At 42.4% G+C, this 136,534-nt stretch overlaps 3 protein-coding genes across 5 annotated transcripts; 1 reads left to right on the forward strand and 2 right to left on the reverse strand.

The window, feature by feature from the left end:
* Positions 1-6,800: 6,800 nt before the first annotated feature.
* Positions 6,801-14,243, forward strand: gmpr (guanosine monophosphate reductase). Its single transcript, XM_085791587.1, has 9 exons — positions 6,801-7,031; positions 9,416-9,535; positions 9,929-10,012; positions 10,149-10,322; positions 10,423-10,504; positions 12,296-12,402; positions 12,927-12,969; positions 13,092-13,251; positions 13,343-14,243. The coding sequence occupies exons 1-9, from the start codon at positions 6,945-6,947 to the stop codon at positions 13,521-13,523; spliced, it is 1,038 nt and encodes a 345-aa protein (XP_085647713.1). The 5' UTR covers positions 6,801-6,944; the 3' UTR covers positions 13,524-14,243.
* Positions 14,244-18,481: 4,238 nt separating this feature from the next.
* atxn1a (ataxin 1a) lies at positions 18,482-109,295 on the reverse strand. 3 transcript variants are annotated; one of them, XM_085791584.1, is made up of 6 exons: positions 109,123-109,295; positions 85,293-85,481; positions 66,112-66,164; positions 48,674-48,789; positions 26,680-29,085; positions 18,482-22,665 (listed from the first exon to the last, which is right to left on the reverse strand). In XM_085791584.1, the coding sequence occupies exons 5-6, from the start codon at positions 28,555-28,557 to the stop codon at positions 22,075-22,077; spliced, it is 2,469 nt and encodes an 822-aa protein (XP_085647710.1). In that variant the 5' UTR covers positions 28,558-29,085; positions 48,674-48,789; positions 66,112-66,164; positions 85,293-85,481; positions 109,123-109,295; the 3' UTR covers positions 18,482-22,074. The 3 variants fall into 3 exon arrangements, with proteins under 3 accessions (XP_085647710.1, XP_085647709.1, XP_085647711.1); XM_085791583.1 differs by lacking the exon at positions 66,112-66,164; XM_085791585.1 differs by lacking the exons at positions 48,674-48,789; positions 66,112-66,164; positions 85,293-85,481; positions 109,123-109,295 and adding an exon at positions 35,312-35,542.
* An 18,336-nt stretch (positions 109,296-127,631) lies between these two features.
* On the reverse strand, positions 127,632-131,194 carry fam8a1a (family with sequence similarity 8 member A1a). Its single transcript, XM_085791580.1, has 5 exons — positions 130,635-131,194; positions 130,215-130,335; positions 129,833-129,956; positions 129,053-129,192; positions 127,632-128,784 (listed from the first exon to the last, which is right to left on the reverse strand). The coding sequence occupies exons 1-5, from the start codon at positions 131,059-131,061 to the stop codon at positions 128,640-128,642; spliced, it is 957 nt and encodes a 318-aa protein (XP_085647706.1). The 5' UTR covers positions 131,062-131,194; the 3' UTR covers positions 127,632-128,639.
* Between the last annotated feature and the right edge of the window lie 5,340 nt (positions 131,195-136,534).

The following is a 136,534-nucleotide window of genomic DNA, read 5'->3' on the forward strand; positions in this document are numbered from 1 at the left end:
AATATTCAGAACTAACAAATCTAAAACAGGGTGTATCAGAAAAAGAAAAACAATTGACAGCTGCCCTCAAAGCATGTCCTCTGCAGCCGGAACCTGTGATCAAGGTTTTATGAGGTAACCAAACCAAAAAGGTTGGAAACAACTGCACAAGGCTGATAAGCCATCAGCCATTTACCTCATAACACTGAAGCATTCATAAGATCAGACCTTTGTTCCGAGGGGCAGATTTACTGACAATATGACTGGAAAGTTTTACACGGCGAAGCCACGTGGAAGTCTCTTAAATTAGACCAATGTTAACATCAGTCATGAGACTTGTTTCTGGTTTGACTCAGAAAATGTACCAAGAATAAATCAGAGAACCTGCTGTGTTTAAAATAATCAGGGCCCAGACATTTCTGTTAAGACATGCTAGGAAGACTAAGGGTGAAAAACAGTTTCTTTAGGACCTGTGATGCTGTGTGAGGTGGATACCTGCCATGGCCTAAGTCATCAGCGTCTACAGCACCCCAGGTGGATATAACACTAAAAGGTCAGTGCATCGTTTGTCACTGTCAGGCTGGGAAAAGCGAGCTGAAGGCTGCACAGTCTGTGGTGCAAAGACGCTCTCTGTGTTGATGAGAAACGACAAGCTCCACTGGACTGTGATTCCAAAGTCTGAAAACAAGAGTTTAGAACAGCAGCTATTTATTAGTCTGACTTTATCCCTTCTCTGAACCCCCTCTGTTTCCCCCCACGACCTTCTGCGTGAGAATGTTTTTTCTTCTTTCTCTCCCCTCTTATCTGTTTTTCTCTTCCTCAAGCCTCGCTGCCATCAAATGAACTTCAAGGACACCGATGACAGTCAGCGGGGGGAGGGGGAGGGCAGGTATGGGTAAGGGTGGGGTAGCCATGCGGAACTCTGGTGTTTTGCAGGTTAGAAAACAACAACACCAACGAGTAGCCAAGAATCAGCTTGAACATTATCTGGCTGCTGAGTTAAACTTTATCCTCAAGATACAAGGAAGTGAAACGAAAAACATATGTAAATAGGGACTCTCGCACAGGGCTGGCTTCATAACAGAGGCACATGTCGTTCTGGTGAGGTCACAAACCAGTTTTTTGTTGTTACCATCTGCATCTCTCACACAGACTCTTGTGTATGCACATGTGGACACGGACAGGGCCTTGTCACGGCCTCCGCACAGCTGAAGCATCAACACGTAGTTGAAGCAGAAACAGCCCAAAAAAAAAAAGTCACGTAAGGAAAATAAGGTGGATGAGCTTATACATATTATTCTACATTTCCAGGGAAGCGTGAAAAGGGGCTGTGGACACATAAGCTCTTTGAAATGTGAAAATCTGGGAACATTTCCTTTGTCACACTAATCCTGAAATGTATCTAATACCACACACCAAGTGCATTAATCTCTTGTTGAGAAATATCCAACAAAATATGGATTTTGCAGTGGGTGGCGGCATGTGGAGCTGATGTCAGAGGAGAAATAGAAGAAGAAAACTAAAAAGGGCTTAGTGGTTCATTGAAAACAGAGGTTTTTTGGATTTGCCTAATCTGTTGCATATTTATGTTCAACTTGAATGGCGTTTCAATAAAAGGCCTCTGGTGTGTACAGCACCTACAGCCCTCTTAATGATTGGTTGAGACAGCTGAATGATATGTTCACCATTTTAATAGTAAATCTCCATTGAAAGCCCATAGTAGATTCTAACATGTTCTGCCAAAAAAATACTCTTTGCATTGTATTGTATCAGCTTATTAGGAGGGTGTACCAACATGGGGGTGGTTTGTGACCCATTTTTATCAGTAAATAATATGTGGACATGCTAAATTGGGAGTACTGGTGGATGAAAGGCTGTAGCAGCTCATCTAAAGTAAACAGAGGCAGCGTCAGGTGTTTCCTTTAAATAAACCCCCTATTGTAAATGTTTTAATTTTGTGGAATCACATCCAACAGCTAATCTCAGTGCAGATTCTTATCTATTTATTTTCTCTGCTGACTCCCAGTGTGTGTTTTTTGGCCTTTGCTCTTCGCTTCCTTCGCATCCACTGTCAAACCCTGGCAGAGATGTTTTCCAGTGGCGTGTGCTGCTGTCAGGGCTGAATGACTTCTAAGCTGCGTGCTGAGAGCCAATGTCACGTTTCTCGGAGTCTCTCGCAGAAACATCTGCTACCGGTTTTTACTCCACTTGCCAAAACCCAATGACACAGAGTTCAGTTTGACACTCAAGTGCGCCTCAAATTTTTACTTTTATTTTCTGCTAGTTTAGATAGAATGAATAAAGAAGCAGGCCTGTGTGCTGTGACACAGCCCATCTCACTTAAGAAATGGGTTTATCATGTTGAGAACAATTATATAATATTTAATTCAATAGACAAGATAAAGTAACACTTATGAGGCAATGAGCTCAAAGCTCATCTCTGAAGACTTTCTTGTTCACTGAAAATGGCCTTTGACCCACTTCTCTGCAGTTTGAGCTTGTTATTGTTATTTTTACACTTGCGCCTATTTAAGTGTAATCCATGCAGAAGCCAGGGCCAACTGAGAGAAACAAAGTGCTGCTCATTCAGCTTGATGTTGCCTCCTGGATGTAAATTTCTGGTTCATCACTTCAGAATTTCACATCGCGGCACTGCGCATATTTATTTCCCTGATGGAAAAGATTCTCCTTCATCCTTCGTTACCTGAGTCACTTAGATAGAAAACAAATAGAATTTTTAAGTTCTTCTCATTTCAACTCATGCCAGGAGAAGAACATCAAAGATTCTCGACATCTTCAAGCATACCCACTGCCATGTGGTTTTCACATCTGCTTGGCCCAATGACACACACTGTCAAGGGAGACACAGCTCGTCTAAATGTGTTTGATGGCAGCAAACCATCAGCTGGTAACCAAGTATGTGATAAAACAGTCCAGTCTGTGTGTGTGTGTGTGTGTGTGTGTGTGTGTGTGTGTGTGTGTGTGTGTGTGTGTGTGTGTGTGTGTGTGTGTGTGTGTGTGTGTGTGTGTGTGGTTCGGTGGGTGGGTGAGCATGTATGCAAAGTTTTAGACCGGTGTAAACAGTGCCAGGGTGCACAATGTGCTCAATGCAGAGAATTTTAAGTAGGCTATGTCACACTCTTCATATATGGTATTGTTATGGCTCTACTGGAGCAATGTACAAGACAGAGGCCACCAGAGGCTTAAAGGGATAGTTTAACATTTGGGCAAATTGGCCCATTGCCATAATCCCAATAGTCATAGGTTCGTTACCTTTATTTGTCGGTGTAAGCTATTTTTAGAACGGCCGAGCAGAGCCGTGAGCTGCTCAGAGCTACGCTATGGAGGCTAATGGGATTTCTTGGCTTCCCTCATCAAATTCATCAAATACACAATCCAACAACTCCAAAACGCTTTTGTGGACAAGTTGTGACCTGCACATTCACCAAGCTATGAGATAATAATGGAATGTTACGAGACAGAGTTGTTTTTGAGGTAAATACAGAGACTGCTTGCTGAAAAAGTGTCCCTGATATGAAGGCAACACGCATCAGCGGTTTTGCATGAATTTACCTCTAAAACAACCCCGCCTCATAACGTTACATTATTATCTCATAGCGTGGTGAATGTGCAGGTCACAACTTGTCCACAAGATCGTTTTGGAGTTTTTGGATTTTTTATTTTATGAGTTTGATGAGGGAAGCCAAGAAATCCAATTTGCCTCTGTAGCGTAGCTCTGAGCAGCTCACGGCTCTGCTCCGCCGTTCTAAAAATAGCTTACACCAACAATTAAAGGTTACGAACCTACTGCTATGACTATAGCGATTATGGCAATGGGCCAATTTGCCAAAATGTTGAACTATCCCTTTAACATTCACTATACACCAAAAAGATGTTAAACCTTAAGCCCCATTGTTTTAGGCTATGTTTCTCTTGATCATGAGGGACAGCACTGAGCGTGTAGACTTACCTCTTTATCAAAGTAACTAAAACTATCCAATCAACACAAATCTAGAGCAGGTAGAAAACAAATTCTGGGAACAATTATCTGGCAAGTATGAATATTTATCAATTATGGTAGTAGTTATACTGTCAATATACTTGCATAATGACCAATGTATCCACAGCCATGCTACTGTGTGGCTGAAATAGGTACAGCTTGACAGTGCCAACATGTTGATATTTAATTAGTACAAATAGTTGTTTAGACTTTAAGTCAAAAGCCAGAGGGTCACCAAAGTCATTAGGATGCACATTATGGGAACCACACATATCATGATCCAACCAGATAATTCAGTCTGGACCAAAGTAGTTTTCTAGAGCCACTCCATAAAATGGCTAAAAATGAGTGCATCATGTCATATGACCACAAAAGTAACAAACAAAGCGTTGAACTCTGCAGCCTGCAGCGCCAAGAGCTGTTAGATATAGGTCAGCTACTGGACATGAAGTAGAGCATTAAGTATGTTAGTTTAAACAGAGAGCGTGACATCTGCTATACAAGCAGTAAAACCTGTGTGTGCATAAACAGATAGCTGTTGTTGCACTTTCACCCACTTCCTGCATCAGACTCTTACTCAGACGAACACCTGAGGTTCCAGCTGTCACTGAAACAAGCTGACACAGGATTCACAGGGAACAGATAGTTCAAGTCAAACTGTTCTTTCCTTATCATTATAGACACTATAAAAGCCTTTAAGGGTCTGACTTTATTCAGTGCCTTGTTATCAGAGCAGTTCAGTGTGACGTGCACAAGGGGTTAAAGAGCAGTGGGTTTATAGCAGCTGTTTACCTCAGAGATGTTTATTATACTGAATTTATCAGTTATAAATTAATGAGACGTGAAGTTGTAACATCATTGTAAATCATTTTTATGGTGTTATTTTGTTTTTTGAAATAAAAGTCAATTAACTTTGATGCAAGACATCAGTTCAGACAATACAGATTCAGTTAAATTAAATGTCTCTGATTTCTTGTCTTTACTGAAATGGAAAGGCAAAGTTTATACTGAGACGCTTTAAAGGGTAAACCTCATTCCCTTTACTTCTTTGTTACAGGCCTGTAGTGCAGGAAATGAGGAAATCATGCAGATTCAGTTTTTACAGTTTTTATGCTTTCAGGGGAAAACAATGCTACCTGCATAAACTGAACACAAAGAAACTCCAGTTAAAAACAATATAAACATGCTGTAAAGGTACTGGCAAACAGACACATAAATAGGCTATCACAAAGGCACATCTAGTTGCCAGGAAACACTTTAATGAGTTTTGACCCTGGCACTCACGTGTGCTCTTTATGTTATCGGCTGTTTTCTGTAGCTCTGCTGACATCTACTGGTCAGACTCTGTACTAACAGCTTTACATGGATTTTTTTTGTTGTTGTTGTTGTTAATTCCCTTTATGAATAACAAATAGCTTGATCACACTTTTGTGAAGCTGGTCAGACCCATTCAATGATTTCACTACAACCGCTCGCCAGCTTAAGTGTAAAATTTTTGTTTTTAAGTGAATTTTCTCTCATGTCAGTTGCAAATTTGTTTGCTCCTGAATCAACAGTAGCCTGCTTGTGTAACATTTTAGAGTTTTAGTTTAGCCTTCTTATCTATATTACATAATACACAATACACATATACATAACATAAAAATACTCTGAATCAGTTTGGAGGCAATATGTAAATTTAGATGCAGATTAGACACTGAGATCCAAACCACCTATCCATTCATTGGCTATACCTGTCTGATACGCTGGCTTACACATGGGGGGATGGGTGGGGCCCTGGGCCTGGGGTTCAAAACACAGAACCATCAGTTGAGCACAGAGAAACTTTTCAGCAGACGAACTTCAAAACAGCATTTGAGTATCAGTCTCTGTGCATAGATCATTCCATGACCATCAAACATCCAAATGAAGGTACGAACCAACCACAAACACACACATAGGCTACAGAGACAGAGCGACAGTCATGTTTTAAATCCAGTTCTAACACCTCACCCAACAGGACAGATTAAGGTTGCTGATAAACTTGATGCACTTGACTGAAGTGTTTTGCAGTTTATTTTTCTTTTCTGTGGTTTGCATGGTTGTGGTTACGCTACTGCAGAACAAAAGACAGATCAGCAGGGAGCACTGACTATTGAAAATAAACACAGCTGATTGTGTAAAGATGGATATAAAGACACATACACAAAGACACAACAAGGCATTTCCTTCAGGGCCGCATCCTAACCACATGATTAATTCATGACTTTTCCATTTGACTGTGCTTATCAGTGCACAACCTATCTTGCTGCTTTTGTCTGTCTTCCTGTGTCTCCACATCCCTCCCTCCCTCTCTCTGTTATTCTACAGTCTCTCTGTCTCTGTGTGTCTCCCTCCCTCCCTCCTTCTCCCTCTCTGCCCTCTCTGCTGAACGTTTAGGGAGCAATGCCCCAACTGGACAGCAGGTGTGCTCTTAAGCACTGCAGCATGCAACCCACTGCAGTGCTGCCATGTGTGTGTGTGTTTGTGTTTAAGAGAGAGAGTGTGTGTGTGTGTGTATGTGTGTGTGTATGCGTCAGCAGCTGGGACAGCCTGCCTGGCGCGCCTGCCAGCTTGGCCACTGCTGCTCCTGCCACTCTGCAGAAGGAGAGGGGGGAGAGAGAGGACGGTGGAGGAGTGGAGGGAGAAAGAAAGCAAGGGGGACAGAGAGGCAGAGGGAGAACGAGGGAGAGAGAAAGAGAAAGAGAAAGAGAGAGAGGAGTCCAGGCCCAAATAAAGCCATGGGGGCCGGGGCTGGGCTGGGCCCCCCTTTGCTATAAATACGCTGGCCGCCTGGAGGTTCGGGTTTGGTTGCTGGGGTTTGGGACCAGCGACCACCAACACTACTGCTGCTGCTGCTGCTGCTGCTGCTGCTGTCTTCCTCAGGGGAGTCTCCTCGGCATACTCTTCATCCTCATCCTGGTCATCAGTGTTCTGGACATTCAAGATGCCTCGAGTGGACGCAGACCTCAAGCTGGACTTTAAGGATGTCCTCTTCAGACCCAAGAGGAGCAGCCTGAAGAGCCGCTCAGAGGTTGGTGCAGTTAATTACCTGTGCTCTGATAATGTATTACGTCTACAGTTAAATCAGCCCACGGCCCCTCTCAGGAGGAGCGTAATCTGTTTACTGTTGCATTCAGGAAGTGCACTTTTGCTTATGCCTCTATTACGGGTGACGCAATAGAGACATGTTAACCATTTATATATAGGGGTGGATAGACGAGTGGGGGGTGGAGGGGTAGAGGCAGCAATCTGAGGCCTTCAGACCCTGTTTGCTTCTGACACTGACTGACGAATTATGTCTTGGTATAGCTGAAGAGTGCAGCTCAGCTCAGTGTAATTCTATATTGTGTCTCCTCGTTGTCATGTGTTAGGCAGCAGGTGTACTCTGTTGTACTGCATGGGCATGTAACAGTGAAGTGACCTTCTTAAAGGACAGAAAACAAGGTTAGCCCGTGCCAGACTGCAGCATAAACAAAAAGAGACTGCCAGCAGAAGAAGACAATAAAAGGAAAAAGTCAGAGTCAGAGATGAAACTGAGCAATTATTGTCATTTTGAGGAGGTTATCGAGGCCACGCTGCGTCCAGCACACACTGACTTAGCCCTCTAAGACAAAAACAATCACCTCCTTGTTTATGCTTCTAGCTTCCTTTGACTTAGCTCTGTGTCACTGGATCAGGGGACTGGTACCAACCCAAGATCCCAGCGCACGCTGCGGTGGCACAAGATGGAAGGTGGAAGTGTGTGGGAGTGGGCTTTTGAGAGGTGGCGAGCAACATGAGACACCGGAGACTTCTGCGAAAACATTTTTAAAAATAGTACTGTGTGTGGTACAGTCAACCAGAGCACATTCCATACCCCACCACCACCACACACACATATCAGGATAACTGATAACAGCTCAGACAACAGCAGCAGGTACTCCAGTGCAGAGCCTCTACACTTTATCCCTTATGTTGAGCGTCTCACCTCGATCTTTACATTACATCAAATCATCTTTTCTGTCCAGATATTAAGGTGCAGTGGGGGAATCTTTACAGAAAACACCAAACAGTACTGAAATCATTTCAGATGTCTGTGGTCTGCACAAAGATGATTGACTGCAGCACACCGAGTGCTGCAGCCAAATCTAATGGCCCATGCACTCAGAAATCATCCGTATGTTGACATTCTGCCTGCCCTTGTTTGAGTTATTGCTGCCTTTAACAGGAGCAGAAAGAAAACCTGCCAAAGTTAAGCTCAGTAGACATCCACTAAGTCGTTTTCAGCAGAGACAAGGGGTATATGAACATCAGGGAGGAAGAACTGCACCAGAAACACAAGGCTGCACATGTATCAGGCACAAATGCACCACTATGAAACATCTCTTCAATTTTGACCCTGAGAAGTTTTCTGATGTTAAGTCCACGATATATAAATATTCAGACCATTCATGTGTGTGTGTGTGTGTGTGTGTGTGTGTGTGTGTGTGTGTGTGTGTGGATAACTATCTGTATCAGCTTGGCCACGTGTTTTGGGACTCCCAACCTAAATCTGTAAAAACCAAACATCCAACACATCTCAAGGTGACACAAACTGAAACCTGATGAATGACTTTTCATGTCTGTTACTTGGAATAAGTTCAGTTCATGTATCATATCATGATTTACATGGTGACTAGACTGGAACATCCTGCTGAGTCAGTGTGTTGCTGGGGGACTGAAAGAAGACGCCTGTATTGATTTGCTGCAGCAAGAAAATGGATACACATGACTGGACGCTCCTCCCTCCTCATCTATCCCATCTTTCGCCACTTTCCCCTTTCTCTTGTCATTATGAGTTATAGTTGTTGTGGCTCTGGAGGTCACCACACACAAGCTGCTGTGAGCTGGACTGGATGTACATACACACCTTGGCACAATTCCACAAAAGCATTCAACACTATGAAACTTTTGGAATGATCTCTATAAGGACTCCTTTTTGAAGACTAGAAAGTAGCTTTAAACACAATTTTTATTCCATTTTGAAATATAATTTGTATAGAACATCTGGAAACTACTCAGCAGCTATTAACAATCCAGTTGTTGCAACTCACTGGAAGAGCATTTATTTATAGTTGAGGGAATCTTAGCTATGGCTCGCATCAGGACTACAGACAAATACTTTCCTGTAAAAGGAGCAGCTGGTGTGAGCGCTGCTTGTTTCATGTAGCTTATCACATTACAGCCACCAGCACAGGGCTAAGCTAACCACTGGGTCTAAATGATTCAGTGCATCCCCATTATGAGCACACACAGACTCAGAACATGAGCCCTGTGACCTGAAAATCTGCAGCGTCAGCATAGGGGGAAAAAAAAAAAAAATTGCCGGCCACATTAATAAATCTGTGCATTGTTCATACAATAAATGTCCAGAATAACTTGTCCCATCACCCACAGGTGGACCTACAGAGGACCTTCACATTCCGCAACTCCAAACAGACCTACACCGGCATCCCCATCATCGCTGCCAACATGGACACCACAGGAACGTTTGAGATGGCACAGGTCCTTAGCAAAGTGAGTTAACACAACTTGGATGGTTGAGAAATAACTAGCAACATTGTCAGTGTGCGTGTGTGTGTGTGTGTGTGTGTTTGTCTTTCCACCAAGATTTCTGTATTTGACATAGGATCACAAAACAAAAGGCAGATGCTGTGAGGAGCCCTGCATGGGGAAAACATGAATTAGCAACCTTGTCCTAGAAGAAGTGAAACATCTGCTTGCTTTGTTTTCTTTTGTATGACTTGGGACATCAAAATGTCTGTAATCTTTATTTCAAAAATCTGGAAAGAACTGAATGATTTAGATTTAGATTTAGTTTTTCACTGTGGCTTATAGGAGGAAATATCAAAAATAAAAACTCTTGTTGCTGTTGTTTTATGTATTCCTTCTGTTTGTCTGCCTCTGCAGCACACACTCTTTACAGCTATTCATAAACACTACTCTGTAGAAGACTGGAAAAACTTTGCTGCTAATCACCCAGAATGCTTAGAGGTAAGAACACTCTTTGACGGTTTTTTATTTAAATAAGCAGCTTGTGTCTCAATACCAACACAGTAAGATGATTACACACGTTTTATTGATAAGGGGCCCTTTGCCCGATAAAGATAATTCTCACTCCTCCTCCCAGCATGTAGCTGCCAGCTCAGGCAGTGGCATTGCAGATCTGGAGAGGCTGTGTGCCATCTTGGAAGCCGTCCCTGCCCTCAAGTACATTTGTCTGGATGTGGCCAACGGCTACTCTGAGTACTTTGTGGAGTTTGTTAAGACGGTCAGAGGAAAATTCCCCAAACACACCATCATGGTAAGTGAGAGAGTACGCCCGCCTTTGCCTGGCGGTTGAGTCTAATGGTATGTTATGTATCCAAGACTGTGTGTCTACCTCAGTGTGCTCCGACCTGCAGGCTGGTAACGTGGTAACGGGAGAGATGGTGGAGGAGCTCATCCTCTCCGGAGCTGACATCATCAAAGTGGGCATAGGTCCAGGTGGGTGGCTGAGAGTGTCTGCTGATTGTTGCCCTTTTAGCCAACACGGAACTTCACAGACCTCACATACTACAAGTGGCCGGAGCTGAGGCGAGAGATGAGCCAGAGGCAAAGAGACAAGCTGTTAGGATGATTTCACTTCAAATTGTGCTTGAACCTTAAACAGATTTAAGGTTTCTCTTTTTGGTGTGACTTTACTTGTATAAATGTTGAACAGTGGATCTCCTGGTTTCTAGTGAATAGACTCAGAGTGCCTCTTGCTATCTATACATTACAGAGTCACTGTTTTCATTCAACCACTGAAGGACTTCTCGAGTTGCTGTAAAAAGACTAGAACATTTACAAGGTACTTAGCCTTTGTTAAAGCAGCAGAATGGAGAATTTAATAAAGCATTTTAAAATTACTCAGTCTCCCAGTGAGCACCAGGCAAATTTCCTTGGCATTTACATACTTCTATTAAATACAGGGTTGCCAACTTTTGGTCCTGGGCTGGAGTGAGATTCTGTTGGCGGCGGGGGGGGGGGGGGGGGGGGGGGGGGGGTTTGTCTATAATAATAGTTATGTTTATTGTAGTTTTTCTGTCACACACACACACACACACACACACACACACACACACACACAATACCTGAGTAGGCTAGAGGTGTAATAGGTGACCAAATACGTATATCCCTCTAGGGGGGTCTGGGGGCACCCCCCCAGGAAGAAATTGTGATTTTAACATGTATTTGAAGCATTCTGGTGTACTCTGAGAAGAAAATAAAGGGAAAACACAACATTTGCTTCAGATAAGAGGGAAAAAAGCAGATCTGTGGTTCCTATCATTGTATGGCTGGAGTGTATGAAACTGGTCTAATGGGGAGCTGTGGCTTTTGGCCTGGACCAGCCTATTGAGCCTATTAATATATGAAAGGACAGAACAGACATGTCCTGTGATTTTCAGTCTTCTATTACAGCCTGATGATACAAGTCAGGTCCTGAAATGTGTGTTTCTCTTCTGTAATAAACATTCTACATACCCATTCAGAGTTTGCAGGTATGGCCCACGTGCATGCATGCGCAGTTGCGCACACACGTACACACAGACGTACACACACACACCTGTTGCTGCGCTGTCTCTCTCTCCTCTGCTCTCTGGACTGAGCTGCCTGGCTGTACTTTTGTGCTACCCAGTCTGCATCTTGATTTTATAGTTTTCAACGGACTGGCCCAACCAGCCCGACCGCAGGCGTCAGTTCGAGCCGCGTTCAGTCCGAAAACATAAGTCGGTCAGGTCAGGTTGTGTCTCGGGCTTCGCTCTCTCCCTCTTTTTTTTGGCCATCGGATTCGGACCAAGTCGGGTCCAGGCTTCAGCACCGTGCCGCTGTTGGGGGGTGGGGGGTCGCGGATCGACAACTCCCCGTCCTACTGTGCTGTGATCACAGGCCTGAGCAGCCGTCCAATCGACACGCGGATAAGCATCACGCACACCAATCAGAGAGCCTATTGATGAGTGCCAAAGCTTGCTTTAATTTTTTTTTTTTTTTGCCAAATCGCTTGATTTTGGCGTGAGAATTGTTTGAGTGGCGTGAGAGCGTGAGACAGGACCTAAAAGCGTGTGACACACGCCAGATGCGTGAGAGTTGGCAACCCTGTAAATAGCTAGTGCTGCATGAGGCAGAAAATGTTATAGATCATCTGGTGCTAGTTTCTCCCACTTTGTCCCAGACAGCAGCAGCAATCACACAGATGATGACAGTTACATGAATATGGACTTCTCTCATATATGTGTTGTGAACTGTGTCTTGCAGGTTCTGTGTGCACGACAAGGATCAAGACAGGAGTGGGCTACCCACAGCTCAGTGCTGTTATTGAATGTGCAGACTCAGCCCATGGACTCAAAGGACACATTATCTCTGTAAGTCCCATATGAATAAAGTACAACAGACAATAAGGGGTAGACTGAGTTACTGAGGTTAGTATTACCTGTATTAGAACACTGGTGGGAAACAGTCCAACAAAAATGTCATTAGTCATGGTCAAATTAGACTGATATGTATTGACAAAATATCTGTCCATCCCATCAATCCAGAATACATAAGGTAGTAGCAAACAAATAATAAACAAGGACACACATCTATGTAAATCAAAATATAGCCTGAGAAATGTTATCTTTAATTTAATGTAAATAGTTGTAATATTCTCTAACATTACAGTAAAGAACATGAATGGACATGATGTTTTTAGGTCATTTTTAAGGTTTCAACAGGAGCCTAGAAATACAGTGTTGATACCAATAGTAATACTGGGCTGTAGCCACTAGGGGGCATCCTCAGTCTTCACAGACTGGTCAGATGAACACTGAAGAAGCTTGACTTCTGACCTGTGATTTCATAGTTCAAAAGCAGGTGAATGATTCATGTGTATTTTTGTTCTCTACAGGATGGTGGCTGCAGTTGCCCGGGAGATGTAGCTAAGGCCTTTGGTAAGACACACACATTCAAACTTCCTGTGCTTTTTGTTGTTGTTCTTGTTTCCACTGTAAGTCCCAGATTCAGTGTTACAGATCTAACCACCTCCACTTCTCTTTACCTTTTCGCTTCTCAGGTGCAGGGGCTGACTTTGTGATGATGGGAGGAATGCTGGCAGGCCACGACCAGTGCACCGGGGAGGTCATCGAGAAGAACGGCAAGAAGTACAAACTCTTCTACGGGATGAGCTCTGACACGGCCATGAAGAAATATGTGGGTGGAGTTGCTGAATACAGGTGAGAGACTGAGAATTCATAATCCGGACAAAGAGAATAGTGCATAACTGAAAAATAAATAAATAATATTTTTAATCTGTTTGGCTCTCAGGGCCTCTGAAGGGAGGACAGTGGAGGTCCCCTACAGGGGAGATGTGGAGAACACCATCCGTGACGTGATGGGGGGACTACGCTCCACCTGCACCTATGTGGGCGCTGCCAAGCTCAAAGAGCTGAGCCGGAGAACCACCTTCATCCGTGTCACGCAACAGTCGAGCCAAATGTTCATTTAGTGGGGTGTATGCTTCCACACATATCACACACACAGGCTGCATAATCATACACATCATGCATGTGTTATGCAGATTCTAAATATTCAATGGTGGGACATGGGTGTGACATATTCAGGAGGAAATCCACTCTCACACACACACACACACACACACACACGATCACCCAACCTGTTTCTCTCAGGATATCTTCTGTCAGAAAACTGTTATTTTCCTGCAGGTTGTGATTAAAGGCAACTCAAAGTTTGACTTGAAACATTCTCCCAGAGGCATTGCAGCGCTCCAGTCGACTTAATCCCACAGCGAGTGCGTTTACATGCTACACAGACATGATAATAGGCTACTGATTTAATTTTTGAATGGGCAATGTGCGAATGCCATGCTCCAGTTGTAAACAGTCTGGATAAATCATTCCCAGTTCTGGGAAATGGGAGTAGGAGAGCAAGACTACTGAGGCATGTGCACTTCAGATCTAATCTTTCTAAACACTCTTTTAACTTGTGTATTTCTACATAAACAGCACATCAAGAATGTGAGCTACGTGAAACACATCCTATGTAAACACACTCAGCAGGGGGGAGAGTGATGATCCTGCTGAGAACATTTTTGACTGAATGCGGAAAAATCAATATGCAAGTACCGGAGCTGATGTGGCCCTTTAATTGTCACTGGAGAAATCTTGTTGCAATAAACTGCATGCAGAACCCTCTGCTAATATCCTCACTGATGTCGATCCTTCTGTGAAGCTTCTCCATAACATGACAATCACAATGACATACAGCTCATACCTCACTTTACATTTCCTACATGCCTGCACACAACAAGGACATGAAGAAAACACGACTTGTGTATTTGAGATGGAACACTCTACTGTGTGTCTGTGTTCGAGTTTAGTCGCATCTGAGTCTTCTTCCTTGATTCCACTGTGCTTGACATTTTAAAATCAAGGACGTCTCAAGATGTGTGCCCTTCCCTGCATTAAAGAACAGCTCTCCTGTGCTTTAAATAAGCAAATTCAGGGAAAGGTCAAGTAAAGCAAAGACACAACTGAATCAACACAGTAAAAGAAAACTGCAAGTGTGAAATACAAACTAGACTTTAAACAACACAGTTATTTCAAACGAAAACACAAAATGGAGGTAATAAAACCAAATAATCAGCTGATGATCATTGTGTCTCCTCTCTCTGGTTTGCAAACTTTGGATCTGTTTGAATGTGCACCTTTGGAGAGTGGATGCAGTAAAGTTTAGGTCACACATTAAATACAGTGTTGCTGTGCAGCTAATTACTTGCTTTAGAGAACGATGGTGAGACACTGAAACACCAGAAGTTCTTGGATTTGCTGCTCCACATGTACTGAGCTCCAAACACAAACCAAACAAAATCATTACTAAAACCTGGTGTTTACATATCCACTGCAATCATTTTCAAACTACATTCTGCATATGGCCACAATATCCGCCTTTACATCACACTCAACATTTGTATCTGTATGATTTCATTACTCCAGTGGAAAATGACTTGAGTTTCTTGGAGCTGTTCAGAATGATAAAATACAGATGTGCTGTTTTCTCGCACTCGAGTGGCCAATATATCCTCAGCGAGGCCAAGAGATTTATTTTGTCAGCACAAATTTTCATGTACATAACTATACATTTGAGAGCAACACAGAATTTCCATGACATTTGAGCTTTTCCAACCATTGTTCCCCTCAAGGTTGACGACACAACAACGGTTTGTTATGCAGCCTGTTATTCACTAGAGGGGGCTGTTGTTTGCTCAGCTTCAGCCCTCAAACAAATGGAGAAAAAAATCTCATAGTTAATAAGAGATAGGTTGTGAAATGAGATGGGCTTTCACCCATATCATAATGTGGTGCTGTGAAAGGGCATGTTGGGGTGTACGTTGGTGTTGGTGCACAAATAAAGACACTGTTGCCCATTTTCTTCCAGATATGTCAAGGTTTCATTTTCTTTTTTCAAAGAGGTGCATTTGTACAGTTGTCAAATACATACACCAACAGGGTTTCTCCATTGCTATAGAGGAAAGGGGTTGTGAGACACAGGGACTTGGTGAGTACAATATAGTACAAACAAGTTGGCTGGGAACTGCTGCAGCTCCGTGCAGGCCAGACTGTCCGTGCAGGTCTGTGTTGATGTCCGCTCTCTGCCACCATCCCATCGGCCACAGAGTTTCAGTTCGGTGCTTGGTGTTATGGAGATAGCAGAGAAAACATAAAGACAGCCTGGTTTCCAGCCTTGGGGCTGAATGTTCAGAACAGGGGGAGGAATCAACTGAGCCACAGCTGACAGATAAGCTCCGCCCCCTCCTTGGCAGTGGGCAGGGTCAGAGGTCACGAAGCGTACAGTCTGTTCCCTGCTGAAGTGTTTGTTGCCTTGCACAGAGAGGCAGACTAAAGACGTTCAGTACACTGAAGAGAAATCCAAGCCATCTCCAGCATAATACACAGAATATAATAATAATAATTCATAGTTAATTGTCAATAATGACATTAGTTAATCATATCAAATTATATGTAATAAATGTACATATCTTATAACCCATATCAAACAGCCCACTTTGTAAATTGATTGGGGTGAAACTAAACTGTTACGTGGGCCTCTACAAGTTTTTTTTTTTTTTTCTTTCTGCCTGAGTTGGTTATCCAGCGCTATGGACATTGACGAGACATCATACAAAAAAGAGAAAAAAAAAAGAAAGAATGAAAAATAAAGGAATCCTGATCGAATTCTGTTCACTTTTAAAACACGACAAAGTGCCAAAAAACACATCCTTTTTGCAAAATTAAAGTACAAACATCAAGAAACAAAGAGCACACATGCCTTTTTTTTCTGATCGATAAGTCAAAGCTCACACACCAACATTCATTTTTATTTGTCAAGTTGTGCAAGAAGCCAATTAAAAAAAAAAAGACATTAGCAGTGTTCCTCCAGTGAGGAAGCTTGTCATAAAAACTAAACAATGACACATTCTCTACATAGTTTTAAGTCCCCTGACATTATATTGAGTGCTACAAGGAGACCAAAAACACAGAAAAAGCTCCTGCACCAAGGATAATGCAACGACGAAGGCGACAACAAAGCAAAAAAAAAAAAAAAAAAGGGTTTGTATGCACCGTTTTCACACCACAACCATACCGAGCTGTGCCGAGGTTCTGACAAACATTATCTGCCAAATTAGGAGTCAAAAAAAATTTTGCGAAGACAAAACAAAACCCAATTAACAGCACAGTCCTGGTTAGGCGGTAAGTGTGGAAAAGACTCCAAACAAACCCGACACAACAAAAGAAGGGATGCATTCCATGAGAAAAGGTTTTCCTAGTAGAAAAGAACCAAGGAATCACCTAACACCTCGGCCCGTTGGACCCAAGAACGCGCCGGGCGCCAAGCGAGATGGAGCACAGACAGATGAACACAAGGTTTACGGCAAGGTGATGTGCAAAAACTTAAACTGAGCCATCTCTCTGTTTTCATCCTTATTCACCCATTTTTTTTCACTCTCATTCTCTCTGTCTGTTTTGAATGAATGTTACCCCTAGGGAAGGTATCGGTCTGAGACAGAGGGGTTAGACCAAGCCCATCCTAGGATTAGAAAGTGCTGAAACATTATCAAGTCTTTTACATCTACTTACATGTGCATCTCTGTTGGTTGGTAGTTTCGTTTTTTTGTTTTTTTTTGTTTTTGATTTTTTTTTTACAAAAAAAGTGGTCCCCACTAGCAATGAGGTTTCTTTTTTTTTCTGTGGGTCTCACCGTGAACCATCGAGGGTCAGGGTTTATGATCTCACAGACAATTAGAGGAGAAAATGCTCCGTTACGCGCACACACACACACTCAAACCCTAACACACTCATACACACCTCAACACCTGGTGTACATAAGCACACATACTACACACATGACACATGGTGCAGACACACACACACACACACACACACACACACACACACACACACACACACATACAGAAGAGACGTGACAGTCTCCCACACACTCAAATTTAGGAAGGCCGCAAGGATAGAAGGGAAAGAGAGGTACGGACAAACTCTCCATTGGTTTTGTTTCTGTTCGCAAACATCCTGACTTGTTTTACAGATGTGACACACATCAGCAGACAGTAAAATACACAAGCCATTAACAAGGATGAGACACTGGAGAAAGACTATGCTACATACACTTGGCACAGCAATAGGGGAGGGGACAAAAACTAAGTATTGCACATTGTGGTAGATTTCAAGGGTTGGAACAAAAAAAGATTCAACTTGGGTCATCTTAACAAAATTAAAACTACACCTAACCCTCATACGTTGTTGCTGTGAGGTGCCGTTCCCTCTCCTGCATTCAGAATGTGTCTACATGTCAGATTGCTTTAGTTTCAAAGTCTATTATTAAGCATGCATTTCCACTGAACTACTATAAACACACAGACCTGTATAAGCTAAGACCGAATATCAAAAGATGTCATGAGGGGAACAGACAGTCCAGGCCAGCCCTGCGATATCCAGGCCAGGCCACACTGAAAGGTAGCTGACGGTTGTTGAGGGTTAATCGATTGCTTTGCCTCAGGAGGAGGTGCTTGTGAGGCTGGCTGGCTATGACTGGGTACCTGAAACAAAGTTAGCGAGGTCACTACGGGAATCATGGCAACAAGGCAGGCCTGGGCCGAGTCGAGATGTCTGCTGGTTACTTCGGGTGCGTGTGACACGTGACATTAGCTCACCTCTAGCGTAACAACAGAGTTTCTGACTCTGACCGGTTCGGGGACAGAGGAGGAGGTTCTGGGGGTTATGACCAGTTACTGCATATATGAGACACTTCCCTGAAAACTAGCAACTGCTGTTGCAAACTGCAATTTGTCTTCTTCTTAATGATTAAGGGAAATAGTGTTAACTGAAACAAAGTGTTTCAGGTTTATTCGCTTCTAAAAACTTTTTTCTTGTATATGACAAAATTGTGTTTTCACTATGGTCAGAGAGGAGGAGTTTTTGGTTGTAATGCTAGAGGATTATTATTAGTATTGTTTATTGCAGTGAATTTCAGTGGAATTACTCGGCGAGCATATGAGTGTGTGAGTGTGTGTGTGTGTGATGAGAGTGCCTGAATATTGTCATACTATTGCTTTCTTACATAACCAAAGCAACGACAGCATCACTTGCCTTTGGCTCATTAAGTCTTTTGTTTTATTTTGTTGTGTTACCTGACCGACAGTAAAAGTTTGGATGGTTTGAGTGGCTGACAGGTTTGCTTACATGTTGTGATTTTGCTTTTTTTTCTCCATTTATTGGGACGGGGGGCTTGACAAGAAAGAAATAGGACAAGTACTTACATTAAAACACACACACACACACACACACACACACACACAGACTGCAAAACAGGCATACACACATACTACTAATAGATGTTTCCATAGAAAAAAGAAGAAATGAAAATGCACTGCTGTGGTGATGTTGATCTGAGAAACCCTGTTTTATTATAAAAAATAAAGCATTTTCAAATCTCACATGGGGTCTACTCATTCACTCACCATCACCATCCATCTGCCCATTGATTCAGCCACCTACTGATCCATTCTGAGCACACATGCATCCTGCCATCACCCTGCTCAACTCCCACCACCTGAAACAGTGCTGCCCCCTGCACAGTTAGAACTTACTGCTCTGTATTTTCTTTTTTCTTTTTTTCAAGGGGGGGGTGGGATGAAAATACAACCGATCCACTTTACTGCGGAGGTTATTACTGTGACAACACCCAAATACAGAGGCTGAGTAGAAAACTCAGCAGATGTGCCTGCAGGAAGTCACCACTTCTCCACACAACGTAAATCGAAGCGCAGTGCGTGATCATAGTGTAGTGTTGCATGCAGCATGAGAGAAACACTGACATGTGACATGGCACCCTAGCATCATGATGCATTTGAAAACAACCAATCTCATTTTGTTTTTCTGAATGTAAATCAAACTCGGGCAAAGAACAGGAATTATGTTCATGTTTAAGAACCTGAAATAATGTTCACTTGGACAAGTGAGAGCTCTGAATGTTGGGGTCTACCCAGCAAGCACATCTGTTGAGGTAACTGCTACATCTTAGCAAATTAGGGTTTCAGCTGGCTGACAGCACAGGCCGTGTTCAAAAGTGAACCCTAGTCCCTACACCCTGCACACCCCGGTCTCAACGGCAGGGAGAGAGTCTCCTTGAGACACACACTACAAATGGTTCATCTTCAAACAAATTCAGTAGGCAGGCACATGTTATAATTCAGCTATGCTCATGTTGGGAGAAACTCAATGTAATTTGACCTTAACTGCACTGATGGCAGAAACCTTTTTTCCCTCTAATATGTGATAAGTGCCTGTTGAGGAACTAAAAAAAAAAGAAAAAAAAAAAGAAAACCCTGGTCTCCTCCAGTGTGTTACACGGTCTAGGGCTCCTTTCAGGACAGGGCCGTCAAAAATCATGTCTCCACCTAACTCCCTCCTCCTGATGTGCAAAATGCAAGATTCTCTTAAGTAAAAGACTCCAAGTAGAAACACTGGACATTTAGCATTGTCTATATATCAAATGACTATATCCTTTTCCTATACACAGTATACATATACTCATACACAAACTCACACACATACACAAACACACCACAGAGCACTTTTCTGTACATCTGTACTGTTAGCAGTGTGCATTAATCCAATGTTAGTCCACTAGTGTCTTTGCAGTAGGGACAGTATGCACCAAAGAACATCTGCATTCATCGAAATGCTTACCAGCAAATACAGTACATATTATAGGTCATTGAGTCTTAGGGATGGTCTTAACTGTTTTGTGTTTGTGTAAGCATGCGTGTGTATGGACAGAAACAGACCAGCATCATGCACACTCGAGCATACACGCATACATTACAAATATATGACACCCTTCAAAATTTCTGGCACGAGCTTCTGATCGTTGCTCTCAGTCTGTTAGAGAATATCAGTGGGATATTCCAAAGCCTTCTCCTCGTTTCTCTTCTCGTGCCAGATCCTAAACTTTCAAAACACATTCCAATACTTTTCCCTAACTTTTGTGTGGCTGACCGGCTGTAGAAGCACACATGCTAAAAACCCTCACATTTCCAATTCCTTTTTTTTTTTTAACCATCTACTAATTAAAATTTCCTCCAATACTTGTCACATTCATCCCTTTCTTTGTGATCCCATGGCACTTCCGCTCCCACGTTACCAAACAACCCCATCACTCTTCCAAAAGTTTCACCTTTCCAAAGTGCTGTTGCTACTTTCTACCCTTGTCTAAATAAAAAAAAATCTAAAAACATACAGTACTGCGTAAATAAAGAGATTAAAAAAAAAAAAAAAAAAGTCGGCTGTATGGTGAGTGTGACAGGTGTGTTAAGTGCTTTGAAACATCCTGACCCTCTCAGAGCTGACATGCAGACTCTCTAGGTTCCTCTCACAAAGCCTTTCCGGAAAAAAATATAAAGTAATTCATCAAAAAACAAGGAGGATTGTATGTAGTCATCCTCTTTAACATTTTCTCAAAGTGAAGTTCGCCAACCCAGTGTGTTTTCACTTGTATGCATGTATTAGGTTAGGGTATCTCACATTTATACATTAACATTGACCCACCTAGGTTCAGTCTAGGACTAAATGACCCCTGATTAAGGTTTTTGATAATCATTGAAAACAAATAACTGCAGAGAAAGAAGACAAGGGGTTTAAGAAAAAAAAATTAAAAGAAAAATACAAAAGATGAAAGTAAAGACTCCACTGTCATCAAACTGAACAGAGTAAGTGTTGTTCCCTCTCTCGTGTGGCACACTGGCACTACTTGATGACATCACAAATCAGGTCTGACGCATTCTGATGACACTGTGAGCAATGCATAACGCTAAAGACATGGAGAATGGCATTTTCCCAGCACCCTCTCTGATTAAGCATATGAAAAATTGAATGATTTATCCACAAATCCTCCATGCTCAGGATCAGCTGACATTTTATTACTCCTGTGGCTCAGTGTAAAACCACTGGCATGGCGAGATGTGGTGGGAAAAGAGTTTCCATCCAGGCAGCCTCACTAGCAGTGCACAGCGAGTGGAATCACCGTCGAGGAACTAACCATGCACTAATTCAATTTGAAATTTACACAATGTGTAAAGTGCAGCCAGCCAAGCAGAGTCATCAGGCGTTGCTCCGGTGTGCCACACAGCCACCAATTAACATTTAGCACACTTCACCACTCCCTCACCGTAAGCTATCTCATGAAAACCACCAAAACGGCATCGATTGCTTGTGTGATATCAAATATCCACCTATAAAAATGTGTTATAAACTACATGGACTTTAATGTAAGGTGATACCATGTAGGGTAAAATTTACCTCTACAGTACAGTATTCAAGATAGAAAAATAAAAACAGAAAACAAAACTTTAAAACCGAGACAAATGAAACATTAATGTGGGCATTCATGTTTTTTTTCTTTGTAGAATCCTTTTTTTGTTGTTTTTTTCTCTCTCCAAATCCCTAGGGTTATTGACAGTCCTGCCTTCACTTGCCAATATTTGACCTTCCCTCGATGCTGACTTTCACCTCATGAGGGATGAAGGAAGGTTTGGGCAGGGTCAAAGGTGGCTCCTCTTCTGATTTTTCTACTTTTCGACCTTCAGGGGCAGACCACCTCCGCTTCCTACCTCCTGATGGCTTACCAGAGCCAGCTTCCGCGCCGCTGGCAACCTGACCTTTAGAAAGTGACCCTCTTTCCCCAAACATGAGATCCCCGTTTTCCACATTGTTTCCCCCTCCACTCCCACCGCTGCCACGCTGGCTGATGCCATTTTCCCGCTCGCTGTGCCGGGAGCCTCCACTGCAGCTTTGGGGAGCGTCTGAGACGGCTCTGGGGGGTTTCAGGTGCCCGTGGCTGGAGGCTGGGACAGAGGCCGGGGCGGCCATCTCCAGGGGCTGAGACTTCTTCAGAGATCCATTCCTCAGGTTCTTGAGGGTGAGTGAAATACACACATCGCCCACGGAAAGCTTGGTGCAAGGCAGCTCCAGGAGCTGGGTGGTCCGGTCCGGGCAGCATGAAGACCAGCCTTGACCAAAGACGAAGAAGGGGTACTCCACCAAGACCTCCACACTCACCTGGAGGAGGAGGAAAGAGGGAGGAGGGGAGGAAGGACGTCAACACAACGACTCTGCGGTACAAAATCTTTTAAAGAAGTTTATGATGTCAGTCTGTGTTTCACAATAAAGTTACACCATAACTCTTTCAAGTACTCTTCCTCAGAACTAGACTCAGGGGTAACTTGAGTTATAAAGATGTTTACCAGGCAGGGAAGACTTAATGGAAGAAGTTGCAGTCAAGCAGTTTTTTGCCTTCATAAGACGGCAGGCAGTAGGAAAGCTGGAGCTGACAGGAAATAAAGAACGCAAAACAGGGGATGGACTGCAACCAAGGTCCCTGACCAGACTGGAGCTGGGGACATCACGGTCACATGGCCAGTGCCCTAAATCCCTGGGACATGAGGACGTCCCTTAAGGAAAGTTTCAAAGGATTTAAAGTAAGCAGTAGTCTTTGGAAAGGAAATGGTGACTGAGGCTCTGACAAGGACTGAGTGAAAGGATCTCTGGAATAACGAAGGTTCAAAAAATACAGTGGTTGAAAAGTGCAACACATAAATTAGTCTCTAAAGTGACTGAGGCGTCATGTTGACCCTGACCATTTTATAAGCCCGTCTACCATTCACCCAGTCCAATCAGGGACCTTTGTTGCACATCACTGCTCTCTCTCTCTCTCTCTTTATTTCCTGTCATCTCTGTGCTGTCTAATAAAGTGCCAAAACACCCTCAAATCATGTGAAAAACCACGGTTTCATAAACCCAATCAATCCTGTGCGAGAAGAAGCAATCATGAAAGAAAGGTTAAAAGCATCACAAATGCATTCAGAATTGTCTGTGCTTTGGAGCGGCGGCACAGCTTGACTCCTGAAACCCTCAAGTCCTCCAAGGTAATTTGGTAGCATTTGTCATTCTCTCAGTATTATTAAAACGTTAAATGTATCTAATTTTGAAATGTATCTCAAGTGAAAGTCTAGAGCACTATTTCAATATAATGTAATACAATATAAGTAAATACAATGTCCAGGATGAAATGACAGAGACACATCATTGTCCAAACAGAGACAGAGAGATAGCTGCTTGTGGAATGAAAGACGTTTTGGGACATGCAGTTTTTCAAATCATTTATGTAATATCTCAAACTCTGATGGTTATACTCAGTATAAAGTCACAGCTGGACATTGTTGGCACAGGTAGCTGGATGCCTTGGTAACATTTTCAACACAAGGCGACGTCAGAGGCGTTGGATGCTGCTGCTTTTAGCAATGACCAAGGTCTGTACTGTCATTTATATGTGTGACAGAAGAAGGACATGACAGATAGAAGCAGAGGAGGCTTTGAAAAATGATGGGCAGAGCGAGGGAGAAAATAAACCTGATGAGAAAGAAGATTAAGTGAGAGAAGCTCGTAGAGAGAATAAGGTGGGAGTGAAGGAAGTTACTGAGATGGAGATGAAAAGGCGAGTTTACAAAGGGAGGGTGGGTTGAAAAAGAAGAGGAGAGAGGAAGTGAGCATGAACGAGAACAATGTCAAGAACGATGCAAGTGCGAGAGACGCATCAAACGCTCTCAAAGCAAACGTCAGGTAATATTTTCCCTCCCGTATTATATAATTTTTGACTTCTCAGAGTAAGTCCTCTGAGTGTGGACTCAAAGCTGCTACCACCTTTCAGAAAAAAACAGTAAGGCGCCACTGAGGGAGTACAAGAGAGGAGGATAAGTCTTTGAAAGATGGTCAGCTTTTATGGGGTACGCTATCAAAGAGCAGCCGGGGGTGGGAGAGATGGTTAGAGATGTGCAGTGTGGGCGGACGAGTCACAGCTTGGACAGATGAAATAGATTAACTGGCTTTAACGTACACCCTCAAAGACTGTGAGAAGGGTGTGTGTGTGTGTGTGTTTGAAGGAGCTGGAGAGAACCACAGACAGAAAACAGAAAGGTAAATTGTTTTGTGTCAGATGTTAGGAGATTACAGAGAGATCACAGTTATAACAGAGAGAGCTTTCTATGTGACCTTTCAAACTTTTCAGAACATTAAACTTTATCTGGAAATAAAAATGACTAACAGTATGCGCCTGATTTTAAATAAGTATGCTTCTACCTTTTAGAGGGTTAGGGTTAAAATTCAACCTGGGTATTTTACAGGAAGACACTTGAATGACGCTCTGATTGCATGAAGAAATGTAATTACTAGGCATGTGTCAAACATGGAAATGATTATATGTAGGAGTGAAATGTCATGTACGCATTCCCACTGAATGAATATTTAATAAAAAACCTGACGAGTAGACTGTGACATGCAACTCTTTGAACAGGAGTCTTTGAAGATTGTACTCAGAACATGTTTGTTACATGACTGTCATACCATCACATTGAGCTTAATAACAAAGGATTCGAGATAACAGTGATTAATATGGGAGCAGCTCCACTGTCGTCATTTCATATTAGTAAATATACACAAAATCCTTCTGTTAAAAGTCACCCTCAACACTCACAGTGGAAAACTACAACTAGGATTTAGTTTGGCACTGGATTCAACTGTATTTTCTACAAACATTGCTAAAAGGCTTAAAGCAACACTTACCTTTCTGGAAATGTTACACCTTTCTTTGTTTAAGTTAAAATGCCACTAAGCTGATGGCACACTAAAATATAAGAGAAATCCACCAGGGATAGAAACTCATCATTATTCCATTCATTCTGAGAAAAGTCTGACCAATCATTTCCTTCGGTCTGAATGAAATGATTGGACGAGTATCCTCAACTTATGGAACCGCTCGTGCACTCCTCTCTACCCCTGACAAGGATATAAACTGTTTTGTAAAAGAGACTGACAAATACAAGGTTTGAGCACGGGGCAGTAAACCTCACTCTACTCACTGGTGTGATTATTGTCCACTCCTATAATACTTCATGGTGGCAGGCTGGCAGCTGTAATGATGAAATGTTCATGAACGCCAGATATAAGCCTCCACATGCCCAACGATGTTCAATATATGACAGCGCAGGATCCATTTGCTAACAGTTATTGTGAGCTCTGTAATAGAGTCCTCAACGGGCCTGAAAATTAAAACCTGACCCACAGGTGGTGAAGCCCAGACCCGACACAGCCCGACTCACTAGCATTAATTCTCGACCTGAACCCGGCCAAGAAAGGAAGACCCCACCCAACCCGAGTCCTAGGTATATAGTCCTATGGTATATTCTGCAGGAGGAAGAGGTGGGTGGGACTTTGGAGGGAGGTGGAGTTGTTGATGTTCAATCAATCAATCAATTTGTTTATTTCGGGCATGTCAATTTAAATAATCATCACCACACTTCATCTTAGTTCAAATAATACAATACACATGGCCGAAAGGGAAAGCGGGAGAAGCAAAAGCTTATCTAGTCCCGCCCCCATTACCCACAGAATAAAATCTTTTTCATAATCAGATCATATCATAATCTTTTTCTTTTGTTTTTGCTTTTTTACATTTTGATATAAAAATGTATATATATGTTCACATTTTTTAAGTGCTGTGTGAAATGCCAGAAAGGAAAGAGTGGCTTTTTCTTGTTGATATTCAGATTGATACAGTTGGAAACATCTAGCAGCAAATTATGTTCGCTTACTATAAAGACAAAAGGCAGTGCAAGGCAGACCACCTAATTAGCATAAATTAACACAATATATCTTGTTTGTTTAATCTGCACAAAAGTCATAGTGTAAAAACAACATTTCTAGTTTCATGGGGACGTATGTGCACGGCAGGAGCATTGAATTCCTGGGGCCTTGCCATTGCCGTGAGGTTGCCAAGCAACCAGAGGAAACTCCAGTAAGTGTTAATGCAAAGCTAAGCTAATTGGCTGCTGGTTGTAACTTCCTATTTCAGATCAAGAGCAGTCTGGTAACAACCTTTTAGTGTATCAAAGTGAATTAAAGCATGTCTTAAAATGTGAAACTTATTAATTTGCTGTTAATGAATTAAGGTTTTCTGCACTGCCCAATCTATTAATGAAGTAAATGTTTCAGCACTGGTCATGGTGACTCATTTCTCACCTGTGCACGGTGCTCACCAACTGAGAACTGGACCACAGCAAAGTTGGGTGAGGTGTGGCTCCCTTCGATGCGTTCCACCGTGGACGAGTCGATCTTCAGCTCGCTGCTGATCTCGGCGCTCTGGATGAAGTCCTCCGTCTTCAGGTCCTCCACGCGCTTCAGCTCCCCGTCGGCCAGCTGGATGATGGAGCCCTTGATGAAGTACGGGGGCAGCGAGGGAGGCACCGCCGCGTTGGATGGGGGAGGAGGAGCAGACGGAGCAACCAGGCCTGGCGGTGCGGGAACGATGGGGAGATGGAGCTGGGCTTGGACCACTGCACCCGGAGCGGCCTGGTGGTACGAGCCGCTCGGGGTTTCCAGAGTTTCTCCTTTGGGAGCAGCGGCAGCAATGTACGTGTGTGGGAGTGTGGTAGGAAAAGGTGCGGCTTGGGAGGATGACGTCACATGGGAGGTTACGGGTTCCAATGCGGTGACTCCACCTCCGCTAACTGGGATAATGACAGGTTGGGCTCCAGGAATGAGTAAGTGTTGTTGTAGGCTGGTGTGGTAGCCGATTGGCGTATGCTGGCTTCCACTGCTCCCTGCAATATAACCAATGATGGATGGCTGGGGGTAGATACTGGTGGAGGGGAGCCCCATCGACAGCGAATCTGTAGCACTGTGGGTCGTCTGGATAACTGTCTGGGGAGGCAGTGTGCTGACAGCGGCTTTCAGACTGTCGACACTTAACGGGGGTGGAAATGTGAACGAGGAGGCGTTGTTGGAGGAGGAGGGGGTTCGATTGACGGGCTTGCCCAGGATGATGCCACCTTTCTCCAGGTGCGCGGGGGCAGACGTTGTCAACTTCTCAGGGCTGGCTCTGGGCGGTGCCAGCTGGTGGTCCCCGTGGCTGTTGGGCATTAGCAAGACAGAGGTTCTCAGCCCTGAGGGATCGTGAGTAGAGTAGTCTGATGGCAGAACCAGCTGGCGAGCCTCATAGGCGGACAAAGAAGAAGCAGCATCCCGTGACTTGCTCCCCAACTTCGAGTGGCTGGTTTCGGGGGATACTCCGAACCGCCGGCCCCTCTCCAGCTCTCCGTTGTGGAGCTCTCTGTGTCTGGATCCGCCGTCCTCTTTCCTGGTGGGTCCGTCAGTATACTGCACCACGACCTGGGACATCCCATGGCCCAAGGTGTGGTGTGGGTGCAGCGACTGGTGAGGAAGGTGCATGCCTCCTTGGTGATGAGGCGACGGGACAGTCCGCGGGGAGGTCGACATCTGAACGTGGTGAGGGGCGAGGTCTGTCGGGGGTGGAGGCATGGAGGTCCGCCCGCTGGATGCTCGCTGGTGGTCATGTTTGGAGGTCTGCGAATGAGCAGAGGCCGTCTCTGTGTGTGAGGGTCTTTGTGCAGCCAAAGAGGAGGAGGAGGAGGAGGAGGAGCAGGAGGAGAGGGGGGGAGGCGGAGGGGGAGGCGGGAGCAGTTGAGGGGAGATGTAGCCTGTGTACGGGGCAGAGTAGGGAGAGGCTATGAACTGCAGATTGGGAGGCAGTTGGGTGTAATGGACAGTTCCTCCAACTGCCGATTGTGACAACGCGGATGTATAAACCGTAGAAAGAGATGAGACTAGCCTCAGCGAGGAAGAGGAGGATGAAGAGTCTGATGTGGAGGAGAGGGATTTATACTGGGGCCCATCCAGCTGACTGGAGCTGTGGTGCCCACGCACGCCGCTCTCGTTCCCACCAGCCACACTAGCGAGCCAGGCCATGTTCTCTGTGCGCTGGCTGTCGCTGGCAGGCGGCAGGATGTGCGAACGGGTTTCAGATGGTAATGTGCTTGAGGGGATCTCCCTCTTCTTTGGGGGCAGACATTCATTACTGCGTTCCTGGTTGGACTTCATGATTTCGCCTCACGTCCCTCAACCGTACTTGCGTTATCTTTCCTCGACCTTTGGACTTCTCTAGCTTTTTCCTTTCTTTTCTTTGTTGCCCCGCTCTCTTACTTTCTATTTCACTTTCCTTGCTCCTTCCCTCACGTTTGATGTGCTGTCCTTTGTCTCACTTTAATTAGCTATGAATTAACCTCTCTAATCTTGTCTCTCTTTCTCTCTCTAGCCAGTTCACCCAAAGCCGGCGTTGATTATCAGGTCTTTTCTTGATAACAAAGAAAATCCAGGCCCTAAGGAGCAGGTGAGGAAGGATTAAAGATGGAGATGAAGATATGGAGGGGTGGTAAGATGGGGAGGGGTAGGGCGGTCTGTTCAGTCCAGGGGTCTTTAGCGTCTGGAGGGTGAGCTCAGTGTGGTAGGGGAGAGTGACACGACATCACACCTGCTGCTGCCGCCGAGAGCGACGGGGGGCCGAGTGTGCCGCACTTCATGCGGAATCATTTCCCTGCAAAAGCAAGTCCGTCCACACACAGCACAAACCTGTGGAAGAGAGAGACGGAGAGACTTTAACAGTGCAGATCTCAAAGACATGAAAAAGTAAATGCAAACAAATTTAAGGTCACTGACATTGTGTGTAAAGTGGCTGATGTCAGTGTTGTCACCCTGACAGCAGCCATAATGACTGAGTTTCTGGCTTCTAACATTGCATGTGCATCAGCTGAAAAAGAAACAAGCTGACACCCTGAAAGTTATCCAGTGCACCCTGGTCTGGACTGCAGTGGCCTCACTCCTGTTGTGTATAAAACCATGTTTACACTGTCAAAGTTATTGTTCTTGTGTGTGGATGTAAATCTAAAATTATTGCTATTAGTTTAAAATAATGTATTGATCTCAATCTAGCAACTTAAAATATCAGAGATCATGTATTGCGACTAGATGTAAATTCAAGAGAAAGGCTGGGGAGTTGGAGAACAACACATGGTTCTGGCAAAAACAGGATATCAATTTGAAAAACAAGACACAGTGGAGCACCATGTGCCAGCGAAGCGATGCTCTGCACGGACTCATTCAGGAGCACAGTGATCAGACTCTGAGAAGAGAAACTATTGAGAAATACTTTCATGAATCTCATGAAGGTCAACAAACAGGCCATGAGCCAACAAAATGATGCCCCACATCAACAACCTCTAGAGCTCAACAAACAGCTCCAGAACAAAGAAACCAAGGCTGTGGACTGACACAAGGACGTTCTGTAACAAGACATTCAGAAAAAGAACAAGAATGTTCTGAAGGATGAAAAAGAGGTTATGAGTCAACATAATGCTGTCTGCAACACGGCATTCAGGAGGTTCACTGCTCATTAAAAGATGTGTATTCAATCTGGTTACTGCAGTATATTAATGGAAATGGTACTGGAAGCTTAGATAAAATAAACCCAGAAAGTACAGTCAAATAATCATTATAACACTCAATATTTTATTTACACTTATATCTCAAGACACCTTTAGATCAAAAGCAGACTAAAACACATATAATCATAATACTGAACAGAGGAGGAGGAGGAGGAGGAGGAGGAGGAACGAGAGGAACTTTCCGACACCTGCGGTACTTGGACCTCCAAAAACGGACCTGTGCTGTACTCAACAAAGTATGTGTGAGAGTGCACCACGTATGTGTGCATGTATGCGTGTGCGCCATCTGTTAGTGAGGACCCCCTGCTGCAGAAGATGGAAGGCTTAGTGTGAATCTCATAAATAATGTAAAGGCATTTCAAGCACATGCATCCACCCACACACACTCACACCCTCACAGCCACCCACAAGCGCACACACACACACACCCAGACCCACACACACATTCCCATCTTGCTTACTCAAACACTGACACCTGGGTATATTCAATTATGCTGACACATGTTCTTTCCCTGACACACAGCACAAGTTCACACACACACACTCACACACACGCGCACATGCACACACACGCACGCACGCACGCACGCACGCACGCACGCACGCACGCCTTGTATACAAAAGTATATTTGTACTCCTGAAAGTGGGCAAACGAGCACCTCACTTCTAAACTGCAAAGCACCACTAAACACCCGAGAGTTAAGAGAGTTAAGAGTTGATTAAATGAATGCAGCAATAAACAAATACATTTGTTTGATGTTTGTTTGTTGATACCTTCAACCTCCTATTTTATACAAAATACAGACTAATGTTTTCATTACAAACCATGTAGCAGACCGGATGCCACCACCAAGAACCTTCCTTAAGGAAGGGAGGAAGTCTTTTGTTAAAATACAATCTTAGTAAGTTAACTCATTGTTGCTGTACAAACCCAGAACTAATTAGTGTCTTAACACTTAACTGTAGTTGCACTATTACCCATCATTCAAGTGTTGATTGTTGTGAGCAGAATGATGAAAGTAACAGGCAGCCTCTTGTGCTGCTGATGAGTCGGACGATCCGATCTCCGGAGCTGCACAGCCACATAAGATTGAATCTTTCAACAAGAACGACTGGGTCAACACCTCCCAGGTTGCCTCAGGCTTATTTACTAATTCCTGCAGAATGACAACTGCCCCCACTCTGTCTGTGTGTGTGTGTGTGTGTGTGTGTGTGTGTGTGTACGTGTGTGTGCTCTGTAGGTTGAGGACATCTTGCAACTCAGGCAGACTCCTGTGATTTAAGAAGTGTCGCAGTGCTACTACAACACAACTACAGAGACGGGCGTGGGAGTAAACATGCAAATTCATGTGCACATACAGTACGGGAGCACCTGCACACACACACACACACACACTCGATGCAGGTAGTTTTGTGATCATGGAAACCCACACACACACACACACACACACTTTATCAAACACACATCATCTGTTCAATCAAGCGGGCATGACTCAGAGGTGTGTTGAGAGGTGCTGTTGATCAGTGTGCTTTTAGCACAGAGATGTACTCTCCTCTGCGTCTCCCTCCTCTCCTCTCCTCTCCTCTCCTGTCCTGCCTCAGCCTGCCCACCTTTCCTTCATAACTCCATTCTCAATTATCATTCTTCCGTCTAATGGTTTTATGTTCTTAAATCTTGGGTCTCTCCGTGTCCTGGCTTCTCCTCTTAAGGCATCCTCCCACATTGATCTTGTCTTGTCTCTCTTCCATACTGTACAGAACGTCACACATCATTCACTGTGCTGTACAGAATACAGTTGGTGTGGGGGGAAAAAAAGACTAACCATTCTGTTTGTGTTCACCAGGCTCTTCGCTGAATTAAAACTAGAAGATAAGAGGAATATTATGTGTCTGAGAGCTCACAGATCAGAGCCATTTCATATCAGCTGCCACATCAAACACTGACAGTCTGTGCATCGAGCCACAGATCTGTTCATGCTGCCGTCTACGGCCGCTTTTATCTTCAGAGCGAGGTATGTCGATTCTGACACTTCACTCTGGCATGTGGGGGAAAAAAAGTTTCTGAAAACTGCTGTAGAGGCCGTATGCATTGTGTAATGGGATATATTGTAGCCTACCACTGTTGGATTCAGTGCGTGTGATACAGTTAGTGTGGTATGGCACTGCAGCTGCTAAGCAACTGTCTGCTACCAGAAAAGTGATTTGACTTCATGCATTAGTGCTGCCTTTTACAATTTCGGAAATAGCCGAGAAATATGGGAACTTGCTAACTAATACAAAGGAACACTGGGTGAGACACACACACTTTCACACGTGGTTCTTTCTCTTCTGCTTTATCCTGCTGTGAGAGAGAAAGAAAGAAATGTTGAGAGAAGGAGCGAGAGCAGAGACAACGACTGTGTGGAGTGAGGTGGAGGTGGGAAGGTGTGGGAGAGGGGAGAACAGGTGTATGAGAGTGAGGTGCAAGCACTGACCTACATTGCAAAAAGAGAGAGTACAGCTTCATTGAAACTGACACTCAAACACACATTCACTGAAAAGCTATGTCACCTTAATCTTGCTGAGCTTGCACTGTGTGTGTGTGTGTGTGTGTGTGTGTGTGTGTGTGTGTGTGGATATCAGATGACCTGTAACCCAAGCCATCCGTCCTGCATGTGCTTTGGTTTCTCTCTCTGTCTCTTTCTAACACACACACACGATCACAGACACACACACAAACACACACACACACACACAGCCCCTTACCAAAGCCTGTGGGGATTCTGGTGAAAAAAACAAGTGTGTGTGTGTGTGTGTCAGTAACCTGAATCGTTCATTCATGCACTATACTATTGTCCTTCTACGGTCAAAACAGTGGAGGTGCATATAAGTCACCCTCTCTCTCCTTCACTCTGAAACACATCACACACACACACACGTATGCACGCGCACATGAACACACACACACACACACACACACACACACACACACACACACACACACACACACACACACACACACACACACACACACACACACACACACACCACACATAAAAACTGATCTTCCCCTCTGGGAGCCTGATTTGAACTAATATTTCATGAACCAGTATGGAAGAAATGGTATGTCCAGAGATATGGTCATTACAACAATTACAAAATGTTTACACAGACAACAGACGCTTAAAGACACAAAGACTGGCTTTCACTGTTCTACAGTGGCAACGACTCTCCTTTCTAAACTTAAAGGTGTTCAGAAAAGTAAATTGAATTTGATTCCACTGTGGGTCTTAAAATTAGTGTAATAACTCATCTATCACACGATGTAGCCCAAACTTTGTGCAAAATTCAATTTTCGAGTAAATCCAGGATGAAAGTGGGGTAGTTTTTTTTCGCATTGGATAATGCAGGCACACGAATTATGCGTCACGTTGCTCACTGATATTGGATCCGTCATCCGTCAATCAAACGTCTGAGACACACACACACACCGAGCTCGGTCTCGCCCCAACATTGAATATCCCGCCCGCTCGATAACGACCAATCAAATTTGTTTTCCTTACTCGGGTAAACTTGTGCAGCGACTCAAAAAAAGCAGCCAAAAAAAAAAAAAAGAGATTATATTCAGGCTGTTACAGTATGTGTTGTGTCTTGACTGAATCACTTTCAAACGACAGCAAATAAATGACATTACTTCATAAACGCAGCCATTAAACTCCAGTTATGTTGTTGTAGATTTTCTTAATGCAGTCAGCTCTAAGGTTTTCGACTTAAGTCATTAGCACCAAGATGTTACAAGACGTAATCTGTATTCAAATGCTTGTTTATGTTATCCATCAAAAACAAACACACAAACAAACAAAAAACCAACTTAACCTCCCCTTAAACAAGGACCTGAATGCAACATTGCATTTCATTGTTACTGGGAACCTTGAGCTGGATTATGGACCTGGAATTTTTGATTTATGTGTCAAGTGTCAACATAATCAGCAGCATCCACAGTTGAATCATATGAGCGTCATGTCATGTCATGTCATGTCACGTCATGTCAAGATGCAAACCACAAAGGGCAGCACGTTGCAGGATGTATTTACATGTGTCATATGTTCATTGTATGTTGGTGTCAAATCAATGAATGTTTACTTCTTTGGAGTTTCAGTTCAGAATGTGCTGTAGCCGATAATTACACAAAAATAGCAGCTCTGTGTTGTTTTGCCGATCAACTAATCAACACATAACAATTTAGGCTGCGGAGCATTTAGATAAGTGCTGCAGCATTAGAAAAACTGTGTGCATGGGCTACATATGTCTGTTCCATTGGAGTTTGTGTGTGTGCGTGATTGCCCAGTCATAATCATAATCATGATCAAAGGGATAAGTCCAACGTGATGTGTTATCTCACTGCTAAATATAGTTCAACTGGAAAGTACAGTTGCTGCAGGCTTATACTTCTCTGTCTCTCTCCACTTCTCCATTTCTTTCTTTATGTCTCTCTGTGGCTGTTTGTCTGTGTGGTTTTTCATTAGCGTGGGTGTGTGTTTGCATATGTGCACATTACAGGGACCCTTGCCAGACTGGGAACTCTGACAAGGCTGCCACTTTATTCACTGTCACCCTCCACTAGTGATTACACACAAACAACAACAAACACGCGCACACACATAGGGGGAGTGTGGTAAGATAGTGAGGGAGTAATGGAGGATCTGCCATTGACAGATGGAGTTAGGGAAGCAGGGGAACAGAGGAGGGAGGGGTGACGGAGAAAAAGAGAAGCAAGAGTGAAAGAGAGAGAGAGAGAGAGTGGTTAAGAGTAGCACAGACAAAGAGAGACGGAGATGGAGAGAAACAAACGACTGTGAGAAAAAGAGAGAGCCTCTTTCAGAAAACAAACACTTAGGCAGCGTTGCATGACTTGCACTTTCTCACCCCTTGACAACCCTGAGGTTGGGTGAGGGGTGGAGGGGTGGGGGGTGGCGCAGGGGGGGGGGCACACACACAGTGAGGGAGAGCCTGAGAAAGAGGAGAGGGGAGAGGAAGGAGAAGAGAAGAGAAGAGAAGAGAAGAGAAGAGAAGAGAAGAGAAGAGAAGAGAAGAGAAGAGAAGAGAAGAGAAGAGAAGAGAAGAGAAGAGAAGAGAAGAGAGGAAAAAGAGAAGAGAAGCGGGGAGGGGAAACACAGGACGATCGCCAAATGAGAGAAACGAGCGACGACGATTGTAGGAAAAAGTAGGGCAGACGCAGTACGCACTTACAAATGACATACTGTGATACAACAAGACAAGCGTTCAGGGCACACACACACACGCACACTAACTCTCTCTCGCTCCCCCACACACTTCATTGAGAGCGAGCGCAAAACTGTGTGAAGTGTACTTACCAGGGTAGCAGGAGTAGCCCACTTCTGCAGCATGCTCCCTCTCCCCCTCTCTCATTCCTTTCCTCCCTCAACTCCTCTCTGCTCCTGCTCTGCTGTGTCCCTTGTAAAGCACCCTGAGTCTCACTCCGTCTCCCTCTCTCCCCCTCAAGCGGAAAATCCCAGGCAGATTCAGTGTACTTGTGCTACAAACTGCGCTCAGCCTTTCTCACCCTCCACACACACACACACACACACACACCGCAAACACACACATACACGCTCCCACACACACACACACGCACTCATACACAGCCAACAGCTCTCTCTCTTAAATCTTGACAGCGAGGCAGGAAGCTCCCTGACTAACAGTGTCACACACAAAACTCAGGTGATCACACACACTCACTCACACACACACATGCGCGCGCACACACACACACACACATACACACAAAACTGGTAGCACACACTTGCACACGCCCACAGGGAGGGAGTCCCGCATGCAGAGCTCCAACGTGTATTATGCAAGGGGCTGAATGCGAGCCAGAGCTCTCACACTGTCTGCCCCCCCCCACACACACACACACTGAGTGCACGCACACACACACACACACACACACACACACAGACGCACACAAACACACACATACGCACACACACACACACACACACACGGGGCCCCTCCCACGGTTTGCTCGGCCAACTTCATCAGGTATTCATTCAAAAAACACACACACGCCAGCTGGCTGCACGCCCAGAGACCGCTTACAAGCAGAGACAGAGTGAGAGAGAGGGAGAGGGAGAGAGAGAGAGAGAGAGGGTGGGAGGGTGTTACAGTGAGAAGGGCAGAGAGGGGGACTGTGGGAGAGATAAAGAGGGAGGGAGGAAGGGAGGGAGGGAGGAAGAGAGTGAGCAGTAGAGATTAGAGTGAGAGTGCATGAAAGAGTGACACATGGAAAACTCATGTACAAACACAGATATGCTTGAATTGAGGGGCTGGAACTACGATTAATCTGTCAGCGCTTTCACAATTTATTGATTAATCATGACATATCAAATGTCAAATGACAGATTAAGATGCCCATCACAATTTCAAAGGAGTCGAAGGTGATGTTTCTAAATTGGTATTTCTTTTATCCACCCAACAGAACAAAGGCCATACATTCAAAAATCTATCTATCCATCCATCTTTCATCCAGCCTTACTGATGTTTAAGTGTTTCCTGACTGCATCAATACACTTACAGTAAAACCTGCTACAGCCCTACACATATACATTCACACTTATTCATGAGGAAACACCCATAAACATGGAGGTTTGTGAAGAACACACCACAATGAGATCAACGACAGTGACAAACCACATTATAACCACTGTCTACTCAAAGTTTCCTCTTGTGCAGATACAGTGCCGGTGGCTCGAGGCTGCACTTCCTACTTTCCACCACTAGATGTCACGACTGATTACCACACTGTCAGTGTACAGCAGTCTATTTCCGTTAGTTAGCTGACCTAGTTAAAAGACCATTTGGAAGTAAATATAGATGAAATGTGCTCCTCAATGCTAAGAGATGGAGCATGTACAGGGAAGAAGAAGTGAGCGCACGCTTAAAAGACATTCTCACTCACATACACACGCTCACACACACACACACACACATACACACGGAGAACTGTAATGAGTCCCACTAGACTCGGTGGGCCTAAACATGCACTAAAAACACATCCTGTTTGTGTTGGTTGGTCTTCCTGTCAGATATCAGTCCTGTGCTAAACTGGATATTCATAGACTCCACTTAACGACTGCAGAGAGAAAACCACTGGTTTTACAGTCTAAAGTTTGGTTATGATGAGGGGGAAGGGACAAAGAAAAATCATACCCTGCTTTATTGTCTGGTCGAGACCATTGCAAAGTGGCAATCTTTAATGTGATTGGGATCATTTTCTTATTTTATTTTGGAAGCTCTTTTGGTGGTAAGCTCTCCACACTCAATCAAACTGTGTGACAGTAGTGCCATGCACTCTCATTTTGGTCTTGTTTGTTTAGTTTGACTTTCAGGAGGTGCTGATCTCTCATTAGTTGTAAAGATATAGTTCCTGATTTTCTACAGCAATGAACAGTGACCACAAAATCGCAACATCTCCTTCCTGTTTCAAAATGGAACCATACATCTGTTTTGAAACATTACTCTTTAAAAATATATTCAAGGTTTTTTGGGGTTTGGAAGTTATAAACAATCCACTGTTGCAGCTGTAATGTTGCCGGCGAGCCATGTCTAAAGTGATAAAAAAAAAAAAAAAGTATTAAAAGTAAGAGACCAGGAAGTAGGCTACAAATACAGAATGACAAGGACAGAAGAAAAAAGAAGAGGATACAAATAGACTCCATGCACAAAGTTAAGTTACAGACAGAAAGTCGCATCAACAGAGACAGAAAACCAGACGAGACTGTATTTGCTTCACAATCCATTCTGCTTCTTTCAGGTGACCTCAACGGCACAGAAACATTCGTCTGTTGCCCTGGCAACCAATTGGAGGCTCTTGGCATTTAATCATAATTCATTTGTGTGGGTTTGTTTACAATCTGTCGTCAAGTGAAAGCCGTACAAGAGAGAGAGAGAGAGAGGGAGGGAGAGTGGGGGTGGAGAATAAGCATAAGGAGAGAATCAGTTATGAAAGATCTCGGCTTTAGTTTGGTGATTTGAGTTCTCTCTCTCTCTCTCTCTCTCTCTCTCTCTCTCTCTCTCTCTCTCTCTCTCTCTCTCTTTCTCTCTCTCTCTCTCTCTCTCTCTAACATCTTCACCTTTGTTCTCCATTTGAAACTTTCTCAGTCTGGCTAAGGTCATCACACATCAACGCCCTTTGATCATTTCTGAAAACACACAAAACTACTTCTCTCCACTTCCAAAACCCCGGCTACACTCCAGCCCAGACCCACATAAATATCAGTTCTCTCTGCCGCCCGACCGTGTCGATGAAGAAACCTGTTTTAGTTGGATGTCAGCAACAACTGGAGAGCCCGGGTAAATGTCTAAAACATCACCACTCCATCATAACTTGGTAAGATAGAGTGTCCCTCCTTCTGCAAAATATGTTTTAGTATCCCTGAGCTTAAATTCCTCGTTATAAAACTGTCACATCCTCAGAATTTATATCTTTTCTTCATGAGTGATGGATTTTATGTGTAACATGAAACTGAAAACGTCCCTTTGCTATTTTAGTCAGCTGGATATCAATTTTTTTTCTTCTTTTTACTGGTTAAGACCAAAGCGTTATTGTGGCCGACATATAGTGGGAATAAACGAAGATGAAACCTGCAATTTTAACTTTTGCAACGTCCTCACAGTCATACTTTCCAGACATGATGCAGATAGATGCTTCATTACAACTGACTCATAGCATCAGAACTCCTTCTATAATCACCAGGTGATAAGAATCAATGAAATGTTAAAGTGCGTTGAAATTTTCCACAGCAAACACTGCTCCTCTCTCTCTCTCTCTCTCTCTCTCTCTCTCTCCCAGTCTCTCATTTCTTCTGTCTTTCTGCAGAGCACAGAACAGTCTCAGTCACAGTCAGTCACTAAGGAAACTGATGAAAAGCTTCTATATATACACACACCCATATACATATCACAGACTTCTCTGCTCTCTCTCCCCCTTCTCCCTGTCTTACACACACACACACACACACACCAACTTTCGCGCTCTATCCGTCGCCCACACAAACTTCACACACGCTGCGGTTATGACAACGGCAGCCCCCGCCTTCCTACACTCTCTTTTACCCATCTACCCCCCCTACTCTTCGTCTCCGTCGGCGAAAGTCTCGGCTCTCTTGTTTATCCATGTCTTTCCATCTGTCTTGGTGTGTATGGGTGCCTGCGTGTGTGTGTGCACAGGAGCTTGGGAGACAGCAGGTGCAGAGCCATCTAATGGTCACACACACACACACACACACACAGACAAATGATCATTGCGAGGCTGGCATCATGAAGGCACACCCTTATTATTAGGGCTGGGACGATATGCTTTTCTCCCGATTCGATTCTTCTACGATTTTTTGGATGCTGATTCGATTGAAATTGCGATTTTTAGTCAGGCTTCTGAAACAATTCTGACAAAGTGAGATATAGACTGAGATAAACTGCTACATTTGAACATTTATCTGTACACAAATACTGTAGGAGCCTATAAATTAACATTATCCATTATAAAGTGAACGTAAACCCTTTTTCTAAACCTGGACTCTATGTTAAAAAAAAAAAGGGCGATCAAATGCACATGCACATTTTTTAATCGTTACATAATCACGTTAACAGTGCCCTATGAACCATGGGACATTTACACACTCCACAAATACTTTTTTTTTCTCCACCCCTTCATCTTTCTGTCTCTCTCACAAACATTCTGCCAGGCTGCGTTAACTTGCTGGCAGTGTAGTGCACTACTTCAGCCCAAGCCACATCCCATTCACAAACCTACTAATCCACACACACTATTAGATTCCTACTAGTCACACACACACACACACACACACACACACACACACACACACACACAAAGAAGCATGTGTGTGTGTGTGTATGTGCAGGATTAGGGGGGGGGGTTTGGAAGGGATGGGCAAATCACTGCTAAGCTCTTCTATTGCTCAATAATCCCACTGAGTACACACACACATACACACACACACAAATGCGGAAATACGCAAACACGCATGCTGCCGTGCACATGCACACACATAGGAACGTGAACTAATGCTCTCACTCTTTCATATTCACACACATACAAAGCATCTTTACGCACACACCCACACATGCACACACGCACACACAATGAAAGCAGCAATCACAGGCATTCAGACAAACAAATATGCAGGCAAAAGTCCAACACACTCATTCAAGGGCAAACGAAGACATAAACACTCACATATTATTTCTAAGACAATATATAATCCTGCTCAGAGAATGTGTGTTAGGACATAAAGGGGAGTAAGAGAGAGATGTGGGAGGAAAGGCAGTTGGAGGGAGAAAAAAAAAGACAAATAAGAGCTAAAAGTAATAAAAGAGCCCACTGATTAGAGAAAAGGGGAAAGAGAGATGTAAATGACAGAAAGGAGGAGTGAGAGAATAGGGACTCACAAATGTAATTCAAACTCCATTCATCATTACACCCTGCTTTCATTCATTCTACCCACACAACTATCACTCCTTTGTTTGTCCCTTCAACATGAGACCCTGCATTACACGCTTTAAAAGAGAATATCACTCTCTTTAAAAATTTGAATATGGAAAACATGTGTTACTACGAACTACGACAGCTCAAACGGGATTTTAAGAACATGGAACAACGTCTCCACGGCCTGTGATGTGAGATATATGTGTCTTCTCCATGGGCAAAGACAATTTTATTGACTTAATCTGCTTTTGCACTGGTGATTTTGAGCATGGCTAAACGGAAAACTAACAAAACAGATTGGCGGCTCAACAATGGGAGGTTCTGTGTTCTCCAGATCTTTGATTTTATTTTGCAGAAGAGTGATTTGGCTCTTTGGATAATAAAGTGAAATGTGAACTTGAGCTTCATATTTAAAACCACTTGAATATTCTTCTGGCAGAAAATGTTTCTGTCTGAAAAAAACATGGGGTTACATTCATTACTGATGGATTTGATGATCACATTCTCAATTTAATGAATCATTTGGTCTATGAAGCATAAGGAAATCGTGAACAATGCCCTGTTGTTGCCCAACTTGTCATTTGCACATGGCATCCTCTGTCTGACGGACAGCCAAAAGCAAACATTCACGGATGACTACAAAACACAAATAGGCAAGTATTCTCACCTCGTCAGCAAAACCCAGCTATTTTGGCTGAAGTTGTTGTATCTTTTGCTTAGAAAATTACACACATAATTCATTTAATATTAAATAACTCTCTGTGGACCATTTAAGTAATTGAATTTATATACTTTCAGCCCATTCATCATCTACTTGTCGTCAGGTCAGGTCTGTTGAGGGGTAAACAGGCAGCAGCATGCGTTTCTGTTAACCAGTGTATTTTCTTTCTACCACTACAACCATATTTTTTTTTTAATATAGACTTGTACATACTATAGACTTGTATGTGCGGCGTGGCACAGTGTACAGTGGTTAGCACAGTCACCTCACAGCAAGAAGGTTCTGTGTTCAAACCCCAAGCCTGCAGAAGAAATACACACGGGCACCAGCCGCACGCAAACCTGCACTTAAAAGCAATATCCAGAGGATGGATGTATACAACACTGCATACATACAGTGTCAGTTATGGATGGAGAATATTCCTCCCCCACTATTCAAATTTGTAATGCTAATTTAGAGCAAATCCTTTTTAATATTTATCACACATCATCTTTCATCCCATGATCTTCTCATGCGGGTGAGACATGGTGAGAAATCCAAGCAGGCAACTGGACTCGAACCGAAGTCAGGGTGAAGACAGGCTGACAGGTGCAGGATGAGTGACTCTGAGGGGCTGCAGGGAGCACGTTGCTAAACAGAACGCCTGCGGAGACAAATTGTAACACACACACTACGGTACACTAAAGCTGCAGGATTTTCTTGTCTGCAAATATATAGTTTATTGTCCCCTGCATGTCAGAATTGGAGAGACACAACTCAGACAAAAGTTGTTGTTGTTTTTTTCTTTGCAATGGTGCCTGCATGTGTCCACATCTAGGCCAGAGAACCACACTGTTGTGTTCACTGAAGGTGAACCGTCCCTGCCGCAACAGGCGTAAGGAGGGCTGACTGGTACTAATTGGCATGAATGGGCATTGCAGCGGGCATTGTGTGGGTAACGGAGAGGTGTGCGACTGCTCAGCATGTGTCCTTGTCTGTGAATAATGTGTTCCACCTTTTCAAAGACACACAGACAGAAATGTCAGACAGGCAGCAGCAGCACTGGTTGTGCATGCAGACTCGGGCACATTCATCAAAGCCCTCTGCTCCACACACACACATCCAACACCCCTGAGACTCAACAGGACACACATGTAGCACACGCCGGAGCCATACACAACTCCCACCAGCATCCAAACAAACAATTTCACAGGCAGACACATACACACAACACAATCACATCACACGCCACAGGTGTCTGAATGCTGCCCAGCAGAGGGTCTCCTCCTCAGCCCAGAACACAACAATAAACACCACTAAAACCCCCTATGCATGTCCATTCGTGCTACTGTATGCAGTCAAATGCACGTAACCATGTTGAATAGCACTGCTGACTGCTGTGAGGCTCTAAGAAAAGGGAAAATGGCTCTAGTCAATTGAGCTATTACAGAGTGAGGCATGTTTTGTGTATCCTGTGAACAAAGAGACAACTTTTATGTTGCACGTCTGTGACCAGCTGGAAGTCCTTCACCATATAATAGAAAATCAAGACATCAATTTACCTCATCAGTGTTTTTGCTTTATGAACAACTAATACATAGAGACTGTGTATACACTCAGAGGGTAAAAATGACTCAAAATCACATTTCTTTCCTTTCACAGTCTCAACATGGCTTTACACCGCAGATCTGTCCATATGCAAATTGGACACACCTCTTCTGCTAGATAGTGAATGTTACACAATGATAAGTGGTAATACAGAAGTAATTCAGGCATAGATGGCCAAACTTGATTTTAAACAGAACCCACAGCAACTAATAGGAGGAAATGGGAGTTACTTGTGTATCAAATTCTGTATTTCTGAATAACTGAGAATATAGACTTCCCGTAATACCACATGATATTCTCAGACTAACCAATTAAACTAGTTTCCAGTGCAAGTTTGTGCTTCACTTTTCAGTTTCCAGCCTCTCCTGACTTAACAAACCAGTTTGCATATGGAGGTGACTACTCAAGTGCACATTCACACTGTTGGATCTGACCAAGAGCTGCCTCATTCCAACACAACTGCTAAAGATTTTGCAGAGACAGAGACAGACGGACTGACCACACAGGCTCCTCACTGCTTGCTTCACTTGTCCCACCAATCACTCGTTTTCTTTCAACATCATTATTTTCAGTAGTTTTTATGCACGCACACACTCACACTCGTGCGTGCGTTGTACACACAAACACAGATGAAAGGAAATTCCATCTCAGTGACATTCTTTGGGTGGGCCTTTTCAGACAAGGAAAGGCCAGCAACCGCTTTATCCGTGGGTGGGTGTGCGTGTGTGTGTGCAGTTACCAAAAAAAGATGCATCTTGTGCAAAATTTGTCTCCATGCATGCAGCTGTCTTGTGCATTGAAAAAACATCTTAGAAGATTTGGCACACACACAGACACACACTTGTCTTGAGCGTGGTTGCACATATCCTTATGAGAAACAAAACCCTTGACCCTGGCGTGGTTTCAACATCAAAACTTACTCTTTTCTTTTTTTTTTTGGAGGACTACCGATACTGTGCGTGTTTGTAGTTTGACAGCAGTTATGTAAGGGTTCAGAGTGGAGGAGAGAAATGGAAAGGAGAGATGTGTGAAGTAAAATGGAGGGAGGGAGAGTGAGAAAAGGAGAGAAGAGAAGGAAGGGCGAGGTGAGGAGGAGAGAGAGAGAGAGAGAGCGAGCAGGATGAAGGTACAAGTAAATGAAAAAGAAGCAGAACGAAGATGGATAGAGATTGTGACATCACCTTGCACTGACACTGCGGCGAGACACAACAGAAAAAGGGAGAGTCTGAAGTAGAAAGAGAAAGAGGGAACGAAAGAGGAGAGAATGAGGGACATTGAGAAAGAGACTTCAGAGATCTATTAGCTGATAGAAGTCATGCAGACAAACTCCCACTCCTTAGGCAATTGATTCGAGGATATTGTGCGGCGCGTGTGTGTGGTCCAGGTATTACTCATATTGCGGGGACCTAAACCTGTTCACACAGTTACATTATGGGGACATAAAAACAAGTCTCCATGAAAATGTGAAGGTGAAGATGTGTTTGAAGGTTTAAGGTTGGGGCAAATAGTCCTAATGAGTAAGATTAGAGTGAGTCTCCAGGAAATTAATGTGTGTCAGTTTAATGTCCTCTGAAGTCATGGAGATATGACTAAGTGAGTGTATGTGCGTGTGTGTGAGAGAGTGACAGTGAAACTCTGGCTTTGGGGCCTCAGGGCACGATGTAGTACTACTACTGTAGAAATCTCTCTTTTGAGACCACTCCTCAGTGTGTGTGTGTGTGTGTGTGTGTGTGTGTGTGTGCCAGAATACATGTGGATGTTTGTGTGCATACAGGTCTTAGTGTGTATATGTGTGTGAAAGAGAGGACAACAGAGAGAATGAAAAAAGCAACTTTGCAGTTTTGAACCAAAGGAGCATGAAAATGTGGGCTTAAGCCACTGTTGTGTGAGCGCGTGCATGTGGGTGTGTGCGCATGTGTATGTGTATACAGTACATGTATGTGTGTACTTCTATTACTCATGTTGAACCATTTAATTTCAGGGCAAAGTCTTGGTTTTTGGTTAATGTAAGGTTAGGTTTTGCATGTCGTGTTTATGGTTACGTCTCCAGAGACTAAATGTAAGTCAGTGCAATGTCCTCCAAACAAGTTTGTGTGTGTGTGTGTGTGTGTGTGGGTGTGTGTGTGTTTCAAGAGGACAGCATAATGGAATGCCTCGGTTCAAGACTTGCCAAGAGCACTTTTCCCATACGCCAGGGAGCCAAGACTTCCCCAACCAGCCAAGAATAGCACAGACTTTCTCACTCTCTCTCTTTTACTCTCTTTCTCACCCCCCCCCCCCGACACACACACACACACACAAACACTCACTCTGCACCAGCAACAGCCAGAGCCAGAGGCATACTGTTTTCTGCTTGTCCATCCATACGTCTGTACATCTACACATCTGTATGAAGAATCATCTTCTCTGCCCAAAAATTCACATGGGCTCAAAATAGACAGATGACAGGGGCCAAAGGTCAAAGGTCAAGGTCACTGTGACCTCACAATTTATGACTTTGGCCTTGTGATTGTAATGTTGTGTCATGTCTTGAGGTAATTTCTCCAGCATTCACTTGGTCGGAAGGACGAACTCTTTGATGTTAGAAGTCAAATGTCAGAGGTCACGGTGAACTCACAAAAAGCAGTTTTGGCCTTTCGAACTTATCTCAAGAAAACTAAAAGTGTTTTGGCAGAGGCATACAAATGCACAGCAGTGATTCTAGTTAGGTCGAATGTGTTGCAATGGAAACAAATCCAAAACAGAAGTATCTTAGTGGTCTCAGAATTTTGGACCCCACAGTACACATGGAAACAATGATGTTTGGATGAAAATGTCACAAAGTTTCAATGACTGAGGAGGCGCAGTGAAAGTTAGTGAGAGAGGAGGACAGGGAAGACAAACAGCAGACGGACAAACAAAGAGAGGGACCTACTTTTTAACCACAACCTGTTCTATAAAAATATAGTCAAAAAGTTTTACTCAATGTTAAATGAAAGCACCATCGACCCACTTAAGGCTTGTGCTATGAAATGGATCAGGGACATCCATATAGTAGAGAATGATATTATTTTCCAGAATGACAAATGGAAAAACTCTCTTTTTTGCACAAGACAATAAAAATAGTACACAGACTATTTCATACTCCATCATAGTGGTATAAAATGGAAAAACAGGATGATGATAAATGGATAAAGTGTGATGCTGCTAAAGAAACTCTGGATCATATGCTGTGAGACTGCATTAAAACAATCTTTGGTTTGGCATAACAAAGCCGGTGATGATCAACACTAATAGAGCCATCGCACTCACACTTCAAACATATTAATTGGGAGATTTGCATAACTTGAGTAGAGTTACTTCAAAGAATAAAGAGACATCTTCCTCCTGTTATGTACAGTCACAAGGAAGGTAATTATGAATAAATGGATTTCTTCAAACACACTAACACGGAAAGGATGGATCACTGAAGCAACAGAAATTATTAAGTTGAAAAAGGCAGCTTTCAGACGGCAAAATAATGAGGCAGAATATGATGAAACATGGGCTCCAGTTGGAAAGGTACCTCATGTCAATATTAAGAAGGAGGGAAGGAGAGGGAAAAACATTTTCGTTTTTATTTCAGTAGTAGTTTTGCAGTTGGTGTCATAGTTATTCTTTGGTTCGTCTTCTGATCTAAGCTAATAACGGCTGTTTAATTGTCTGTCAGTGCTGAGTGTGAAGTGTGCTGGAACAAAAGTGTTTAGTCAAAGTGGAAGGATATCAAAAGGTGTTTTTGGCTGATACCGTTTACATTGGTTAATGGTTGGTTTAGACTTTAAATTGGTTTGGATGGATTGTAAATGACAGGCTCACTTGGCTGTTTATTTAGTACCAATGCTACGTAATCATTCATATTTTGTGAGGTAATAAAAAAAGAGAGGTGGTCCAGATTGCATGGCACCAAATGTTGAGGCAACAGAACAAAGGGGATCATAACTCCACCAGTGTGGGAAACATATTCAACTCATTTTCAGTGGGTTATCACAAAGTTGAAGGGTACTTAAACACTTCATATAGTTTGTCTTCATAAATGGCTAAGAGCAGAGTTGAAATATGAATGACTTATCTCTTTCTCAGACTTCTGCATCTCGGTGGACTCCCAACAGAGCATCGTTTCAGATATTCATTTCACCCAGTAAGTGAATCTTAATATTTGCAGTTCAATTGGTTTAATGGTGTGTCTGAAAGGCACACTGCTAATATCTAGACTGCATCACTCATATGCAAAGGAATTCCAAAGTCAATACATTTTTTAGCTGTCATTTCTACACTTACAGCCAAGGCTGTTGTTCAGGACAGTGAAGGCTGCCCAGAATTACACTTTAATGTCTGCGCTGTTGATGCCTGTACTGTACAATAATGAAATGTTTTTAATTAGTTTGTGATGCATATTGTTAGCTCATTGCTACAGAGATGAGCGCTGCCTTGAGACTTAACCTGCCAGTTAGTATCCTGGCTCTAGTAAATTCAAACATTAATCTTCCACCCTGTGCTCAGCTTCCTAATAGAGGTCATTTCGTGTCTGTTATTAAACCCGTGTCCATTGTTTATTGCTAAGGACAGCAATAAACAAAGCATTCCCTCCTGGGTGAAAGATCATCTCTAAACACGCGAGACAATATGGGGGAGAGGATTCGAAAAAAAAGTTTGCTTTAATGTTTGCTCATATTGATTTTTATTGCCTCACGGGAAAAAAACAACAACACCGCGTAGTGAACAGAGAGCATACCCATCCAACAGAAGGCCTGAGTTCAACACCTTGACCTCACATTTGCTTGGCTGAAATGTCCGTGGGCAAGATAATCGCCAGCAGCCCTGACCCTGCGATCTTACCTCCCGGCGAAGGGAGAGAGTGAAAGAGATTTTCTCGACTGGGAATCAGTAATAGTATAAAGAAAAAATAATAGTACAGTGAGTAATTCAGAGGAAAATCAAAGGAGTTGTAGCTTGTGGTTGTGTTCTATCAATGAACAAGCATAGAAATCAGATACACAAACACACGCATAAGTAATAAGCATACCGGCGTGACAGGGACATTATTTATGAGGTGTGTTTCATACACTATTCTATTCTCACAGGAAGACCCCCCACTACCTGGTTCCTGAAGGTGTTATGTGTATTATACTGTGTGAATAAATATATCCAACAGATAGCTCAGATGCAGCCTCATACACAAACATCCTGTCACTAGGCAGACTGGCTTTCCCGTAGCCTAAAAATGCCTCTACTCCAATCACAGTCTGGGCAGGAAACAAACTTAGTTACCTCAGTTAGCGGAGGCCCACTGGCTCTGTTTCAGTAACCTCTTATCTTTCTGTTCCGAAAAGAGGCGGCGAGTGACTGAGTTATCTACCACACTGTTTGGTCAAATGAGAGAGAATGAGGGATTATAAGAGGAAGCCTCTAATTTGAGCCAAACCGTGACTTGTGAGCGGCAGAGTGGGGAAACTTTTGGTTTATTCACTCTGAGCTGTGCATAGGATGAGCTGCCATTTCACTCACATTAATATCAAATGCACTTGCATCTGTGCTGTGACCAGGGTGACAGGTTTATCAACAAAACAAGGCTCGTGGCTATGAGGAAAACACAGGGGCTGGAACGTCCTTAATGTCAAAACTAACAACGTCAAATTAAACATGACAGTCAGACTAACAGCTTTTAGTTTGGAATAGCAACATGGTCGCAGTTGTTTGTCAGTAATGATTCAGCAGTAAGCAGTGAACCACTGACTTCCAGCTTAATAGACACAACCTTGATTCAAGTTTAACTAAAAAAACATTACGCAGGTCTCCATGTAAAAAATAAAAAGTCACTATATTTAAATACCTTGATATAGACATAGTAGTGTATGTTAACAGGAGGAACAGGAATATTCTCACCTCATTCAACACAACTCCTCCAGACCCCCCTGGTTTGTCAGCAGGTGGTACGGCCCATGGAGAGGGTTCCAGACTATCCCAGAATGCAGTGTGGTGACTCTGGGACTCAGCACTCCCTGGTGGATGGAAACAACAAAAGTTTAAAAAATCAAACTAGGGGATCTAGGATCTTTTTTTAAAATCGCCATCAGAGATACAGACTGCAGCCTCCATGTTCGCTCCAGATCATACACACACACTACACAGCAGCTTTTGTGAGCATAAGCAGGAAGTGCACATAGCAGGAGGGATTTAGACAAACAAGGTGTGATGCATCACACGTTTTACCACAGAGCAACACAAAACCCAGCTTTGATCCACAACAAGCACCTAACCCGTAGCTGCAGACAAGTTAACGTGCACAACACTTGAATCTCTCATTCTGGCCCTGAGTCTCTTGGCCCTGGTTTCTACAGACCTCACAGTAAAACACAACAAAAGCACTTCACTACTGATGATGATGATGATGATGGTGATGATGATGATGGTCTATTTAAGTGAACTAGACAAAAAACAAAGACAAACAATGGTGGAAGGAACCTTTGCAGAAAAGTGAACAGACAGTTCAATGAAAGAATTTGTTATCAAATGAATTTAATTGAAAAATCTGAATTGAGAATAGCACATACCACTTAAACATTACTATTACTGTTACGTCTCAAAAATGAAATGAAATGGGCCACAGCAGGGGTATGCAAGGGCAAATATCTTTTATATATTTTGTGAAAGACTAATGAAACTCTTCTGTTCATTCTGCAAGTTCAATATGCTTGAAATACTCTCTTTAAACCTTGCTTGTTCATTTTACCAATTTATTTTGTGCATCTTTTCAGCTTTTATGCTCTTGTCTGAGTCTGAAAAGCATTTCACAATTGCAGTGCACAAGTACAGGTCATCATCATAACAGGACCTGTCAAATTCACACACACACACACACACACAACTCCAGAGCATCTTTAAAGATATCATATGTGCAACAAGCTGACTTCAGCAGACACCCACGTACCGGCATAAGAGACAGGCCGGCTGATTGTCGACAATGTGCTCACACTCTGAGGGACTAATTAGGCAGGTTGTGGTGGAATGATGGGGATGTTACAAGAGACGTTTTCCCTGCTGGTAGTCAGATGTGTGTGTGTGTGTCTGAGTGTGTGTGTGTGTGTGTGTGTGTGTGTGTGTGTGTGTGTGTGTGTGTGTCGAGGTGTGTGGAATGTCAAACATCCTACTGACCCACTTCGTGTATGTTTGACTGTGAGTTTGTGAGGTTGTCAGAAGTGGTTCACTGCAGCTTATAGACGACTGAGGAGGGATTTATAGTGTAAGTCTGGTTTTGCGTGCTACATTAGTAATAGTAAAATACATCCACGCACACTTAATGTTATGCATGATGACTTTATTCTACAGGGGAATGAGAGCTGCGGTGAGTATGAAATAGGATAATGGAAGAGTGAGGGAGAGAAGGGGAGAGTGGATGTCTGGTATGTCAGACATGGGAAAATCAATATGTTTCAATGGGGGAGCTGTAGTGTAGTGTCAGGCTTAAGGTACGCATGTATACACATAAAAATGGCTGCATCCAGCAGGCAGCAGGGTTTGTGTGCTAAAGATGTTTGTCAAGTGTATATGTGAGGGAGGAAGAGAGGAGGAGAGAAATAGATGTGTACTGAGGCCATGGATTAGCAGACACCAACTGGCAAAGGAATCCATCATATGGCAGTAAAAAAGGAAAGAGAGAAAGAGGGATGGGGATAAGAGAAGAGACAGAGAAAGATGACAGAGAAACAACGCATGAGAAAGTAAAAAAGAGGGAAGAAAAAGTGGAAGAGAGGTAATCCAGAGGTGACAAAAGGGAAGACAGATGGAGAGAATAGAGAGGGCCGAGAGGAAGAGAGAAGCGACAGAGAGGCAGAAAGACAGAGAGAGAAACAGATGGTGGCAGAGAAGAGGCAGATAGAAACTCACTGGGAGCACAACACTGGCTCAGCCAGCGAGACACAGCAGGGAGGATGGAAAGCTGAAAAATGTCAGTGGAAAGGGAGGATGAGGAGGAGGAGGAGGAGGGAGGATGGAGCGGAGAAGAGGACCGATTCCAAAACTACTCCAATTTAATGGACTTTGCTGTGATACCTGATCGCCTTTACAGATGTTAAGTTCACATATACTGCCAGTTTTATAGTTAAAACTTTCAAGGAAGTGTTGTTTTAACAACTTATTTCATAGTGTCTGTCCGTTTATAAACACTCATCAATAATAAAGTGGTTCATCTAAAAATGACTTATTAATTCAATTCCTAGAAAACTTTACATTTAAATGAAATATCGAGTTGACAGGGTATCCAGATTTTCAAGAATTTTTTATATATAAAATCAGATAGCAGTGAGTATTATATCATCAGACTGAGAATATTAATCAGACCCACATGCTGGGCTGTAATAGCAGTTAAGTGAATTCTTGACTCAAGCCGAGTTCAAAGGGTCTGAAAACTGGTACCAATAAAATTCCTTCACAATTCGTTCAGCATTTATGTAAAAATAAACTGAAAATTGGAAGAATAAGAAACAAAAGTCATGATGAAGTTGTAAAGATGACACAAGAGAAATACCGTCCTTCAGTCTAATATTATTCAATGATTGCTCATGAAGAGTGCACTGTAAATCTGATGTGACTTTAATGGCTGAAAGATGTGATGTGTTTTTCAGCCTGATTACAAGCGTCTACTCAAGAACACACACCACTCTTCAGTGTTACACACACACACGCACAAACTCACCAAAACTAAAAGACACTTTGTCTCGATCCATCATGTCCAGAATTCAGGCAGGCTAAATTAGTCATGAATGGTTCAGTGTAAACCACATTAAGTGAAAAGCTGATTGAATTGCAAAGCACAGTGGAGCAGACAGCTCCAGAAAAGACCTCTGTGAGTGTGTGTGAGTGAGAGAGAGAGAGAGAGAGGGAGAGAGAGTATGTGTGTGCAAATCCACAGAGCTTTGAGTTTCCTCTGTATTGTATCCACATTACATTCATTGGCTGTGAGTGACTTATAATAGGTCATTTAGCCTCTAAATGAACTACAGAGAGCATGCTGGGTGCTGCAGTATTAGCACATAAATGACCGAAAAACATCTATTTGTACACTTGTATGTGTTGTGGGTCATCAGACAGAGAGTAACATGATTTAATAGGTGGGGGGTGGGATGGGGGGGTGGTAGGGGCTGATGTCTTTGCTTGGGGGCATTTTGCCAGTGAAGCTGTTGGAGCCAGTGTTCAAGTGACTAAATGAACAGTTTTTTACACTTGAAAAAGAACAAAGCTGCCGCCGTCCTTTGTGTGTCTGTCCTGCCGCTGTCATGGGGGGTGTGGGGGGTGGGGGTGAATGGGTTCGTAACTTTTCAGTCATTCATGTGTGTCCTGTGGCTTTGCGTGGCGCTCCAGATCACAAGCCGATGATATTTCGACATGTCCAACAAGTGCTCCCTGTGTGAGTGTCTCTCTGTACTTGACCACACGCTGGCATGATTACACCATGACTACTTTGGTCCACTCAACTATCACTTCATCTGTTTAAGTGCCTGCATTCTTACCATTCCCTCTTTGCCAAGTGTATCAAAAAAAAGTCGTCCACCCACAATTGCCATGGCTGTTGCCAAACCCTTTGCCTACTGTATAAGTTTTGCCGTACAATGCCGTCTTTAAAAAAAATAAAATAAAAAAAAGCGGCAGTGGCAGTGGAACCACAAGTACAGGGTTCAGGCATCAGATTTACCCAGAAATGCATCTGATTGTTGCTTCGCTTCCCCCACTGTAGCTTGGTTAAAGTGAAAATTACCGTGATGGATATCAAATGTCCAAATCAAGATGTTTTTGTTCTTAATAACTGTTCATCTCTAATTATTTTGTTAGCGGTATACAGAAAGGAACATCTGTGAGTCTTGGGCAATCATTCAAACCAATTACATTTTGTTGGAGTGCACGAGTAATTGCTTATCATAAATATGACACAATCACAATCACATTCACAGGAACACAAGACACATAGACAGAATACTTTCAGAGCTGACGTAGTGTCTGACAGCTGTTTCGCTGGTTGAGGCAGAAGAATGCACTGAGTCTTTTCTGTATGTGCACATGTGTGTGTGTGTGTGTGTGTGTGAGTGTGAGAGTGTGTGTGAACAGCAGCGGTGACTGACCATCACTGTAATGTAAGGGGAAATGCCTTCCTCAACCACAACCCCATTTTCCTAGACTCCCAACATACCACAAGTGAGAATCAACCGTCTGAAGGTTCAAGGTGCTTAGAGCAAGGGAGGAATGTTATCTCGGGCGCACACATGTCTGGAACCACCAGTGTCCTTTACTTATCGCCATCCTTTATCTACCATGCCACAGTCTTTTGTTACTCTGGGAGTGTGTGTGTGTACGTGGCAGCTGCGTTAACTCCGGTGCCATGAAAAGAATTCCTGTCACGGACCTGAACTATTCCTAATATCCAATTTTGTAATAAACTGCTGGAAGGAATGAGAGAGATCACAGGCCAGGAAGCAAATACAAATCATACAGCAAAGACAAACATAAAAGAAAGGCCAAATTTTTTTTACAATACTCTCCCTCTCTCTCTGTCTCTCTTTCTTGTCTTCCCTCCAATTCCCAACTCTTTCCAATCAAACACCATTTATAGCCACTATTCCCTGCTTAGTAACCCTACAGTCTCCAGCTTAAGTCAGTGACAATCAGTGATACTTAAAATCAAACCCCACCATAACACGGAGCAATGCTGTTGTATATCTGAGTGTAATATAGAGCCTCGCTGAGTACATTTCATATGATTTTTACTGATGGAGGTCAGAGCTGTCGCCCACTCTGACAGACCTCATTTAGGACATTTTCTCAGTGGGCGTATTGAAAGAGCACAGAATCGGTGGGTGCTTCTGCACTGTGCAATAACACGGATAAAAGCTGGAACATTTTAGTTAGCCAGCTGTGGTGGGTGGGATCGGGCTGCAGTCATGACTCTTCATCGCTCATTATCAATAAAAAGACGATAAAGAAAGGGATCTCATTGACTAATTGAATCATTCCCCTGATGAGACCTTAATGTTTGATTAATCAGCTGAATGTTATTTTTATGCTTTCTTTCCCTTTTTTGTTTCTTATTCACAGACGAACCAGCACTCTGTCAGCACCCACCAGAACGCCTGTCTTCTGCATTCATCACAGTGTCTCCTGTCGTATAATAATGCAGACAGAGTATTGTGTGCTTTACTTTGTAAGGTTATACAACTTCACTCGTGGGTGGAGCATACACACACACACACACACACACACAGAAATGCTTGCACACAAACAAAAAGAAAGGACAGGCATTCATTTGTCCCAAATAAAGACAATGGGGTAAGACAAATCCAAGGCTGTGTGTGCGTGTGTGTAAGTGTGTAAGCTTCTGCGTTAAGAGGGCATGCTGAGAGAATAGGAAGCGTGCTTTCTGTGCCAACTCTCTCGTTGGCAGTCAAACAAGGACACTCACACTCACACACACACGGTGCTGAGCATTTTTAATTGGCCACTGATTTGCCAGTTAGTGTTCTTGCCACTCTCTTAACCTCACTGTGCTGGCCCCCTGCCCTAGAGCCTGGCACAGACACAGCTGGACCTGGAGAATGTGTGCATGAGTGGGCGTTTGTGTGCGTGTGTATGTGTGTGTCATCCAGAAGTAATTGGTTCACAGAAGTGAGTGTATCTGTGCATATGTGTATGTATAGGATAATAGGATGGTGTAATTTCCAACGAATCTTCATATTGTTTGTGTGCATGATTAAAAGCAGTTGATTCTGTAAAGTCTCTTCATTTTCTCTCTTTATTCTATTCAAAATTCTAACTGTAATTGAAAGTTATGAATGTCAGAAGTTCACAGACACACACATGCACATGCACTGTGCATTGCAGCAGTGTAAGCTGCAGCTGTTAATCAGGGTTAATGCAGCATATATGTTCTTCTAAATAAATTACCAAGGACTTGTTGCCCAGCTGTTCCAGTGTAGCTGCTCAGAGGCTTACAGACATTATCAAGCTGTGGTCAGTTGAACTGGGACTCTGTAATGTGTGACTGTGTGTTACCACACGAGTGTGCTGCAGAGCATCTCAAAAAGAAGTCATAAATAAAACAGAATGCACTCGGACAACCTTTCAGAGTTAAACTGTAGTTTAAAGAAACTTGCAGCGAACACTGAGCAAGTCGTGTGTGTGTGTGTTAAGAGCACATGATATATGTGATATTTATGACATCAGAAGTAGATTGCATCCTCCCCTGCAATATTTTGCAAGGCACTGACATTCACCACTCTAGCCTCTTGCACACAAACACACACACACACACACACACACAAACACACACACAAACACTCATTTACGAGAAACCCAAGGTCAAAATAAAGAGGATGAGATAAGCGTGGTGTGTGTGTGTGTGGCCATGTTATGCATGTGTGTGTGTGTGCGCATGGTGACATCATTACTAGAGAAGAGCACTCTGTAGCTGATTGATGGAGAGAGGGGTCGTTATGGTCGGTTATGCTGTGAGCTCATTGCCCAGCAACCAGGCAGTTGGCCCTTGCCACTATTTGTATGCATGTCTTTACAGGTCTGTGTGTGTTGTGTGTGTGTGTGTGTGTGTGTGTGTGTGTGTGTTTCTGTGTGCGCATGTGTGGTGTGTGTGTGTGTATCTGTGCATGTGATCTCAGTCTTTCAACTCACAGGACGGATGTGTGAACTTGTCTCTAACATAAAGCCTCATGCACATACGTGCACATGTAATGTAGAACATAACCCCATGACTGTGCCGCTTAACATAAAATCAATCAGACCAGCAGATTGCTTTATACTCACTCACACACGCAACCAACTAGACACATGACAACATTCAGCCTCTCATCTTGACTACTAAGTAGCAGACGCTGCTGTGTAATTACTGCTTCTAATGCTGCCACAAAGTTAACTAGTCTTATACATCTGGCATTAGAACAGTGATTATTTACACAGTAAGACACTGTGTATTGTAGAGAAGATTCACTGCCATTCATTTTATTTCTTTAGGCACTTTCGGCTGCTGATTCCCTCGTTTTCTCCTCTAGTCTCTTTCCTTCTCTCCACTCTCTCAGAATAATTTGCATATAGTATCAGCCTGTGCTGCAAAAGTAAATTCATGACACAGTTTGTAACAATGAAAGCCGATTATTGTAATGACAAATAAGAAAGCAATAACAATAATGGGGCAGACAGAAAATATCCATAAATCCAAATATGCATATACACTATAGCGTGTTAATATGCACATACAGTATAGACTAATTTACATACCATGAATGCATCAACATGCAAATACATTATGTAATGCAAGATGTAGAGTGTATTCACAGAGTTGTGTGAGCTGATGGCAGAGGATGTAATATGCAGATGTCTGTGTTTTGTAACTGAATAAAGTGTTAAGAAGTAAATTCAGTAATTGGATGAATGGATAAGGGATGGAAAAAAAACGTACTCGCTCTCTACAAAAGCAGCCAGTTCATAAACATCATGAAACAGTTTATTATTAATTTCCATTTCTCTGGGTGGTAATGATACTGTATGTTTTAGCCGGTGTTGGTGAGTCAGACAACAGGTCATACTCTGGGTTATGTTATGTTGGTTCCATAAAAAAGCTTGAAGTCTGGATCACTAGCTCTAGACTCTCTCTTCTTTTTATTTGCGGTACAACTTTTTGTCTTGGTAGTTTTTGTCTACAGATTATGTCTGGGACTTATCTGAGTCAGATTTTGTTTTGGTTGAGAATTTTTAAAAAAAATCATGCTGCAGCAGAAGGAGGAGAGAACATTGTTTTCTTGGTAGTACAACCCTGACTGACTTGTAAGGAGATAGTCTGTTCAACGTCTCGCATGCGCCCTATCAGTTTACCAATCTCACACATCCACACCGGCGCGCTCCTCAGATGACTGCCCATTGAGAAGCGAATGGAGGAGACACAATACTTGCATCACGTCACATAAACACAATTGTGGCTCGGCTCGGCTCTGCTCTGATGTCACCTGAGCAGCCGAAACCTATCGGGCTCATCAGGCAGACTTCAAACAGAACGAGGAGTCTGAAAGGCTTACACAAACTGACAGTGACTAAACACAGCCTCAAAGAGCTACAAAAATAAAACTGTGATATTTTTATTAAGGACTTGTTTTTATAAATAAAAAAATAAAAAAAACCCAAATGTGTCAATGAAGGTAACGCAATCACAAACATCTGCTTTGTCATCCTCTCCTCACGCCTATGGTCAGACTTCAAGGGAGGAAATGTCTGTTATTTTGGCCTGTGGAGGATGAATTTTGAGGCCAGATATAATGGAACAGCATTAAATGCAGCTGGAGGCCCTCTGTAAGCGATACTGGAGACACACTCTGAGTTTGGTTGCTTTCCAGACAGATTACAACAGAAATGCTGCTCTCTCTCTCTCTTACTTTGTGTCTTTGAAAAATGGATAAACAAGAAAGGTGCTTTGATGATGGCGACAGAAATTGGATGATTAGTTATATTTGACTCAAATAATAATTGTACCACCACTGAGAAAATGATAGAAACGTCTGAGGTGATATGCGCCAGTTAGTCACTGTATAGCAAATGAATAAAACATCTCACAGCTTTGGTTTGGGTTTTGTGTTTCCACTGAGATCATGTAGTAACAAAGGGAATGACGACAAATAAAGAAAACAGGTATTAGTATTTAATAAGTTCCTGTTATACGTAAATGGGACAGCAGTGCAGCCTGTCGGTTATACCATAGACTGTAAATGGGTTATACTAGCCATTTGTTAAGGGAAGGTTAATGCAAGAGTCATGAGTCCTTTGGAGGAAGAGTGGTGTCCTCTTCAGGTGAAATATTCTCTTCCTTCTTTTCCTTTTACATCCGTGAGTCATCTCAATGGAAATCAGTGTTACTGCTTGTTAGGTGGGTCAGATTTTATCAATGAGGTTTTTTTTTTATTAACGTGCATGATAACCAAACTCAGCTTCTTGCATAGGAAGTGAAAATATCAAAAGTAGTTAAACCCAGACTCAAACTAAGTGCACCGCTGCAGAATGAAAACAGAGTCTCTTTGAACCCGAGACAGATAAAAAAAGAAGAAGAAGAGATAGAAATGAAAAAAATGCAGTGGCAGATGAGGTTGGGATGATAAGAGAGAGAATGAATACAAGTAAGAGACAGAACACAAAGGAAGGAACGAAAAAACAGAGTTGTGGCTGAATATGATAAAGAAAAAGAAACTCGTCTGAGTCTCTCTCTCTCTCTCTCTCTCTCTCTCTCTCTCTCTCTCTTTCATTCTAAGATCTTCAAAGACTAATGCAGCACTCCTGAGACACTGCTACCAACACTGGTGGGACACACACATACACACACTAGTACGCCCTGCTGCGAGACAAGCTCTGTGCTACCCTCCTCTGAACCAAAGTAATGATACACTTGAAACTCAGACAGACAGATGAAGGGAGAAAAAGAGGCTGAGTCAGACAGAAAAAAAACTGATGGCATAAAAGGAAAGAGGAAGGAATTAGATAAACTGTATTGAGGCTACGTGATGGGAGAACAACTGTGAACCTATAAAGCCAGTCAGCTATGTTTGCAGAATCAGTTTACAATACCATACTGTCATATGCACACTTTACAACAAGCAAGTGAAGCGGATAAAAGCCAAACCCTCACACTATACTGTTTAACCTTATTACCATGTCATTAAAACATCAGTTAAAGCTGCTGAAATCAATATTTTATATCATCTGTGAATCTAATCACTGTAGTAAAGTGAAAGATTTCACTAGTATTAACAAACCCACACAGAATTATCACCCAACGTATTGTCTTTCAGTTCATCGTCTGTTTCTTACAACAGTATTCACGTTTTCATTCACACTCCAAATGCATCAGGCAACTACAGGATTGACAGGAAACCGGCTCTGATGAATCCCCTGTACACTATCTGCACAGGCAGCAGCTACAGCAACCAGCCTAGTGAGTCGACTAGCCTTACAGTAGTTGAAGATACAGAAGGAGTCGGTGGAGACCAAAACTGAGCTAAAAACAAGAGGAGACAGGACTTAAATTCATCAGCTGAACAGAGAATGATGATCTATGACTGTTGGATGTTGCATTAACGACACATTAACGATAGCAACTTTAGAAGTTGTTGGAGAGAATATGTCACTGTTGTGTTCACAGATTCACCAAATGGTATAAAAATTAAAAATTAAAAATAAACACTTTTATGCATCACCTTTTTTGATGGTTTAATCTTTTTGAAAGAGAAAAATAATGCTTTATGTCAGCTGGAAGCCTCTGCATTAAGAGCAAAATCAGCTCTAATTTGGAATCAATTAAATCTAAAACAATTTCCATTATTTTCCTAAGAAACATCACAGAATTAAAAGCAATATAATATTAAAAGGAAAACCGCCCTCCCCAGACAGCTAACAAATGTTACTCTTTTTCCTGCATCTTTGCCCTGAGAGAAAATTGACAAACAAACCTAACATCACTGTTTCTTCTCTCAGTTTAGAAGATGAGTCTTCCTCGGCGGTGTGAAAATGGGTGCCACACATGGCTTTATCACCAATCTGCACGGCTGATAGAGTCGGACTCATTATTTGCTGTGGTTGTTACTGTCATTGCTTGGTCTGGGGAAATAATATTCCTGCACGCTTTGTTAACTCTGCTACTCTTCAGTTCTTTCACCCGTCCACATTTCCTCTGTGTCGCCGTCTTTCTCCTCTCAACTCGCCTAATTGTCTCGTCTCCCTTGCCGCCTTTTCATTGCCATCGTTCAACACATCTTGCTCTGTCTCAGTTGACCTTCCCACCCCCCCCCCCCCCCACTTTCCTTTACCAACCACTCCCCCACACTCCCCGGCCTTATGGTTACAACAATACCGAGGCCCTCCAAGTCAGTTTACTCATGTGTGGCCTATTGCACACTGAATACACTTGTCAAAGGAGCACTCAAAAGATGCTTTATACACCACTCAATTCCACGCTCAGTTGACTAACTGACAGGGCGTTAGCAACCCTGTTTGATGAAAATTAGTTTGTTGATGGTGACGCACAAATACAGTAACCTACAGAAGCAGCAGCAGCAGCTCAAGCTGGCTTATACAAGTGCTTCAAGATGTCTGGAGTGAATATGAAGTTGAAAAGAAAAACCTCTCCTCTAGCTTCTTCAATCAGAAAACAACACAAAAACAGGGGAGAGAGAGGAAGGCAGATATAGTAAAAAAGAAAAAGAGAGGTAATACTACAGAAGAACAAGGAGGGGCAGATAAGAACAAGCCAGCAAAGGCAAAAAAGATTTGCTGATTTTTCAACTTGCTGAAACTCCACTTCAACATCCACCACACAACAAGCACCTGACTCTATTTGCACTTTTCTCTTCATGTTGTATGCAGATGAATAGAGGCAAATTAATGTGCGTCATATTCCTTTAAGAGTGTGGGTTCTTTTGGGCAGTCACACACTGAGCCACATCTATTTATAACCCTGCTGTTTTTGAGGACTCTGCCACATTAACATGGGAACTGTGCGCACATACACACACACACACACACACACCTATATATAAAGATGTCCACACACGTATTCTCACACACTCATTTGCATACACTCACACTGTTTGATACTGGGCATGCTTTTTAAGCAGCGTGTGGTCGTGTATGCATGTGTGAGCATGTGTGTGGTTTGACATTGCTCTGACGGTAAATGCTACTCAAAATTAAAGAACAGTTCAGAGGAGTGTATATGTGCATGTGTGTCTACTCAGGGTCCGTTCAGACATTGGTTGTGTGTGCATTGATGCTCAGCAATTACAATAAATGCAATAAGAAAATGAGTTAATATGTTTGAACTTTGGGCCCTTTAACACAGCAGATGTTTTAAATTGTTTCAACGGGTAAAGCATGAAAACCAAATGAATCATAGCTTGATTCCACTTGCAACAAAGCGTGTATAATTGGCCGTTCTCACAGCAGACATTTTCACTTGTCACTCATATAAGTGGTATGACGGGTTTAAAAATGGTAATGACTATGTTAATAGCCTTGGAATAAAGGGACAGAAATACAGCATGCAGTCATCTGTTTATCGCAGCAGCAGCATTATGACAACAGGTGCTGCTAAATTCACATTTACCATGACATCTGTATACTACAAAGGCTAAATACAGAATGTTACACTCTTTAAAAGGTATCACGCACACCGACACAAACGTGGTGCATCTCTTACATCTTTATGGAGGCATGCGAAGCTACAGGATGTAAACAGTAAAATCACTGATAGCTTTGTTCTGTTCAGCTGCTTCAGTGTCAGAGCCGTGGTGTCGTGCGCGTCGGCTTGCAGTCACACCGTCATGGCGCACACGAGAAGTACCCTGTGCTTTTTTTCTCCTATGAAAAGTCAAAACGTAATGCTGTGAAAAAGGCCGTGGCAGGTGTGTGTGTTTGTGTAAACATAATTTTATGCATATCTATACCCCTATTTGACCCAACATTCACTGTGCGTGACTTTAATTATAACAATGACCTTGTAAAACCTTTTTAGTGAAGATGCTCTCACGATGTTAATCCCCTTGTTTTTCAAAGGATATTGCATGGTTGTGTTGCAAGATCCGGTGAGTGCTGTGAAAGACTGAAGTGCTAATATGTGTAATGCATTGGCTTCTATGAGACAGACACTGCGGTTGTGTGTGTGTGTGTGTGTGTGTGTGTGTGTGTCAGTGTGGGTGTGCGTGTGTGAGAGAGGATGACATCATTACTATGACTGGGCGCTGGCTGAAGGAAGGTCGTTATGGCTTGCTGCCATGAGCTCTTAGTTTGTGGGCACGTGTTTGAGTGTGAACATCAGCGTGTATACCATTGTGCGTGTGTATGTGTGTGCATTCTGCCATTAGGATAGCATATTTTACTGAGTTCATAAACATAATGTACACCCACGCACAGTCTCTGCATGAAAGTCAGCACAACATTATGATCCTGTAAAATTCTGTCCTTTTCTATCTCCATTCCCCTCTCTCTCTATATCCGTTCCTTGTTTATTTACAACCATCACGACATCAATCCCGCTCCTAATTTGTCCTCATCTTTTTACTCCATCTACTCTCGGTGTCATACCACATCCTAAACTGAATCAGACACAAAATTAACTCCTTTAATATTTGCTGGAAATATATCGTATTACTTTTATCAGTGGTGATTTACCAAGTAATTTAGCAGGTATATTGATGATGGATGTCAGAGAGTGAAAACGCAGTCGTCCTCTCATCTTTTCCTCCCATTTTTTTTAATCTCCCCCCACTGAGCACTAGTCTACATTTTTTTCCTCTCCCTCCCACAGCGTAACTATCTCCCTTCCTCTCTCTTCCACCTCCACCTCCTCCTCCTCCTCCTCTCTCTCTCCATCCCCTCCCTTCCCAGAACATGCTTGTCCTTCTTGCCACTTTCTTCCCTTCCTCCATCTGTCTCTCCCCACCCTCGCTGTCCTTCACCTCCCTGTATCTGCAGAGCACACCTTCCATCCACCCCGACTTTATTCACTGTCTGTCGTTCAGTTGGTAGGTGACGTAATCCCAGTTGTAGTCATAAAGTCTCCCCGCGCGCACACACACACACACACACGTACACACTCTGTGTGAGCATAAACAGTGTGATCATAAAGCTGACACTGCTGTCATTCAGACTTATAGTGCTGGGGAGAAACACACCCAGAGATAAAGCCAAGAGTAAATGTGAGAGAGTTAGCTGTCTGTGAGGGTGTGTGTGTCTGTGTGTGTGTGTGTGTGTGTGTGTGTGTGTGTGTGTGTGTGTGTGGGCTGAAGGCTAGAGCACAGAGGGGAGCCACTACAACAATTTATCGCAGTAAATCCAATGGAGAGAGTGTTTGACTGGAGGGACTTTCCTATATGCTCCATTCACTCCAAGTACAACCTCAGTGTGTGTGTGTGTGTGTGTGTGTGTGTGTGTGTGTGTGTGTGTGTGTGTGTGTGTGTGTGTGTGTGTGTTAAGGGGATTCCACAGTTAGTTCTGCTCAGTGTCTCATTACATCATCACATGGTGCTCTGGGCTCACTCACACAACACACACACACAGACACACAAAGAGACACACACACACACACACACACACACAGGCACAAGCTGGCGTACACACAGGCACAAATACAGACAGAGATAAAACGTGTGTTAACTGTGTGTGTTTGTGTTTATATGTCAGTGTCAATAAACTGCAATGAAGTCACATGACGGAAGGGGCACACTGAGGTTTTATAATTCCTCTCTGAGTCTGTTAATGTTTGTGTGAGTAAGGGGGGGGGGGGGGCTGGCAACCAGGAGGGATGGAAGGAACGAGGGAGGGGGAAAGAAAGAGGGAATGTGGGTAGAAGGAGAGATAAAAGAGGGAGAAAGGTGGGTCGGATACAATACAGTCATTGTAGTTCAACATCAGTAGAAAAACTATAACCTGCATCAGGTCTGTGAAACAGCGCAGAGCCAAATCTTCTGCGTTCCATTGAGGAATGGAATGTGCTTGACAAAGGTCAAGACACACACACACACACACACACACACAAACGAGGAAACTGGCTGAAAAGGTTACATTCCTCCACACCTACTGACTAGATATAGACAGTACAACTCCGGTATCTAGGTTTAGACAAAACATTGACTAAACATGCAGTGGCAAAGATCAGAGTTTATCCCATTTAAGAAGGATGAGGATGGGCCTATTTTATGAAGACTATGGAGAGACAGAGAGCACAAAAGAAAGAGGAGAGAGAAAAGAGACAGGGTGAAAGACAGAGTGTAAACAAAGTGAAGCTGAGGGAAGCCAGAGTACGAGGTCTGAGTCAAAGTCAGACAGAGAAACAGACAAAGGCAACAGCTCACCTCATGTGTTGTGTCCTGCTGTCACATGACCTGACATGGCTTCGTTAACAGCATGGGACTAAGTACAGTTTATTTAGCTGTTCGACTGACATCCAATATGCAACACAAGCCTCGGAGTGAATCGGTAAAAAGTTAAGCCTGTAACATTTAATGTAAATGTAAATGTAAATTAAATCCAAAAACTAAATTTAATCGGCGCTACTTTGTTTGAAGTTATTCAACTCTCCAACACTCTGCAAAGCAGTCGCGCTGCATGCACCTTATCTTGGCTGAGTGACTGAACGCGTCTCTGACTGGCTTTCTGACTGCACAGCTGTCTGAATGGCTGGAAGCTCGGTCAACTGAACAGCTGTCCTGACTGGCTGCACAGCTGTATGACTGGCTGACAGGCAAATTGATTATCCGTCTCACTGACTGGCTGCCTGGTCACTGAACAGCTGTCTTTCTGACTGATCCGCTGTTTGACTGACAGACAGACTGACTGACTGATGGACTGACTGACAGACTGACTGACTGACTGACTGACTGACTGACTGACTGGAGGCTGTCTGTGGGTCTTGCCAACCAAGTTAGCATCTGAAATTCTTCATGTGTCTCTGAGAGGTTGACTTTGATGAGCTGACTGACCGGTTCTGATGATGAGTAACTGATGTTACCTGTTGTGAGTTGCCACTGAACCAGACACACACGTTCGGGAGCATTACAGTAGGAGCATACATACAGTAAGGAAACTTTACATCACGTTTTTCATTGCCAGTGTGTATTTTTGTGTCTGGATGTGAATGACTGGATGTACGTGTGTGTGTGTGTGTGTGTTGTTTCTCCATGCACAGGGAGGGGGCCTGTTGCTCTCTGCTGTTACACAATACATATTGTATAACAACTGGCAGTGTCAGTGGGCGGCTCCTGCCATCTGGAGAGATGCAACCCCTGCCGTGCCTGACACTACACACTGTATATGTGTGTGTGTGTGTGTGTGTGTGTGTGTGTGTGTGTGTGTGTGTGTGTGTGTGTGTGTGTGTGTGTGTGTGTGTGTGTGTGTGTGTGTGTGTGTGAGTCCGTGCATGTGCTTTTGTGTGTGTTTGTGTCTACCCTGCAGCTACAAATAGATACAGCGTCATCTACAGTAGTTGGGTTTCTGGGTTCATGTACATGAAAGCGAGGCAATCGAGTGCAATCCTATATGGTGTATATGGTCCCACGCTGTTCGCTCATCTTCATTAATTGCTACAGATGTATTGTTGTTAAAAGGACACACAGCTCAATAGCTGTATACACATGCAGGGATTCTCTTTTATACCTATGTGGTATTGTTCTCTCCGGGGTTTGACAGCTGACAACAGATGGTGAAGACTTCATTATCTGTCTTAGCAGGAGCCAAAGTCTCGCTGTTTCACCACTCGTTCGAAGTTTCCACAGAGATGGACTCAACCAAACAAACAACGTCTTGGAACTCTTTGTCGACAAATAAACAAAGACTCACTCACAGGAGGACATACGGCGCGCACACACACTTACATATACACGGAGTAAATAAGGTGCTGAGAGAATCCACTCCATCACCTCCAAGTTGGTGCTCGACACTGAACTGTTCTATGGAGAGGAAAAACACGGCTTTCCAGTCTATTTTAAGGTAATGGTGTTACTTTTTTTCACTGCATATCAAGAGTCAAACAAAACTGTGAGAGCGAGCGTTGGCCACTACATCGTATAGCAAGTGCGAGATGCTTGCTTTTTAATTGCCAGGCATCATTAATTTGCCTTCCCTGCTGCTACTGATCTGCAACTAATCAGTCTCCCAACAGTGGGAATAAAGATTTCTGAAAGATGTTCCAAGTTATTAAGATCACAATCAGGTGACAATCATGCTACATTAGAATAAACTATCCTAGACAGTGCCACATACTGTACAACCATGTGTATAGCAGCACTGAAACAAGCTTAGGAACACTAATGCACCAGCTGTTCAAAGACCTGAACGGCCATATGAGCATTCAAGAGCTGAAAAGTTCCCTTTCTCCTCACTTTTGTGAGACCGCGGATGCTAACTTCCAGTTCATGTGTGTGTGTTCCTGCATTTTTCTTCATTTCAAGGTGAATGTGTGAGATCCACACAGTTAGAGGTGCTACATTGCCTCCATTTTTAGTCAATGACTTCACACCTCAATGGGAAGACACAGAAGCTCACATCCTGCTGTAGTGATGAACCCCAGCTTTTTTTTCACCTAACCTTAATTATTTCCTGAATGTAAAACTTTAACACCTATTTAGTTGGGGGTTAACTGTGGTTTATATGAATATACAGTTTTTGAAAAGCAATAATAAAATAGTGTACAATAGGAGATATTTGCTGTAAAGTCTTTATGATGAGCGCACTTTATTCCGGGTAGCATTAATTTAAATGATTTGCTGTCTTGAAAGCCATAACAAAGATCAACTCACATACGGGAATGTCAGCACCAAGGTTTAGATGTCAAGGGTGTTCAATTTTATTCCTGTCAGAGGGGAAAAGCAGAAAAAGTGTAAACATGTGGATGTGGATAATGAATACAAATACCTGGGGTCTAAAAACAGATAATGTAAACACTCACTACATTTCTCATACCCTCACCTGCGGAAGCACCTGTGGGTGTTTTTTTCACGCGTTCGCACAGATGCAAAAACACGAATACACGAAAAGGTGAGACAACTGGACAGAGGTATACAGGTATACATGCAAAAGCAACAGATTTTCTTTTTTTTTTAAAGTATGTCTTCCATTAAAGGCGGTTTTTCCGCCTTTAATGGAAAGCACAGTCGCAAAAGAGACAGGAAATGGGGAGGCATGACATGCAGGAAAGGGCCGCTCAATGCGGGATCCGAACCAGGGCCGCCTGGAGTGAGTGAGGACTGTAGCCTCAACACATGGGCCCGAGCAACAGGCTTTAAACAATAATAAAACTGTGTCATCTGTTACCTTTGTCTACTTGCCAGCCCATAGGGCCCCATTGTGAACCCGGAAATGTTGAGTACCCCAAGTTTTATGTTAGAAATATATAGTATGGGTCCCCAGTATTCAGAAACTGCCGGATGCTAACTTATATATATTGGGCAATTAGCACAATTGACATAATTAGCATCAATTAGCATAATTTCCTATATGGGGCAATATTTCAACAAAATTGACTTGGCTGATCTGGGCAATATTGGAGTGGTTTTAGGGGTTATTGATGATGCTGAATCCATTTCTGACATTTTCAAAATTCAAAATGGCTGTCTAAACCGGTAGTGACCAGATTTAAACCGCCAGTGGGGCCGATTTTGATGGATTTCATCTGGTCCCTTCCGGTTTAGACAGCATTTTGAATTTTGAAAATGTCAGAAATGGATTCAGCATCATCAATAACCCCTAAAACCACTCCAATATTGTCCAGATCAGCCAAGTCAATTTTGCTGAAATATTGCCCATATAGGCAACTATGCTAATTTATGCTAATTATGTCAATTGTGCTAATTGCCCAATATATATAAGTTAGCATCCGGCAGTTTCTGAATACTGGGGACCCATACTATATATTTCTAACATAAAACTTGGGGGTACTCAACATTTCCGGGTACTCATTGTTGGCAAGTAGACTATTATGACCAATAAAACTAGTTCAATAAGCCAATTTTAAAAGATTTTTTGATATTTAAAAAATATGGGAAACATTATAATACATGTAGCTGATTGAGCACGACTGAGCATCTGGTCTCTCTTTCATGCTCCTTATACTAAATCAGTACTAAGGACACATTTCACAAATATAAGGAAATGACAGTAAGTGCACTAGGCCTTTACACACAACAGGCAGGCAAAGCTCAGTGTACTGCACTATGAGATACAGCTGACCTTGGATCTGTTTCACTAAATGTGCAACATGTAAACTGCAGTTTGCACTGTGCTCGCTGCAACTAACAAACTGATCTGCAATTTGCAAGTGACAATCATTTGTGTAACATGACATTGCAGTCTGTGTGACCTGTGTGTGCAAACAGCTTTTATGAAACATGGCCCGGGATTACTGAATTCACTGTACTAATGGCAGCTCTACAAATGCTCCATTAACGACCATGGAAAACTAAACTCTGGGTAACACCCAGCCCTCGTAGAGCACACAGGAAGACCACCACTGTCGTTGCGTCATACTTCAATCTCACTACTTCCCCTTTCTCCCTAAACCCCAGACAGGGAAATAGTTCCTACACCAATCCCCCGGGGGCTGTGTAATGAGGCCTGTACTGTACAAATGTGTGTATATGTGTGTGCTCTCACGGGTGGGTGTGTGCGCGAGGCTTATAGTACATGCCTTTCGATCCGACTCTTATTGAGGACCTCACACACACACACACACACACACACGCATACACACACAGGTCTGAAAAGGTTATGGGAACAAGATTTTGGCTGCAATTCTTGTGAGTGAAAGAGCAGGAGAAGAAAACAAGAGGAAGCATAAACTAGAGAGTGTTCAGGCTGTGAAACGTACATACGTGAAAAATGAAAACATGCCATTCATATTTTTCACGTCCGCTGAAAGGCATATTCTGCTTATGACTCTGTTGTACAACTAAAAATCAGGCTGCTGTGGATTTGACCAGAGAAGAATTTTACTGTAGTGCTCAAGCCAATGGAAAAATACCAGGGAGGGGCCACATAAATAACTGGACCAATGACAGCTCATATCAATACTGAAGAGCAGAGAGGCCAGAGGAAGCAGTGGCAGGGAAGCAAAGGAGTCCCTCCAGGCATTTTGAAAGTGTCCAACACAATAGTGGAGCTGCAACTAATGATTATTTCTATTTCCACTTATTCTATTGACTTTCTTTTTTTTCTTTCCTTTTTTCTTTCATAGTTGATTATTGGTTTGATCTACGTAATTTGTCAGGGAAAAAAGTGAAATATCAAAATGTGTATCAGAATTTCTCAGAGAAAAAGAGGACATCTCTAAGTCTCTTATTTTGTACTATAACTTCCTTCCTCCTAATCAATTATGATTAATTCATTTCAGCCCCACATTGAATAACTGTCTACCTACTATTCTGACCCCACATAGATAAAAACGTTTTCCATTCATATGAGTATCATTATTGAACATGTTGTAAAAATAAGATTTTGTGTTGTAATAAACAGATAAAATAAAGAGGAAGTCCATGATTAAATACAAAAAAATGCAAAAGGTGGCAAGTGTTTTGTCTCTGATCTGATTTCCATATAAACACAATTTGTATCAGCTCCGTGGAACATCTAATGTGACTGAATGAAAGAAAACATTCCTCAAAACGTCACTCATGCATCATCCGAGTGCAAACATTCCTCCGTCTCTATCTCCTTGTTTTTCCTCGAATGTGAAACACATCAGCAGAAAAGAAACAATTGCTGCTATTTCACATGCTCAACATAGCATAAATTCCCTGTAGAGCCACACTGGTTATTAGTGCTCCATTCATCCAGCTCCTGTCACACAAACAGGAAGGAGACTTGTCTTACTGCCAAACACTGTATGTAACACAACAACCGTCTGCCCCGCTTCCAGCGTTCATCTGAAACAGGCACCAGGGTATTTGATACATGATGTCGAACCCTATACGAACAAACACACAACTGTCCACCAGCTGTGAAGTCTGAGTGAGATGTGCAGGGGGAGAAAGGAGAGGGCACAGCCGCCGACGCTGATGAGCGACGGATGATAAACGACAGGGGGGCGAGGAGGGACTGATATTATTTTCCCACATTGTTCCTACATTTCTGTGTCTGCTGATCATTCATTAGCAGTGGGTGGTACGCAGCATAGCAACAGCTAATCTGACCTGTGGTGAGTCTGTTTGAGATGATGATGATGATGGGAAGTAGCATCCGAGTGAGTGTGTGTTTTACTGTCAGACAGAGCATAATATGAATCTGACTCCTGTATTTACCACTTCTTCAGTTTCTATCTGCCGTTTCATACAGAGTGAGTCGAAGGTAAAAACAAAGATTAGCTGACAAAAATTCTGTAGTTTCTCCTTGCAGTGAAATTTCAAAAGTGGAATCAGAAGTGGAAACCCTGCTGGGAGCATGTCTTTTGGTTGTACTCCTATGAATCATTTTATACTGCAATGTGTTATTTTTTTTATTTTTGTAGATTATTTTCCATATATAACTCATCGAGAGAGTTGCAAACATCTCTCAGTTTATTTTGTCTTGTCTCGGTGAAAGCACATGTGATGCTGGATGATAATTTTAAATGAAGGTAACAATAAACCTGATAGGATTTGGCTTATTAGGCTCCGAGCGGCGAGTAGCACTCGCCCGGCGAAGGCCTATTGAAATTGTGCTGTTTATTATTAGGGCCCGAGCGGCGACTGCAAGTCGCCCAGCGAAAGCCCTATTGTAATTGCTATGTTTATTATTATTATATTCTCCCTAAAATCGCATTTTTGGGGCCCTTTCAACATGCCCCAAAACGCGTGAATTTTGGCATGCACATCAGGCCTCGCGAAAAAAATTTGATATTTTAAAGTCGTTGGAAATGGGCGTGGCCAAATGGCTGAATAGCGCCCCCTACAAAAACGTGTCAATGGCATCGCCATCGTCTTACTTTGTCATACACACACAAAATTCGGTACACATATGTATTATACCAGATATACAAAAAAATCCTCTTTGACCTCATGACCTCAACACAACAGGAAGTCGGCCATTTTGGTTTTGATTTTTCCCCGCCTAAAATTAACTCTCCTCCAGAGCGTTCGCACCGATCAAGTTCAAAATTAGGTATACCACATCCTCCAGACCTAGCTGAGCTTATCTTGTGCTCCGTGAGTCCGTAGGTCAAAGGGCGTGGCTGCCAGCGCTCAATTCACTTTGGCGTGCTCGCCATGTCCATACGAGTGGCTCTCACGCCCACATACTTCATCCAATCAACTTCAAACTTGCTGGACATGATGATGGCTCCGCCCTGAACGTCCCGATATATTAACTTCCCACGTAACTCATAGCGCCCCCCCGGTGGTAACAGGAAGTGTACTAAAATTTGGAAAATGTACATACTTTGCCCCATCAACTTCATTCTACTTCTAAAACATGCAGAACCAGTTGGTGAAGCTCCATCATGAACGCTGTGAAGCTACGAGTAATGGCGTCCGTTTGTGGCGACGCGGCGACCATTCCTCGCCATGACAATATGTTTGACCTTTGGATGGGCTTTATTGAACTCGTATCAACATGAAAATTGGTACACAGGTCCAGGGTCCACGACCTCAACGTTTCCATATGCTGGTAGGCTGATCTCACTCATTTGCCCCCTAGTGGAAACAGGAAGTGGCATATTTTACATCAACATTGTCCGATTTCCACGAAACTTCACATGTGTGATGATGAGGGACTGACCTCTGAACACACCTGCACGCATCCCATTACTGCCCCCTAGTGGACGAACCTTTAACTGCTCTGAACTCCCTCATGCTTTGTCCGATTCACTCCAAACTTCACATGAGTGATGAGGGACTGACCCTGAACACACCTGCATGCATGCCATTACTGCCCCCTAGTGGACGAACCTTTAACTGCTCATAACTCCCTCATGCTTTGTCCGATTCACTCCAAACTTACATGAGTGATGAGGGGCCGCCCCTGAACGCACCCACCCACAACTGCTTAGCGCCACCTGGTGGATGAACGAAGCATTGCAGCCCCGACATGCCTCAGGCCCCGCGGTGGCATGGGCGAGCGAGGGGCCCGTCATCGCCGCTTGCGGCTTTAATTCTTATTATTTATTCCGTCGCCTTCTTGCCCCAATTTGGCCCCTTTCCCGACTTCGAAAATGCGTGAACTTTTGCCCGGACTGTCCGGCCTGATCCGAAATTCGATATTTTGGTGGTGCCACACCATGGGCGGCGCAAAATGACCGAATAGCGCCCCCTACAAACACGTGTCAATGGCATCGCCATCGTCTTTACTTTGTCGTACACACACAAAATTCGGTACACATATGTGTTATACCCAGATATACAAAAAATCCTCTTGACCTCATGACCTCAACCGAACAGGAAGTTCGGCCATTTGGTTTTGATTTTTCCCGCCTAAACTTAACTCCTCCCACAGCATTCGCCCGATCAAGTTGAAATTAGGTACGCAACATCGTCATACCTAGCTGAGCTTATCTTGTGCTCCGTGAGTCCGTAGGTCAAAAGGGCGTGGCTGCCTGTGCTCAACAGACTTTGACGTTCTCGCCATGTCCATACGAGTGGCTCTCACGCCCACATACTTCATCCAATCAACTTCAAACTTGCTGGACATGATGAAGGCTCCGCCCTGAACGTCCCGATATATTACTTCCCACGTAACTCATAGCGCCCCCCGGTTGGTAACAGGAAGTGAACTAAAATTTGGAAAATGTACATACTTTGCCCATCAACTTCATTCCACTTCTAAAACATGCAGAACCAGTTGGTGAAGCTACATTATGAAGACTGTGAAGCTACGAGTAATGGCGTCCCTGTGGGGGCGTGGCTAACATTCCTCGCTATGACAATACGTTTGCCCTTTGGATGGCTTTATTGAACTCGTATTAACATGAAAATTGGTACACAGGTCCAGGGTCACGACCTCAACGTTTCCATATGCTCGTAGACAATCTCACTCATTCGCCCCCTAGTGGAAACAGGAAGTGCCATATTTTACATCAACATTGTCCGATTTCCACGAAACTTCACATGTGTGATGAGGGACTGACCCTGAACACACCTGCACGCATCCCATTACTGCCCCCTGGTGGACGAACCTTTAACTGCTCATAATTCCTTCATGCTTTGTCCGATTCACTCCAAACTTCACATGAGTGATGAGGGGCCGCCCCTGAACGCACCACACCACATGCGGTGACTGCCCCCTGGTGGATGAACGAAACATTGCATTTTTGGCCTCCTTCCAGGTTTTTTCTCCCTTTCACCTTCGCGCCACGGCCCCCGCACGCCTCAGGCCCCCGCGGTCGCATGGGTCGAGCGAGGGCCGATCATCGCCGCTTGCGGCTTTAATTAACAATGTTCTTTTACATTTAAATAATGATCCACTCAAGCTTTTCTAATAACATTGCATAAATTGCTATGCACTGCTGGAATGCAGCAAACTGTGTACAGTAGCCTGTATAATATCATTAAATACACGTGTTTTTTTTTTAACTCATCTCTCTCTCTATCTCTTGGTATTCGCTTGCGCAGATAAGGGTGGGGTCTTCTGAAGAAATTGCTGGTAAGGGGGCTAGAGCATTGCACGGCAGTAAATAATGACTGTCTCAATGCACAGGAGACTTTAGACACAGTAACAGCGGGCTGTAATATGGGCCAAATCTGTCCCCAAGGACAACACTGGATTAACCAACATCACTCAAATCACATAAATGCACACACACCCTGAAGTACTGATTCACGAATCAATCTCCTCCCAACCCTCCTCCAACTTATTTAATAGAGGATAATATAAATGGGGAAAAAAGAGGGAAAGGAAGATAAGAGTGTGTGTGTGAGAAAGAGGAATGAGGAGAAGGGGAAAAAAGAGAGATCTAAAGAGGGAGAGAGGAAAGAGAGAGATGGAGACTGAGCAGAGAAAAGAGGACAGGCGTTTCAATAATTCACAAACTCCTGCTTCATTTAGAATAGAATCAGTGCCCGAACTGGACCCATGTGTCCTCTACACATGACACATCATCCACAGTGGCAGACTCACTCATAAACTCTGCTTGTGTGTTTGAGTGTGTCTGAGTGAGAGAGAGAGAGAAAGAGAGAGAGAGAGAATATGTGCTTGCAAAAGAAACAACATATGTAAAGAGGTATGTGTGAGTGCATGAGTGCAGCGCTGCCGACTAGCAGATATGGATTTCTATTAAGGGAGTGATGTAGATTCATTAGTAGGACTGGTGCAGTGAGAGGAGAATAAGGAAAGGGCTGAGAGAGACGCTGCATTACATCTTTATATAATACCCACTTTTACCTCCATTCAACTTTAAAGATGGTCAGTATATGTGATAGAGGTAACACCCGGGAAAAAAACTGCAGCCACAATCCTACTACTGCCAGCACAGTCTAAAAATATTCAAAGAAAAAAAAACAGATTTCCACAAATCTGGCAGCAACGTCACATCTCCAGGTTGTTTGTGTGTGTGTGTGTGTGTGTGTGTGTGTGTGTGTGTGTGCATAAATGAGCGTACTGTAGCAACAGAAGTCATAAGTCCTCAACTTGGATAACGACAGAAACAAATGGATCCCTGTGTGAGTGTATACTGTAAGTGTGACGGCGGACTGAGTTTATCCCTTTGCGTGTGTGTGTTTGACTTGCTGCTTCAGTTGAGAATTGTGTTTGCATGTCTGTTCTTGTATTCTCATGTGATGGGAGGATTTGCATGTACTGCCCCATGCTAAACACATACAAGGAGTTGTCACTGTCTCCGTCTCCTGGAAGCTATCAGAGAAAATATCAAAACAAGAACAGTAATAATACTAATACTCCTACTACTACAACAACTACTACTACTAATAATAATAATAATAACGAGCCAATCAGGTTGCAGATCAGGTGAAGAGGACAAAAGACACATAAGAGTATGTGGGTGTGTGTCAGTGTGTACATGCAGCTATCACAATCTTTTGTATTTGTAATGATGTATGCCTCTGTGTGCGTGTGTGTGTGTCTGTGTGCGCGCACTGTCATTCACTGTGACCCGCAGCAGCAGGCATCTCTGTTATGTAATCCTTGCTGTCAAATGCATTCACACACACCTCCGCACAAGCACACACACAGTGCACAGAAACACACAAAAACACACACCTGCTAGTGCCTTCAGACAGCTTCAGAGGTTATTCTCGAGTCATGGTGAGAAAACCCTGTGTGGTTCCACGGTACAATCAGGACGGGAGCGTTCCTCCCTCCAACAGCAGGTAAATAACTAACTAGTGTAATTAATGGTTCAAGTCGGAGGTCTGCTGTGCTCTCATCTCCATTTATTCCCAGGGTTGAATTCTTTTAGGGACAACAAGCGAAGTCTTCTTAAAGTGAGAGCACAAATAGAATTGCTTTTGATTCACTGTCCCTTCTTCCCGGTCGCAAACTCTTCTGTTCCACATAATTATAAATGTGACATTATGGCAGTTCTTTCCTCCCTCACTGTTTATGTTTATGTAACCTCCCACGCACCAGTCGACACAGCCTACAGTTATGTACAGTGGCAGGCTCAAGGCATTGTGCTGCTTTGTGATGCGTACAGCACGTTCCCAATCTAAGGCGATCACAATACAGTATGAAGTCCCTGCAGAGCGGAGCGCCGGTCCAGGAGTGCAGAAGCTTTGATGAAAGGTTTCCAGGGAGGTTTCCACTCCAACAAAAAGATCTTATTTCCAAAAGAAATGATCAAAATACAGCATGTGTACAATCTCCTCAGAGGCCAAATCAGTTATTCAAGCAACAAAGCGCATTATTACACATGGAAACACAGCAACATGTAGGTGCCTTTTCAAACATATATCACAAATGTTTGTTTGCTTTATTCGGATTTTCAAATTTGCTACTTTTCTTTATCTTTCACATCTGTGGAACTGAACAATTTGAAGATGTTACTTGGATGGAGACATTATTATATATTTCTATAAACAGATTCCTGGGGGACAGCAGCACTTTGACTGCAGATCCAGGAGAGTGGTTGTACTGTAGCTGCTTTGTAGGCGGGTGCGAACATATACTGTAAGTTTGAAAGTCTCTCTCAGGTAACAGCGTTGAGTAATGACTCCTGGCTATCACCCTGCACTATTCCATTAAAATCGCTCAAGCGAAGCCTATCTGCCATTGTTATACCATTCAGGGAACCGCAGGGTGCTACATTAGCCCCAGGTTCGCTCTGTTCCCCCAAGTGTAGGAAAACTAGTTTAGCTCAATGGGCTATTAGCCCACACCTCTCCACACATAAAAGGATTGAGTAGAGGAGTATATAAGTGGTGAGTATATAGGGATACTGGTAAGTGGCCATCCATCAGCACCACCGTACAGACCTGCGCCGACAATTTGGTGATGGCAGCGAGACTTGGTATATACAGCACTGCTGTGCGATTTTATTGACAGCCGGTAAGAACCCGATTTATGTAAAGATAAAAATAACTGATAATTCAGCCCCTGTGAAAAGAACTAAAGTAATCCCGCAGTTATTGTAGAGCTGAGAATCTCCAAAGAAAAATACATTCAATACATTGACAAAAACACACATGTATGTTTGTTGGACGTAATGATGCTTACTCTGTGTACGTGTGTGTATCGCTGTAAAACTGTGTATCATCACTATCTGGCAAAAACGCCGTCTTAAAATGAACTTTATTTGTCTCTGCGCTGCCTGTTGAAGCCAAGTCGACTGTTTTTCTCAAGATAATTATCACAGAGGGTGGGAGGCAGTGATTGGAGCTAACTACTCAGGTATCGTACCAGCGTCAGATCATGAGCATTGTATAAACTTGCCAACCCATTTGCCAATTAGACACACTCCTCGGAGTCTGCTCAGCCATGCCAACCACTTGAGAAAAAGGAAATTGACATAAATAACACTAATAAGCAGTGGCTGCTAATGTCACAGCGCTGTTAACTATTAAAGAGAGGAGGGAGGCGAGGGGGAGAAGGGGTTATGGAAGAGGGAGACGAAGAGGAGTGCGTGGCAAAGTCAACGTCAGGGAGTTAGAGAAAGCTGTGCGGCGAGGAGCAGAGGGAAACTGACAGAGAAATAAGGACACACGGCGAGATGAAAGGGAGAAAAATGAAGGGAACATTGGCGACGAGGTGAGAAAGAGAGCGAGATAACAGAGGCAACAAGGCACAGAGTCGGAGTCACACACAGAGAGACAGTGAGATATGGAGAGAAGATGGTAGGTGGGAGAGGGTGGGTGGTTAGAAAGATGACACTTCATCATACAGCTTAGTTGTAAAAGCAATAAACTCTCTCTAGGTCTCAGCATAAGGACTTCCCAGGCACCACAAAGGCCATCCCCATTCATCTCAATAAAAAAGCTGAAGTTGCTGAACTGAGCGCAACTCCTCCTGGGGAATACTGTTTGTCATCATGAACTCATGACTCTTTGAGAACATCCAGGCACACGATCCATAAAAATACCTGAGAAAAGGGAGCAATTTTAAAGTTAAGAGGCCACTTGCATTAAGTTTATTGTTTGTTAATCATTAAATGTGCAGGTTTGATTTGGAGCTGAACTTAAGTTCTTCCTTAATCGCATGCTAAATTATTTTTATTGTACATAATTGGTCTTTGTGTTGTAAAACTAGGACCTTATGGATTTTTCTTTGGTCCAAATAATGATTTGAAGTGGAAAGTAAAACTATTTTGGAGTGCGGATAAGCATTTCAGCCAATCAGATACAGTCGGCTGAGCTATGACTGGTATTCACAGATTGTCTATGTGTGCCAGTAAGGACGAAAAAAAAATCATAATCAAAATGCAAGTGCAAGAGGCTATTAGTAGTTCTGTGATTGCACAGATGACATTTGTAGCAAGAAACTATACCGTTACCATGACTGACAGGAAGACCTGTAAATTGTCTAATTTGCATGACTTGTCGGTTCTGTCTGGAGGTATTTATCATCCTCTGATGTGATCACTCCTGCCAGTTGCCACCCACCAGTCCCCTTCTGCATCTCCCCTACTTTTTCATCTCTCTTCTCATCACTCTCTCTCTCTCTCGCTCCCTCTGTGTCTAACACAGAGAGACGGTGCACTTATACTGGAGGTGTGATTGCATTAAGCCGCGGAGAGCGAGGGCATCCCCGGGGCTGCACTAATGTACAGAACAGAATGTACAGAGTAGTCGGTGTGAAAGAGAGAGGTTGGAGTGGTGGTGGTGGTGGTAAGGGAGGAGGAGGAGGAGGAGGAGGAGGAGGAGGGGTGGCATCCATTACTATAATCATTTTACCTCACTTGAAAAGGTTGCTCTTACAGCGGCTTCTATGAAAAAGAGTAAGACAGAGAAAGACAGACGAAGGAGGGGAGGTGGGGTTCTCATGACTGTTGGTAAATCTAAAGCACAACTTCATTTTTCAACCTTTATTGCTTTCCTGCACGAGCACCCAGAGCATCCACACAATAACCAGAGATATTTCAGCAGTATATTAGTGTCCCCATCGCGCGTTTGTAATTTCCTTGAGGCATCCTGAGACGTGTGTTTCGGATGATAGCAATTAACAAGACCAGACAAGGCTCACCAGCAATCACAGCTTTTAGTATTATTCACTTTTCAGGCTAAAACACACAAGCCATGAATCAAAAATGCTAATCTCCCGGACCCGCTTCCAACCAACTGCTGAATTTAGTTTGTTCCCTTCCTCTTGTGAAGATGAGAGAAATGCCACACAACAGCAGATCTGTTGGTCCATGCAAACAATGCGGGATATCTTTCAAAGCGGGGGCGGAGGACAGGGAATACCCTAAAGGAATAACATCTAATGCAATCAGATCGCTCTGGCCAATTAGTCGGCACTAGCCTAGCCAGAGATGATGTCAGTCATCATTACTCATTGCTTAATGCTATAAAGCAGAGGAGAATCAAGAGCAAACAAAGAAAAGAGCAACAAAAGTGGGTCGGAGTTAGGAAGGACAGTGTATTAATCATGCAGACAGTAGACAAGCGTGTTTATGTGAATAATGGAGCCCACACAGAGCCGTATTAACACACACACACGCATTTCTTAAGCTCTTAAAACACCCACTTTATCCAATTCTCAAATACATATTTAAGAGTAAATGCTCACAGAGATACAGTGCCCAACACTAAAAGAAAAAAAAAAGCAGACGCAGGGCATCACACCCACACCCAGATACGCACACACACTCACACTCATGTTGCTGCACATGTACTGTATGGCTCATTAGCAAAGGCCTAGGGCGACGTGTTTTTCCCTGTGCTTATGGCTGAATTCCAGTCAATACCCCACAGCTGCACATGACATTTCACGTATATATGCGTTTGGCATGTTATAAAGCACACGGAGCACAACTACAGTATTGCAGGCAGTCACCCACGTACTGTACTGCACACACACACACACACACACAGGCAGACACACATGCATGTAGGAAGATGTATTATTAACACAACAAACATGCTGACAGGCATATACACACAGTTTTAGACACACACACACACACACACACACACACACACTAATGTTCATCACAACAAAGTAACACCGAAACACGGTGGTAAAGCTGAGCAGACATACATACGCTGATTAGCTCCTATGGGGGCAGCCATTGGACCTCCTGTATGATTATGAAGCCTGACTTAAACATCGCTCCTTTGTAAACAGATGTCGGTTGTATGGAGAGTGCAGGAGTTCACTGGAAAAGACTTATTCTGCTTGAACTGAATTTTATTTATTTTTTTATTTTTTTATTCTGTGACTGGATTTTTCTTTCATGATCGTATCAAGCGCGCAAAGAGATTGCTGTTTTTATCAATGCTACGACATAACTGCTTTGTCAGCTGGTGCTTTTGGCAGAGAGAGAAAAGATGATGCATCGTGCTGCTGTTCCACTGAACAGCACAACCTGGCAGAAATGTTTACACCACAGTCCAAGGTCTAGGTCACATGACACACAAACTTATTTGGGAGAGATTTCAAAAAAAAAATTTTTTTTTTTACTGCTTCTATTAAGTTCTGTAACCTTAAACCAACACTGAGGAACTTTTCAACCATCATATAATATTTTCATAACTTTTGTGATGGTACATCGACTTAGAACAGGTTGAATGGCACCTCTGTCATGGCCTGAAGGGGTCTGTATCGCCTTCACTGGCAATAGGCAACTTTGAGGAGCATGGTAGGAACCCGGCTCTCACCTAAGTTTCACTTTCACTTTTGCGAGTCACGACGAGGAGGGAGCAGGTAATGCGGCACCTTTCCGTCGGATTGTGCATGTGTGTTTACTGAGAAATGATCCGCTAGTAACAGAAACTTAGTTTGGATGTCTTCTGTTAATTTCCATGCACCGGGAGATCAGGATGTTTACGGCGCTACGCGCTAGTGCTCATGGGAAATGGAGTCTTCCTTCAGGCAAAACACTACCGCTTTGGGCCACTGCCGCCGCCAAACTCAACCAAAACTGAAAGTTCTTTAGTACTGCTTTAAGTATTGTACTGCAAACATTCTTTGTTGCTCTTTCTAACCACACGGAGATCTAAATATGCTGTCAGTTACATAAAAAGCCAGAGGGAATTCAGCACTTGCTATAAGATTGATAGATGTTTTCATGTGGCCCTTTCTAGTTCAAATAAAGTCCCCTAACACTAGGCTATTTCTCCTTTTATCATAAGACAGTGTTTTCTAACAGCCATATAAAATTTGTGATATGTCCTTACAAATGTCTTTGTAAGGGAGACATGATACGGCTTTGTGAGATTTTTTCATTTTCCCTAACAGAGTGGCATTGGTTGAAACATTCAAATAAATGTTGTTTGAAAGTATCTCATTGTGTTCTTTTCCTCTCTTTTGTTCGGGGAATGTAGTACATGCAATAGGCACTCTAAGGTCTGCTCCGCCGATCGAGAACGTCTCTCTTTTCATTCATGCGCTCCTCATTTGCTCTGCCTCGTCTCCTCTCTACCTCTCTCTTCTCCTCTTGGTAATTCAGAAACGACCAGCAGTCTGGATGAACTCAGCGACACCGGGCAAGGTAATTATCTAATTGTTTTGGTGAGCCGAGACAGCCACGGTGTGTGTGTGTGTGTGTGTGTGTGTGTGTGTGTGTGTGTGTGTGTGTAAGGGAAAGGGAATGTGTTTTAGGAGGTTGTCAGCGTGACAAGTAAAGACAGCGAGACAAAAGCAAGACCAAGTAAGAGACTCCGGAGGAGGGCAGGGCAGTGATAGAGAACAGCAGGGAAAGATTAGGAAGAAGAGAGCAAAGGAAAGAGAGAGAGAGAGAGAGAGAGAGAGAGAGAGAGAGATGAATCAATGATGAATTTAATTAGTTCCTCTCCTTGTCTGTGGCCAGTACCAAATTAAAAGAGAATACTTTCATTTTAAGATGCAAGTTGCCACTGTTTCCTCTTTTCCTAGTCTCTGTTCATTCCATCACTCTCTCTCTCCTTCTCTCCTCCTCCTGCCTCCTCCGTTCTTCTTCTTCATTCTCTCACCACCGCCTCCCATCCTCATGTATCTTACTTTATCACTGGCCCTTTTCTCCCTCCCTCTCTGTCCCTCTCCCTCCTTGGTCTACCGCTGTTGCAGTTGGCAGTCTCAGGTGTGTGAGTGTGCATGTGTGTGTGTCTGTGTGTGTGCGTGTGTGTGTGTGTGTGTGTGTATCCCTTGCACTCCAAAACCAATTCAATCCTACTATGAGAGCAGGGGCCCAGATCAAATAAAGCGGAGCACAGCTATTACAAGGAAACAGAGAAGGGGAAATCCATGCTCTCTCTCTCTGTCTGTCTCTCTCTCTCACACACACACACGTACACACACACACACACACACAAAGAACGGGTGACCTCTCAATTTTACGTTTCTTACTACAAGGAACTTATTCGAAGTTTGACAGACTATCTCGTATGTCTGGCCTTTAACTGATTGTTTATCTCAGTGATTATTGATACGTTATAAGCTTAACCAGGTAAAAGCGAACACTGTTTACTCTCCTGACCCCCTTACTGCAGCCTCATGTTCACTTTACTTTATACTGAGCAGCTGCTCACAGACTGATACCCCCTGGCAACGCTGGACATCTGAAGAAGCTTTATTATAGAGAGCATTGCTGGGTTAATTGGTAATTTCACAACTCTGAGATTACTGTGAGTCGTTGCTGCAGGCTGCATGGAGTCTGAGCATGAGAGAGTGGGTGGGACTAATCTCAGTTTCAAATGAAAAAAAAAAAAATCAATCTCTGAAAACTGATTGAATCCATATAAAGCTGTCAGATTTCCCTTCCAAGACGTAAATAAGTTTACTCTTTCTCCTGGCTCATAAAATGTCTTTCACAGACCAGTTCTCCTATAATGAAGTCAAAGCCAAGCATATTTTGCCAAACAAGCCCCAGGGATTAACTGAATTCGAAGTTAGCAGTAATGTGGAAAAAAAAGAGAGAAAAAGAAAGAAAAAAATGTAATAAGCATGTCAGTGTGATCCATGCAGTCTAGCATCGGCAGACAGACGACTGACCCTGATCCTGATTTCTGTGAATTGTGAACGGTGCCAAAGTCAGAGGAGTTTGAACTGTGGCGCTGATGGGACATCTCTATCTTAAACTGAAAACACTCTTATAATACAGGCATATCTCAATAAATTTGACATATGCCTGTCAACAACTTTCAGGTCAGCAGACAACCCCATGATAGAGGAGCCTACTGAACCAGACTAAGAGAACATTTAAAGGCTCAGGAAACATTTGCAGTTGTTAATGAATAAATTAGCTGATTAGAGTGTGACACTATTACAATAGTGATCCTTTTCACAATATTCTACTTTTTTGAGATACTGAATTTTGTGTTTTCATAAATGTCATCTACAACCAATACAATTAAAAGAAATAAAGACATAACATATTTCAGCTTGTGTAATGATTCTACATATTCACTTTATAGTAATAGTAGTAGTTCAAAGTACTATTTGAATTAAACTACTGTATATGTAGTAAATTAACTTTTCAATGAAATTACATTCTTATTCACTGATCTGCATCTGTAGAAACATCTAAAATATATTTTATTCTTTTTGATTTTATATGTATGTATATTCATTACTGCTTTATTTTATGTCCATAACCTGCAAATTATTTTACTGAGAGCCTTTTTAAAAAGGCAGATACTGTAGTGTATTAATAGCACAGAATGTGTGAATATCCTTGAAGGTAAATCTTCTGTATACAAACATGAATTATTTAAAAATCTGTAAATTGCAGAGGATCACATGTTCCAGGCTTTAGATAAAGTCTCATTGATTAGCAAGCAATTCACAATAATTAATTAATAGGAAGTCCATTTTCCCGATGTTTAGTACAAGGTTACACAGTTCTTTCCTTTTTAATGAGAAATTATGGGGAAATTATTAATCATTGCACCTTTATACTACATTGAAGCATTATATCTTTAACTTAGTGTAGATTTGAAAGTTGTCATAAAAAGTTGTATTTATATTCTGAATAGTGATATTCTTACTGATATTTTGACCACTGTTTCCAAAGAACATAACCAATATTAGCAGAAAGTCTAAGGGCGGTGCATAGTGTGGTACCTTTCTTTTTTCTCTTTGCCTTGTATCAACTTCAAAGACCAAATCATATAATCAAGTAATTTAAAACACACAAAAAAATTGTGCAAATTGTTTGACACAGGTATAAAAATGGACACCTTGTTAGCACATTAAAGCAAACCAGAGGCCAAATTACTGTAGCGCCACTTTAATAACTCAAATGAATACAACATGTATTATGCTTGATTATGTTAGCTGTCTAGCAACATAAGCTTAGTCTACTGTTGAACTCACTGGAAGCCGCGCAGGATACAACAAAAGACTGTCTGCCGTGTGAACACAAATATATCCTGAATTTTGACTCAACATCCTGAACAGGCAGTGACACACACACACAAAAAAGCCCAGATCCAGCCCCTATACAGCTGACTGACAGTCTGTATACGGTGCTCCCATTAAGAGCCATTTTCTGACATGTGCTGATCACCACGACTTGCCGCCCAGCATCATTGTTTGAGCCCTTAGACTGTCAGCCCTCCATCTGCTCATTTCTGGGGCTTTCTGCTCAGAGAAAAGGCAACTGTCAACAGCGAATTTACAAAAGTGAGAGGAAGCAGAAAGAAGCTGGGAGTGAAATGTTTAATTTCCATTCAGCAAGACTGATGGCTGAAGAAAGGAGGAGACAGGGAGGAGAGAGGAGAAAGGGAGGAGATGGGGAGCAGGGAGAGTTTGAATCTCTGCAACAAAAAACAAGAGCACTTTGTTGCAGCATTGTTATATTTAATTATATACTTTTCTTGCATTTGTTTAATTTACATCTTACCTTTCCTTTATACTTTCTCTCTGAAGCTCTCCTTATTTTACCCCCTTCTCTGAATTGGTACAAAGTTAATTTAATAAACTAATTAGGCTGCACTTCAAAACATATTTGTATAGTTATGAGGCAAGTCCCCAAGCATCCTAGGGTACCTCACAGGAAAATCTAATGATGCTGTTGGTGAGTCGAGTATAACTGTATATTGCTGAAGGGTAGTAAACAAAAAATAGTTTAGTAAAAAGCTAGGTACAGAAAATACTTCTCTGTGGGTTTTGTCTTGTTTTTTTTTTCACCAAATAAACTTTGAATTTAAATTGATACTAAGGAGAGGAGAGGAGAGGAGAGGAGAGGAGAGGAGAGGAGAGGAGAGGAGAGGAGGATGTGTTCAATGAGTCGAAAGGCAGAGACTGGCTTTCCCACTGTTCTCAGTAAGCCCCTCTATTCATGCTGCTCTCCCTCATAGGAGAGAATGGAGCTTCAACACACAGCTGGTGAGACGGAGATAAAGGACTGACAGAGGAGCTTCAATAGATACAGTGGAGGGTGAGGATACAAAAACGAGGCAAAGAGGAGAGGGGGAGAGGCCGCTCAGTTGGAGAACGGCTATACAGAGGCGAAGGGAGGAGAGGGGAGACGGATAGAGAGGGAGGGAGTTTGGCAGAAGATAAATCTGCAGAACTGAGTTGAGAGACATCACGGTGGGAGGGTCAAAGAGAAGAATAAGAAAGAAAAGAATAAAAAATCAAACGTCAAGTCACATTAAAGGAGAATAGAGGAGAAGGAGGAAGGAGGAGAGGAGCTCAGACAAGCCCGGAGAAGTTTATCCTCTGAGCTGTAGAAACATATAAACCCCTAAACACAGCTAAGTACATCTCTGCTACGTTACCACTGTATTACTGACAGATACACTCAACAACTCTGAAAACAACAAATCAAAGTCAAAACAACAGAGAACTACAGAAATAAGTGGTGAAGAGCGCGCATGGTGATTTGTTTTCAGGTTAGAAGGTTGGTCACATTAATCTGGTGAGTTCAAAGATTCGTAAGTGTCAGAAGAAGAAGAGCCACTTGAGTTGCAGCTGCCATCCTCTCTTTGACACATTGTTCAGCTCTAAGGACCAGGGAAAGGAATTTATACGTCTGGTTTGTTATGCAGTCACATTGGCCTCATATAAAATGAACCAAGATGGGTAAGGATGAAGTTAGGGGGACTGACAAGGGTTTCAGTGAATGGACATCAGCAGCAGATGTGGTGACTAACACAGCAGCAACAGCAACATTACTGAAACTCTAAATAACACATAATGTATTGTGCACTATTAGTTGAACATCTAAACTCCAATATCATAAAGGAATAGTTACTGTGCGGCTGATCCTTATTTTAAAAGGTGAGTAAAATATAATGACCAAAATAAGTGGTGGGGGTCACAGGCACTATTTCCTAAATCCCAACCCATTGAATGCTGATGTAAAATATACCGTACATCAGCATTCATTGGGTTACACACTCTTAAATCAGATTATAGCAGCAGATCCTGTTCTCTGCTAGCAGGATTAAGCGGAAGTTTTGTTTGTCAGAGTCCGTCCTACCTGAGCTGACGAGGCGGAGCCACTTGGGCGGAGTAGGTGGAGCCTGCCTGCTCAGTTGAGGGCCGACACCCGACTGGAGCTGCAGTTCCTGGTGTGAAGTCTCGATCTCTCCACCAATGGGAGGGAAGCGCCCCGGATGTCTGCGCCGTCTGTCCACGTCTGTCTGTCTGCAGGTGCTGTCACCATTACCTACACACACACACAGACACACAGAGACAGAGACAGCATTACCAACAAGTGTTCCTTTTGTCTATTCTACAAAACAGCTGGCAACATTATGCTTCCTGATGATTATTGAGGTCGCAGCTATTGCTTGTTTCTAGCTCAATTATCACTGCATAATAACCAAAATTCATGCTATGTAATTACAATCGTCAGCTTAACCTTCAAGCCAAGTGTTATTTTTCCACCAAATGATTTCCTCTCTGCTTAAATGGCAGCTGTACAGAACAGCAGCATAGAAGGAAATGTCAGCTCATGAGGGTCCTCAACGGAGAGGATCCTTTATAGCCTACTTGTTCATTTAAACACTTTTATTCAGGTTTATTGATCCTTATTTTAAATTTGGTGAAAACCCCCAACATAATTTCATATGATAGCACATCAAAACAAACAGACAGGGTGTTAGTTGCAGTATTAATCTGCTATTACCAAACTGAATCTCTATCTGCAGTTGTCTTCACTGGTGGCCAGCGTCTCCCACGATAAATGGGTTTGCAAATAAAGTCAACCTGTTGACTTTGGCGCTATATTAATCACTTAGCCACAGTCTTTGAGTCACTGGAGTTTAAGTGTGTGTGCATCTGTTAAAGTCTGTGCTTGTGATTTTGTACACTGGCTATCACTGTCTCCCTGCTGTTTCCCTCTCTCTGTCGCTCCCTCTTAGGAGTATTCAGAACAAACACCCGTGCTATTTATACACTGACGCCCCATCGGCATGGCAACCACGCTTTGTTTACCCGCAAGAGACACTGGTTTGAGGCGTGTGTCCTCCTTTTTTTTTTTTTTTTTCTTCTCTAACAAAAACATAGTTATTTGGAGGCATTTAGATCTCTTTTCATGAGCTTGGCTCTCTTTCTGGAGCGGACAATGTTTCACTTTGACCAAATGCCTCCGGTAAACTGGGAGCTATTATGATGAAATGGAAAGCGGGTAATAAAACTAGTATCTCTAAGGAAGCTAAATTTGTTTGTTGGTTTTTTCGTTGTTTTTTGGTTCTTAGCCTAACAGAGTTGTTGTTCTTAAAGTTTTTTAATAATGTCACCCTAATAATGAGGAGTGCTTTGTCCTTTAAAGCACTGATAATAATATATTTTTCAATAAATAAATAAATACATGCATTAATGAAAATTTTATGCCTCATAGGTCAGGACCCTAAACGGATCCAACACTATCCAAGCTTGTGTGTAAAGCTACCCGTGCCCAGGTGTGAATCTAACATGGAGACTGTGCTGTTCCTGAAAGGGAGCCATCTCCTCTGGGTAAGTACATGTTGTATAGTGTCTAATTTAATGCACAAGCACAGAGAAAAATACTTAGTGCACCCACCCAACGCACTCCTCTCATTTAGAGTAACCCTGGAGGCTGTTACCATAGCGACACAGACATGTCCCAAGGTCACGGGGCAGAGCTGAGCATTAAGTTGAACCCTGAAACAAGGCATCTCCTTGGCAACACAAAATCAGGTCAGTTGATCATGTGACAAACCAGGCCCTGGGGACAGATACTGATACTAAAGCACTTTTTTTTTTCTTTTCTTGTTTGTACTAAGTTGACACGAACTCAACAAATACAAACACACACACACACGCACGAGCATGCAGGCGTGTGAAACCTGTAAAACACTGAATATACAACTGTACTTACTGTATTTTGAGCCGCAAACACACTCACAAACCCACAACAGAAAACACTTGCACAAGAGGTGACACAAAACACACGCGAGATGAAAACACAGATAAAACAGCCGGAGCGGAGATGACTTACTAAAAGTTTGACATATCGTGAGCAAAGAGTCTTTGAGAGTGTGTGTCATCTACCACAGCCTGGTCGATACACACACCAGCAGCTCCTCACGTGCACCACGACTGTCACACTCGTGCTTTTTATTTCTATGTGCATTTTTAATGCAAGAAGTGAAACGACACTCACTGGCAGTTATTGCAGATGCATCTTTTAACATGCTTTCATAATCAACAACAATGCAGCAAAATATAATAATCTACAAGTCCAACACATTGACTCAAATCAAGAACCATCTGAGGAATTGCATAGTAGAATGAGTCAACAAGTTTATAATAAATGTGAGCAGGCTTTCTCTGCAGTTGACAGTTTTTGATACTCTGTGCTACACAGATGCAAGTATTAAGGCTTTATTTACACTACGGCTTAAAACTGTTTACTGCAATGGCTGTCTGTACTATTAGCCTAGATTAACAGCTTAATCAGCATAGTAAACATACCTGACCCCTAACCACCAGCACCGTGAGCACTATTCCTCCACTCACTGTAAACTACACTGGAACAAAAAGTTTTTTTTAATAAATGACGTGAAAGGTTTGCAGCCAGGATGATGATAATTCACTGGTCATTTCTCAGGCTTAGAGTTTATATGGAAGCGCTGATAGCAGATTTACATCCTGTGTGCCCTCATAAAATAAATAAAACACAAATATTTGCATTGGAAATATAAAGTATAGCACATACAGTGTACAAATGGCCACTATTTAAATTACAGCTAAACCTCTGTTCAACAATGTATTTCAGTTGTAGAAGTTCCTCTGCTCCCATAAATCAATATCTACAGTGTCTGTGGTCAGTTTCAGAGTTGAAATCGGTATGGGACACAGTTTCAACTGGATTCACCTTGTCCGTCTGATTCATGGAAAATATTGTGAAAAGTTTACACACACACACACACACACAGATTTGTGAATACACACACTTTTTTTTCCTGCTACTCAGCAGTCTAGGATTCAGTTCCCTGTCTGTCACACAAGATACTCAATAATACTGGCAGCATGGGTGTATGCGTGTCCCGTGTGTGTGTGTGTGTGTGTGTGTGTGTGTGTGTGTGTGTGTGTGTGTGTGTGTACGTATGCGTGTCCCGTGTGTGTGTGTGTGTGTGTGTGTGTGTGTCACCATGTGCACCTATGAAACTGTGCCCTGCCCCTTTCAGTCTGCTTTTCTATTGGTCCCCTGCCTGCTGTCCCTCTGTCACACACAGGGTTGGACACGCATGCACGGACCAACACACATACACACTCAGAGACACAGCAGGCACAGCTGTCAACAGAGAACACGGAGCCATAGGTGGGATGTGTGTGTGCGTGTGCGTGTGCGTGTGCGTGTGTGTGTGTGTGTGTGTGTAATGAGGAGCAGAGCAGTATCTGTTGTAGGATTACACCCTGACCTGTCTTGTCTGGCTAATTCCTCTGTTACCATCGACAACATCCACACTGCGACTAGGCAGAGGAGGACATGAGAAACTTGACTCTCTAGTTTTTAGTCTTAGTTTTTTTTCAGCCTTCTTTATCATGTCTTTAATGCAGTCTTTATGTTAAATTGTGATCTATTATCTTTCTATTTCACGTCACATTCATTTCTGCTTTCACACCCCATTAGTTTTTCGCTTCTATTTACATGATTAGATTCATTTAATCTTCCTCAGGAGGCCAGGAGGGCACTCCATGCTCCCTTGTGGGCTTGTTTGGCTCAGTAACTATGTCCTTCCTTATGCTGCTTTTACTCTCTATTTGCATCTATGTAATTTGGGTGGGTGGGGGGGGGATGAATGAATAAACTCACAAATAAGAGGAATGGATCAAATGCACCAGCAGGGAACTCGCCTCAGAGGGGAATTCCGCTGAAATTGTATTTTATTTGGCTGTTCTGCAAAAGATGCTACTGCTACAAAACAAAGCTGTTTTTGTTGTTGTTGTTGTTTGTTTGTTTAAATGCATCATAAGTGTGGGCTTCCAAGGAATGACGAAAGTGCAGCGTTGCAATGTTCCAGGAATGCACTGCAGGCTCTGCGTTCACTGGCTGCATCTCACCAGAGCAGCCACCAACTGGCCAACAATAGGCTGGTTAGCTGAACCCAACCCAGTCTGCAGAGCGGCCTGAAATTCTTCAAATATGCAAAGGGTATAATTATGATTGGGAACCTGCAACAGTAATGCACCAGCATTTGAAAGTAGCTTTCGTTTATATCTAAGGATAAACCTGTACATCTGTGTAGCACTAAATTGACAAGTCATAATACTAATATTAGTGATAGATTTGATAGCACAGGACCAGTTGTAAATGACCCATAAATGACAACACATGTAGTGTCTGCAAATGCTGTTTCAAGTTTAAAGGTGTAAGAACAAAAGTGTTGTCAGCACAGCGTAAGGAAACACCTGCTCCTCTAACTTGCATTCATGTTAAGGAACTGAACTGAACACCAACTATTGCAATTCATCTCACTATCTACAGATATATTTCCTGTTTATTGTAATTACTTAGTCTGTTGATCTGTTCTGTTGCAGACACTTGTTCAAACATGAAGAAGGCATCGTCATTGTGTAAATGAATTCATACACTACTAAAGTTCCCATTTTTTCAGTTTTTGTAGAAATTTCAGCAGCTGAAGTCCAGTCAAACACTTCCAAGAGCACAAAGGTCAACAGTTATCAGAACTGCCTAAGGCAAAAAAAAGAGAGAGAGAGAGAAAGAGAGAGATCAAGTAAATTTCATAGAAAATCTTTTCACTGATTAGGTAGTTTTTAACTTTCCTGCAGCTATGGAGGTAAATGAAGCTATGGTAGTAAAGTAACAACAAATCCTATATGATTACTTTAAAACCCACTACCAGTACATCAATACAAAGGTGTGTTGGTGGACCACACTGCATTATTACATCTTTTTATGTATCATTAAGACTATACTCAAAGACAAACACCAAAAGAGAGTGGACAGGACAATCAGGGGTTCATCCTACAGCAAAATAATGATCCAAAACATTAGAAGAATAGAACAAGATGTCAGGCTTCAAATGATGGAAGAGCATCCCAGTCTCCAGACTTACAGTATACCCCATGGAGCTGGTTTGGGATGAACTGGACAGAAGGTGAAAGCAAAGCAACCTGCAAGTGCAACACTTTCGTGAGAACTCCTGCAACAGTGTTTTGGGACAAACTTTCTGAGCACTGTTTGATTTCTTTATTGCTCTATGCTTTGCTTTCGGTGTACACCGAGACGTCACACTGTGCAAATTTCAGTAACAAATGGAGAGACGGAGATGTTCTAAAACTTTTGACCTGCAAGTGTGTTTGCTTTGGCAATACTGTTTGTGAACTTTTATGCGGGAAAGGCTTGGTAAACTGAAACTGAGAAGAAAAGAAAGAAAAAAGAGGGACCCACATTTACAGTGAGATGCAGAGAGAAACATGAACCACCTCTCTTGGTTATGCAACTCGCTCACTAACCCTCCGCACAATCAGCACGGGTCAAAGTTCAGCACTCTTAAAAGCTGCTTCTGTATACCTGATGACCACACTTTTTTTTCTTGCTGATAAATATAGACACGTCTCCACAACCATTCATACCATATCCATGAATATCCAATACAAAAAGCATGCCTAGCAACCTAGATAGCGTAGATAGCACTGCACTTAAGATAGCACAATGACACTTTGAGCACTATTTAGATAAGGTCACTGTAAAGAAATAATAAAAGAAAAGAAAAACACACCAGCACATAGTATATTGATAAGCACACACAGTGTCAAGGTGTCATCTAGGAAAAATGCTGCAGAGGTTTTGGGTAAAAGAGCCTGCTCACCCTCTGGCTGTCCTCTATCAGGCCTTCACAGGTGGGGATGTTATGTGAGCATCTCCTGATGTGGTTACACCTCTTATGAAATAATAACAGCTGGTAAATGCCATAATGTGATACTATTATTCCACGCAGGAATTTACTAGAAGGTGAACTTGATGTGAAAGTATATTATGTTGCTGTCTTACAAAAGGCTTTTACTATATTGCTATTTCAGCTTTGAGCAAAAGGCTTTGAGGAGTAGTACTGTACATTTCTGAAATCCATCTTGATATATTTTCAGCTGCTTCCAGAGGTTTTAATGTAGATTAACTAGGTTTGAATCAATGCACAAGGCATCACAGCATAACATCAGCGCGACATGTGACAGACATGTGAGCGAGGGGGAAATAAAACACAGGGCAGCAGAAAAGATACTGAATAAATTGTAAAAGGTAATAATTTAAAAGTAAAAACGTGAGCGACAGAGAAATAAATTCCTCTATGACCCTCCCATATGTTTTCATATTTTCAGTATTAACCTATGAACGTGCCAGAAGTGTGTGTAAGCAGCTAGCATGTCTATAAGCGACAGAGTGCACTAATGCTGAACATCAGAGCACAAGCTGCCACCTGAGAGAATTACTCAGCATTCCTCAGCTGAGACAGCGTTAGCATATGCGGGGCCCCGGAGAAGCAGGAGTCGCGGGGAGCCCGGCTTTGATCGGTCCCCTAAGATCCCAACACTGGAATAAGGAGGGATATGCTTGAAGGGGGCCTGCAGGGAACACACACACACACATACACACAATCAGATCTTCAAAGATATACACCACACATGCGCACAGGACACTCTATATCTTTCCACTTTCTAACATTCAAAAGACATACCGTAAATATGCTGCTGCCCATGCATGCATAGTAATAATAATCTACTGCTTTATCGGCCTCTCTTGTACATGCAGAACACATCCACACATGAAAAACTCTCAATGTCACCTTTACACAGAGTATGTTGTCTTTCTCATATCCCACTTTGCTTCAACACACATACACACATACCTCCTGAGTGCAACAATATAAACATCACTGCAAACTCTCATCACAAGTAAAAATGAAACAGGTATTGAAATGAATTAAACAGAGAATAAAGTATAAAGTGTGTAAGTGTAGTAAAAGTCTTAATGCGACAGCAGTAATCTGACGGAGAGGCAGATGGCAGGTATAATAGCTGGATTACAGATGTTCTACCACAGCATTAGAGCGAGTGGATACAAGCTGTTGCTGCAAGAGCAGGTTTCATGAGACCTTATTCAACTCCCTGACACAAACTTTTAGTCTCACTCGCCCCCACAATTTCATTCCTGTCAGAGTGTGCTGAATGATGAGCAAACCTCTTTTTCTTGTCTGTCATGCTTTTAACTGTGGCAAGAGGGCTGTCTCTGTTTGAGGGCTTGATTGCTTCTGTAAGCAAAGTGATAATTCACCGGTTAAGACGGAGAAGGATCTGCAAATGCTGTAAAAAATAAAAAATAAAATAAAGTGAGCCAGAACTCAAAATCAAGGTGAAACCACTAAAATATATTTTTTTTCTGATGACTTTATGTTCCTTCATCACAGCTTTTTTTGTTTGATGGAAAATCCAATTTGACAAGGAATATCAGATCGGGCTACAAGTTTGGCAACATATCAGACTCAAATCCACACGTCAGAGGCACATGTCATGCACCGCAGGACACTGATGCAAAACATCAAATCACATTAAATATTTTACTTGCATGCTAGCTTGGCTGAGTGGCGATTAATAGAAAGTGGGTCAAACAGAAAACTATTGGCTGAGAGATTAACTTTGAAGACGTCCGACAGTTGAGACCCATGGCGGGGAAGGGGGGGGGGCGTGAATCGTCTTGTTTTTTTGCAGTTGCTGGCTTCTGTTTCACAAATAAACCCACAAGGTTTGAAAAAAAATGAATGGAAATGAAATAATGTGAATAAGCATAAACATTTGAGTCGTGTATAATTGTTTTTTTGCTTGTTCAAGCAAACTGAAGCGCACAGCAGGAGAGTGAGTACAGGGCCTGCCCTTAAGGCTGTGCTGACACTGACACTTATAGAGTAACACTGAACTAGTTAGGAGAGTTCTCCTCTGAGGCTGGATCAACAACATAGAAAAAGCCTGTTTGACACAGTCAGGAGCAAAATAAAGAGTTAAATAGAATTTTAAATATCTTCATGACTATGTATGTATATAACGCACAATATACTTTCATACCCTCCATCTCCGATGAAGGTGAGTGGACTTTAAGAAGATAATAGTTATTATGGGGTTCACAGTATGACCTTAGGAAGTCACCGGCGTACGTCACGAAGCACCGCGGCTGTGGCAGGCTCCTGCTGGCAGCACAGGTGCTCACATGCACACACTAAATACACACACATGCACACACAGACACTTGGCTAGGACACTGCAGGTACCCCCTCCCAACCCCACTGATGTACATAGCCACACTCATAAAGATGCACACACACACACACACACACATGCAAACAAAGTGCAGGTGCTCACACTGCCCCACCAGCTGTCCCTAGAGATCCTGCTACAAGGTCTGATGACCAAGACAGAGAGGACAAAGGAACAGAAAGAGAGACTACAATAAAGAGGACTGACCAGATGCCAACACTGACAGGTGTGTGTGCTACGTACGTATACGTGCATGTGTGTGTGTGTGTGTGTGTGTGTGTGTGTGTGTGTGTGTGTGTGTGTGTGTGTGTGTGTGTGTGTGTGTCAGGTTGTGGCTGAGTTCCAATGTGCTGCACTGCCCTTAACCCAAATAAAGTCTGGTTATCTTTGTTTAACCTTGACTACTAGTGTTGTGTGTATATTGAAGTGCATATGTGCATGTGTGTCTTTGTATACCATGCCCTTGGTGACCTCTGGCAAAGTGTGAATGCAATATAGGTTCTCATTAAAATCTGCAAAATAATAAAAAGGTGTTGTCGTGGGAAAAAAACAAAACCAAAAACAAAGAACAAGACTGTCTTCCTCAGAAATCTGAACACGAAACTCAAATAACTTAAGAGAGTAATGTGGCATTTCAGGTCAGCATGGTTGGCTCTTATGACTGGAGGTTATGTCATTGTCAGGTCACGTCAGCCTCATGACACATCATAAAGTTGTTCCTTCTCATTCCTACAACAGACTGACAATCAGTTATATAACCAAGGTCAAAGGGTCAGAGTGGCTACGTTAGCGTAGCCACACCCTGCCTGGCTGTTAGCATTCCATAGTGAGCTACACTGTCAATACTTGACGAGCTGGAGATGTACGGCACTGCTGTCTTGGCTCCGGGGTCCAGGCGTGTCTAGCGTCTAGCGTGACCTCTCCTCTCCCTGCAGCTACGCACAAATGAGCCATGAGCAAAAGCAAACACTGCAGGCGGATTGTAGTGTAAGATAACAAATACTAATAAACAAATTACAAAGTTCAGGCCCCGTGCTTGGTTTACATGTCACACAAAGGAAGAGTGAGTTTCTCCCCTCAGCCAAATCACACATCATTATTTCATTTTCAGTGTTTCTAAATGAAACTCTAAACGCCTTGTCCTTAGCTCCTCTCTCGGTGAGCCTGCTGGCCTGGTCAGGGAACCCATGGCTCAAATACTTCCATGGTGTTAGGATTAAATACTGCTCTATTTTTAAAGATGATTGCTACCTTGAGGTGGCAATTGTAACCACTGACACATGGTGTCACTTTTAACTGGAAATATCAAATATAATTCTTGCATATATATGAGACAAATTTGTATTCTTAAATATATATTAGCATGTCGTACTGTACCTCACACACAGGGGAGGCATGTGGAAGCTTGCTGCCTGACTCTATATTGTGTTCTTGTCAAGTACAATAGAGCAGTTGCTTGTGGCAGCTTGTTAGACTGGGTGTTAGTCACAGGGATGGGCACCATTGGGCTACAAACTGCTACAAGGTCATACTGAGAATACATTGTTGGAGGGGCTAACAAAAAAAATGTGCAAACATCAACATACACACACAAAATATAAATATCCAAATCTAAATACATATAATAAAAACATGCATCACAATCGAGGTACAACAAAATAAAAAGCAGAGGTCTGTTATTTTGTAATACTATTTGCATGTTGTGTTATTTCTCAGAAAATACATTTCAGATTGACAAACATATTCAGAGCAGTGAATCACTGCCAACAAAACCGGTTGCAGCCCAACAGTTTAAATGAGGACAGTGATTCTGTAGTGACCGATCTGCCTCTCTGTGTAGAGGAAAAGACATATGCATTAGAAAGCACACACACACACACACACACACACATACACTGTACATACACACACACAGAGTGTAGTCGTGGATCAGGGAGTTCTGAGTACAATCTCTTCTGACACATACTGTACCGAAACCCTCTCTCATACTCCACTTAACACAGCTACAGTACACACACACACACACACGTGTGTACACACACAGGAGCGCCCCAAGTGTCTATACATGATTAAAAGACTGAAAGTGGGGCAGGCGCACAGTTCTAGCTCTGTGAAATTACTGCAGTTCCTTTTCAGCTCACCTCCAAACACACACACACACACACACACAAATCAACAAACTCCATGTCCAATATAATAATAAGTGTGCACAGCCTCACACACGCACTCACACGTTCACAATCCACATAGCACTGGTTCAATAATTGAGTGATTCCCCCGATGAAGCAGCAGGGGAGAGGACGGCACAGGAGCCAACAACTTATTGGTGCTGGCCAGACAAGAGAGCCCCTCCCTTCTATTCATCTCCCCGTGAAAAAAATGTTTTCCTGCTGCTTTGCACTTGACAGGATGGTGGACATTTTTTATTTTTATAAAAGCATTCTGGATTCCCCAAATAGACATTAAGCTCCCGACCCTGGGCTCAGCAGGGGTCCAGTAACTGTTCAAAGAAAACCTCTATGTTGCACAAACTATGTGAATAGGATCTATGAAGTCTTTTGTGAATTGGCCGAGGTATCAGCTTTTCATTTAAAGTAGTTAGCTGGGTATAAATTATGTTTCACAGCACATTATTGCACATTTGAAGACTAGCTTAAACAAAGCTTTTCAACCGAGCACAAATTAAACAATCAATTTAAAGGATTAAAAAATTATCCCAGGCAATTTAAAGGCCTCATTACAGTGGTCAGGAAACTTGTCCTGCTACAGTTGCAAAACACTGGTTACTGAGATGTTATACAGAGGACGAGAAGTCTGATTATTTGGGAAACTATGCAGAAGCACTTGCGTCATTATATTCTGTGTAAGACCAGGTTTTTTAAACTTTTTATTTATTTATTTATTTTTATCTCCACTGTTAAGGGATCATCAGTGCATTTGGTTTGTCACCTCTGAACCTCTCACAGAAAACATCTGCAAGCTTTGAAAAGTGCCAAAAATAGCTCTCACAGAATCCAAATGACAGTTTGCCTTTTCAGTATGAGAACAGCAAACATATTGTCTGGTCAAGTAAAACAAATCTCTTTATTTGGATAATCGACAGACATGAGGCAACAGTTCTCAGACAGCACTGGATTCTGTGTATTGTGATTTCTGATACTATTCAATACTCAGTACAGGTTTTACTTCTATAGGCAAATTGCCTTTAAATGTTACAGTACTGTATGTGTTACACTTTTCAAAAGAACAAAACAGTTTGTGGTTTTGAAAGTCAGTTCAATTAACAATAATTTTCCAAAACAGGCACCTATTACTTACAATTTTGAACAAAACACTTCGATTGACTTCAGTGTGTTCCTCTGTGCCTGGAACAAAACTTAACGACTCTCGATTAAACCTCAGATATCCCTTTATATGCTCAGACGTGGACATATTTCAGCCAGACCCAGCTCACTCTGACTCATGCACTAATGTTAAGAAACTGGCTGGAAATCTTCCATGAGTCACAGCACCTTGGGTCTGGGAGCCATGGCTCAAATGACTTGTTATGATCAGTTACATGGGACTTACAAGAAGAGGTGCCCCGAGACACACTGTAGTGCTTACACTGCAAAAAGAAAAAGAAAAAAGGGCATTCACGTGATTTTTCCCAAAGTCTAAATAAATATCTCTCACAGCTTTATCATAAAAAAAATAGATAAATGCTCTACAGTAAAAAGAAGAAAAAAAAAGAAGAAAAGAAAGAAAAAAGCTGCTGATATGAGTTGTACTTAGTGGCACAGATGAAAAAGTTACAATGGTGAAAGTTACAGTTCGCGGCCAAAAGGTAATTCTCAGAGAAAACCAGACAGCCTGAGCTGATCCACATCTGGTCGAAACGTTTCTTTCTTCGTCTCATGGGGGCTTACAAACAGAAAGCCACATACAGGACACAAGCTTACTACTTTTACGAGGCATTATGAAACTGTGCCTCAGTTTTAAAAGATTAGAAGTAAACAACAACAATATAAACCCTAGAAATCTCCTCTCCAAAGCTGGACCAGAGAGAGGGAGGGGGGTGGCCGAGGTGCGTTGCTATTGGCGGATTTCGATCATGTGCCGCGCTTGGCAAACACACCTGGGTCGGAGTAAAAACCCTTGCAAAAAGTTCAAACAGAAACCTGCAAATCCAGCAACTTCTTAGCAGCCTTGTGCAAGGTTTCCGAGAATTAGATCATAGGGTGTTTGTGGCAGAGGGGACTTGAGCTGCTGTGTTGTGATTTGGGGATTGGAAGAACACTTTTGCAACGTGAATCTTTGAACTTGTGGATGTGTCCAGTTTTCGATTGATTTCGACATGACCGCCAGATAAACGGTCGATGCAATACGACAATGGATCAGTTCCGAGAGAAGCTTTTATGAAGTACAGATAACATGTGGGTCACGCTGATAAAGCATCGAACTTGTTGCAGGCCAGCAGATAGATGGGAAGTCAAACATACAGACACACCTGATAACACGCACGCATACACATTTTAATATGCTTTTTTACTGCCTACAAGCATGCATATGTACTGTAACAAATAATGCAAAGTCTAACAAACTTGGGATTTTGTCATGTATCTTGTACATTAAGCTCTGAGGGCAAAGGCTGCAGCGTCCTCTGTGAATCGCACGGCTGACACAGCTGTATTTTGCAACCACGGCAAAATATCGCTCATCTGATAGTTCATCATTGACAGGTTCCACACTATCAATATATGGAGCCATAGCCTGGGGGGGGGGAGGGGTCATGTTGATAATGTGACATACAGCGAATCGGTGTGTGCGCGACATCAGTGATGAGTTATGACAGGCGTATTTTGTTCAAGGTTGACGCTCGTGAATTTTGCATGCTCTTACTCATAATGACCGCACCCACATGCTCAGACCAATCCCCTCGCCAACCCCCCAACCCACACACACACACAGTCCTCATGCTTTATGTAAGTGTAAATGGCATCCATGAAGTGCCTCCTACACTACACCACCTCTGTACTTCCACCCTGCACCCATTCAGCAGGAGTCTACAGTTAGGTAGCGTGTCCTGTCAGGTTGCAAATGCACTCAGCTATCCATCTCAGGCAGCAGCGCTAGAGGTAGTGTGGGGGCAAATCGCTGGCAGAGCTAATGGCACGTCATGTAGCATTAAACCAAGCTGACTGGGCGCTCGCCTCAAAAACCCAAAGCACTGAGTTGAGAGAGGAAAAACCGGAGCGAAGAGAGGCATCTTTTCACTCAAAAAGATTGTCTGTTGTTGGGTTTTGAGGCTAACTAGTGGTGAGAGGTTTGATAGGAGGCGGGGAGTTCCTCTGTTTCTTTCTTTTTCTTTTTTTTTTTAAGGGTTAGTGGTTAATGCTACATCTGCAACATCTGACAGGCAGGCCGTAGTAGGAGCCCATTCAAAATCTGTCTTAGTTGCAGGATGTCTTCGAGTGCTGTGGGAAATATTGTACTAACACTTTCAGAACGCATTACTGATCACACAATGCAGTAAATGCGGCACGGAAAAACAATTCTTTTTTTTTTCTTTCTACTTTTTTTCATCTGAGTTGCACCGCTGTGACATTTATGGGGCATGCTAACAGTGAAAAAATAGTAGAGAGTACATAGCTGTGTCAACAACTGACAATAAAAGTTAAATCCAGTCGCTTCATTGGCAGCTGGGCCCTGAATCACTGTCATGGCCTTAGAAGCTTCACAATATCCACTCTGTTAGAAAAATGAAAATAGTATCTGAGTATTTTAGACCTTCAGCTGAGAACAAGTCAAACATTTTCAGCGAAATTTCACCATGAACTCTTTTAAAGACGGACTAACTATAAATGGTGAATACACACACTGATAACGAGGTGAGACTTGCCACACACACACCACAACGGATGTAGGCTACTTATTACATAAATGTCACATATTTTGGACATTGCTGCCGGTAACCATCAGCCATTTCCTTTCAGACCATCAGTTCCTCCTGAGGTTAGACATAGGCTTAAGAGATACCTTCGATGATGCTGATGATTCTAAAACCACCTGACAATCTAACTCTGGCTTACCGAGATCTGACATCTGGGAAGTTTAACAGTTCCAGTAAGAGCCATTTAGGTTATGGAATGTACAAAAAAAAAACAGAGTTATTTTTGGTCTGATGAGGATGCCTAGTAATTTCCCATTAGGTCAACTTTCTTCTCCTACCACAGGTATTTTCCCTGGGCAAGCCCCTGCAATGGGTGTGTACGCTAGCATAAGCACAGCTGCAACAAGTGTGTCCGTGTGTCTCTGTGTGTGTGTCTGTGTGTAAAAACATGGGTATCTTACAGGATGCATTACTCTGAACAATGTACGGTGCATATACATCCAGGGTAAGCGTGGCAATGAGCCATTTTGCAGCCAGGTTAGCTTCCCCAACTGTGGCAGCTGATAGTAGATGACAGTGTCAGAGAAGCAGCCCGGCCAGGCCACAGTGAAACCTCACATTAACCTCATTTATCCGTGTCATAGCTCTTCACCTGAACCCTGCCACACACTCACCCTCTGATCAACACACTGGCAAAAAAGCACAAGCTTAAAGTGTAGCCGACACAACCGCATACAGAGGAACAACCGTAGCTAATTAAAGACACACACACACACAGAGAAACACAAACATAGGCACTTTCAGAGTTGCACAAGTCCTATCTAAACAGCAATCTTATGCTGCAGATGAAATGCAAGATATACTGCAGTGTTTGTAGTGTACTTGTGGACATGGGCAGATCAACCTAACAGAGCAGAAGTAGTATATTGAATTTAGTGTTGTACCAGGCACAGCACTAGACAGAAATGAATTCCATTAGGTTATGTGCTGCCATATTTGTCTTGCACCGCTCTTTTGTCTCTACAATCAAAGTAGGAGTGATGCCGCCATCTTTGAACATGTCCCTGTAATTTATAGCTACAATTAAGTTGCCTTTCCGCGGCCAGCTACGTAAACAATCTAGTTACTCTGAACAGATAGTACTGTGCTGGACAAGCAATAGCAGCATACCACTAGAGAAACTGTCAAAATACGGTATAATCTAATATCAAAGACTCCAGTCTAAGGGGGAAAATAGAGAGAGATATTCTCCAAAGGGGCCCTGATAGTGTACGTGATGATGGACTCATGTGCAGGCAGGGAACATCCTGGTGGCTCACTATCGGTCTTATCTCTACAGCAGTGTATTAGCACACCTCCCTGACTGTTACAGCCAAATGTCCCTGTTCCAATGTCATGAGCTTACTACATAGCTAAGGGAAGGGATGGAAATAATAGCCGGTCAGTCAGTCGGTCAGTCAGTCAGTCAATCAGTCAGGCAGCCAGCCAGTCAGTCTGTCAGTCAGACATGTATCCAGAAAGCTTGTCAGCTAGCTAGCCTGAGGCCAAGCATCCAGCCAAATGTCCAGCCAGATGAAGCTGATCCACAGCCAGGCAGCCAGTCAGTCATCCAGTAAAAAAGATGAACTGGCCAAGCCACAACTACCAGCCAGCCGGCCAGCCAGCCAGACAGACAGAGACCGACAGAGAGAGCCAGCGACTCAGCCACGCATCCAGCAACTTACTCTATTCAAACCACACCACCGCTTGATTGGGGAGGGAATAGTTTCAGCCTTACAGGCACTGTTTTAAATATTCCCTGTGGTTTAGTTGCACAGGCCTGTCTCAACCTGTCATCCAGTGCCCACCCATGTATGCCCCTGACCATATGGTGACCCGTCCCGAGCCCTTTGTTTTCATTCACTGATGCATTGTCAGAAAGGCGCTGATGGCTAAGGATATGCTGGAGTTCAGCACAAGCCACATCACACACCATCAATGTAATAAGATGTTCTGGGGTGTGATGAACTGACATGACCCAAAAATGCCATGTGCCGAGGCTTGACATCAGCATCCCAAGGAGTAAACAGTAGTAATGGAAAGCAAATTTGTGCCAAGAACAACATTGGTGAAGGGTGGGTTTTGGTATTCCAGGGATTGTTTCTATCACTGGCCATTTTCCTGTTATTGAATTCCTCTCTCTCAATGCATATCCTTCTGGCTTGAACTTAAGTTATTGTTGATACCCACACACCCACCTTGCAGCCGAGGGTCTAGAGGCTTTGCAACCCCCTGGGTAGATTTTTTTTTGTTTGTTTTAAAGATACAAACTAGCCTATTGTACTGTGACTTCAATCTGAGCAAGAGAGAGAGAGACTGAGTTGAGTGTTTGTGGGTGGGAAGCCAGCCAGACAGGGACAGTGTCTTTGTTGCCAGTTTGACATTGTGTAAAGTAGCTAAAAGGTTTTCCTCAATATTAAATGCACATGTGCAGGACGTTTGGGCTAGCAGAACACAAAAAAAATGACGTGCAAGAAAGAGTGTTGTAATGTTCTTATTGTGGTGCCCCAGTTTTTTTAAGAATATTGTCAGAGCAATCCACTGTCTTCAGCTGCCAAGCCTATAATTTTCAAATCTCACAACTATACAATTTAGGTGCTTCACGAGAAATTGTACACTTGGGCTTCAGTACAGTATGTATGACCCCTAATACTAACATTCTTCTCTCATCTCTCCTCCACATCGCTATCTATGTGACTGTGTCCCAGGTTGTCAGCTTATCCCTGTCCCAGGCCTGGAGCTCTATGGGGAAGAGAAGAGCCTGCAGGAGCTGTCTGGCTGCCAGTCAGTGTCAACCTCCCTCTGTAATCCTCTACTGCCTCTGATAAGGATAAGGCAGAGAAGACTAGACTAGCAAAATAGGAGAGAAGAGAAGAGAAGAGAAGCGAAGAGAAGAGAAGAGAAGAGAAGAGAAGAGAAGAGAAGAGAAGAGAAGAGAAGAGAAGAGAAGAGAAGAGAAGAGAAGAGAAGAGAAGAGAAGAGAAGAGAAGAGAAGAGAAGAGGTCAACTGAAGGAAACAGCAGAGGAGGAAATGTCCATTACACAAGGAAACTGAAGTAGGCTGATGAGTAGAAATATTATTTAGAAAAGAAACTTGGAGAATAATAGTTTAAGTTGTAAAACATCCCATACCAACGCTTAAAACCCTTTCCTCGTCTCAGTCAGGCTTTACTTGGAATGTGATCAAATATGAATCAAAGCTGAAAGATCACAGGGGGAGCATGCTGAATTGACTATTGCATGATCATTTACATGAAGCATCACATTTGATGCATTAGGCACAGTATTTTTTTTCTGGAGAGAGTTTATTAAACAGCTCGGAGGATCTGAAATGTTTTGATGAGTTACTTGGATTTCGACTTGACTCAGGAACTCGAATTTGCAGCCTGAAAGCTTGTTGTTTGCCCATATGAGCACTCTGTCATCGTTTAAACACCATACACTCTGGGGCTCAATCCAGTTTAGCCTTTTACAGCAACCTGCTTGGCGTATACACAACTGTATATCATGTCAGCTACACTGGCAGCCATTACAGAGCCAAAGCCAACACACGGCTGACTTAAGTCCTAAAGCCAGCTTCCCTTTTTCACATGGTTATTGAGCCATGCAGCGGCTTATCGACCCGACAGTGTAACACAAGTTTGTAGGATGGCTTTAGTCCTCCTTCTCTCTCTCTCTCTCCCCCTCTCTCATTCAGACACTGGGGCTACCCTGGTCATTCAGAAGATTGGTATTGATTAGACTGCCACTTTAAAATAAAGACGGTAAGTGCAGAAATAGAGGCCGCAAATTTGTGCATGCAGTGTAATGTTCTCACACGTATACAAATCAGGAGGAAATCCACAAATACAAGTACTAAACAAAGCAGCAACCCCCCTCTGAGTGTTATGACGGATGCTTTAATTGAATGATACAACTAATGGGACTTCCAGCAAGTACATTACAGAAGTTCAGTCATTAACAAGACTATTAACAAGGGGCCTTGTTGACCCTTACAATATATACAGGCTCATTTTCATGTTTTATAGGTGAATTGCAGACTTAAGTGTCCTATTCATCTCTAGTGAATTTCCACCTTCCACAGAGACCAAGAAGTACAAGGCACACACAGCAGCTCACGGTGGAATTTTCTCTCAAACAAAATACAAAAAAACTCCCATTGATCCCCTTTAGAAAGCCGTGTTCTGTGTGCGAGCGTTTCCTTTCTCTGGCGAGCATGCATGTGTACTATGTGCGTTCATGAATAGAGGAGGATGAAAGGAAAAGCTAAAAAAAAAGTTCCGAGCGCACTGCATGGTTCAACCAGACAGCTCAATCTCTTGATCTGCCCCCACCCCCACCCACTACGCTTTACTTTTTTCAAAATAATTTTCCTCACACGTTTTTGTCCCATACTACCTACTCTCGCTTCTTCTAGCTCATGCCTCTTGTGTAACCAGAGAAGACCAAGGATGAAGGATTAGCCCACATCAAAAGAAAGGGCTTGTGTGTGAAAGTAACATAAAACATGGAAACAATATCAGAAAGAGACGAGGTAAGGGAGGAGGGAGGCACTGGAAAAGAATGTCTGATCAATATGCTGACCAGTTTTGTTGCAAGTAGCACATATCTTTAAGATATGTGCTACTTGATGGTATGCATTGCTTTGGCTCTTGTCAGTGTGCAGCATCTCTGAAGACAGAGCTCAGCTAAATAAACTCCTATGTACGATGTTTACATTATTCTAACAAATGCCTGTGTTTTGTTACGGCTCCTTGCAGCGTTGCTTGTACACTGTGATGAGAGTTTACACTCTGATCTGTAGTGGCAAACGTGAGGGAGCTTATTTCTATATCATTTTAATGTGCAGGTTATTATTTTAATGCAGCATGGGTTCAATATGTTTGGCTGCCCTATTCTCTCTTGAAGAATAGGTATCTGGTCTGCCCCAGCACCACCTAAGGCAGGGTTTGTTTGTTTTTGTGTGCTCACAAGGAGACACCATGATCTGGCAGGGGTGATGCGAGGAAAGGCGTTCAAGAACATTTACTCACCCATGTAGACTCCAAACATCTCAGGGGATGTGAGTACATTCCATTTCAGATTTTGAGAGGTAGGTAAAGGGTGCTTACGTGCGTTTACATTCCACTAAAGCTCTGCTTGCAGTGTGTAACCTGTCAAAGATGTTCTGTGTGCAAAAGTTAAAGCGGAAAGATTGCTGTTCCAATTCATTTCTCCACAAATACACACACACACACACACACACCTGTTTCATGTTGATTGATTTGCCCCTCCCACCTATCACTCACACTGCCTCTATTTGCAGGTCTGAGTATAAAGCCATTTCTGTCACAAATTCATTTAACCCTGAAATGTCCGCCCAGTTATTACCTGCAAACCTCTCTCTGCCTCTCTAAACCACACACAGTCACTAATGCACTATTTTTCCCTTTTTCCTTACAAAGGCAGCAAATTCCAAAGACAAAGAAAAACACTTTAGTGTGATCCAGCAGATGTGTGTATTCATGTGTGTTTGAGTGTGTGGGTCGGTGTGCACATATGGCTCTGACAAATGAGCCAGGCTCAGTTAAATGGCTTGTGATTAGGACACATTGGCGTCTAATTGCCTCTCATTACCATTTGAAAGTGAGTGGCGGCTGAAATCAAAGGCTATGGTGGCAGTGGTAAAGTGCAGTGCGTGTGTGTGTGAGAGCGTGTGTGTGGTAGGTGGGTGGGTGGAACAGCATGCCTGATTCACAGCAGCCTGACCGCACAATAGAGCACTATAGTTTGTTCGTCTCCTCTCACAAAGGCTTCATGTTCAACATGAAAATCAACAAAAAATATTGAACCTGCTACTCTCAGGGATCTTAAACCTTTGACGCCCCAATCTAACGCTCCTTTAACTAACACTCCTCAACTGGTACCCAACAACAACTGCTCCCTCTACTGTTCTCTGAATAAAGTTACCTTTTTTTTTTACCGTTCACCTGAATTGTAAGGGATCCCCCAACTGATTGTCCACCAATTTCTACTGGCTGATTTTCAGTAAATAGATTGTTGTTAATTCCAGCCAAACAAAATAACACAACAGTGTGTGAGACTGACACCATGTTCATCATGTCTGGAAGTTCATCCCATCATATCTTCCCTCCATTTTAAAATCCCTACTGGACCCTTAGTTGATCCACTGTGTAAAAGTCTATCTTCGTTCTCCATCCTTTGTATTAACTTTTCTCCTCTGGTCATGTACTCTCCACCCTTCAGACAGTCTTCAGACATTAGCTGTCAACCTCCATCCTGAACGCCCAGGTGCTAGAAATGGCTTAGTTGAACTTTTCTTTCATCGCAACCCTGAAATTCTTGTCTAAAATCCTGGAATGTACTGTTTCCACTCAGCTTAACTCACATCTGCGAGGCAATATCTGTCCAAGCACCAAAACTGCCCTATTCAAATTCGCAGTGCAGCTGACTTTGGCCTGTGTACCAGCCCCACTCTCCTCAGCCTGAATAGGCTACAGCTTTTTAACAAGGTGTCTCTCATTAAATCCTCCAAAAATAATAATCCTCTATCGGTATGGCCAATTCTGGACACCTTTGATTGTTCTTTACTGCAGAGCCGTTTCTCTCCATAAAGTTCAAGACCTTCCTGTGGTGTCCCACAGGGATTAACACTGGGTCCCCTTCACTCCCAATCATGAGACACCAAGGCATCTACTATTACAGAGCTGATCCTCAGCTACTCCTTCTTAACTCTGTACTTGTTTGCCTCTCTGACCCACTGCCTCAAGAATACAAAGACTTGAATGAGACCAAACCAAACAGTTGCAAAACTGAAATTCTTAAAACTCCAGTCTAAAGTGTAATTTTACAAATACCATCATCTTAATATCTCTATTGATCACAGTTCCCTTTCTGCTCAAGATGAAATGAAATTCTTGTCAGCAGCAGAAATTCATTCATCTGAAAAAAAAAAATCCAGTCTCTATCTCCATCTGCTTTTTAGAACTTCCCTGCTCACAGTATTACTCACACCTGAGGATATAAAAACATCGTCCTGATTCACCATTTATCTATTTCTTCTTTACCTTTAAAAAGACTGCACTGACTTGTCCCGCTCCCTGCTGTTATTGATTTATGCTGTGTAATACTACACTACATATTCCTCACCATGGTTGCCTTAGTCCTTGCAGGTACTGAAAAAAAGGGACACTTCAGATATAGCACAATTGTTCGTGTTGCTGCATCTGCACCTTAAATGTGACAGGTCATCATGTCCCTGTGCAAATTAAATTATTCACAGAAATATTCATATTTGTCCTTGCTCAAAAGAAAAAAAAATACTATATCTATGTGTCTATGTATCTAGTTGGACCAGTCCCAGCCTGGTCAGATGCGTACATGAACTGATGAAGCCTCTTGGATGAGAGGTGAAACGTCTTCCTAGACAAATAACTAAGTCCAGTTGCTTTCGATTTAACCTCCTTTGAAATACTATGACCTGGGCAAATGAGAATATGCACCGGCTTATATCTATGTGGGGAATCTCTATGAAAAATCACTGTCAGAAGAGCTGATTTATGACACATTGGACTTCTTTTGATAATGTATAACTCAGGTCCTTTCAGCAATACAAGTAGGGGGTGCAAATGAAACTCTGAAAAATAGATCTATAAAATTCTTCAGTTATGTTGTGGTAATGTAACTTGTATTTCATCACCATCTTTCTCTATCACATTAATAGTGAAAAAAAAACATCCAAAGATGTGCACAAATAACAACAGCCAAACTACACTAGCATCATAATCCAAGCATTTACACAAAATATCTAATAAATTACCATAGACAATAGTGTTTACAGGAGAAAAACTAATTGAATTCATCCATGACTCACAACAAGAGAGACTGACAACAGAGATTTCAAGATTAGTAGCCTACCCATTTCTGTTACAGTGACACTGAACCATGAAACCGGTGTTGATGCCATGCAAGGCAGTTTTTAATTGTCATGTGTGGACTATATAAAAATAAAAAAAAGTGGTGAAATAGTCTTCATTTAAACACTCCAGCTGTTTCCTGACACACAATGTGACAAGCAGGTGAACCACAAAGCACCCACAAACAAACACCAACATAGTTGAATTTACATGTCCATCAGCAATTGGTGTGAGCACTTCCATCAGTTATTTGCACTATATAAATCTATTTGTATTTTGTTAAGTAAACTAGTGTGAGTAGGATTTATGTGTTTGTATTCTGCAAATACTAGATAGATGGTTTTATTAGGTATTTAGATATTTCATGTAAGCTACAAACTTTTATGAAGCAGGTCCATTTGGGATGACAAGCAAACACAAAAATGACCAGTTTTATTTGAAACCTTCCTTTACTCTGTTGTTGTAAACATTTATATTGCCTGTTACACACAGTCAGTGTTATTTTATATTCCCTTTAATCCTGTGCTCAGATGGCCAACTATATGGTTGTCATATTGTGAGTAAAGCATGATGGCGTATTTGTAAGTGGATGACTACCTAGTTCATTCATTGCCTCACCAAAGGCTTGGGGGGGGAAAGACAAGGGACATAATCAACAAGTAAAACTGACTGACAGGTTTTGTTCAAAGAGCAAAATATAAATGCACAGTCACCAACATAAAAGAGAAGCCTTTGTGGTGAATTACAACTTTTTTTAATCTCAGTCACTTTGTACACGTATCTATCCACCAGGCCTTTTTCTTTTTTTTAAGATGCCATCTTCAATTCATCATAATGTGGGTGAAGCATAAGGCTACCACTTGGGACGCATAGCCTACTCTGAGTGCAACTCCGAGGTGTAAACAGAGTAAAAATAGCCTGCTATCACAGGCTTCCCTACAGTCCCGTTATATAATGGTCCAGGCTCGGATGAATGACATCACGGGTAGTCCAGCAATCACAAACCCTATGTCCTTTACAACCAGCTGACAGTGTAAAACACTGAAGTAACGTGTTACATACGCAAAAAATAAAACAGTCGAGAACATGTCAAACAGGAGGAACTGCGTTTTCGCAAACACCGGACAAATGATGTGCACTGTGGTTAGTTGTTCTCCGTCTCTTTTTCGTGTAGAGAAAACACTTCCGCGATGGTGAAACGAAGATAAAAATGTAAAGCCTGCTTTTGACAGTCCTTGTCAGTGGGAAAAGAGTTCATAAGAAGACACATACGACATGAGGCAACGCTATTTAGAAATGTTTGTCAGTTTTTATCGCTGAGAAATAGTCTGCAAAAGAGCGAAATGACTGAGCCGAGGTCGAGTGGCGCAGTTAGTGGAAGTACAGCGCCTGCCCGACACCAGCTCGCCCGGCGGACGCGCTCCTCGCTCGGTCACAATCCGACTAAACCCCCGCTCTCTTTCGCTCCACTTAAACACTACTTTGCATTTGCGTTTCGAAATGACAAGAGTATACAGCCAGACCCCACACGCCCCTCTACTGTTTGGTCACTTAAAAAATAGGTCAGAAGACGAAGTAAACATTTCCCAAGGCTTTGAAGTAAACCAGAGCGTCAGCGCCACCCTGCCCAGTTCTTCCAGCCATTTTCTCTCCACAGCTCCAAAAGAGGGAAAAAGTGTCACGGAGAAAGCGCTGTCAGGCTGCCGAAACGAGCTCTCAATGAATAGTTTAGTGTGACTTACTGTTGGGTGTAACGGGCTGCTGAGTTTGTGTCTCTCCTTGTTGCCAGGGCTCCCCTGCTCTGCTGTGACGGCGCTGACGGTGGAAAGCGTCTCCCCTCCTAATGATGTCTGCAGCGCACAGCTAATAGCTCGCTCTCTCTGCCCCCACCTTCAGAGAGAGAGAGAGAGGAGGGAGAGAGAGAGAGTTCAGAAATGGAGCAGTTTGTAAGCTTCTCATGCAAAAATGTGAAAGGGCTTGGGGAAGAGCAAACAGGCCCATGTGAGAAAATATAAATGGTTTTGAGGTCCACTCATATTTTACTTGAGTTTGCATTGTGTGCTCCTCCTCCACTACACATGACAGCTGGAGCCATTGGCTCCTTATAAAAAGTGATTAATTGCCATAGAAGTCACAGAATTAGCTTCACATCCAAAATCTACAACATTAAATAGTGTCTGTTGCTTTAGTGATGTGTTAATGCAATTACATTAAATGATATAATACTGCAACAGACACTGGAGCCAATTTGAAACATAACATACCAGTAGTTCTTTTTGACAGGTTTACATTCCTGCTTTTAATGGAGTAATGTTTTGAACGCAATATTAGACTATAAAAACATTCAATTACAGCGCATTTTGCACAAAAATCATAAAAGGTAAGTAACTAAATATTGTAAGAACATAATTTAACAACATTAAAACAAAGAATATTTGAGATGTAGTTGAAAATGTATCTCTAATTCTTGAAACACTGCTGTCTATTGTTAACAACATGAGCGCCGACCCATATGATATCACATGCTTGTAATACCGTGACATGTTTACATCCGATGGCACGTTAAACCTTTGACTTTTCTCAAACTGCTGTTGTCAACAGGCCAGAAGGTCGTGGCAGGCTTCTGAAGTACAAGAGCTTGGGATCTTAGAGAGAATCAGTTAAGCTGAAGGCAACAACTGATAGTCAGCTGACAGTGACAAGGTGGAAAATATCAGTTGCAACTGATTTCACACGCATAAACAACCATAAACATAGACACAGTCAGGGAGGAGTACAACTAGAAAACATGTTAATGAAATACATGTAGGCTACTCACAACATGATTCACTTATTGCTAATTCAGTTTAAGATAAGATGAATTAGATTAGGTCTATGTGACTCATCGTTGACCATTTCAGGAAAACTGAGGTTCAAACTGTTTCCATGTTGTCACATTATCTACTGAAAGAAAAAAGAAAAAACACGATCAAATCAACCACAAAACTCAGATATTATTGCTGACAGTGTTCAACTAAACTGATATATAGTCAACATTAAAGAAGTGTGTAAATACAGTACCCAGTTTGCTCCTCCCCTCTGCCTTTTATACAATTGACCTCTGTGACCTCTCCCAGATTTCCAATATGGCAGTGGGTGCCTTCGCCTCTTCGTCACAGGAGAGTGCAACCTGACACTGACCATGAGCCTTCGGGTGCACGAGGCAGCGGAGTGACAGACGATCAGGGATGTGTCCCACTCCCTGCCAGTCACTCAATAAGTGGCCTATTGTGCAGCACTCTATTGTGCCCGTGTCACATGTATGCTAAACAAAGAGACAGAGAGGTAGGCTGCCCTGTGTGCCAGGAGGGTAGCGTTACATTCATGGCCTGGATGCATAGAAATGAAGAGACACAGTCTGGTGGTGAATGGACTTTGATATTTGAATGGACACAGGAATGAAGAGTTTCGGTCACAACCATTTGTTATACACGCTACACAGTGTTATATATATTGTGTGATACTAAAGTTGCCATGGTACTTCCTGTGTGTATGCGTTACCTTCATACCACATAGGTCAGCTAATGATACGTTTCTGAATAAATGACTGAAGTGCTGATGATTAGAGATGTAATAATAGGTTTGCCAGCTCACAGAACTGCACGCATACTGTATACATATTTGCATTCACACAAGCATGTACTTGCACAAGTCTACTCTCTTGTTCCATTCTGCGTGTACTTACAGGTTCACTATGGGCTGAGGCTCTACATATAAAAAGCTCCTGGATAGATTTTGTAGTAGTTGAACTAATTTAGGTAAAAAAAAGTCGGGTTACTGTAGCAGTAGCCCTGTCTGCCAAAGTCTTCACATGAATAACTTCCACCGTACAATGAAAACATACTGTCATCGTGTGTGCGCGCATGTGTGTGTGTAGCACAGGGCCATGGCGTGCTTGAGGATGAGGAATAATAAAGAACTACTCCCAGAGGAGGAGCAGATTCTACGAGGTTTGGGTTACTCCTGCGCTCTTTGTAGGAAGTGTGAACAGTGTGCCGCCAGCAACATTAAAGGGCACCAGGTGTGGCCTGTTTAAAACTGCATACCTTGATGGCTCTTTTGTAAGGTTAAATGACTCATATCTTCAGTTTCCAATGCATCTTCTATCCTCTGCAATTAAATCGTCCTCTCGCGGACAAAGGCTGCTAAACTAAATTAAATATTACAATCTGAATGAGACAAGATATCAAAGAAAGCGAATGCCAAAGTACTTGTGTCAGTTTTTAACTTCTCTCACGAAAAAAAACTCCTCTCAACCACACACGTTCAACTAAATAAGAGTCATCCACTTTACTGACAAGTATACACAAACAAGGGATTTGACACTTCACCTGGGATATGAATAAATAACATAGTGAACTTAAAACACGTACTAAGGTAGATAAATTATTAATCATCACCAGCCTTTGGAAGCAGCTCTTCAGGGATTTTCAAAGGTTTTAATGGTCATGGGCATCTCTTCTTTATTGGACCGCAGAGAAACAGAGTAACACAATATCTAAAGTGCATGCCACTTAACATAGCACACACAGCTATTGAGCATCCCAGCTCTTGAGGCATTTAGTTGACATCATTTTTTTATTTTTTATTTTTTATTTTTGAAACTTACGGTTGACCTGTCCAGTGCAAAATAAGGAGGAGAAAGTGCAGGATGATGCATTGGCACACCGGCTCTTGTTATTCCTTGCAAACCCTGGTAAGGACTTCCTTACTATAAGAGGAGCGCTCATCCTGTATGCTTTGAAAGCAGCTGTCACTTCACATTTCAAGGCTGCACTGTCTGCTGAAGTTCCCCCTCAACACACACACACACACACACACAGCTGCTCACTGCTCCCCCTTTTGCTCAGACATGGAAGTGTTTACAAATTTCAGGGTCAGACACTAGACACAGTCCTATCAATCATTATGCAGGGTTTCATTTTATACTGTTACCATATACTCAGATAAGAAGAAGTTTACTTTGGAAAAATCTCATTCTTTATTAATCCTGACTGCTTTAATACTAAATAAACACTATTTTCAAGTAGTATATTGTTATTGGATGTACCCCAACAGCCCTATCAGATGAATTCATCAACTACCATGTATATCATGCTTATCGTCGTCATTTCATTTTTTTATCCATACATTTTTAAAAATCTTAATCAATATTTTTTCCATTTCTCTTAGATAACAACACATCACTTTTCTCATTTGCTAAAAAATCTTCAACACCCTCTCATCAGCTCGTGTTCAGGTGTTAGCTGGCTCCTATTCTTTTCCATAGTTTTACAAACTGTCTCCTATAGCAAAGTTAGTGATGCTTTTCAAGAACCACATGAGATATTTTCATTGAATTGTAAATGTAGGAGGGGAAAAAACAAAACTTAAAACCACTTTCTGCAGCTTCTACATCAGTAAGCAACTATCACAAGCTCACTAAAATACCATCATTTTCACACCACCTCTCTAACAACCAAATTACACAGGCTTAAAGTTGCCCTTGCAAGTGTAATCCTACAGTGAATGCCTGCTATTGGCTAACCTGTTCTCACACACCTTCCCCATTCTGCGACAAGGGAGAATGAAGCAGGGAGGATTAGGATGCAAAGAGAGTTCCCTAATCTGTGTATTAACAGCAGCCAATTGAATCAGGCTGTCCCGGGCAGGCAGATTTTGGGAAAGTAATCTGGAGTGCCTTAATGTGTATAAAAATCCTAATTGGAATGAAGAAACGGGTTGCTCATGTACACAAATGTGTCTCATTCTCAAACTTTCTCACAGGCATGTGTGCACACGGTGTTTCAGCTTTTACACGTGCATGCACATGGAGAAATCTGACATGACCACTGCCTTCAGTATTGCAGCAGATCAGGAATGACATAACATTTTTTGCCTTTGATAAAATATAAAGAAGATTGGGAAGAGAGGCAGAGAGCAAAGAAGAGCATGGTGTGTGTGAGAGCGTGTGTGTGTGACTATCAGCCCAGCTCCCTCTGTATGAAAAAATAATTGGCTCTTAGTTCTGGACCTAGAGCTTATTATTAGACTGCTGCCTTTGTAGATGAGGCTGCAATATTACAGAGACACAGAATGTTTTGATACTTCTTATACATATACAGAGCTTGAACTCATGTTTTACCCTTTGCACTCACATTTTTGACCTCTTATGCATTATGGTAATATTTAATTCCACTTTCACCTTTATTGTAATTCTCTCTGCATACGGTGTCATCCGTTTCCCAAATGTCTGTGTTGAAGGCCCCAAAATAAAAACACCAGCCCCTTCATGTATCATAGATGAGTACGGTTCCTCAGCCATCTTTTTCTGGCTTAATAAAGGCTTAAAAAATGTCTGTTATGCCTGAGTCTCTTTCCTCCTACAAAGCAGTCACTTTAATTATTGACCAGGTGAGGGAGGCTCTCCAACACACTTTTTGTACACATACACACACACACACACACAAACACCCTGGCATGAATGCACACACATGCGTACAAACAGTGGTGAGTGATATCAGGACAGGTCTCCACAGTACACAGGCACCAGCCCCGAGGTCAGCGAGGAGTCAGCTGGATAATAGATGAGCTCGGGAGAGGCAGCCGACAAATCTGTGGCACTCGCCTCTCACTCCACCTGTCTGATTTTTCCCCTTGTTTGTGTTTGACAGCGTGACTGTGTTTGAGCAGAGAGGGAAACTGACAGTGTGAGGAGCCACTGTTTGCAACACCAGTGAGAGGGAGAATGGTACAGACAGCAACTGAGGACAGGAAAGTGGAACAACTAGTGTTCTTTTGGTCTGTTGTGAATCAGCAATTTGGATAAGCAATGAAATATTGAATGCAAAGTTTGACATCTTAGGAAATTGGACACATTTATTTGCTTTCTTTGTTAAACCTAGATGAGAAGATCAGTATCAGTCTCATATTTCAGTATGAAACTATAGCCAGCTGCTAGTTAGCTTACACTAGCTTAGCATAAAACTAGAAACAGCTGCTGCTCTATGATTGTGTATACTCACTATCCAGAGACTTCCAGTATGGGACTCGATAGTGAACTGAGTTCACTTGCTAAAAGATTTTTAAAAAGCACTTTTTGACAATTTGGCATATTTTCACTTCACTATTTCCTGTCTTCAGCACAAGAGCAATACAAATAGTACTGCTTGGTTAGTGACTATCGGTTGTACAACATTTTTCACAATGCATTGTGGGATACTAGGCCTATAGCCTAATAATTTTCTCAGACAGAACTAGAAAATTGGTGGTATAGAAGACTTTGTAGGGAGCAGTGAATGGTTTCAGAGCATGTTTACAACAGGAGCAATGGTTTCTTAGAGGCCTGGCACAAGGCAGTGGTACTGATCTGCTCATGTAACTCTAGAAAATCGACACACTCAATGTGCACAGTATATGACATACTGGAGAAAGGCAAGTAAACAAACAAACAAACTTGGAGCATGTGCATCCCAGTGTACGGTTAGGAGTGACCACCTTTAGTTTAGGCCATGTAAATTCATTGGTTTTGTGAAATTTCAGATTTTCAAGTATTTGCATTATATTCTTAACACTGAATGAACATCCTCATACTCATATAAATGATCAAGTGATAGATCAATAAATGCAGCCCTATTGTAAATGTCGCTGGAGGACAAATGAAGGGAGAAGATAGCACACTTGTGCACACGCCCTGTCTTACCACATGCATTGATTACAATGCGTCATGGCCATCGATCGATGCTGCCTCTGTGGCTTCACCCTCTGACCGCCATCATTAGCACCCTCCCTCCGTCATGTCCCACCTCTGTGTCCCACCTCTCTCTGTAGCTTCCTTCCGCTCCCCTCTGCCTCCCATCATCTATGACTGTGCTTGAGCTTCAGCCCCTTCCTGTGTATATTGAGGTTAATATTGCCTCTTCACTGCTCTCTCAGAGACGTATGTTGGTACTCCACTCCAGGGCCAGACTGAAGGCCTTTTTCCTCAAGTGGCTCTTCAGGAAAAATCTCGGCCTTGGTTGATTTTACAAGGGTCAGTTTGAGGACCTAACCTTTAGTTTAGCATAGTTTAGTTTATTTGACATTTGGCAAAGGCACATGTAGAATTAGCCAACACACATCTGCACAGGTGAGGAATAACACAAAACCCACCATTACCTTTTAGAGCTTGTTTCTGCAGCACTCAGGAGGCCATCAGTATCATTTTTTCATTTCCTTCTCATCAGTATCGGTTGAAATGCTCTTACTCTCCCTACTTATGAAAGTACATTCACAACAGAAACTTTGCAGTGGTGCCTTAACTCAATAATAACACTTAAGCCACTACATCTGTGTCTGTAATCTTACTTATCCTTTCTCTCTACCACAAAACCAGTATGTGACTGCTGCTCTCTTTTCTGTGAATGCACATGAGTATCCTTTCAACCATATTGTCCAAATGTTTGATTTCAAACGCCTTTTAAAAACTTGAATCAATAAAGTAGCTGTCACCACACAGCTTCCCTAAGATGCTGTGGCATGAGAGGCCTGAGAACATTTGTCCTCATCCAAACTCTGCGACACTCATCAATTAATCTTTACCACAGTCTCTCTCTGTGCATGTCTGGGCATTATCATACAAGGAGAGAAGCTCTTAATGAGGGAGAGTCGCAGTATCAAGTTACTGCGTGGGTTCTGATTCCTTGTTTATGGTTGATGTTTGCATGTGATTATGTGTGCTTATGTTCTATCTTTGTATGGGGGGAATGTGGATTTATGTATTACAGTAAATGTGGGAAAATGTTCCAACTTAAAATAATTTTCCGAGAGTCAGAGCAATGCAACTCTCTTTCTCTCTCTCTCTCTTTCTCTCTCTCGTTCTCAATGGCCTATAGCTACATTTTGTAGCAGGTAATTATCTCCATACATAGGCCTATACCAGCGGTCTTCAACAGGCTGTGGGTCCCATGGAGGTACTGCCGAGGGGTCACAAAATCTTTGGACCAGTGGTTCCCAACCTGGGGGGCGGGACCCCCCAAGGGGGGCGCCAAAGATCCAGGGGGGGTCGCGAAGCCCTCTTGATTTTAAGGGGTTTAATAATTTTAATGTAATTAAAATGTTAAATAAATGAGTAGGCTAAGCATTTAATTCATATATGTGACAAAATCAACTAAATTCAAGGGCCACATTAAACATTTATTCATGTATTTAAATAGATAAACACATAAATTATAGGCCTATATCAATAGATGATTGAATATCAACAGTTTTAAAACATTAAATACATAATATACAGCAGGGCAATATCAGTCACAATGAATTTGAAAAACAGCATGGAACAATGAGAAAAAACCTGTGTAAAATTACAACATATTCTTCAGAACTTGTACTTTTAAAAACACAATTATGTTTTTAAAAGTACAAGTTCATGCTGTTATTAAATTACTGAACTATAATAAAGTATTTCATGTAAAAGAAGTTATGATGTTCCTTATTTTATTTTATTTTATTTTACATCGGGGGGTGAAGTTTTCAATGGTAAAAATATGGGTCCCTTAAGAAAATTTTTTCATATTTTTTCGTTTCCACATTTATGTTTAAAGTAAATATGTCAGTTTTAATAGTTTCAATGCATGATTATCATGCAGTTGACAGATATTGTTGGTGATGGCATTGGTATCAGTTCACAATGTGTTTCATAGAAACTTCATATAAATGAATGGGAGAAAGGGCTCAAAGGATGATAAACTGCAGAAATATCAGAGTCAGATTAATGGATTGGTGTCAGCTGTGGCTAGCCTGAGGTTCAGAGGTTGCCACGGCAATTTAAGATTACCACGTCGATAGACACACTCCAGTCAGGGGCAGATAGAAACGCAGGGAAAGAGGGCAATTTTCTGCCTTGGCGATGGTCTAACATTTGGGCTTACTGTGTGAATAATCTTGTACTGATGTGTTCTCGCCATGGTTATGTATATGTGTGTAGCCTATATGCATGTTCATAGCATGTGTATATTTCTGTATGTGTATTGATATGCGTGTGTGTATTGTTATGTAATTTTCCGTTTTTACTTCTGCGCTGTAAAGCACTTTGGCTGACCATGACACGTCTTTTAAACGTGCTATATAAATAAAAGTGAACTTGAACTTGAACTTGATAAAATGGTAGAGCAGGAGGCAGACTGTGAGTGGCCAGATGCCTTCCTGAACACGTGTTTTGGGTGTTTCTTGAGTAAATATTTTTCAACCTTCGTGTGCTAAAAGAAAGAGGGACTTCTGCTTTTCTCATGAAATTGGCAAGATATTTTATATTTGAGTGAAAGGGCAGCTGGATGGGACTGACCTCCCTCAGAGACTCGTAATTCAAATTATCTAAGTCTCTCGGCTTTTGTGAGCACATTGTGAAAAAGATGATACGTTTGTGTACAACTGTGGAAAAAAATCATGTGTGTAGAGTGTAATTTGTGGCCAGGAGCAGAAAAATTTCAGACAATTTTAGACAAACTCTAGCAGATGATGTCACCCACTTCAGATGAAAGATTCCATGCAGCCATTATAACCTCAACATTGTACAGAAACGATTCAAATGACCTCCCATTCATTTTTATCCTCCTGAGACCAGGGCCATTCATTTATGTCCTTTATAATGGACATTTTGTTCACCTGTATCTTCCTTAAGTATTTGAAATACCCTACCAAGCCTTATAGTATTCTGTAGGGAGCGTCCTGGGCTTTCCAGTGATGGGACTGCATGCTGGGAACTTTACTTTTTTCCTCTATCAAGATGGCCGCCATACCAAAGACCACATTTTATGGAAAGAGGAGAGGTTAAGTCAAATATTCTTGATCTATTGCTATTTTTACCATGATAATTATATATTCTTGTTCATAAACATGTTAATAACAATATTTAAAATGTTGTTTTTTAAAAACAAAAGTAATAGCACACTGATCCCGATGGAGCTGCATGTTTTGATAAATAACTTGTCTGAGTCCTCTCAAAGCTGTAACAGGAGTAGCAAATCCAAATTTGGTACAGAAGAAGAAACACATAGGATAACAAAATAAAGTCTTCAGAAGAGTTGATTGAATTGACAGATACACATATCCCACATATGTACATTAAGATTAATACAAAGAAAAATAATGAAAAGATATTATACGTAACAGAAGAAAGGAATTCAGATGGCTTCATATAAAAGTTAGCTATTTTAAGACTTAGACTTCTCAGTCTGCTCTGTTCAAACTATTCAAACAATTAGTCTCTATTTATAGACGACTACTGCTTTAATTTCTCACTTCTCAGGATTTTTAATTATGCATATTCTTTTAAGTTCACTAGCTGGAACAGGAATAACATATCTCACCCCTGACCATGGATCAGTAGCTGGCTTCAATACCCACAGCAGGCTTTATTTAACAGGTAGTTAAGCTGTAGAGACAGTACAAAATGCTACAACTCCACACAAGCTTATACTCCCACTCCCTTACATAGCATGTGTATTTGATATTTTGCTGATGGCTTATGTAGTGGATGGCTTCCGTAAGTGTGTGTGGGTGTACGTACGTATGTGTGTGTCTGTAAACCATTAAATTTTATGGTGAAGACATGTTTTAAGGTTAGGGTAGGAATCAGGGTTAAGCAAGTAGTAGTTATGGTTAAAGTCTCCAGGAAATGAGTGTAGTCATGGAGACACAACCATTTTGTGTGTGTGTGTGTGTGTGTGTGTGTGTGTGTGTGTGTGTGTGTGTGTGTGTGTGTGTGTGTGTGTGTGTGTGTGTGTGTGTGTGTGTGTGCGCGCGTGTGTGTGTGTGTGTGAGGCACGCTGCATGACTCATTTACAGTGGAAAATGAGGGTTTTCCCAGTTCTCATTAATAGCCTTGGCTCTGTACTCTACGCTTGGCAAAATCATTGCGTGTACACAACTGGGACAGAGACGTTTTACCACATATTCAAGTATTCAAACATGCTAGAAGATACATCATCTTTATAAAGCAGCTGGTTATGAAATGATGGACATTTTTGGATCATGAAATCTACTTTCTGTATAAACTTCTATTTATTTGCTCGGCACTGGTAGCTAAGGAGGGAATGCGGAAAAGAAGGTATTATGATCAAACCAACCATAAATGATAAAGAGCAGAGTTATTTAGAGGAAAATATTCAGACTTGCACCAGCTTCTAATGAGAGAACTGACGCAGCTCTCTGTAGATCCTTGAAAACCTGCACACATCTGCATACATCTAATTTTCATTTATTACTACAACTGCCTGGTTCATTAACTATCTTAATATAAACAGTTGTTATTGTACAACTATATATAACATGTTGTCTCTTTCTGCAGTCATCCATGTGTGTGTGTGTGTGTGTGTGTGTGTGTGTGTGTGTGTGTGTGTGTTTGCTTGCTTGCCATTCTATTAATAGCACACCTCCAGTAGCTGACCCTGCATTAACACATGTTGTCAGTCAGCAGGCCAGATTATGATCCATCAGATTGTTACTCCACCATCTGGGCCGAGATTTCTTAGATTCTCTTTCACCACATGTAGCCTACACATTATACATGATTATTACTGTATATAATGTACATTACTTCAATAAAACAGGTGAGGAGGGTAGGGCAGACATTCTTGTTACAGTGAAACTATCATAAGCAGCGTGTAGATATATCAAGTTTGTACACCTCACCAGAGAATGTCCCATAAATACACTATACACAATTGAATATGTTTTGACTTTGTGTATATTTTGACTACAGTTATATGTGTAGGCCTACATTGCTTTTTAAATGAAACAAGCAATCCACCCAAGAGTACTGGGTCACTGGTGGAGGAACAAGGTGACTTTAGTTTATGACTGGCCTGTGTTGCCTTACTTTTCATACATATACAATATTTATACAACACACACACTCGTATGCATAAATACTACCTGTCCACACACACACACACACACACACAGCCAGTAAAGGATTTGTTTTTAGAACTGAGGGTCAGTGGGACTCTTTGCATACAGTACATACCTCCACCAGGGGGAACCAGGTGGTGAGGCCCCACTGAAGAGGCACTAATCCTGGGTCACTGCTGGTCGTTAATGGCCCGGAGCCTGAAACTTCTGTGTCAAACACATAACCTGCTGCCATGAATCAACACAGCTTTACAGAGGACACAAATGCAGCAGAGACAGTCTGCTGAAGGATTAAAATGCACGACTCAGTACTGTATGTTCAGTATGTTGATATCAATCACTCTCTCTCACACAAAGACACACACACACACACACTTTGAAAGCTGTTAGGGAATGTCTATTTAGACATATAAATGATGAACTCTACAATATTGAGATATTATTTGCACTCTTGTCACGTTGCTCAGTTTATAGATGGGAGGGTGTGAAGTGTGATGTAAAAAGGTTTTTTGTATAATTGCTCACAGTGTAAAGTTGTGCAAGAGGGTAGGCTACACGTGATTAAACAATGTGTTGTGTTTGTGTATGCATGTGTGTGTTTGCGTGTGTGTGAACTTGCGAGAGGGTGAGGCAGAGGGTGGGGTGCATTTGTGGATGTTAGGCAATGCAGAACAGCTGACAGTTCTCCTTTACACACACACACACACACACACACACATTAGCACACTGCACAATAAGACTACTGCTCTGTCATCGAGTGCTTACCGCTTCCTCCTCCTCTCCACTCGTCTCCTCCCTCCATCCGCATATAGTATAGTACTACATGCTCTAGTTGACAGCTCATGCCGAGCCAGCACATTCCACATTATTACTACTTCAGATGTTTGTGGCCCAGAAGCTTGCTGATTGGCTGAGCCACCTCCGACACGGAGGCTATTGAGAACCAATGAAGAGGCTGCTCTGGGGACTGAGCAGACAGACAGTGAATTCAAAGGGAACTCCCTCTACTGGGTAACACAGATAATGTTTGGATTCAATGTAAACACAGACTCATGCGTCTGTTAATGCAATGGGATGTAATATTCACATCACAGAGGATGCGAAATTGGTCTTAATAACATTTGCTCAGATTCCCATTGGCTGAACATAAAACATCATGTGCTCTGTTATTTCACACTCTGTTACTCTCCCTGACTCCCTCCTCTCCAGCTACTATAATTTTACATAAGTCCTCTATATATGAACATATGCACATGCAATTTTCCTTCTTTTCCTTCCAACTCACTAGAATAATTTCCTGCCTTGTCTTCGCTCTCTCACAGCTGCTCTTATGCACCGGGTAGAAGTGAGCTTTTGCCTTACAAACACACACAATAGAATGGGTTTCCTTAGTGACACACTGCTAATGCACAACAGCTTCACATTGTTTGAACAGACACACGCAGATGCAGAAGAACCAGCGTTCCAAGGACAAAGACCTGTTGCGGACTTGGAGAGCATCCAAAGGCCTGGACTGAGTTTCTGTGAGGTATCTGAGGGTGGAGTGTCCCTCTATTAAAAAAATACCCATGAAATCTGAGCGTGCTGAGTCAGACGGAAAGTCCAGTTGTGAAAGAATTGTCAACGGTGAGTCATGCTGCATATCTGCGTGCGTGCATGCAAGTGAGTGAGAGAGAGCTGCAATCATTAAACTTCCTAAACTAAATTTCCTAAATGTCAATAACACTGCTGATTCACTGTACCTGGTAAATTCTACTGCATTTTCCTCAGTTCCACAAAACATTCTTCAAGAAGTTGTTGTAATGACTGAAATCAGTAAAGATGTCATCACTGAAGTATCGCTGTTCAATGGACAGTGTGCGAAACGCCATTATGACCTGATAATACACTCATCATTTGACAAATTGTGCTGTCTATGAACCCGATATTCAATTTTATAACGTTAACAGAAGTTCAGTTTACTAAATCCAAAAGTCAGAGTCAAAACCAGGATTTCAATCTCATCAGGCAAACAGATCCAACAAGAGGGGAGGCAGGAACCTGAAGAACAAAAAGGCGATGAGCAGGGTCAGAACAGGTAGGCAGGACTAGAAACACCAGAGAGCTTGGCTATAAACACACACAAGACAATCTGGCAGGGACCAAGTGGAAATAGACTAATGCACAAATTGACAGGTGAGGAGATGGGCAGGGAAAACCAGGTGAGAGGAAGAGGAATGAGTAGATTGCCTGGCATGGGAGGGAGGCAGGATCTGAAATGACGGGAGAGTTAATGATGAGACATGGAAACCAATTCAAATTAGGCAAATTAAGAATTACTGAACTACATTATAGACGATATACTTCCACTGAGGGGATTTAATTTTTTCAGCCTAAAGGTGCTGTATCACAGTTTTTATAGCAACAAAAGGTAAAAAAAAAACAACAAAAAAAACAATATGTACAAATGTGAAAGGTGTCATTCACAGTGAACAACTCTGCTTCAACCATTACCTCATTGTTTTTGGTTTCAACTGTTTTCAGTAAATTATGATAATTACACTATAAGACACCAACCCAGCAGACAGACAAAGTTAGTGATTAGCTGGTGAACACAGTAAGAAGAAGGATCTAAAGAACCAGATGATTCCTTCAGGACTTATAAACTGGCCTGAGCCACCACTCTGGATAAATGATAGTTTTGCTTTGTGTCTGCTGGATGTGTATTTAGGCTAACACATTGTTTTCTAACACCTTCATAATATCGCCTTCACAAAAGGGATAATATGTCAGTGTTTAGAGCTTGTTTCTGCAGCACTCAGGAGGCCAGGATATCAGTGAATGCAGCTTCAATACAAAGCACAACCCTTGAAGGCTGCGTTTGAAGATATGAGTATGTTTGGTGTCCGTTTGTTCGCTGCCTGGTGTTTTCCTCTGTCCCTAAACTGTCACTGATTTGTGTTTCAGATGGTTTGAGTGAAGTTAACATTTCACTATTCCCTGAAGTTGGTTACAACTTCACAATCACAAGCCAGACTGTTGATTCAAATCCACTGAGAAAGACTAACTATTAAAGACGGGGCATCAAGCAGCAAATACTCGGTCAACACATATGTTTTACAGTTTTTGTGACAGCTTACCTTCAAAGCTGCTGTTCTGATGAAGCTGTCTTCACTCAAGTCGTACATATACGGTATATATAAATATAGGACATAGAGTAGTATAGTATACAGTATATACTATCCTGTGCTAAGTGAAGTTCAAAGGCATTGTCACCTATCCTTAAGTGCCTTCCTCTGTCTTCCAGTGAAGACAACTTCGGTTGTGTGTGTGTGTGTGTGCACATGGGCGTGTATGTGTCTGTTTGTCTTTTGCGTGCGTGTTCATGCTGTGTGTGCGCGACAGAGAGCAAACAGAGAAAGCTGAGCTGTGCGGGGCATTTCTTGTATAATAACTGAGCGCCTTATTGAGGCTGGTTGAATTTTAATAGAGTTCTGCGGGGTATTCCATCGCCTCTGGTCCCACGGCTCCAAGATCAGAGAGAATTTTCAAGCATGGTGTCCCTCAGCCTCTCACACTCTCTCCCTCTCTCTCATTCTTTCTCTCGTCCTCCCCTTTTTTTCCTCCTCTGCTCTTCCCATTTTTTGCACTCTCCCTCTTTTCTCATTTTGAACTCCCTTTTCCAATCCTTTCCTTCCTCTTGGGCTTTTGTCTCTCTCTTAATCCCTTTCTGTGTCTCACACTTTCTGTTGCTTTCTCTCCCCACTCTGTCTCCCTGTGAAATTTGTATTAGAGCCACTTGAGGCGTAATTATTGCTAAGCCTCTCTCAGCTCCCTGGCACAGAGAACAACTCATGACTCTCAGCACAAAAACTTGCTACTGAAGGACAAAATGCTGTGATGAACTTTTAAAATCATGCACAATGGCTGACAAAATGTTTGGATAGTTTTTTCCAGGCACAGAGATTATACAACAGAAAGCTAATTTTCTCACTGCCTCACAGCCATTTAAGGAGTTTAATACTTTTTTGCTCATATCTAAGTTCTACAAGCTCAAAATTTATGGTGGATGTTGCACATTTATAATTCAGATGTCGCATTTACATATGTTCTAACGCTCCACTCATGCACTATAGACCACGCGTGGGTGCAAGTGCGAGCTACAGATTGATCTACTGATCCTTGAAGGCCACAGCTTGGAAGTAATTAGAAACAAGGGGAGCAATGGCAGAAATGAACAGATGAAGACAACATGGTGCACAAACACACCAGAAAGAAACTGAAAAAAAAAACCGGAGCAAGTAAAAGTCTTGAATGGTGGATCTGATTTGTGTTTTTTGTTTCATTTGTGTGCATGTTGGAGTGAGAAAGTTGGCAAGAGACTGGCGCTGATTACTAATTCATAAGGATTAATGGTTGCTATTTAAAAACCTACCATTCTGAGGAGAGCCGAATGAACGTTGTGTCTTCTACCGGGACCATAAGACAAAATATGCCCCTGGCTAATCTTGCATGAACACGGCTCATAAAAATTCAACTCTGCAGCAATTTGGCACTGGAAATGAGAAACTGAGAGGTAGTTATGCATTAGTCCGTGTCACCTAAATCAACTGCGTCTGTTTAACACAACTTGACATTTAGGTAATCTTAATTATCGGAGATAATTCATCAAACACAAAGGTCATTTGTCAGTGGTGTATTTTGCCAGTAGCCTTGTATCTTGAGTTGTTAAATCAAAGATTGTTGGATTTAACATATGTTTCTTGAAGATATTTGTCCTCTGTCTATAGGTGGCATGGTGGTAAAGTGGTTAGCACTGATGCCTGTCAGTAAGAAGGTTCTGGGGTTGTGTCCATATGTCAGTCCTGCAATAGCCTGCATGGCGACCTGTCCAGGGTGTACCACGCCCTCCCCCATTGTCATCTGATGGAAAGAGTCTCTCTACCAGTTCCTTAATGTAAGTGATTGGATTGTGAACACACTGTTTTCTGTTAAAGTTGAAACATTTTTATTTAAATGAAGAGATTTTTGTCTTTCTTTCGCACCTAAACTCTGGGGGAAAAAATCTGATGTCAGATATTTCTGTGGTATATAGCCAGAAACTGATGACAGTTGGTGGGTTTGTTTGGTCCCAACTCAAATCTGCCTCCTACACAGTCCTGATGGAGCAGATTAGAGCTGTTGAGAGTTTAGCTCTCTCTAAATAATAATAACTGAGGATATTTTTGTCTTGTTGTTGTTGTTTTTTTTTACTTTGATCCTGATTCAGTGATAAATATTTAATGTTACAGAGACACACAGATTTGACGGTTTAAAAGAAAAAACGTGAATCAAACAAACATTTAGAAAAAGGAAGAAAAAAAGGGTTGCTTCAGAATATTAAGGTGAGGCATTGTGTTTACCTATCTCTCTCTTTTTTATTTTGGATCTATTACACCCATTCCACTCACGCACAGACATGCACCCATATAGGCTACTTGAGTTTTGCACCTGCCCTCACTGCAAGGGCATGTAATTGTTCAGTCCTCACAATCAGTAGCTCTGTGTTTAATGTAAAATTCAAATTTCTATTAACACTGTGTCCATTGCTTCTTTTCTCTCCAAGTAAAACTCCTTGCTGTCTGGCTTGTGGCCTAATCATTTCCCACACACTGATAGTTTTTTTTTTTTTTGCTATGGAAGTGACTTTGCAGATGTCAGCAACTGAAAGAAGGCTGCAGATGTCACTGAGGGGGGAAAAAAACTTTCTGAGGATTAAAAGGAAAGCCTGATCATCACATCCTTAGCTGGTCAGGGATCAGGTTTGAGAAAAACACCTGATGTGACAGTAAAGTGCAGGAACTGTGAAGCGCCAAACAGACAGGTTCAAGGACAAGAGGTGCACTGCCAGCAATACATGTTTACAAGTCACTATGTTTTTACATTCCTTGAAGGATTACTAACATTATGTCACTGTGCTTTTTACACTTCCATAAAGATTATGTACAACATCCAGTAACTACAGTCTGCTTCCACCTGCTGTATCTGGGCTACAGGTATTGATCTGTGCTGCCTAATGTCGCCCCCATGTGGCAACAAGTGTTATAGCAATAGTTGAAAGTGACACTTTGGCAAAATAATGACTCTTAACTATCCTCTTTACATGAAGACAGCAAAAGTAATACTTAAGAAAGTGAACACAGGTGACACACAACCTATGACATCAGTCAGCCGACTTTATTCCTATGGCAAACCTCTGTGTAATGGAGGCTGGATACTGGTCTAAAGATGCCTTCTGGTTGAAGGACAAATATTGCCATTAAGATGCATCCCACATGTCTATATCAGGGTGTGTGATTACCTTTACAGGTCTTTAAGTAGAAACTAATCCCTTTAATTTGGTATGTCTACTGTACAATAGCCGTATCATCCACGTTCTCAGGCGTGGGACAAAGAAAATTGATTTTCTTAATGTATTCTGAAAATCCTCTGTCAATTATGTTTAGCCTACTTCTTTTGCTGAATCAGCGAATTAGCAACTGTCTCTCAGTTCTGTCCCCGAGTTCATAAAGGATCCTTTCCTTTTTATACTGTAAACTCATCCAGTACTTAAGGGATCCTGCACCATGACTACGCTCGAAAGCTTAACTTGCTTGTTCTTTTAAATTCTATTCAACACTAAAGTATCTTCCACATTTTCCCTGTGCACAGCTGCTGCCCTCTGCCTACCCCTGTGAGCTGTACAGAACAAGGCTGTTAAGAGAAATGTTCCCTCCATTAATGATGCAGCAGCCCTTCGGACCAAGTAAGGACACCAATTGAATTCTTCCTCGCATGAAGCGAAAAGTAACAGGATAAGCTCCTTTCATTTACTGTAACCTCCTACGGCTACCTCCTCAAGGGGGTCAGTGTCATGTTGTAAATCTCAGATCAACAGTCTTTCATTTATGTCTTTATGTCTATTATGTGCAAAAAATAAAAGAAATAAGTATTATTGGTAGTTTTATTAGGGATAAGTTAGTTGTACCAAAATGTTTGAATTTGTTTTTGTTTCAATCTGTAACTACAACTGAACCCACAACATTCAGAGATGATCTGCTGATGCCAAATGTAACAAGATGCCAGTAGGACTGACCGGTTTTCACACAAGTTATTCGGGTTTCAGGATTCACAACCATTTGGTACTCTTACTGTCCGTTTTAACAGCCTTGACACTAAGTTTGTGTGGTTGACTCCTCTGTTTAGCAGTCAACATCCATTCACTCACAAGCCTGCAGACCTGAAGGCTTACTGCTTATCAGAAAAACCTCATTCCAGATTTCAGCTGGTCAACATAAGTGGCTAGACTGTGGGTTGCAGTAAACTTGTTAAACCAATATTATATTACGTGAATAACCTCTTAATAATCCTAAGTAAAAGACATGAGTTGTTGTGGTATTGAATATTGTGATTGGGACCAACAGTGGTTCTCCTAAACAGCTGCCCTGAGTCGCAAGAATAAGAAATCCAAAAACATGAGACAGAAAAGTTTTTACGTAGTGTCCTGTGTTTGAACCTGATACACCAGGGAGAATAGTTATTGTTACATTTCACCATGACACAGAGAAAAACGAAAACAATACTTTTATCAACATATCAATAGGCACAAATTATGTATATGAATGAGCCTGGTGTTTTCAGTGGTGATTACATGGATAATCACTATATAACACAAGAAACATCTGATTCACCTTTGTTGCTCTGACGAAAAGAATAAAGTAGATCAGATATTCTCAAAAATAAAGACCATAAAAGTATTCAGTGCTGCTTTAAAGCCCCCATGTGTAGAAATCCTATGTATACATGGCATGTCAATTTATTCTGAGGTTGCAAATTTCGCTTCATAAAAAAATAAGACAATCGCTGTGAAAATCAGGAGGCGTTTTGGCATGTAACAGTCACCAAAGTTCTCTATTCCTGCACATAGGAGCTTTAAGATTCACAAAAATAAATAAACTATTGATTATGACATAAGAAACATTCAGATTCAGATTTATATGAAGTTTCAAGACATCCTGGAAACATTGGGCAGCACCCTTCTCGGCTAAACTCACATTACAATCATCAAAAATCACAATACTTTAAAGGGTTTCCTCAGCTTATTGAAAAAAACAAACATCTCACATTAAAAGATGTGAAGCCAGATTTAGTTTCAACATGCCAGGACTATACCTATGCATCCCATTTAAGTGCCATTGAAGTCCAAGATTGATCTAGTGTGGAAACGGGCCACAGCATCAATCTTTTGTTGTTGTTGATTTGCATGTAATTTTTCAGGTTACACAGCAGCACACGAGGGCCTGTCACACATTGTCATCATCACCAAGTGTAAGAGAGTCTACTGCTTGAGGAGAGGCTATCTGCCCCCTCTGCGCTGGACAACTATGGTCCCTGCCACAATGTCATACACTGTCCTGTTGTGTTGGAAGAAGAGTAGAGTGATGAAGACAGGAAAGAGGAAGGCGATGGAGAAGTTCTTATTCAACGCCCGCACCGTGGAGCTGTGGCAACCAAGACAAAAGAAACGAGACAAAGAGGTTAGAGAAGACCCTCATAGAAGACTATTATAGACATGACATCACCAAAGAGTCCAACTTGGACAATCAAATGTTCATTTTAAATCTAGCCCAAATCGGTATTATGAATTAAAGATGAGTTACACTCATGATACATTTACCTAAACACAGCACAAAAATACCGTATGCCACTGAAATCAATACTTTGATTCTTCTTCTCAAGCAAAAAGGAACTTAAACAGTGATCACTCACGCAGAGAGAGAAACATTAGACGCTGGAGCCACAAAGACTCGGTTGGGCCGGACCAGAGTAGATGTGTCACATGTCACCACCCGCAAGCCAAGCAGGAACTTTCCAGGAGTGGCACCACCAGCGCCCCAAATACAGATTATCTGATTGGACAACATGAATAACAGAGTCAAAGAAACAACCCAGTGGACTCCTGACTGTTTTATGAAAATGTATAATACAACAAACAGGAGATAAAAGCCAAAATAATTAATTTTCAGGTTAACACAAGCAGGTTGATAAGCCAAGAAGGAAACATGCCAGATGGCATTAGTCTGCACAGAGGTGCCCCTGCTCCCAGTGCTGGTTCACACCTGGGAAAACAAGCCACTGATGCAGAAGTCAAACAAGAGGCCTGATGCATGACTTCATCTCTGGCAACTATGAACGCAACGTTGCATCACTGTCCTGGGAAACAGTGTTGTGTTGTAGAGGAACTCTGACTCTGCCTGATTCCTCTTCATTAGACAAGAGCATGTGGCAGTGAGGCAGCGTGAAATGAATGTGAATGGACAAAATGGGGAATGCTATACATAATGTCTCCTTAGCATTTGAGATAATTTCAAACAAACTTCTCTCTCTTCCTCAGCTGAGACAAACCTTTATGAAATTCTCACATGCCTTCCCTTTGGAGATTTTACAAAACAGTCTATGTAACTCAATGTACAATCATGTTTTGGCACTATATCCATATCAAAATACATACTCTACCATTATCAAGGCTGTGAAAAAAATGTCACCCACCTCATAGACACACACTAGCACCCTGTAGACCAGAGCCACAGCCATCATCTTCTGCAGGTCCTCCATGGATGTGTTCTCGTCGATCTCCTCCACAATGAAGTGGGTAATGAATTTGGCAATGTCCCTTTAAAGAGGAGCATGACTGTGTAAGGAGGATGCATCTATCATAAAAAGCAATAATGCAAAATCTTTGGATGTGCAAACTGTTCTGTTTTGCATAAACTGACCCACACTGACACCACTGTCAACTGAGTGAAAAAACTAAAAGAAGGACTAACGGACTGGAATGGCTGATTGTGTTTTTTTAGGCTCTGTTTTCTTTGTCTTCATCTGCTTATGTTATTAGTTCAAAAGTTTGATTTCTCTTTGAAGCTTTACTCACTTCATCCCACTCAGATGCATGATCCACAGCACAATGGTGGCCTTCACACAAAACAGAATAAAGAAGTCCACTGTCTCTGCCAGGAACCTCTGGAGAGGAGAGGGGATGGTGTACTCTCTGCCTGTGAAGCAAATAAAAACAGTATATTCTGTATTAGTCTAATTTATTCATGTTAAAAAATAAAGTTGCATCACTGTGCTGATAGTGTTTAGAAAGTTAGCAAAGGTTCCCAGAGGATTGTGGGAAATCTTAAGCATATAAGCTTGTTTTCACAGGTCCATACTCTTAAGCCTGCTTCGCAATAGACCCATGACCTGCTTATACAACACCAATCACACACATTACTGGAAGCTGAACAGTATTTCTAAAAGGATGTTGTGTATAATCGGCAGCTCATTGTCAAATACAGCATGAACTTACCTGCCTGAGGTGGATTTCCATTCTGCTGCTGGGCACCGGCAGCTGGGGCCGCGGTGGCGGCGGAGCTCTGCCCGGTCTGGGCGCCACCCTGGTGGGCAGAGGATACAGGGAAACTGAGGGGGTAGTATGGGTAGCTGTACCAGCTCCGCGTGTCAACCGGCTGCTGTCCGCCGCCGGAGGTCGAGGCAGGTGTAGCCGGTGCATGAGGGCTTGTCCCCGGCGGAGGGAAAGCGCACGGCGGATGAAAGGGGAAGGCAGACAGGGCCAGCCAGCTCTGCCAGCCGGCATACCCCCAGTAATACTGCCACATCCACTGCTGCAACTTCGCGCAGTACTCCGTCGTCGCGGTCGCTTCAGGCTGCTGCTCGGCCCCGCCGGTCTCACGGCCGTCTCGGCGGCTGTCACTCGTCGTCGTGGTCGCGAACATGTCTGACCCACTTTACTTTACAGGCTCACGTTAATTTGACATTCAAGTCATTTTCCTCGTCTTCTCGCCGGCAGGTAATCCTCCTTTCCCTCCGGTCATTAGCTCCCTGTTGGCTTGGCTACAAGCTAAGCTAAGTGTGGTTGTAAATACAGGGATTACCTGAATTGCTAAACGTCACACGTAACTTTCCAAATTAACGCCATTGTATAATATTTCGGTAAATCATACAGAATAATTATATTTCGATTTTTAATACCATGCCTACTTTATCTATGCTGCAGATATCAGTAAAACACCATCAAGTTGTGAAATTGCGACAAATGACCCCCCCGTCTCTTGATGATGGTATGCTCCATTTAAAGGCTGCTGAACATTTCCCAAAGTTCAGGAGCTCGACCACCCATCATTAGACGGACACTATAAAAAAAAACTTCTCATCGCTGCTTGTAGTAATAAAGCACAGGCCTTTTTATGACACAATTGTCAAAAAATATGTATTTCTAATCTTATGTACAGTTTTATATTAAAGACATATGAGGATTTGTAGAGCTTTTGTAGACCCTATTATAAATATAGGCTAACACCTTTTACCAGAATTTGCAGAAGACCTGTCTCTTCTCAGATAATCTATAATTTGATGATATCAACCTTAATGTTTTAATTACCCTCAATGTGCCAACTAAGGTTCATTAAAGGGCCGATATACCATCTATTGTGGCCGGAACAGATTCAACACATCAATGAAGGAACATATATTTGCAAAGATTAAATAAATAATTCCGACCATCAGGCTATCACAAAATTTCACCAGTTGCAATTTTGATAATAGTGTTGTATTTGTTAAATATTGACCTAACTGAAGTGAATTCAACATGTAGGCTATAAGTTACAGAAACAATAACACCACCCTTGCAAATAAACCTAACTTATTTTACCAAGTTATAGTGAATAGCTATCTGCATCTGGGCTCATATTTCTATAATAAACAGGTGTGAAAATAGAAATGTAGGCTACTGCAGGATGACACAAGAACGCAACCCTTCAATTACACCACAAGAGAGCAGCAGAGGCCAGTTGATCCTAATTCATAACACAACTTCAACCAACAGGACAACCTCTCCATATATTTATGGCAGTATTATATTTGCTGTTATTGTATACAATAGATTATATCATACAAAAATATGAGCTGAGGTTTGCAAATTAGTTACCTTTTCTGTGCACATTTCAAGATGCCTTGATCTTCCCGCATCTTTTGACCATTTAGATTAGATGTAGGCTACATCCGAGGGGTGGGAGGTGTGACTTTTGGCCTGCAGCCCCATTTAGGAATCCCAAGCATCTGAGTTCAGTGACAAATCAGTCATCTGCCACAGAGGCCACCGAGGTCAAAAACCCTGAACCCAGTAAAAGCTGCTGTGGAAGTGGCTTTGGTTAAAAGACCTGCTGGCCAGTCAGCTGATGATGCCCTCACTCTTTTCCTTTCTAAATTTAAATAGTCTATTTATCATGCTTTATTGGCATGAATGTCAGATGGACAATCATTTCTCTCTGTTGTGCACTCTCTCTCGCAGCCACACGCGCACACACATACAAAAAACTCTTTCCTGCATGTCTTTCCCTATGACCCCAATATGAAGAATTTGCTCACTCATGACTTCATCACTTTCTTCCTCCTCAATCTTTGCTCTTGTTTCTGTTGTTTTTTTTCTCAGTCTCCCCCTTTCTCTCATTTTACCCTCCCCTCATCTCTGATTAAAGGGGTGAGCTTTGGGGTGGGGAGGGGGGTTATATTTGCTGACTGAGCTGGCCCGACTCTGTGGGTTAGGTGTTAGGTCTGCCAGTTCTAAATGACCGAGCCTGGCCCACTGAATGGAGCCAGTGAGGCGGACACCAATCCGACCCCAATGGGCGTTATCCCTGTCGATAGAGGCCATACGATGACTGTGCCCAAAAGTAATCAGGCCCAAATAAAAGCTGTGTCCGGCAAACGCTGACCCCCATAGAAACCCAACAACCTGGTGGGATTACTGCTGTGGAGGTGTGTGTGTCTGTGTGAGTGTGAATGTTGGAGGACGAGTGAGTGAATAGGAGAGTTTGGTTACTAGACCAGTGGTAACGTTCAGGCCGATGTGTAAAGTAACCAAGTACACTCACTCAAAGCACTGAAGGATAGTTTTAAGGTGGTGATCAGGGTTTTTATTTTTTGTGAAATTAGTTGTTTTTGCTCAGATGGAAATGATCATAAGAAGAAAACACTTTCCATTTTTGGCTGCAGAATACTTTGCAAATGAGTTTGAAATAAATAGCTTAGAAGTTCCACCTGATGGTTGTTTTGATATTTGAAATTAAACTTAACTTAAAACTTAAATGAATTTCCTTATTGTTCTTACAGTCTAAAAATGTAATTTTGTCATTTTAATTGTCAACCTACACCAGCTGACTGCTATTACCTTTTAAAAAAAATCAGGTCTATGCACAGATCATCTTTGACAAATGAAAGCAATAGCTGGAAAATATCTGCCAAATCTCTATGAGCAAATAATGAGCCCACTGTCACATCAGTAGAGGTCACATGAGTGTCTTATGGGCTGAGATCAATTAAAGCAGAAGTAAGCGATATATTTGTGTTAATATAAGTCTTAAATAGTTATATCTTCTGACAGCAATCACTTACATAGAGTGTTTGGACCGAAACACGGGTCTCTCAGTCACTCTGCTCTGCTCTGAGCCGAGGAGAAAACTTTTCTCGTATCCTACAGTTTTTATCCAATGAGGAGAGAGAACGGCATGCAGGGCTGTGTGTGCAGCCAAGGGATGTGTGTGAATGTGGTGACGTAGGGACGAGGACTGTTATGGTGCGTTCAAGGCAGCCCGTAACTCGTGTTTTTCCGACCTGTGAAGTCATACCAGTTCGATCTGGTACGAGTTCATGGGTCGGAAGTTACGAGTGACCGTTATAGTGACTTTCACAGGTAAAACAGGTCGGAAAAACACGAGTGGGTTGCCTGGAACGCTACAAAATCGTAAGTTGTGACATGAAGCTGTAATTTACAGTTTCAAAAGCCTGCCTGGAACGCAGCATTAGCCAAAACGACCGGATCGCTTACTTCTGCTTTAACTTATCTGTCTTTACTTTTGGGGTCAATGTACAAAGTTAGTGCAGAAATGCCCTTTAAAAAAAAAAAAAGTGCAGCCAGCACATACTTGTGCCTTATTCTCATCGTTCTTTTTAGCTCTAATGTCAGGGGAGCATTTAGGCCATTAAACTCTTGGTCTATTTGGCAGAAGGCTCATGCTCCTCCAGTGGAGTCAAGCTGACTGTAGAGGCACAGTAACGGCTACAACAGCCTCATGTTTTTTCATCTGTAGCAGCCTCATGATTGGACATTTGCACGGTTCATTTTTAGTCAGTGTCACAAGGAAAATGCTTCTTACCATGGTTGAACCAAAACAGATTGGCTGGTGGGTGATGAATGCACTCAGACGCACACATGCACACACACTAGTAACCGTGGAATATGTGCTCCTCATTCCATTCATTTCATTTTTACTCTTTCAGAAACTCTGTGCACACCACTGAGTGTGGGGCAGACAGAAAGGGCGAACGATGTGTTCAATGACCTAAAAGGTACACACAGTTCGTAGAGTTCCTGTGAATAAAGGTTGCTGTGTCTATACAGGATGTGTACCATGCCCCCAGACATACACTACAGGAACAAGGTCAACAAATAACCTTAATTGCCTGGAAATGCCCTTCATGGACTAATTTTTACTGTGTGTTTGGTCTTAATGTCGATTTTTCTTCCAAGATACTGTCCTTATTCCTCCTCTCATGGAAAAAGACTTAGTTTCACGAGTTGCAATATGTGAAAAATAACTCTTTTTTTGTCTTATTTTTTTTGCAAATTTGAGGCTAATGTAGAGAAAGGATTATCTTTGTATGATCACTTAATGAGATGGCTAAGAAACATGGAGTTATAAATTTAGTTGCAATTGCCTTTTAGCAGCCTTCCTACCTTAAAACAAGGGATTCCCACAGTTGTGGAATTTAATAGATAACAGCATATCAGTGGTCTTGGCCAGCGATTTCGAGAGGGGGGGGGGCAGTGACTCTTGGATCTTCAAATGTATCATTCAGATAAGTTTGTCAGGAAGCCCAGTGGGAAATACTCTTTGTGTTCATGTAGAGACTCAAGATTAAGGTTTCTGTAGATTTAGGCCTCATTCAATGCTCATGTGGATTTTGTGTTGGCATGTCGCCTTGTACAACCAGGTACTGGTCTAAGCTCTCAGTGCACAGTGATTTAGGCCAGTCTGAATGTGTCCAGTGGGTCGCAGGTTAAAGATTTGAACAAAGCGTTAGTCAGAGAATGTGGGGAACAGGGTCACTCACATCCTGTTTTGAGATGGTGAGCAAGTCAGCTGTCATGTGATTCATGTATAAGTTTGAAAGACTGTTTATGTGATGGTTTTAATCCATCAACTGAAACAGGCTATAATGAGAGCAACGGGGGATATTCAGGTTCCCAAGTAGTAATTACAGTCTCAAACAGGACTAATCTCTTTGATCCTAGAGTCTATAGTGCTCACATTGTCGGCCCTTCACTGTGACTTGTGCCTTTTCAGATCACCTCCTTTCATCAAATCATCAACTTTGTGGTAATAAATACAACGTTGTGCAGCTGATGCGTGGGAAATGTAACTGGACTAAAGTGTTAAAGGCCTTTAAAAAACCTACTTCATTTGCTGAGGCAGCAGAGGGAAGTCCTTGCTACCTTTGGCCCAGAGAAGAGAAAAATCCCTCTGAGATTCTGTGGCTTTCTCTTATATGTGTAACAGTGAGAACCAATTAAGTGAATTATGTCTGCTTCCCTGGAGCCCTGACAGGAACACCCAAGGGGGAGAGTGAGAGTACAACTGCTTCCCCACCGGCTCCTGCTGCAAGTTAAATTCCCCTCATCATCATCTTCCTCCTCCTCCTTCTCAGTGCTTTAAAGATGAACTATGTAAGTCCGATCGCTTTTCAGCTGTTTTGCTAACCCTCCTCCCGGCCATGTGCATTTGTTTTCAACCAAGCCAGCGAGAAGTCAATCAATAGAGCCGTAGATAACGTTATTTATCATATACGATGTTAAGACGTGTATATTTGTGTAGTTTAATCTGTCATAAACAAAAGATTACAGGTTATGGGGCGTGTTTGTGTTGCGGTGCCGCAGAGATGAGAGCCGGGACACCAGGGCGGCGGCATGGATATGCAAGGTTAAATTTCGTCCAAGAGATGATAGGTGGAAGGCAGAGAGCCTCTATTCTCCCCATAACAAGTTACAAGTAATTTATTTAACCATCACAATTACTCTGAAGCTATTTAATGAAGGTAAAAATGTAGCATATTTAAGCTAAAAATCCTGCATAGTTCCTCTTTAACCCTCACCTAATTCTCTTTATTTCCTGCACCTTCAACATCTCTGCA

The sequence above is a fragment of the Trachurus japonicus genome, chromosome 11 (assembly GCF_045865225.1).
Source record: "Trachurus japonicus isolate A0001 chromosome 11, Traja_1.0".
NCBI classification, from domain to species: domain Eukaryota; kingdom Metazoa; phylum Chordata; class Actinopteri; order Carangiformes; family Carangidae; genus Trachurus; species Trachurus japonicus.

What these genes read in the sequence shown, in the direction of transcription:
- gmpr (XM_085791587.1), top strand. Translation starts at nt 6,945, where the DNA reads ATGCCTCGAGTGGACGCAGACCTCAAGCTGGACTTTAAGGATGTCCTC. An exon ending in TGGCACAGGTCCTTAGCAAA is followed by an intron (nt 9,536 to 9,928) that starts GTGAGTTAACAC and finishes CTGCCTCTGCAG; the next exon opens with CACACACTCTTTACAGCTAT. An exon ending in CAAAGTGGGCATAGGTCCAG is followed by an intron (nt 10,505 to 12,295) that starts GTGGGTGGCTGA and finishes TGTGTCTTGCAG; the next exon opens with GTTCTGTGTGCACGACAAGG.
- atxn1a (XM_085791583.1), bottom strand. Translation starts at nt 28,557, where the DNA reads ATGAAGTCCAACCAGGAACGCAGTAATGAATGTCTGCCCCCAAAGAAG. An exon ending in TTGGTGAGCACCGTGCACAG is followed by an intron (nt 22,666 to 26,679) that starts GTGAGAAATGAG and finishes CTCCTCCTCCAG; the next exon opens with GTGAGTGTGGAGGTCTTGGT.
- fam8a1a (XM_085791580.1), bottom strand. Translation starts at nt 131,061, where the DNA reads ATGTTCGCGACCACGACGACGAGTGACAGCCGCCGAGACGGCCGTGAG. An exon ending in TGCTAGTGTGTGTCTATGAG is followed by an intron (nt 129,193 to 129,832) that starts GTGGGTGACATT and finishes TTGTCCAATCAG; the next exon opens with ATAATCTGTATTTGGGGCGC. An exon ending in TCTAATGTTTCTCTCTCTGC is followed by an intron (nt 128,785 to 129,052) that starts GTGAGTGATCAC and finishes TGGTTGCCACAG; the next exon opens with CTCCACGGTGCGGGCGTTGA.